Source organism: Lycium ferocissimum, unplaced genomic scaffold, assembly GCF_029784015.1.
Source record: "Lycium ferocissimum isolate CSIRO_LF1 unplaced genomic scaffold, AGI_CSIRO_Lferr_CH_V1 ctg1297, whole genome shotgun sequence".
Lineage (NCBI taxonomy): Eukaryota > Viridiplantae > Streptophyta > Magnoliopsida > Solanales > Solanaceae > Lycium > Lycium ferocissimum.
The window spans coordinates 1-105719 of NW_026714631.1; the positions used below are offsets into that span (position 1 = coordinate 1).

At 40.2% G+C, this 105719-nt stretch overlaps 1 long non-coding RNA gene across 1 annotated transcript; it reads right to left on the reverse strand.

Annotated features, from left to right (window-relative positions):
- Positions 1-13017: 13017 nt before the first annotated feature.
- On the reverse strand, positions 13018-81094 carry LOC132042051 (uncharacterized). The gene is made up of 3 exons (XR_009411333.1): positions 80918-81094; positions 15227-15273; positions 13018-13233 (listed from the first exon to the last, which is right to left on the reverse strand). It is a non-coding gene; the product is annotated as an uncharacterized LOC132042051 (long non-coding RNA).
- Positions 81095-105719: the final 24625 nt, after the last annotated feature.

Genomic DNA, 105719 nt, shown 5'->3' on the forward strand with positions numbered 1-105719 from the left:
TTTCATAATAGATAAAACAGGACTTATTTTGAAAATTTTCAGTTTTTAAAATTTTTCAAAATGCCTTTTTAAAACGCGCTTTTAAAGGGGTTCGCTTGACTCGGGGAGATGGGCCCTCACACCCTGAAGGCGGTGTGACATATTCACGACGTCCTTCTTTTTGGACCCGTTTCATGCCCACGGACGGGCCGTTTCCCGGGAGCTATCCGGAGCGGGGACCCCTCCATTGGGGCTTTCGAGACATTTTTTGTTACATTCGGACAGCGGGGCCCTCCGCTAATATCTAGTGTCCCGGAAGGCTCGAGAACCTGGGGAGTATGTCCCCCTTTTGGTATGTACATTTTTATTTTTTTTTAAGGGCGGCTTGTTTATAAAAAAAAAACTTAAGAATGAAGTTTTTTTTAAAAGAGCAATAGAAAGGATGATACGGATAAAAAAAAGGAGAGGTGTTCTGGTTAGCCCGGATCCGCGCGCCCGTATTTCGGCCGTGACACTTACGAAGTCAGCTTATTTCTTACCAGCTCCTTATAAAATAGCTCCCGCAGAGTTGAGAGAGTTGAAGGAGCAATTGAAGGACTTTCCTGAGAAAGGCTTTATTAGGCCTAGTTCCTCCCCGTGGGGAGCACTCGTGTTGCTAGGAAGAAATAAAGATGGCTCCCTGTGAATGTGCATTGAGTACAGACAACTGAATAAGGTGACAATCAAGATAAAATATCCGCTTCCTAGGATTGATGACTTATTTGATCAATTACAAGGTTCCAAATGGTTTTCAAAGATAGACTTGAGATCCGGTTATCAACAAGTGATAGTCAGGGAGGAAGATATTCCTAAGACGGCCTTCAGAACAAGATATAGTCATTTTGAGTTTCGGGTAATGTCATTTGGGCTAACTAATGCATTGGCAGAATTCATGGATTTGATAAACAATGTGTTTAGGCCTTTCCTAGACTTATTTGTGATTGTGTTCATTAATGATATCCTAGTATATTCTCGGTCTGAGGCAGATCATGTAGACTATTTACGTACTGTCCTTAGAGTTCTCCAAACTCAAGAGCTATTTGCAATATTTTCAAAATGCGAGGTTTGGTTGAATTCGGTGACCTTTATGGGGCATGTTATTTCAGTCGATTGTATTCAGGTCGATACCCAAAAGATTGAGGCTATGAAGACTTGGCCGAGGCCTGCAACACCTACGGAGGTTCATAGTTTTCTTGATTTGGTAGGTTATTGCGTTAAGATTTGTGGATGGTTTTTCTTCTATTTCTACACCATTGACAAAGCTAACTCAGAAATCAACTAAATTTCAATGAACGGATGCTTGTGATCATAATTTTCAAGAGTTCAAGAATAGATTAACTTCGGCCCCAGTTCTAACACTTCTAGAAGGATCGGAAGGCTATGTTGTCTATTACGATGCTTCAGGGGTTGAGTTAAAATGTGTGTCGATGCAGCATGGTAAGGTGATTGCTTATACTTAAAGGCAGTAGCAAAAACATGAGAAAAACTATCCAACCCATGATCTTGAGTTAGCTGCGGTGATTCATGCATTGAAGATGTGGAGACATTATTTGAATGGTGTTCATGTCAATATTTATACGGATCACAAGAGCCTTCAGTATATTAGCAAGCAGAAAAAATTGAATTTATGACAATGGCGATGGTTGGAGTTGTTGAAAGATTATGATGTTAACATCCTATATCATCCCGGGAAGGCTAACGTTGTGGCCGATGCTCTTAGCCGTAGATCAATGGGAAGTTTTTGTGATGTTCAGCCAGAAGCTAGAGAAAAGAGAGTTAGCTCATGAGCTCCAGTAATTAGCTAGCCTATGAGTTTGGGTAGTGGACTCAGGCGATATGGGAGCTACCATTCGATTAATTCACCGTCTCGTCACTAGTAGCTGAGGTGAAAGAGCGCCAATACGAGGATCCTATACTAGTTCATTACGAAAATACACTTCCTCAGAAGAAGAAGTCATCCTTTGAGATTTCTGGAGATGAAGTTCTCCGATATCGAGGCAGGATGGGTGTTCCTGATGTTGCAGGGTTACGTCGTCATATTTCGAAAAAATCCCATTGTTCCTGTTATTCTGTTCACCGCGAAGCAACGAAAATGTATCATGACCTTAAATTCATATATTTGTGGAATGGGATGAAGAGAGACCTAGTGGAATTCGTGGCCTAATGTCCTAATTTTCAGCAAGTGAAAATTGAGCATCAAAAGCCCGGTGGATTGTTGCAAGCTATGGAAATTCCAACTTGGAAATGGGAAGTGATTAATATAGATTTCATTGTAGGCTTGCCTCGTTCTAGGCATAAATATGATTCTATATGGGTAATTGTGGATAAACTCATGAAGTCAGCTCATTTTCTACTAGTCAAAACTACACATGTAGCCGAAGATTAAGCAAAGCTCTATGTCAAAGAGATAGCGCGGCACCATGGTGTTCCAGTATCTATTATTTTAGATTGAGGGACACAGTTTATAGCCAATTTCTGGAAGTCTTTTCAAGAAGGTTTGTGGACTCAGGTGAGTCTTAGTATAACATTTCATCCACAAACTGATGGACAAGCAGAGCGTACCATCCAGACTCTCGAGGATATGCTACGGGCATATGTGTTGGATTTTGCAGGTAAATGGGATGATCACTTACCGCTTATTAAATTTTCTTATAACAATAGTTATCAATCCAGCATCCAAATGGCCCCGTATGAGGCTTTGTATAGGCGCAAGTGCAGATCGCCAATTGAGTGTTTTGAAGTAGGGCAAACTAAACTAATAGGGCCAGACTTTGTCTAGCAAGCTATAGAGAGGTCAACCTTATACAGGATCGATTATTAGCAGCTCAGAGTCGTCAGAAATCCTATGCAGATAATTGTCGATGAGATTTAGAGTTCCAAGTGAAAGATTGGGTATTCCTGAAGGTGTCACCAATGAAGGGCGTCATGATATTTGGCAAAAAGGGCAAGCTTAGTTCTCAGTATATTGGGCCTTTTGTGATTGTACGCAAGGTAGGCCAAGTGGCTTATGAACTATATCTACCTTCGGATTTGGAGGCAGTCCATCTGGTTTTTCATGTATCGATGCTTCGCAAGTGCATTAGAGACCCTTCCAAGATTATACCAGTAGATGATGTCCAAGTCACTGAACAATTGACTTATGAAGAAGTTCCCATTGCCATTCTAGATAGGCAAGTACGGAGACTCAGAGCCAAAGATGTAACTTCAGTTAAAGTCTTATGGAGGAATAGCAATAGAGTGGAAATGACATGGGAAGCGGAAGAAGACATGAAGTTCAGGTACCCACATTTATTTCCACCTCCAGAGGAGACTCAGGTAGAGACGCCATTGTCCTCAAGTATGTAATTCTTTCCTTGATGCTTTCTTGGTCGTGTGTGGCCATAGTTATTGATGTTGTTGTTGTAGCCCTGTGAGGTAATATATTTTGGGTTGCTGTGACCGGATGGTGATGCCATATTTCAGGGGAAAGTCTGGCGAAATTTTTGTAGAATCCCCAAAAGTCTAACATTTGAGGACGAATGTTTCTGGGGAAGAATGTTACATCTCGAGGATTTCAAACTTGTTGCATTGTGAGTGGACTAATGTGAGCTTAAGCTGAATATGAAGTCCTTATGAGATTAAGGAGAGTATTAGACAACTTAAAGTGCATACCATAAGATTTTGAAGTCATATGAATCGGTGGAACTAAGTTCGTCGAAGGAAGTGAAATGTAAGTCATGTTTGGGAAGGTTTCTTAACAATTGAGCTAATAATTACTTAGTAATTTCTTTAGAAAGAGCTATAAGGCTTCTTAGATGGTTAATGAAGTGCTATATAAGTGTCAATAAGGTTCCATAAGGATTGGAGGTTGAATGAATCGACGAGAGAAAGTTTCGAAAAAATTTGGGTTATACGACCACTTATACGGACCGTATAACTTATACGGCCTATATAATGGTCCGTATAACTTATATGGCCCATATAATGGTCCGTATAACCATTCCAGAGAAGGGTAACCCCATGGTGGGATTATACGGTCCATTTATATGGACTGCATAAATGGCTGTATAAATCGGTCGGGCCAATTTTTTTCTTTTTATATATATGGATGACCTTTGTCTCTTTTTTCATTTCCCACTTCTCCCAAACTCTTAAAAGATCTAGAACCTTCTTTCAAGCATATTCCACTCAAACCCAAGATAAATCAAAGATCATATAGCAAGAATTAAGATATCCATATGTTGGGAGACTCATTAGGGTTGGTAGACTTCAAGAATTTCCTTGGTATTGAAGCTAGGGTTTTCATACATATTGGTAACGTGATACAAAGCTCATTCCTATGAGATAAAAGGTTAGTTTTCATGTCTATTTCATGTTTTTAAGCATGCTTGGTTGTTGAATAACTTGGGTGAGGGAAGAAAGTAGAAAATGAAGTTCAAATGTAGAATTAATGATATTTTGAGTATTAAATTAGCTTGATATATGATTCTTAGAATGGTATGAGTATAATCTTGTTGTGAAGGGTGATAATAATAACAATGAAGTGTTGTATGCAATTGTGCAAAGGGTTGGTTTAGAGTTGTTGATATAGGTTGAATATGAGAATGAATTTTTAGACTTAATGGAATATGACTACTTGATTATGATATTGTGGATGTTATTATAGTTGTTGGGGAGTTGCTTTGCGATATGGTGGAAGTCGATGAAATAGGGGAACTGCTGCTCAATTTTCGTTGACTCATGAGTTATTCTAGTTTGAATGTAAGAGTGTCTTTAATAATTAACCATGGTATGAATCCTTTTAAATGTAGATCTGTTAAGCTTTGGAGAGGAACGTTAAGTAGTTAAGGAGACGAAAAGGTATATAAGGCTAACCCTTCTTCTTACGGCATGTTCCCATTTGTCGCATACCTTCATGTGAAATCCATAATGTCTTCCGATGATGATTTCATTCCTAGAATCACAAGAGCTCAAAGTTCTTGATATCCTCATGATACCATTAGTCTTATTCTATGATAGTTGACCCTCTGTAGAAAAATTTGTGGACGATGATGACGTTGACGCTACATAATTACTCCTAGGTGTATATGTAAGTATATATGTACGGCCAGTATATAATACTGAGCTTATGTGCCCGGGTATGATATATATTGCTTGTGCACCACTGCAGTTAGGTACGGATAACACTGAGCCTTGGTAGGGCCAGGTATGTATAACACCGAGCCTTGTCATGGTCGGGTATGTGAAACACCGAACCTCTATGGTTGGGTATAGTACTACTATATATGTAAGTTTATGTAATGGAAGGTTCCCATTAAAAAAAGGGTAAGTAAATATGATGAACGCCAGTAGAGGTATAAATCGCTCTATCATCCCATAACTCTTCCATCCTATGTTACTTTTCATGCTTCTATTATGCTATTGATTATGCCTTACATACTCAGTACATTGTTCGTACTAACGTCCTTTTGTTTGTGGACCCTCCGTCATGCCCGCAGGTGGACAGGGATATAGACTTGATCCTTACGTTGCTTATCCAGAGACTGCTTAGAGGAGCTCCATTTGATTCGGAGCTGCAGCTGTTGGTACTATTCTTTTTTGTATATACATATGGGCATGGTGGGGCCTGTCCCTTCTATATGATGTTACATGTTATTCTTAGAGGCTCGTAGACAGTTATGTATAGTTAGATGTCTTTCAGCCTTGTCGGCTCACATTTTTATATAACATTTTGTTAGCCTCGTTGGCTTGTGTATATGGTTATGGGCATAGTTGTTGATGTTGATATAAAAGTGCTCTTGCCCAATAGGATTTTTATTATTGATGCACAGATCGTGAGTTAGCCATGTGGCTCACCTATTTATGGTTGTGAAAGTATGATAAGAGGTACCCGGGTATGTTAGCTCCGGGTGCCCGTTATGACCCTCCGGTTGGGTCATGATAATGAGCCTTAGAATTTTCTATCGTATTCACTCACTAGGGTATGATGCATCGACGGAATGTACTCAACACACCTTCACCAAACGCTGTGACTCTCTAAATCTATCGGATTTAACTCAGAAATTCTGGAACTTAATAATTCATTCTTATGCCAACACCTTCGTGTATGATCAGAACTCTTCAGATAGGTTGACACAATTATGGGAGATGCACAATGCAATTGTAGTAGAATGACAGCATGTAAATATGAAAATATGAAGGTATGTAATTGTCACGACCCAACCGGAGGGCCATGACGGGCACCCGGTGCTAACCCACCCAGGCACCTCTTATCGTACATCCACATTTACATCTAGGTGGGCCACTTAGCTTAATCATAATTTCTATCCATCATTCATGTTAATCCTATTGGGCAACGATACATTCATAACATCATTAACAACTATACCCATATCAATGTACATAAGCCGACGAGGCTATCAAAATGATATACAAAATATAAGCCGACAAGGCTTCAAGACATCTAACCATATACAACTGTCTACGAGCCTCTAAGAAGAGTAGGTAACATCATATAGGCGGGACAGGACCCCGCCGTGCCCATGTATGTACACAAAAGAATAATACCAAAAGCTGTAGCTCCGGATGAAATGGAGCTCCTCTATGTAGGCCCTGAATAAGAAAGTTATGGATCAAGCCTACCTCCCTGGCCACCTGCGGGCATGACGCAGCGTCCACAAACAAAAGGACGTCAGTACGAATAATGTACTGAGTATGTAAAGCATAATCAACATCATAATAGGAGCATAAGAGACAGCATGAGAAATAGCATAAGATGGGAGAATCGGGAGATGGTAGAGTCATCATCATAATTACTTACTTGTCTTTCATAGGGACCTTCCATTTCTAATGCGTGCTCGTGTACATACATATACGCATATACATATATCTACATATGTATCCATATTCGTATCCGTATTCATATACATAATCATATCCATAGCATACCTGACCATGGAGGTTCGGTGGTTTCACATATCCAGCCATGACAAGGCTCGGTGATTCTACATACCTGGCCCTACCAAGGCTCAGTGTCATCCGTACCCAACTGCAGTGGTGTGCGCGCAATAGATATCATACCCAGTCGTATAAGCTCGGTGTTACATAATTGTCAAACATACTTAGACAAATATACTTAAGGGTCCATAAATAACATCAACATTATTACCATTATCGTTTTTGTTACGTCTACCCTTGGAGGATCATCTATCAAATAAAGGATGCAATGAAATCATGAAAGTATCGAGGATCATGAGCTTTAGTGGCTTTAGAGATAGAATCATTTGGAGGAAATTATAGAACTCATGAAAGGATATATATAGTCAAGGAACCATGCCTTATTGAAAGAAGGGTTAGCCTTACATACCTCTTTGTCTTCTTAACTATCTAACGTTCACCTTTGAAGCTTGAATAATCTACAGTTAGAAGGATTCATACCATGGTTAAGCCTTAATGATACTCTTAAATTCAAACTAGATTAATTCATAGCCTAATGAAAATTGGGCAGCATTTCCCCTATTTCGTCAACTTCCACCATATCATAAAACAACTCCCAACAACCATAATAACATCCATAATACACTCATAATATCCAAATCAAGTAATCACATTACACTAAGCCTTCAATCAACTCATACTAGCAACTTCATACCCATTTTAGTACATTTTCATATAATGCTTCTTCATCACTATTATTACCTTCCACAACAAGATTATATCCATATTATACTAGTAATCATGACTCAAGTTAGCTTACTACTTAAAAACATCACAAAAGTTACATTTAGCCCTCATTTTCTACTCTCTTCTTCAACCCAAGTTCTTCAACAACTAAGCATTCATGATAGCATGAAATAAGCATGAAAACTAACCTTTTATCTCATGGGAATGAGCTTTGGAGCAGCTATGAACTCATGTGAAAATCCTAGCTTCAATACTCAAGAATCTCTTGTAGTCTACAAACCCTAGGAAACCTTCTAACGTATGAACACTTTGATTCTTGCCTCTTGATCTTTGTTTTCTCTTGGATTAGGGTGGAATAAGTTTTGGAGAAGGGTTTTGAGCTCTCAATACTTGTAGAAGATGAAAAATGAAATAAAAGAACCAAGGGCATCTATTTATAGAAAACTTAAAAATCTGCCTGGTGGATTTTATACGAACCACTTATACGGTCCGTACAATATTATACGGTCCGTATAAGTGGACCGTATAACACCACTATGGAATTTCCCCTTTCTATAAAGGTTGAGTTATACGGACCCCTCTTATACGGACCGTATAAAGTTATACGGACCGTATAAGTGGTCGTATAGCTCCCAGTTGTGCGGAACTTTATCTCGATGATTCGTTTGACTTCTAATCCTCGTGGAACCTTCTTGGAACTTATATAATACTTCATTAACCATACAATAGGCCGTATAGCATCCCCTCAAGGTATTGCAAAATAATTATTAGCTCAATCATAGCAAAACCTTTCCGAACACGGCTTATATTTCACTTCCTTTATTGAACTGCATTTCACATATTCGTGTAACTTCGAAATCTTATAGTATGAACCCTAAGCTATCCAATAATTCCCTTAATCTCATAAGGATTTCACAATAACCTTAAGCTCACATTAGCCTATCCACAAGGCAACACATATGAAATTTTCCGAGGTGTAACATTCTTCCCCCCTTAAGAACATTCGTCCTTGAATGTTAGGTTCTTGGGAATTCTAAAAAAATTTCGCCAGAGTTTTCCCTATAATATGGCACTGCCATCCTGCACAGCAACCCAAAATACATCGCCTCACAGGGCTACAACAACAACGATAATAACCATGGCCACACACGACCAGGAAAACATCAAGAAAAGCATTACATACCTGAGGATAACGGCGTCTCTTCCTGAGTCTCCTCTGAAGGTGAAAATAAATATGGGTACCGGAATTCCACGTCTTCTTCGGCTTCCCAAGTCATTTCCTCTCTATTATTATTCTTCCATAAGACTTTAATTGAAGCTACCTCTTTGGTTTTGAGCTTTCGTACTTGCCTATCTAAAATGGCAATGGGGACTTCTTCATATGACAATTGCTTAGTAATTTGGACATCATCTATTGGTACTACTCTAGACAGACCTCCAATGTACTTACGAAGCATTGATACATAGAAAACTAGGTGACTTGACTCCAAATCAGAAGGTAGATCTAATTCGTGAGCCACCTGGCCTACCTCACGTATAATCTCACAAGGTAGATCTAATTCGTAAGCCACCTGGCTTCCCCTTTTTGCAAAATCTCATTACGCCCTTCATCGGCGACACCTTTAAGAATACCCAATCTTTCACTTGGAAATTTAAGTCCCTTCGACGATTATCCGCATAAGACTTTTGATGACTCTGAGCTGTTAATAATCGATCCTGTATCAGCTTAAATTTCTCTTTAGCTTGCTGGACCAAGTTTGGCCCTATCAATTTAGTCTCTCCTACCTTGAACCACCCAATTGGGATCTGCACTTTCGCCCAAATAAAGCCTCATACGGTGCCATTTGGATCCTAGAATGATAACTATTATTATAAGCAAATTCAGTAAGTGGTAAGTGATCATCACAACTACCTCCAAAATCCAATACACATGCCCGTAGCATATCCTCAAGAGTCTGAATGGTACGTTCAACTTGCCCATCCGTCTGTGGGTGAAATGTCGTGTTAAGGCTCACCTGAGTCCCCAAACCTTCTTGGAAAGATTTCCAAAAGTTGGCGGTAAACTGAGTCCCTCTATCGGAGATAATAGATACTGGGACACCGTGAAGTCGCACTATCTCTTTAACATATAGCTTTGCATAATCTTCTGCTGAATATGTAGTTCTGACTGGAAGAAAATGGGCTGACTTCGTGAGTCTATCCACAATTACCCATATAGAATCATACTTACGTCGGGAACGGGGTAAACCTGTAATGAAGTCCATGTTAATTACTTCCCATTTCCAAGTTGGAATTTCTATAGCTTGCAGCAATCCGCCCGGCTTTTGGTGCTCAATTTTCACTTGTTGACAGTTAGGACATTGCGCTACGAATTCCGCTATATCTTTCTTCATCCCATTCCACCAATATATATTTTTAAGATCATGATACATTTTCGTTGCTCCTGGGTGAACAGAATAACGGGAACAATGGGCTTCTCTCATTATTTGGTGGCGTAATCCTGCCACGTCAGGAACACATAATCTGCCTCGGCATCGGAGAACTCCATCTCCAGAAATTTCAAACGACGACTTCTCCTTCTGAGGGAGTGTATCTCTATAATGAGTTAGCATGGGATCTTCGTATTGTCGCTCTTTCACTTCCACTACATACACCAAATATTATTCTCAATCACCGTCGTCACACTTGTTAAGTCCTAAATTTTTTCAGAACTTCAATCTTTTATGTCATGAGCTCTTGATCTGCATACATGAGTATGACAAACATTCCATACGGTCCACATAACTTGTTCAACATTCCGAACCTCGACAAAATTTATTTTCTCCGATTCGTTTAACCTCCAGTCCTTATGACACTTCATTATCATTGGTTAAACATAGCATAACTACTTATAACCTCAAAAATCATCTTGTCTTTGAACTTATGTCGATTCACTTACGACAAATCCAACATACAAAAGTACGGGATGTAACATCTTTCCCTCCTTTAGGACATTCGTCCTCGAATGTTAAACTAGTCTTGTACAAATATATTGGTTATGGTGATCTTATAACGAATCAATTCTTACTAGAACTCGTCTATCATGCTGTGCCTCTCATTGCTTAACTTAATACCATTCTCTACCTGACACCAGTTATTATTGAATTTCCAAAGAAAGTGGTCATAATTTACCTACTTCCGTAATTGGCTGCAACTTACTATATCCATCTACACTTGAAGCTTATGTCGATTTTTTCTTGTTCTGGAGTTATCTTTCCAGTAACACTTTAGAATAGGAGCTGTCTTTCCCTTGGGTATGTTTACTATCACATATTGGTTCCTCTTGTTCTCTCTTCTAATTATTATAGGTCTACTTCCACCCTTTATTTAAGTCGCATAATCTGCAGCGTACATCCTTCTTGGAATCATCATTTTAATCCTCTGACATGCATATCTATAACATTCCTTTTGAATAGTTGAAAATGAGTTTCCTTCTTAGTAATGACTCTCGGTTGCAATACTTTCTTGATTCCTCAAGAATATCCTTTCAAGAGATATAAGTGAGTCACCTTCCTGATATGATCATCCTTGATACTCGGACTCGTCGATCTTTTTTCTTGCTCAATAATGGTATTAAGTCTCACATAGTTTGCAAATCTCTCCCACTTCCTTTCTTCCATATGACCATGATAATGGTTTTGATTCACATCTGTAGTGTCTAGATAAATTCAATGTGACATGTCCTGTCATAGGCATCCCTCGTCGACTCATTAAAGGCTTCATAATTTTTGAGAATTTCATAATCCTCTGGTAAACTGTTGGAAATTCGCTATAACCACAATGATACAAAAATGAAAGTTCCAAGGCGTAATATTCTTCTGGTAAAACCCCCTTTATTCGATGATCCTATCGAGTTCGTAAGTAATCTAACACACCCCAGGGCTATCGTAGGAAACATATAACATATACTTATATCATATTCAGAGTAATTGTCCTATTTTTCCTTAATGATAATTCCAACTCAACATTTCGACTCAATTTACCATATATTTTCCCTTAACTGACCTGGAGTATCACAAACACACTATTCTTGCTTACCTCTTACTCCTCTTTTTAAGCACCCCATTGGTTTCATTCTCGACGTGTAGATACTTGCAGGTTACATACCCATTCTTGTGTGATTCATGTATGAACATCTAATCTTATTCGTAAACTTTCCTTCCTTCGGTTCGTTCTACTTTACGTATCTCATACATACCAAAACTCTTTTGTCTATCTGTTGTGACTTATCTCGTCATACTCTTTTCTTTCGTTTATTTGTCCCTTGATTATCACATCTTATATTCTACTATAGAAAACTTTATGTCCCTTCTTATTTGTCACTTATAAATCGCAATATCATTAACAAACAACTCTACTGTCAATTCCTTTGTCTCTATTCAAGTATAGCATCGCTATCCTTTACAATATTCCTTGAGTTATTTGCTCTCAATATCATGTTGTTCAAGGTCTTCATGAATGATTTTCAGTACAGTCTCAGATACCCGCTCGATTCTTGTTCATTTATTTACTAGCTATTAGACTCATTTTTGCATAACTCTCATTTTTTTTCTTAACGTCCATATCTGTCACATCTTAGGATTCATCGTTTCAATCTCTACACTTGTATTTTCCTTACTCGCTTCCCCCCTTAAGGGTCTTACTTATCTCCGTTACCTCACTTCCAATCTCGAATTCGTATATCCCTTTCGTCAATTCCCTTATTATACTGCATCATATTCATGCCATTTCCCATAATTTATAGCTACAGTAATTTATGTGTGAAGTCTTAACATATTTATCTTGCAGTTTTGTGATCAAGTAATACAACCAACATAGCAATCCAAACAAGGATGTATTTTATTTAGCTCAACCGCTAGTTATGAGTCAATGTCTACATCCGCTCCAATTAACAACTTCTGTCCCATAGGGATACTCAAAATAGTAGTATGTCCAGCTATCCGTACCATCCATGTAATGTCACTTATCCCAGTCTTCGATGCTCAGAGTTCACTTATAGCGTTATCTTTCCCTTTTCTAATAATACGACTACTTCTTAAGTGCGGGTACTTTGAATATTTCCTTTTCTTTCCATACCCATACTGTCAAGACCTAAACTGATGAGTCATGACGAGTGCCGGACCCCTAGTGACCAGACACCCCTACACCTGCGTAACTATCACATAACATCAGGGTGGCCATAATCTGATTCATATCCGACTGTATATATATATATATGCAAAATACCGAAATAACAGTGCAAGCCGACTAGGCTACCATATACATACTATACACAAAATACTGAGAGCCAACAAGGCTACATCATGTACCAACTACATACCACTGTCTACAGACCTCTAATGGAACAGAAAACTATAGAAAGGACGGGACAAGGCCCCCCCATACCCATATACATGTATATACATCTCAAAACAGCATACCAAAATGAATCGCAACTCCGGATCAAGTGGAGCGCACCAACTATGGCTGAGGGGAAGTCCCACTGAGCCGGATCATCTCCCTGTCTATCGGTACCTGCGAGCATTAACGCAGCCCCCCGAACAATAGGGGAGTCAGTACGGATAATGTACCGAGTATGTAAGGCATAAGAATAACATATATAAATAAGAATCATAAAAGGGATCTGAAACTCATAACAAACTGCAAGTCTGAATGCATCTGTATGATTGAAGATACTTATGCGGTATATGATATGTATACACTCTATAAAAATAATATAACTGATAGTGCTGTGGAACGTACGTCTTGGTTCATATATCGTTAAGCAGCCCGCATTAGGGTGACATGTCCAGCCATCTAGGCGTGGTAGAATCATATGCAGCCTGCCTTCGCAGTGACATGTCCGGCCATCTAGGCGTGGTAGAATCGTATGCAGCCTGCATTAGCGGTGACATGTCCGGCCATCTAGGCACGGTATAATCGTATGCAGCCTGCATTAGCGGTGACATGTCCGACCATCAAGGCACGGTATGAGAAAATAGCTGTGTATATATGTGTATGTACATATATATATATATATATATACACCTATATTTATGTATATACCTATATATATCTATATATCTATATACCTATATATATCTATATATATAGGTAGTCTTCTGTGGAGCTTTCTTCTCTTATGCAATTTCGAGTGGAAGAACTTCGACTTTCCCCAAAGAGCTTAATAGCTCGAGCGAAGCTCCCGAGTTTCCATTAGCCCCTTTTCTAATTGAAGGAAGAAAGCTATTGAGCCAATCATTCAATAAAGAAAATAAGTAAAGAAAAAGAAAGGTGAACAAGAAGGGAATAAGCTCTCAAGCCTCGGAGGAGAGCAATCTCTTGTGGAAAAAAGGCAATTGCCTGGCAAGATCCGACTAAGCCAATCTTGATTCTCTCCGAATGCTTCAAAGAAGAAGAGTCGGCCAGGGAATCCAATTTATGCCTTTGCTTGTCTTCCTTTGGATGTGTAACGTAATTCATCCTCAACCTGGATAGAAGAACTTCGCCTTTCTTCTTCTTCCCGAAATGAAATGAAGAGAAAGAAGGTGCCCGGCCTAAAAGACTGGTGGAAAAAGCTCTTTTTGTTGGTCAAGACCTTTTGTTGAACTAAGTAAGTCAGTTTTCTAAAAAGTCGTTTTCCTCTCATGGATTTTTCCCGTTCAAGCCGGAAAAGCCCCGTAGCTATAGCTATCCAAGAGTGAAAGTGAAATTCAAGCGGGCGCGGATGCCATTGAATGGGCTCTTTGCCACGGAATGTGATGTCTTAGAATCTCCTTCCTTGAAAGCTTCCGTTTTCGGTTTAGAATCCGATGTGAGGAAAAGAATCCTAGGTCAAGGCGGTGGCACGGTACGAGATCGATCCCTTGTTCTCGGTGCAACGTGTGAAATGACTTAGTCAAAAGATCGATCTTAGGATACCGGCCAAGGAAGAAGGTGGATACTACTTTGATTCCGATTCGGGCGGAGGAAGACCGATTTAGAGGGGTAGGCATTCCCGTCCGCCCTTACACGGGCCCCCCTAGAAAAAAGAAATGCGATGTACGGCCGTGATCACACGCCGGACACAAATCCGTCATTCTTATGCTTCGGCTTAAACGGGACAAAAGTAGCTATCTGGCACACTAGGGAGTCCTCAAAGTATGAGTCCATACTATATATATATATAGGTGTATATATATATATATATATATATATATATATATATATATATATATATATATATATATACATATGTAGATATATATATAGATATATATATATATACATATGTATATATATATGTACATATATATATACATATGTACATATATATAGATATAAAATACTTGAAAGACTCATGGAAGACAGACTTAAGATTACCCTAGATACAAAGATCTATAGAAGTCATGAACATGGATATAAGGAATCAAGGGTATGATGAATCCTGTACCATTTAAGAGTAGAGTCTTTGGAACTCGCTCGCTTACTTGTTCGTTCAAATAATAAGGATCATGCCAAAAGAATAAAAGGGACAGCCTTAACATACCTTAGAGTCTACCTAAAGTCCGATGCGTACTTCCCAAGCTTGCAACACTACAACCAAGATAACACGAACTACAATTAGGCCATATACGTCCCTTACTACCCATTCCAAGTACGAATGAAACTTAAAGAAATTCGGGCAGTATTTTCCCTATAATTCTTACTCCTATCCAACTCCCAAATGGTGCAAAACACCTAGAACATCATCAACAACAACAACAACAATATACAACAACATAAACAAGTAGAAATCTCTCCAAAATTCCAATCGAAACAGCCTTCAAGGAAATCACATCAAGCTAATTTAGGTCTTTCATATCATGTTTTCCTTTACTTTTAAACTAAGGAATTCCTTGACAAACAACTTATGTCAATGCTTTCATATCACAACATAACCAAAACCATGCTAAAACATCTCCCAAAACAGCCCCAAATTTTAGTTTGATTCAAATAACTTACCGCATAACTATATTTCCTATACTTTAAATCAATAAAACTCTTGGTAATCAACTTAACAGCAAAGATAAGAATAGTATACATACCTTAAAGGGGCTGGAATTCCAAGAACCAAACTCCAAATCCAACTCCTAAACTCAAACACTTCAAATAGAAACCCTAGGAGCAACTTCCCGTTCACAAGCTCGGGTTTTCGGGGCTCGGATCTTACTTGGATGATAAAGAAAGGCTTGGAGAGGATAGATGAATATTAGAGAGTGTTTAGGGTCTGTTGGTGTGTTTTGGAATGAAAATAATCACGAAATGGGTGCTTATATAGATCAGCTACAGCATCTGAAATCTGATGGGTCGTCGATGTGCATTGACGGGTCGTCGACACTTCGACGGCCCATAACTCCCATTGTCGAATTGCAATTTCCGTTTGGTTAGTTGCATTAGAAAGTTGACTCGCTGAACTTATGAATGCATAGGTTATGGGCTCCGTAACTCCTTGTATTCTAGGAGATATGCCTCCCCCAATTTGACCCAAAATTTCTGTTCAGAATTCTACCAAATTTTCCCAAAGTTTCAACAAACTTAATTTCTTCGATTTGCTTGACATCCGACCTTCCCAATACATGCTAAACATGATACCAAGCTCTCATGTATGAAGAATTAGCATGAATAATTCCTTATGACCTTGACGACAACCACGCCTTCTAAGTGTTACACCTTAGGGAATTTCCCGTTAACGTACAGTGAAAAGGCCAACGAGGGGCATGACATGTACGATGTTTATATAAGAGAGGAATAGCCTTTAATGGTCCTAATTAAGATTTCCGAAGACATTTGAGGTAAGAGAAGAAAGTTGTTAAGGAAAGCAAGTCATATGTTGTATGTCGGGCAAGATTTACGAGTATCGAGTTAATGATGTTTTAATGATGCTTTGGGGAAGAGTTATAATGTCCCTTAGATTGGTATTGAGGTGTTAAACAAGTGTTAAGAAGGTTTCATAAGGATCGGAGATCAAATGAGTCGACGAGAACAAGCCTCGAATAGCTGGGCATTATACGGCCAGACATACTGGACGTATAAAATACACGGACCGTATGTCCAGCCGTAGGTTCAGCCCAGAATGGCACAATTCACTGGACCAAACATACGGTCTAGACATACGGCCAGTGAAAAATATACGGACCTTATGTTGGTCCGTATATTCTGGTCGGGGCTGAACTTAAACGTTGATATAAGGACCCTCTCTCATTATTATTTCATTTCATTTTCATTCCACACAAGTCAAGAACTCTCTAGAATATTCTCTATACTTCAACCATAAGAATCCAAAGGAAATTGATTATCAACTTCATCCAACCAACATAAATCAAGAGTGTGAAACACATTAAAGTCATCTAAGTCAAGAAATCCCAAGAGAAGTGAACTAGGGGTTTGGTGCAAGAAAGGTATTTCCACTCAAGGATTATTCTACCATTATCTAAGGTAAGTTTCATGATCTTTTCATGTTATTTGAAGTATTGAAAAGTTGAAACACTTGGATTATAGAAGGAAATAGGAAATGGGCCATAAATGTGGCAATAGTGTCATTGTTGAGCAGAAGTTTGGATTGAGTTGTGGATATAGATATGTTGAGATTGTAAATACGTTATGAATGACATTTAGAACATGGAATAAGTATTGTATGAGAAAGAACGCGATAGTAAACTTTAGTCGTGATTATGGAGAATTTGAAGTAGAATTGTGAAATGTGGGCAATGCAATTGAATGATGATTGTTATTTATGATATTGTGATGGTCATTATGAATGTTTGGGAGTTGATATGGAATATGGAGGAAGTCGTATAAACAAAGGAAATACTGCCCAAATTTCTCTAGCTTTAGTAAGCACGTCTTTGTAATTGCTTAGCTAATGTCAATGCGAATTCTCTTGAAGGTAAAGACGTGAGCATTAAAGGAGAACGAGCAAGCTATAGAATAGTTAAACGACAAAGTTATGTGAGGCTAGTCCTTTCTTTCCAAGGCATGAATCTTATGGCATGATTTTCCTCTTTCTTCATGAATTTCCTATCTTCAAGAAAACTACGAGCCCTTGTTCATGAATAGCCATATGAGATAAGAGATACGCTATGAGTACGATAATGATGATGATAAGCTTAAGTCTAAAGATCCTAGAGTCCATGATATGATGTTCTATGAAGATAATGATGCTATCTATAATCCATTGATGTTGATCATTATATACACTCACCTTATATGTTACATCCTTCAAGGTGAGGCAGAATGTTTATGAGTGCTCCATAAGGTAATCGGGGGTTCACGATCTTACGTCACCCTGATAAAGTATGGTCGTCCTTGAGTTTCCATGCATGCATTATGATGAACATATTATGATGAGCATATGATGATGATATTACACCGCGCCTATATGGCGGGCGATACCGCAAGGCGGGCATCGTCTACACCATGGCCGATGGCAGGGGCGTACACCACTAGTGGGCGGGTATGAGATGATACCCCGAACGCGGGAGGCCTGGACGCAGGCTAATGCTAATGCTAATGATTATCACACCGTACCTATATGGTCGGGCGCTCTTATACGTTTAAGCATACATGATATGATGATGAGTATGAAGTAAGCCAGCATGCATCATTTCTTTTATGATTCATATTCAGTTACAGATTGCTTCTCATTTGATGCCTCTCATTTCATTGATGTTTCATTATTGTTTATGCCTTACATACTCAAGACAAGATTCGCATCGACGTCCGTTTTCTTTGAACGCTGTGTTCATGCCCACAGGTAGACAGGGAGGCGATTCAGACTCGTAGGGGATAGTAGCTGATTGAGAGCACCCCATTATTCCGGAGGTGCCATTGACTTATTCTTTTGATGTATATATTCATGTTTTGGGCATGATGGGGTCCTGTCCCGTCCCTATGTCTAGCACTCTAGTAGAGGCTCGTAGATACGCAGTGTGGTAGTATGGTCTCACAGTTCTCATTGTATATGTATATATATTATTTTGATAGCTGAAAGGGCTCTTGTATATAAAGTGAATATGTTTCAGATAAAAGTCGTTTTTTATGATTATAAGCATAAAGAATATGAATGAAGGCAGATGAGTAATAGAATGAGTGGTGCTCAGTGGTTAGCCCCGTGTACCCGTCATGGCCCTAGTCGGGTCGTGACAAAAGTGGTATCAGAGCAGTTCAGTCCTAGGAAGTGTCTACGAGCCGTGTCTAGTAGAGTCTTGTTTCTGGTGTGTTGCGCGCCACGCTAATAAATAAGAGGCTACAGGGCATTTAGAAAAATGACCATCTTTCTTCTTATGAGATCGTGCAATAGAGCCGTGTGTAAGATTTAATCCTCCCTAATAAGTATGTTATGATTTCAGAGATGCCGCCAAAGGGAAAAGCTAAAGCCGCCCAGAAGGGCAAGACTACGAGGAAAAGGCGGGCAGAAAGAGAGCCGCCAATGGATGTAGATGAGGGTGAATCCCATAATGAGGCTCCAACTAATGCTTCTTCCACTCCGCCTATTATCGAAGAACAAGAAAGGGCTTCAGCTCCAGCTCCTACGCCTTTAGTTCCTCCACGCCTACTTCGGGTCAACAAATGACCGAAGCTATTCATCTACTGATGCAGTTAGTTGCTGCCCAGGCACAACGGTAAAATGTGGGCCCAAGTGATCGGTCAGCTAGTACTAGAGCCCGTGACTTTATGAGCTTAAATCCTCCGGAGTTCTTTGGGTCAAAGCCGAATGAAGTTCTGCAAGGCTTTATTGATGAAATGTTGAGGACATAAAAGATTATTCATGCCTCTGAGACTGAATCCGTGGAGTTGGCATCGTATAGACTCCGAGATGTAGCGGTCTTATGGTATAATAATTGGATAGCATCAAGATAAGAGAATACGCCTCTTCCCGTTTGGCAAGAATTCATAGATACTTTCATTCGCCATTATTTGCCACCCGAGGTCCGCCGAGCTAGAGCGGATAGATTCTAAATCTAAAGCAAGAAAATATGAGTGCCCGGGAGTATAGCCTTCAGTTTAATTCATTGGCTAGATATGCCCCGACTATGGTGGCCGATATGGGAGATCGGGTGCATAGATTTATGAGTGGCTTAGGGCCACGTTTATTTAAAGATTGTTTGATGGCTTCGTTGCAAGATGGGATGGATATTTCCCGCATACAAGCCCATGCTCAGAATTTAGAAGGGCAACAAGATCCGCAGAGGGGTGATCGTGATATTGATAGAGGGCAAAGCAAGAGGGCCAGATCTATGGGCACGGGCAGTGATTATAGAGGGAGATCAAGGCAGACATATGCTAGGCACTCAGGCCAGTCGGTGACTAGTGCACCTCCCCGATTTGCAAGTAGGAGATTTGATCGCTCCTTTCATTCAGGATAGGGTCAGAGTTCGAGGGCCCCAGGTTCACAGTTCGGGGGAGATTATAGCTAGAGGAGACCTCCAGTACCGCGATGCAGTCAGTGCAGTAGATTACATTCTGGACAGTGTCGCCAGGGTTCAGATGCTTACTATACCTATGGCCAGGTAGGGCACATGATGCGTGATTGCCCGTCGATGAGCGGTAGAGTTGGGATTCAGCCCACAGGATCAGCGGCTGGTTCTTCTTCAGTGCGCCCGGTAGGGCAGGTTCCCCAGATTCCAGCAGGCCGAGGTAGAGGCCGAGGGGGAGCATCCGCTTCAGGTGCCACTCAGCCCCGCATATATGCTTTAGCTGGACGACAAGATCTTGAGTCCTCCCCAGATGTGGTTACAGGTACATTGTCCATATTTTCTCATGATGTGTATGCATTGATAGATCCGGGTTCTACGCTATCTTATATTACTCCATATATTGCTGGTCGTATTGGGGTGAAACCTGAGCCAATCAAACCTTTTGAGGTATCTACTCCGGTTGGTGATCCCGTGATAGCTAGACAAGTATAGAAAGATTGTGTGATTGTGATATGTAACTGCCAGAATAAAGCTGATTTAGTTGAGCTGGAAATGTTACATTTCAATGTGATTATGGGTATGGATTGGTTGGCCTCATGCTATGCCAATGTTGATTGCCGATTGAAAGTAGTTCGATTTCAATTTCCGGGAGAGCCCATGCGTGAATGGAAGGGTAATGCAGCATCTCCAAGAGGTAGGTTTATTTTCTACCTTAAGGCAAGAAAGATGATAGCTAAGGGCTATATTTATCATTTAGTCCAAGTTCATGACACCGAAGCGGAGTCGCCAACTTTCCAATCTGTTCCGGTAGTGAATGAATTTCCGGATGTATTCCCAGATGAACTTCCAGGTCTTCCTCCAGAAATGGAAATTGATTTTGCTATTGATGTGTTGCCGGATGGCTCCGGCAGAACTGAAAGAGCTAAAGGCACAGTTGAAAGTTTTGCTTGAGAAGGGGTTTATTAGACCCAGTTCATCACCGTGGGGAGCACCATTTCTATTTGTAAGAAAGAAAGATGGCTCCCTGTGAATGTGCACTGATTAAAGGCAGTTGAATAAGGTGACGATCAAGAACAAATATCCTCTTCCAAGTATTGATGATTTATTTAATCAACTACAGAGTGCCAAGTAGTTCTCCAAAATAGACTTGAGGTCGGGTTATCATCAAGTAAGAGTTAGGGAAGAAGATATTCCCAAAACAGCTTTCAGAATGAGATATGACCATTATGAATTTCAAGTGATGTCATTTGGGTTAACTAATGCCCCGGCAGTGTTCATGAATTTGATGACTAATGTATTCAGGCCTCTCTTGGATCTATTCGTAATAGTATTCATTGATGATATTCTGGTGTACTCTCGCACAGAATCAGAACATGCCGATCATTTACGTATTATTTTTGGAATTCTTCGAACTCGAGAATTGTATGCTAAATTTTCAAAGTGCGATTTTTGGCTAAACTCTATGACATTCTTGGGTCATGTTATTTCAGATGATGGCATTCGAGTTGATACTCAGAAAATTGAAGCTGTGAAGACTTGGCCAAGGCCTACGACGGCTACAGAAGTTCGTAGTTTTCTAGGGTTGGCAGGTTATAATAGAAGGTTCGTAGAGGGATTTTCATCTATTTCAGCCCCATTGACAAAACTAACCCAGAAGTCTGCTAAATTTCAGTGGAATCATGCTTGTGAGCGTAGTTTCCAAGAATTGAAGGACAGATTAACTTCAGCCCCGGTTTTAACACTCCCAGAAGGGTCAGATGGTTATGTTGTGTATTGTGATGCTTCCGGTGTTGGGTTAGGATGTGTATTGATGCAGCTTGGTAAAGTCATTGCTTATGCCTCGAGGCAGCTGCGGAAACATGAAAAGAACTACCAGACTCATGATCTCGAATTGGCTGCCATTATTCATGCATTAAAAATGTGGAGACATTTGTTGTATGGTGTGCATGTTGATATCTATACAGATCACAAGAGTCTCCAATACAATTTCAAACCAAAGGAGTTGAATCTGCGGTAGAGACGGTGGTTAGAATTACTGAAAGACTATGATGTGAATATTTTATACCACCTCGGGAAAGACAGTGTAGTAGCCGATGCGCTTAGCCGCCGATCGATGGGCAGTTTATGTGAAGTTCCTCCCGAGAAGAAAGAATTGATTCATAAGCTCCACCAACTAGCTAGCTTTGGAGTACGTCTAATTGAGTCAGGTGGTGCAGGAGTTAGTGTTAATGATCCCACAGTTTCGTCCTTGAACATGGAAGTAAAAGAGCGGCAATATGAAGATCTTCAGTTGAGTCGCTATAGAGACACATTTCATGAAAGAGAGAAGTCTCCATTTGAAACCTCTATAGATGGAATTCTTAGACACTGAGGTAGGCTATGTGTTTCGAATGCTACAGAATTGCATCGTCGAATTCTAGAAGAAGCTCATTATTCTCGGTATTCTATTCATCCAGGGGAAACAAAGATGTATCATGATCTCAAGACGATATATTTGTTACACCTTGGAAAATTCCCCGTTAGCGTACAGTGAATAGACGAACGAGGGGTATGATGTATACGAGGTTTGGAAAAGTAAGAAATAGTATTTGATGATCCTAATTAAGATTTCCAAAGACATTCGAGTTAAGGAAAGAAAGTTGTTAAGGGAAGCGAGTCACATGTTAAATAACGGATAAGAATTACGAGTATTGAGTTAATGGTGTATAAATGATGCCCTAAGGAAGAGTTATGACATTCCTTAGATTGGTATTGAAGTGATAAACAAGTGTTAAGAAGGTTCCATAAGGATCGGAGATCAAACGAGTCGACGAGAACAATTCTCGGAAAGCGGGCAATCCACGCCGACATGCGGCCGTATAAAAAGTATGGACCATATGTCCAATCGTAGATTCAGCCCGATCCGGACTAGATCTACGGCCAGACATACGGCCCGTAGAAAACATACGGACCGTATGTTGGTCCGTATATCTTGGTCGGGACTGAACTCAAATTATATAAGGGACCTCTCCTCATTTCATTTTCATTTCATCTTTCACCTCCACCCTTCAAGAAACCTCTAGAACATTTCCATACACTTCAACCATAAGAAATCAATAGAAATCAAAGATCAACAACAAGAATTGGAGAGAATCAAGTGTATGAAACCCATTAAAAGACATCCAAATCAAGAAATCCCAAGAGAGATGAAATAGGATTTTGGTGCAAAAGGTGTATCACTATTCAAGGCTTATTCCTCCATCATCTAAGGTGAGTTTCATGACCTTTCCATGTTTTTTGAAGTATTTATAAGTTGAAACACATGGATTGTAGAAGAGTATAGAAAATGGGTCATATATGTGTGAATAGGGCCATTAATGAGTAGTAGTGGGATTGAATCATGAAAATGGATATGTTGATGTTATAAATGCGTTATAAATGATATTTGGAACATGGAATGAGTATTATATGTGAAAGAACGCGATAATGGACTTTGGCCATGATTATGGAGAATTGTAGTGAAATTATGAATTGTGGGCAATGTAATTAGATGATGCCTATTGTTTACGATATTGTGATCGTTGTTATGAATGTTGGGAGTTGATATGGAATATGGAGGAAGGTAGTATAAACAAAGGAAATGCTACCCAATTTTCCCTAGCTTTAGTAAACTCATTCCTATAATTGTATAGCTAATGTTGATACGAATTCCCTTGAAGGTAGAAACGAGCACATTAAAGGAGGACGAGCAAGCGATAGAATAGTTAAACGACAAAGGTATGTGAGGCTAGCCCTTTCTTTCTAAGGCATGAGTCCTATGGCATGAATTTCCTCTTTTATTATGAATGTTCCATCTTCAAGAAGACTATGAATCATTGTTCATGAATAGCTATACGAGATAAGAGATATGCTACGATTATGATAATGATAAGCTTAAGTCTAGAGATGCTATAGCCTATGATATGATGGTCCAATTAAGCTAATGAAGCTATCCATAGCCCATTAATGTTGATCATTGTATACACTCACCTTATGTTTTTCCTTCAAGGTGAGGCAGAATACTTACGAATGTTCCATAATGAAGTCGGGGGTCCACGACCTTACGTCACCCCGATAGAGTATGGTTATCTATGAGTCTTTATGCACGTACTATGATGAGCTATGCTAAGTATATTATGATAAGCATATTATGATGAGCACATGATGATATTACACCGTGCCTATTTGGCCGGGCAGTCACCGCCAAGGCGGGCAGCTATACACCATGGCCAAATGGCATGGGCAGACACCACTAGTGGACAGCATGAGATGATACCCCGGACGCGGGAGGCCTGGACGCGGGCTAATGCTAATGCTAATGTTATTGATTTTCACACCGTACCTATATGGTCGAGCAGTGTATATATTTATGCATATATGCTATGATGATGAGCATGAAAGTAAGCTAGTATGTACTACTTCCATTATGATTCAGTCAGTCACAGATTGCTCTTCATTGATGCCTCCTTATTTCATTGATGTCTTATTATTGTTTATGCTTTACATACTCAGTACAACATTCGTACTGATGTCTTTTTCTTCGTACGCTGTGTTCATGCCCACAGGTAGACAGGAAGGCGATCCAGACTCATAGGAGCTAGCGGCTGACTTGAGAGCACTCCATTTTTCGGAGGTTCCATTGATTATTCTTTTGGTACATACATGTATATATTCATGATTGGGCACGAAGGGGTCCTGTCCCGTCCATATGTCTAGTACTCTAGTAGAGGCTCGTAGATACACAGTGTGGGTAGCATGGTCCCATAGTGTCACGACCCAACCCCGTAGGCCGTGATTAGTGCCCGAGCTGGGCACCCATACGCGCTTTTTAACCATATTCGGCATACAGACGACATATACATCTATGAATATCAAACGTGGCTCCAAACGGACGCATACCAACACATATACTGTACGTAAGCCGGTAAGGCCGTCATAATATACATAACATGTCAAAGATATATACACGCAACCGACAGTGTCGCTACCCGCGGATGGGCCGCCCAAACATAACTCACACGTCGCATCCGAACAAAACTGTACATAACCCACATCTGTGTCTACAGACCTCTAATACAGAACAATAGAATCAGATGATGGGACAGGGCCCCGCCGTACCCTGAACAAACATAAACATATACACCGAGAGAGTATATACCCAAAATATCGGCTCCAGAACAAAGGGAGCACTCCAAACAGCAGAATGGAAATCCTACGCCGGTGGATCACCAAAACGTGTGTCTGTACCTGCGGGCATGAAACGCAGCCCCCGAAGAAAGGGGGTCAGTACGGAATATGTACTGAGTATGCAAAGCAGAAGATATAGTAACAAATCTGAGTCATGATCGGAACAGAGGTATAAAAAGTAAACATAATAACCAGAATCTCAAAATGCTGTCATCCGACACGCAAGTCATGCAACAGAGGAACAGAAAATAATTATAATAATCAGAATACCAACACGCTTACTCCTGAAATATAGTTTATACATATACATACCGAAGCACATCATAACATCATACCTTATCATATGAGCTGACATTAACCGATGTGGGATTCGCCTAAACTAATGTGGGATTCGCCTAGACCAATGTGGGATTTGCCTAAACCAATGTGGGATTTGCCTAAACCAATGTGGAATTTTTGCGTCATCATTGGGTTTTCCTCACCATTGGGTTTGCCCCACCACTGGGTTTGCCCCACCATTGGGTTTGCCCCACCACCGGATCTGAAACCAACTGATCATATTTCCGAATCCATATACATAACATACAACATAGCATACATACACAGTACCCGACCGAAAGGGGCTCGGCGTACCGGTCATATCATAACACCAGAATATATACGCATCGGTAAATCAGACCATCATATCATATCATGTTTCAGAATACAACATAGTGCGTGCGAAAACATAACCGGCCCGGGACTTGGCGAAAAATGTAACCAAATACAGTTCAAAACAATTTCGAAGACTTAATATGTTAATCACAACGAACCGTCATTTATAAGCCAAAACAAAAATCAAATCAGATTTTCTTTCGAATATCACTCGGGAACATCTCACACCAGACTTCATAAATCATAATTACGTACCAAAATCATGTGCATAAGATCATTGTCATAAATTCAAAAGATAAGTAAAATAGTCATATTTGAAATCGGAATAATAATTACAACATTCTCTATCAAAAGTTGTCGAAATTACATAAAGGAACGTCGCGGGACCCGCGGACTGGCGTAGGCCCGAGCTGGGCCCGCCTATGGAAAACATACTCGTCTAACATCATACAACCTTCTACGAAAATCTCAAGGCAATCCGAGCTTTTCTGTGAAAGTTATGGGCGTTTGTGGTTTTAGAATAGTTTAAGAATAAAACCCCTTTTTTTTTTGAAAAATTAAACTTTCATATAACTTTGGTAAATCAATACTTCTAAGGACATAAGGATCAATATTTCATCATATCAAACATATGAATACCAAGAAACAAATGCGTATCATAGACACGCTCGGATTGCGAGAATAGAGTTTTCTCGAAGTTCGTGTCATAGCCTATTTTTTTTAACTAAGGCATGCCAAAGGAAGAAGGTAGCTTTACATACCTCGTACGCACTCAACGCTAATCCAAACTCAAGCTAAAGCCAATCTACGCCTCGGGCTCTCCAAGGTCTACAAACAAGTCATAATATGCTAACATTAGCTATAGGCATTTTGGGCATTTAATTCCAATTTCGCCCTTAATTCTACTGAAATTTGAGCAGCATTTCCCCTGTAAATAAGCCACCCCGAGAATTTAACTCGGCCAAAATCAACAACAACAACAACAACTAACCTAGCAACATTAATAATCAATCAGAAAAGCAATATAACACTAATAACTCTCTTTTACATCATTCAACAACTTTCAACATATTCGATTCAACGACTCACGTTCAAGCCAACATCCACGCTTATACATTCATATACTAATCCAAATCCATACCAACAACATTCAACAACATTTCAAACAATTCGTACAATATTTTCAACAATCCAATAAAGCTCCAATTTGCCCGAAAACTGTCCCCAAACCCGAGACACCACTACAACCCATTTCTAACTTCCGAATCATGATTTGCATCAACAATTCACATTCTAACAATGCTATTCTCATAGTTATACAAATTACATCAAATGTACAATAGCCTTCAATTCAGCCCACAACACTTACGATATCAATTTGAGTCATTAAACTATTATCGTCGACATAGAATTCATAACGACAACAACTAAACAAGAAGCGATATTAATTCATCCTTTGCCATACTACATGACCCATATTCTGCCATATACCCACATACACATATAGATGTTTCTCATTCATTTCTTCACTCTATAATGATCACAACATGCTAACTAGACTTCAATTCATGGCTTCAATACAACACAACACACACACACCCCACACGGCTATATACTACACACACCACCTTCACTCCAACATGCCATATTTCATGATTTTCATCCATTTTAACATACTAAAACATACATACAACCTCTACAACACATAAAACATGATCAAATCTTACCTTTCTTCTTCAACTCCCCAAATAGGCTAGGGTTTGCAATTGACACAACGAAGGGTCGGATGACTCGAACAACGCTTCCACCTTACTTAGGGACCTCAACTTAGTGGATTTGCATCAACAAAATATATTTAGAAGGGCTTGAATGAAAGTTGATTTTCCCTTGCTCTTGGCCGAGAGCCTCTAGGCTCTTCAACTACTTGCTCTCTTTTTTTTCTAAGTGTTGTATGATGAAATGAATTAGTAGTCATCTTGTGAACTAATATAAGACTTACACAAATGTCCCTTGGCCCACACCATGTGTTGGAGCAATTAAAATTGAACACAAAATGGGTGGGCCAATTCAAATGACCACACGGCCAAGTGCAATATAATTGCATGATTTCCAAGTTCCATTAATTCCAATTTTGGTCCCAAATTTTTCTAAGTGTTCCATACCAATAAATTCATAAACAACTTATGTCTCGAAATAAAATTGAAGGTCAAAAGTCCCGACTTTGTATCCCGAAATGGTTTGGTCCCTCACTTACCATAGTTAATCCGAGTTGTCCCAACGTACAAAAATACGGGATATAACATCCTCCCCCCCTTTAGAACATTCGTCCTCGAATGTTAAACTAACCCTACGGGTCATACAAACAATTTGGGGGAGTTTCTTTTTTTCAATTATCACAACAATTCATACATCAATTAGCATATCCAATTAAGAAATCTAGATTACCTGTACCCGCGTCCAGTGGCGCCTCCTGATCTTGTCCACGGGTCAAAGCATATAGGCGGTTCGATGTACCGCCAGAACTGGGGGCTCCGCCACGGCCTGCTGGAGTCGGCGTGCCTCGCCCCATCGGGCGCATAGCTACGGAAGGTGAAGACGAACCGCAATCGACTCGATAAACCGGGCCGCACCACCCGACCGCCCCCTCGTACGGACACTCTCTCTTGAAATGACCCTTGGCCGCCACAAGTAAACAAGCACCCGTGGCACGGTAACACTTTCCAGGCGATACCTCCCACAAGAGGAGCACGGAGGTCCGGGCGGCCTCATCCGGCCACCGGAACCTCCGTCCAACCGTGAGCCCTCGAAACCCCGGAGCTCGGCACCGCCCCCGAATATCCCGCACTCTCTCGATCTCCTCGCCGGTGAACCGCGGGGGTGTACTCGGCCGGCTAGGAAGCGTGTCCGCTGCGGCCGCCGCCGAGGCCGCCCGTCTCGAGACTCTCTAGAATACCCAAAGATATTCAGCCCTCTTGGGCTGGCCCTCATCATAATCCCTATCGGGCTGACGCCCCCTGTGTCGCTCCTCCATACCCTGGGCATGTGCCTGAATCCGTGTGATGTCCATCCCTGTTTGGGCCGCCATCACCGTACAACTGTCAACCAAGTAGTCATCCAGCCCTATCACATACCGGTGCATCCGGTCAGTCATATCGGCTACATACGCGGGCACATATATGGCTAGCGAATCAAACTCCAGACTATACTCCCGGACACTCCTGCCCCTCTGCTTTAGCAGCAGAAATCTGTCCACCCTGGCCCGCCTCGCCTCCGGAGGTAGAAAATGGGCCAGGAAGGCCTCTGTAAACTCGCCCCATACGGCTGGAGGGGCACTCTCACCTCTGGACAACATCCAGGACTCGTACCAGTTAGCTGCTACATCGTGCAACCGATAGGATGCCATCTTAACCGACTGTCTCGGAAGCACTAATCAATCGCAGGTGTACGCCGCATCCGTCGGATGAACTCCCGAGGGTCCTCTCGCGGCTTTGGACCCGAAAACTCGGTGGGCCACAAAGTAAAAAATCACGGGCCCCGCCGACCGCATCTATCCGCACGATCACCCCCCGATCCGTGCTCGTGAACCCTGGGTCGCCATCAATTCGTCAATAACCGGACCGCATCCCGCATCGCTCCGATGCTCCGCCCCCGGCCGAGCCGGGGGGGCGCGGCTCTCGAACCTCGTGAGTCGGCGGTGGAGCGTCTCACCCCGTCCCGGTACCGTGGTCGCTCCAAATCCTCGCATACATCGGCAGTGTAGCCGAACTAGCCGTCAGAGGCACAATCTCCGGCTCAAGCTGGGCACGGGCCCTAGTAGCTATCCGGCCCGCCGGTCTCACCGGCCGCCGAGACTTGCCCCTTCGGGGCGTACCGTGGCCTTCCTCGGAGGCATCGCTGAAATCATAACATTTCGTCAGAAGAGAGTCATCCTGATAACACAGCTCTATCGCACGATCTAGGATCAGAAAGAAGAATAACACCCTAAAATGTCCTGTAGCCTCCTGTTTATAGATGTGGTGCACAACACACCGATAAACAAGACTCTACTAGACACGGTTTGTAGACATTCCAAGGACGAACTGCTCTGATACCACTTCTGTCACGACCTAACCCCGTAGGCCGTGACTAGTGCCCGAGCTGGGCACCCATACGCGCTTTTTAACCAGATTCGGCATACAGACGACTTATACATCTATGAATATCAAACGTGGCTACAAACGGACGCATACAAACACATATACCGTACGGAAGCCGTAAGGTCGTCATAATATACATAACATGTCAAAGATATATACACGCGCCGACAAGGCACCCACGCGGATGGGCCGCCCAAACATAACTCACACGTCGCATCCGAACAAACCGTACATAACCCACATCCGTGTCTACGGACCTCTAATACGTAACAATAGAATCGGATGACGGGACGGGGCCTCGCCGTACCCCTCGAACAAACATAAACACATACACCGAGAGAGTATATACCCAAAATATCGGCTCCGAACAAAGGGAGCACTCAAACAACGGAGAATGGAAATCCTACGCCGGTGGATCACCAAAACGTGTGTCTGTACCTGCGGGCATGAAACGCAGCCAACCGAAGAAAGGGGGTCAGTACGGAATATGTACTGAGTATGCAAAGCGGAAGATATAGTAATAAATCTGAGTCATGATCGGAACAGAGGTATAAAAAGTAAACATAATAGCCAGAATCTCAAAATGCTGTCATCCGACACGCAAGTCATGCAACAGAGGAACAGAAAACAATTATAATAATCAGAATACCAACACGCATACTCTTGAAATATAGATTATACATATACATACCGAAGCACATCATAACATCATACCTTATCATATGAGCTGACATTAACCGATGTGGGATTCGCCTAAACCAATGTGGGATTTGCCTAGACCAATGTGGGATTTGCCTAAACCAATGTGGGATTTGCCTAAACCAATGTGAAATTTTTGCGTCATCATTGGGTTTGCCCCACCATTGGGTTTGCCCCACCACTGGGTTTTCCCCACCATTGGGTTTGCCCCACCACCGGATCTGAAACCAACTGATCATATTTCCGAATCCATATACATAACATACAACATAGCATACATACACAGTACCCGACCGAAAGGGGATCGGCGTACCGGTCATATCATAACACCAGAATATAAACGCATCGGTAAATCAGACCATCATATCATGTTTCGGAATACACATCATATTTCAGAATACAACATAGTGCGTGCGAAAACATAACCGGCCCGGACTTGGCGAAAAATGTAACCAAATACGAGTTCAAAACAATTTCGAAGACTTAATATGTTAATCACAACGAACCGTCATTTATAAGCCAAAACAAAAATCAAATCGATTTTCTTTCGAATATCACTCGGGAACATCTCACACGATTTCATAAATCATAATTACGTACCAAAATCATGTGCATAAGATCATTGTCATAAATCCAAAAGATAAGTAAAATAGTCATATTTGAAATCGAAATAATAATTACAACATTCTCTTTCAAAAGTTGTCGAAATTACATAAAGGAACGTCGCGGGACCCACGGACGGGCGTAGGCCCGAGCTGGGCCCGCCTATGGAAAACATACTCGTCTAACATCATAAAACCTTCTACGAAAATCTCAAGGCAATCCGAGCTTTTCTGTGAAAGTTATGGGCGTTTGTGGTTTTAGAATCGTTTAAGAATACAACCCCTTTTTTTTTTGAAAAATTAAACTTTCATATAACTTTGGTAAATCAATACTTCTAAGGACATAAGGATCAATATTTCATCATATCAAACATATGAATACCAAGAAACAAATGCGTATCACAGACATGCTCGGATTGCGAGAATAGAGTTTCCTCGAAGTTCGTGTCATAGCCTATTTTTTTTTAACTAAGGCATGCCAAAGGAAGAAGGTAGCTTTACATACCTCGTACGCACTCAACGCTAATCCAAACTCAAGCTAAAGCCAATCTACGCCTCGGGCTCTCCAAGGTCTACAAACAAGTCATAATATGCCAACATTAGCTATAGGCATTTTGGGCATTTAATTCCAATTTCGCCCTTAATTCTACAGAAATTTGGGCAGCATTTCCCCTGTAAATAGGCCACCCCGAGAATTTAACTCGGCCAAAATTAACAACAACAACAACAACAACCAACCTAGCAACATTAATAATCAATCCGTAAAGCAATATAACACTAATAACTCTCTTTTACATCATTCAACAACTTTCAACATATTCGATTCAACGACTCACGTTCAAGCCAACATCCACTCTTATACATTCATATACTAATCCAAATCCATACCAACAACATTCAACAACATTTCAAACAATTCGTACAATATTTCCAACAATCCAACAAAGCTCCAATTTGCCCGAAAACTGTCCCCAAACCCGAGATACCACTACAACCCATTTCTAACTTCCGAATCATGATTTGCATCAACAATTCACATTCTAACAATGCCATTCTCATAGTTATACAAATTACATCAAATGTACAATAGCCTTCAATTCAGCCCACAACACTTACGATATCAATTTGAGTCATTAAACTATTATCGTCGACATAGAATTCATAATGACAACAACTAAACAAGAAGCGATATTAATTCATCCTTTGCCATACTACATGACCCATATTCGGCCATATACCCACATACACATATAGATGTTTCTCATTCATTTCTTCACTCTATAATGATCACAACATGCTAACTAGACTTCAATTCATGGCTTCAATACAACACAACACACACATACCCCACACGGCTATATACTACACACACCACCTTCACTCCAACATGCCATATTTCATGATTTTCATCCATTTTAACATACTACAACATACATACAACCTTTACAACACATAAAACATGATCAAATCTTACCTTTCTTCTTCAACTCCCCGAATAGGCTAGGGTTTGCAATTGACACAACGAAGGGTCGGATGACTCGAACAACGCTTCCACCTTACTTAGGGACCTCAACTTAGTGGATTTGCATCAACAAAATATTTTTAGAAGGGCTTGAATGAAAGTTGATTTTCCCTTGTTCTTGGCCGAGAGCGTCTAGGCTCTTCAACTACTTGCTCTTTTTTTTTTCTAAGTGTTGGATGATGAAATGAATTAGTAGTCATCTTGTGAACTAATATAAGACTTATACAAATGTCCCTTGGCCCACACCATGTGTTGGAGCAATTAAAATTGAACACAAAATGGGCCAATTCAAATGACCACACGGCCAAGTGCAATATAATTGCATGATTTCCAAGTTCCATTAATTCCAATTTTGGTCCCAAATTTTCCTAAGTGTTCCATACCAATAAATTCATGAACAACTTATGTCTCGAAATAAAATCGAAGGTCAAAAGTCCCGACTTTGTATCCCGAAATGGTTTGGTCCCTCACTTACCATAGTTAATCCGAGTTGTCCCAACGTACAAAAATACGGGATATAACACATAGCTTGTATGTGTATGTATGTATATGTCATTTTGATAGCCAATAGGCTTACGTTTATAAAAGTAAATATGTTCCGGATGTTAATAGATTCCTATGATTTCGAGCATATGTTATGAATGAGAGTAGATGAGTAATAGCATGAGCGGTGTTCGGTGGTTAGCCCCGGATACCCGTCATGGCCCGTAGCTCGGGTCGTGACAGAAGTGGTATTAGAGCAGTTCAGTCCTAGGAAGTGTCTACGAGCCGTGTCTAGTAGAGTCTTGTTTATGGTGTGTTGCGCGCCACGCTAATAAACAAGAGGCTACAGGGCATTTAGGAAAAATGACCATCTTTCTTCTTATGAGATCGTGTGATAGAGCCGTGCATAAGCTTTTATCTTCCCTAATAGTATGTTGTCATTTCAGAAATGCCGCCAAAAGGAAAAGCTAAAGCCGCCCAGAGGGGCAAGACTACGACAAAAAGGCGGGCAGAAAGGGAGCCGCCTATGAATGTAGATGAGGATAAATCACATAATGAGGCTCCATCTAATGCCTCCACTAATCCATCTATTACGGAAGAGCAAGAAGGGGCTTCAGCTCCAGCTCCTATGCCTTCAGTTCCTCCACTGGCTACTTCGGGTCAACAAGTGATCTAGGCCATTCATTTATTAACATAGTTTGTTGCCGCCCAGGCACAATGGCAAAGTACGGGCCCAAGCGATCGTTCAGCTAGTACTAGAGCCCGTGACTTCATGAGCCTGCATCCTTCGGAATTCTTTGGGTCAAAGCTGGATGAAGACCCGCAAGGCTTTATTGATGAAATGCTAAGAAAGTTGCAGATTATTCATGCTTCCGAAACTGAATCAGTGGAGTTGGCATCATATAGACTCTGGGATGTGGCGGTTTTATAGTAGAATAATTGGATAGCATCGAGGTAAGAGAATGCGCCTCCTCCCGTTTGGCAAGAATTTGTGGATGCTTTCGTTCGCCATTATTTGCCACCCGAGGTCCACCGAGCTAGAGCGGATAGATTCTTAAATTTGAAGCAAGAGATTATGAGCTCCAGAGAGTATAGCCTTCAATTTAATTCTTTGGCTAGATATGCCCCGACCATGGTGGTCGACATGGGCGATAGGGTGCATAGATTTGTGAGTGGCTTAGGGCCACATTTATTTAAAGATTGCTTAACGGCTTCGTTGCAAGATGGAATGGATATTTACCGTATTCAAGCCCATGCCCAAAATCTTGAAGGACAACAACCTCCGCAAAGGGGTGATCGTGATGTTGATAAAGGGCAAAGCAAAAAGGCCAGATCTATGGGCACAAGTGGTGATTATATAGGGGGATAAAGGCAGACATTTTCTAGACACTCAGGCCAGTCAGTGACGAGTGCACCTCCCCGATTTGAGCCGAAGATTTGATCGCTCTTTCTGTTCGGGAGAGGGCCAGAGTTCGAGGGCCCCGAGTTCACGGTTGGGGAGATTCTTGTCGGGGGGAGACCACCGGTTCACGATGCGGCCCGGTGCGAAGAAAATTACACTCAGGGCCATGTCGCCAGGGCACAGATGCTTGCTATATTTGTGGGCAGGCCGGACACTTGATGCGAGATTGTCCTTCGAGGTACAGTAGAGTTGGGGTCCAGCCCACAAGATCAGCGGCTGGTTCTTCATTAGTACGTCTGACAGGACAGACTCCCAGATTCCAGTAGGCCGAGGTAGAGGCCGAGGGGGAGCATCTACTTCAGGTGCTACTCAGCCCCGCTTATATGCTTTAGCCGGATGACAGGATCTCGAGTCCTCCCCAGATGTGGTTACAGGTACATTGACTGTATTTTCTGTCACACCCTTAATCCGATAGGGTGTGATGGCCACCCGACCCTTACCTAGGGCCGAGCGAACCCGCTGACTCTCGTGACATTCATAATCATACTGGGCCCTTGCACCATAACATAAACACATAATGAACGTTTTTCGGAAAATCAAACATGCTTTGCATCTTTTCCAAATCAAATAAAACTTGTAGCATATGAAACTTATAATACAATACATAATAATACGTCGGCTTACATAGCCGCTTACATAACCGACATCTTATGCTCACGACACTGTCTGCAAAGTCTCTAACACGGAACATGAAACCATAACATAATACTCTGACTTGGCAGCACTCCGGAGCAAATAGAGCTCGCCAATCCCGCTGGAACATCTTCTGCTAATATCTTGACTCACCTTTGGGTGTACCGCGCGGCATGAAACGCAGCCCCCGAAGAAAGGGGGTCGATGCGGAATATGTACCTTGAGTATGTAAAGCATGAAATATAGTAAGCGGGATCATACCGAAGTAAAGAGTACGTAAGATCATAAGACTTGTCTTCGAAAACATTTATCATGCATATCAAAATCATATAGTCATCATATATATACATATAGCGTGTCCCGGCCCTCTAGTGAGGGGCTCGGTAGGTAAAATCATATTATAATCATGTCATCATATCATCGTACATATATACCGTACCCGGCCCTCTAGTGAGGGACTCGGTGAGCAAAATCATATCATAATCATGTATGCATGTCCATATACATATATATATACATACCGTACCCAGCCCTCTAGTGAGGGACTCGGTGAATAGCGTGTCCCGGCCCCGCTAGCAAGGGACTCGGTAAATAATCATAGCATCATATACCGTACCCGGCCCTTTCGGGACTCGATCGTACCCGGCCCTTTCGGGACTCGGTAAGTAATCATATCATCATATACCGTACCCGGCCCTTTCGGGACTCGGTGAAAGACATATTGGGCTTACACGAGCAGAGTAGTGAGAAACCATATGCACACAAATCATTTCATGGACTCAATGAAGTAATCTAATCGAAGCGTCATTTGAAAGTCCGGACATTAGTTATGTCAAATAGCTTTCGGACATTACTCGGAACATGTCATATATCATAGAGAAAAGACATCATTTGACCCTTGAACTTGGCACGAAAACTTAGTTTAGCAACTAAACTTAACTTGTATTTATTTACCCCCCTTAACAACTTTCAAGTTAATTAAATACCCCCCTTAGCGGGTGACGTGGCAAGAAAGTGTACCCAATCTCTTAAAAGCGCGTGGGAGGAAAAAAATAACACTAAAAGTGGTCCCAACTGTAGATATGTCATCTTCTAATTGGATGATATATTAAGATTTTTTTAATATTTTATTTTCCATTTTAAATTAACTTTTTCCTTTTCTTTCTTATTCTTTTCCCTTTCTCCTTCTTCCAACCCCCCCCCCCCCCCCACCCCTGTCTCCTTTTCCCGCCCTCTGTCTCCTTCTTTCTTCTTCTTTTTTCCCAGTTGTCTTTTCCCCAAATTGCAATATTTCTTCTTATTCTTTTTCCATTTTCCTTGGTCATTTTTTCTCCCTCTTTCATGTTTGTCTTCTCCCAGATGTCCTTTCCCCAAATTGCAATATTTCTTCTTATTCTTTTTCCATTTTCATTGGTCGTTTTTTCTCCCTCTTTCATGTTTGTCTTCTTCCCAGATGTCTTTTCTCCATTAAACACATAGCCTCTTTCAGGTATTAAATGAGCAAAAGAGAAAAAATGCAAATGAGATTAAAGGTTGAGAAAAAAAAATTCAATTGGCAGGAAAGATTAATGGGTGTCCGCTGGATTATTTTATCACTGCTTCCTCTTGTTTTTCTGTAATTAAGAATGTTATTGATAGTTTTGGAGTTCCATGGTTGTTGATTTTTTTGGATTTTTGGAGTTCCATGGTTGTTGATTTTTCCGGATTTTTGGAATTCCATTGTTGTTGATGGAAGAAGAAAGGTAGCCATTGTTGTTGATGGAGCGTTGATGATAATGGAGGTAAATGACAATGAATTTGAGTTTTCTTTTTCGTTGCAGCTGGAGTGGGGGTGGAGGGGCGGAAGAAGGTGGGTTTGGTTGTTTGGTTGGGGATAGGGGTTGGCGTGGTGGTGGCGGCGGTGGTGGTGTGGTGGAGGCGGCAGTGGTGGTGGTGTGGTGGCTGCGGTGGCGTCCATTTTTAATAAAATAATAAAATAGGGAAAGAATGAAGAAGAAAGAGAAAAATTAAATAAATAAAAATAATTAAAAAAACATTTAATGACGTGGACCAATCACCAGGCGAGTGGTGAACAAAACTTAGATCTCAACTGGTCCAGGTCGCTAAGGGGGGTATTTAATTAACTTGAAAGTTGTTAAGGGGGGTAAATAAATACAAGTTAAGTTTAGTTGCTAAACTAAGTTTTCGTGCCAAGTTCAGGGGTCAAATGATGTCTTTCCAAGTGTCGTAGAGATCATAGCCGTACATCAAATCAATCCGAGTCCGCCTCGGAGGGTTACAAACATTATTCACTTAAGAACTTCCTACGAGCAAATCGAAGTGATCCGAGCCTTTCTGTGAAAGTTACGGACTTTCGTAGTTTCGGAACCGTTTAGGAACCAAACTCTTTTGAAAACAAACCTTTATACAACTTTTGAAATTTAATTATGCAAGTGACATAAAGAGCATGATTTGACCATATTAAGAATACGAATATCAAGAAGCCAATAAGATTCATAAACATGCTCGGATCACCAGAATAAGATTGCCTCGAAATTCGTGTCATAACTTATTTTCAACTAAGACATGCCAAAGAAAGAAAGGTTGAGCTTTACATACCTTAGCCGCTTCCTAAGCTAATCCGAACTTACGTCTCGACTTCTCACGATCTACAATAATGTCGTTAAGTATCACCCATTAGCGATAACGCTTAAGAATCCAAATTAACACTTTGTCTACAAAAATTTCGGCAGCATTTCCCCTATCACTTCAACATCCCCAAGAATTCAACTCGGCCAAATCAACAACAACCAAACCAACAACCATACTAACAATATCCATAGGTGATTCAAAACACGTTTTAACATTAATAATTCCTTTCTACACAATTCGACAACATTTCATTTGTATTCAAATAAACTACATACGATCAATTCAATACCAATGCTCATATATTCGATTACTAATCCACAACCATTCACGCATGATTTAAGAACATTCCAAGCAATCCACATTAAAATAACAACAAGTCCCAAATCAGCCCACAACGATTACGATTTCCATTCGAGTCATCAAACCTTCATTTTCATCACATAATCCACAACAAACAACAACCAAAATACTACACAAAATTAGCTCCTCATGTTCCACTAAAAGCAGCCCCTACACGGCCCAATTTCAACATACATAATCCCATGAAGTTCATTCATTTCTACACATTCTACCACACGCACAACTATCCATAATACACAATCCAAACATGCTAAATACATTAGTTCTTTACTCCTACACAAGCTCACACACACGGCCACACTCACACACACCACAATTTCATGAACTTCATCCATCTCCACATTCCACAACACACACAAACATCCATAACATATGAAAAGAGGGTTGAACCTTACCTTTTTCCATTCAACATCTTCACTCGGCTAGGCTTGTTTTCCGCAAGAACGATCACTTTTCTTGTTCCAACAACTATTCCATGTTAAAGAAGGCCTTCCAATTGGTATAAAGACAAAGAGAAAATAATTTTTCATGAACAACTTCCATGGCCATGGCCGAACTCTCTCTCTTCTTTCTTTTTCTCCTTCTTTCTTGAACTTTCTAATTATGGCAAGATGAATTGCCTTTCATGACTAACACACATATATATATATACAAGCATAGGCACATGGCCATGCACATGACCGGCCCCCCCTTTTTTTTCTTTTCTCCAATTTTCTTCAATTTTCTAGAAATTTCTCTAAACCATGAAAGATGAATAATTTCACTTGGTCATCCATAATATATATATTTGGCCCTTACAAATGTGAAATAAACACATGTGCCATTCCATGGCATGAAAATATTGGCCAACATATGGGTGGGGCCCACGGCCACCTTGGCTTTTTGGCCATTTCATGAAATCATTTTTCCAACTTTTAGCCTCCAATTTCTCCTTATCCCAAATTTACCCTTAATACTCCATACCAACAAAAAGATTACGCAACTTATGCATTCTAGAAAATTATAACCTTGTCCCTACTTTCCGCCATTAACTCGGAATATCCAAATGTACAAAATGCGAGGTATAACTGTTACACCCCGTACTTTGTACGTTGGAATATTCTAAGTTGGTTGCGACGAGTTATGGACAAGACTTTTAATTTTCGGTTTTGTTGATTTTGTCTCAATGCATAAGTCGCATATTTATTTTTGCGGGTATGAAGTGTTAAGGGTAAGATTGGAATAAGAAAAAAAATTGGAGAATGAAAGTTGGAAGAATTTTGGGACCAAAAAAGGAATTAAGAAAACTTGGGAATTATTGAAGTTGAGGGGCCAAAGTGGCCGGCCAAGTTAATTGTGGGCCAAGGCCACATGTTTTCATTTTACTTGGAAATTTAAAAGATGACCAAGTCATCTTTTCCTTCATTTATCCATAGAGAGTTCAAGAAACATTGAGAGAAAGGAGAGAGAGCACCATTCGGCTCTCTCCTTGGCCGAGCAACACCAAGAAAAAAAAATAGTTTCCTCAAACAATTCTACTCTTTGGAAGGTGCTAAACAACATGAGGTAGTTGTTGAATTGAACAAAGTTCTTATTCTTGTGAAACTTCACCATGGCCGTGTGAATAAGTAGAAGGGAGAAGGTAAGTTCCAAGTCTCTTTTATGTGTTATGCATGATGTGTTGATGTTGTAGTACGTAGAAATGAATTAAAATCATGAAAATATGGATGTTAAAGTTGAGTTGTGAAAGTTGAAGGTTGGCCGTGTGTTGTGTGTATGGTGTGATGATAGTGATTTAATTGTATACAACATGTTTGTGTGTTATGGTAATGTGTAGAAAGTGAATGAAACTTATGAAATGGTGTAGGTTGAGGGTTGGCCGAATAGGGGCTGTTTTTGGTAGCTTATAGCGAATTGATTTTATTTAGTATGTTTTGGTTGTTGTCGTCATGAATCCAATGATGTAAATAAGAGCTTAATGTGCCAAGTTGGTGTTGTAATTGTTGGTGGGCTGATTTAGAACCTTAAGAAATTTTAATGTAGTTTCATGGATTGGTGGAAGATAATGTCGTCAATGTGTGAAATTGTTAGTATGGTTTATGAGTTTGGAAGAAAAGAAATGCGTGTTGATATTTCCTTGGACTTGGAAGGTTTCGGGTTGCCTTATGTTTTGGTTGGATTGTTTTGAACAATTTTGTGAATTGTGGGAAATGTTATTGATTTGTGTTTGGAAGGTTTGAATTGTTATTCGAATATGCGATCGTTGGTAGTAGTTTGGAAATATGTAGTTAAGTTGAATATAATTGGAATGTTGTCGAAGTATGTGGAAATGACTTGTTAGTGTTAGAATGTGTTTGAAATTACTCCTTAATGTTGCTTGGATGGTTGTTGGTTTGGTTGTTGTTGATATCAGCCGAGTTGAATTCTCGGGGGTGTCATATTTATAGGGGAGGTGCTGCCGGAATTTCGGTAGTCAAATGCTTAACCAAAGTTGAAATGTTAACTTGCATGAATAGTAACTGGTAAGGATGACCATTTGCAGATTTCTGACGAAACGGGAATTGAAATTGGACGAGCGTGAGGCACAACAAAGGTATGTAAGGCTTCACCCTTCTTTCTCTTGGCATGTCCTAAGTATGTTAGGCCGAGATTCGAGCTTTGAGGACGATTCTACTCCTCGGAATCCGAGCTTCATTTTGACCCTTTTTCATTCAGTAGAATTGAATTGAAAATGTCCTGTTTTGTTGAAATATTTGCTCAAACACCCGTAGTTCGCCTAAATGATATTGGAGGGCCTTGGATCCTTTGTCTATGACCTCGTCAGGCCTAATGACCATAGTTTGGGGTACGCCGCCTCAATTTGATCGAGGTGGGGCCCACGCGTTCAGAGATCTCCCTATGTCGCTCTGTTTGGTATATTTGTGTGATTTTGAAAAAGAACCTTTGGCTATCGCTCCGATTACTATAAAATAGTTATTTTAACTACCTCATTGAGTTTGATAATACATTTTGACACATAAGAACGATTTCAGAAGATTGTAACTATTGTATACTAATTCCGATAAACGTGAAACTTGTTTCTGCACTTACCGATGTTAGTAAATATATTTGGTCATCGAATTTGGAAGGCAACTTAATTATTTATTCGCTCGTATGCATGTGATCTTGACACATGATTATGATCTCTGAAGTTCAGTTTGATGTGTTTTCGAATAATGTTTGGAAAAGAACCTGATTTAACTGTTGTCTTGGCCTTGAAGGAATGGTGTGCTTTGGTTGTTCTATTGAGTTTGTAATAAAAGAAATTATATACGTATGGCTGCTTACGATCCTGCTCGTGTGTAGTGTTATTACCTTTTTCGCCGAGTCCGGGCCGGTATGTGTGATATTGTCCGCCGGATACTTGACCGCGGGCCGTACCATGACCGCCGGATACTTGGCCGCGGTATGTGTATGTGTGATATCGTCCATTTGGACGCTTGACCGCGGGGTCGGTATGACATGACCGCCGGATTCTTGACCGCGGTATGCATGTATGTACCCGGGTATATTTGTGTTATTAACCGCCGGGTTCCCGGCCGCGGTATATTTATATATTTGTGACATTAACCGTTGGGTTCCCGGCCGCGGTATACTTATATATGCATGTACGTGATATTACCGGCCGGGTTCCGGCCGCGGTATGTGTGTGTGATTTGTGTATGTATGCCTAGGATGTCGAGGTAAGTACGTTGGTATTTGGACTATTGTGCTCGCGTTTGGTACACATTATTTCATTTTCTCGTATTTTACGCTTTGCATACTCGGTACATATTCCGCATCGACCCCCTTTCTTCGGGTGCGTTTCATGCCGCGCAGTACACTGAGCTGTATGAGCGAAGATGTTCCGGCCGGATTGGCGAGCTCCATTTCCCCCGAGTGCTTTGCCGGTCGAGTGCGTTTGTATGGTGTCCGGTTATGTTAGAGACTTTGCGTGCACGCTGTCGTGTGTATGAGATGTCCGTTTGTAAACGGCTATGTAAGCCGATGTATCGTACGCATTGTGTTATGAATTTCATGTGTTGATAGATTTGCTATGGTTACGGATTTTGTTTGATTTGAAAAGACGAAAGGCATGTACGTATTTTCCGAAAAATTTTACCCTGTGCTTATGTTATGCTTTGTGGGCCCAGTATGGCTATGAGTATTATGAGAGTACGCGGGTTCGCTCGGCCCTAGGTAAGGGTCGGGTGCCCGTCACACCCTATCGGAAATTGGGGTGTGACAAAGTGGTATCAGAGCGGGTCTGTCCTAGGGGTTGTCTGCAAAGTCGTGTCCAGTAGAGTCTTGTTTATGGTGTGTTGCGCGCCACATTTATAAACAGGAGGCTACGGGGCATTTAGGATGGTTACTCTTCTTTCATCTCTGAGATCGTGCCATAGAGCCAAGTCATAGGAGACGGGACTCCTTACGCTGGTTTGTGATTGCAGCTGAAGACTGATATTGACAGAAGGAAGTGAGTGATGATGTTGGAAGTCACAAAGTACGCAGGTAAGCAAAGGTATGAAAGGTGTATGTTGGGAAAGATATTGTGGTTGCGATTGAAATGCAAGTTGAAGACTAAAGGGGAAAGCAAATAAGAAAGTGTAACGGGTGCCGTTTGAGTTGGGCATGCGAGGTATGTTTATTGTTTGTGTATTGTTGATGGTATTGGGAGCCCGTGTGGTCGTGATATGATATGATATGTATATATGTATGTTGGCCCTGTGAGGCATTGTTGGTATTTTTCGCGCGTGCAGGTTTGAGATAGTAAGAAATATAAAGGAAACTCTGCCGAAATTTTTCCAAAAATGGAAAGAAAATAAGATGTGTGTTTGTAATACGACTTGAAAGGTCGTGCCGATAGTAAGAGTGAGATTAAGACAAGAGTAAGAAGGAAAAGTTTAACCTGAGATCCTTATGATGTTTTATGAGACTAGTTGAACATTCGAGGACGAATGTTCTAAAGTGCGGGGGGAAAGGATGTTACACCCCGTACTTTGTACGTTGGAATATTCTAAGTTGGTTGCGACGAGTTATGGACAAGACTTTTAATTTTCGGTTTTGTTGATTTTGTCTCAATGCATAAGTCGCATATTTATTTTTGCGGGTATGAAGTGTTAAGGGTAAGATTGGAATAAGGAAAAAAAAATTGGAGAATGAAAGTTGGAAGAATTTTGGGACCAAAAAAGGAATTAAGAAAACTTGGGAATTATTGAAGTTGAGGGGCCAAAGTGGCCGGCCAAGTTAATTGTGGGCCAAGGCCACATGTTTTCATTTTACTTGGAAATTTAAAAGATGACCAAGTCATCTTTTCCTTCATTTATCCATAGAGAGTTCAAGAAACATTGAGAGAAAGGGAGAGAGCACCATTCGGCTCTCTCCTTGGCCGAGCAACACCAAGAGAAAAAAAAATAGTTTCCTCAAACAATTCTACTCTTTGGAAGGTGCTAAACAACATGAGGTAGTTGTTGAATTGAACAAAGTTCTTATTCTTGTGAAACTTCACCATGGCCGTGTGAATAAGTAGAAGGGAGAAGGTAAGTTCCAAGTCTCTTTTATGTGTTATGCATGATGTGTTGATGTTGTAGTACGTAGAAATGAATTAAAATCATGAAAATATGGATGTTAAAGTTGAGTTGTGAAAGTTGAAGGTTGGCCGTGTGTTGTGTGTATGGTGTGATGATAGTGATTTAATTGTATACAACATGTTTGTGTGTTATGGTAATGTGTAGAAAGTGAATGAAACTTATGAAATGGTGTAGGTTGAGGGTTGGCCGAATAGGGGCGTTTTTGGTAGCTTATAGCGAATTGATTTTATTTAGTATGTTTTGGTTGTTGTCGTCATGAATCCAATGATGTAAATAAGAGCTTAATGTGCCAAGTTGGTGTTGTAATTGTTGGTGGGCTGATTTAGAACCTTAAGAAATTTTAATGTAGTTTCATGGATTGGTGGAAGATAATGTCGTCAATGTGTGAAATTGTTAGTATGGTTTATGAGTTTGGAAGAAAAGAAATGCGTGTTGATATTTCCTTGGACTTGGAAGGTTTCGGGTTGCCTTATGTTTTGGTTGGATTGTTTTGAACAATTTTGTGAATTGTGGGAAATGTTATTGATTTGTGTTTGGAAGGTTTGAATTGTTATTCGAATATGCGATCGTTGGTAGTAGTTTGGAAATATGTAGTTAAGTTGAATATAATTGGAATGTTGTCGAAGTATGTGGAAATGACTTGTTAGTGTTAGAATGTGTTTGAAATTACTCCTTAATGTTGCTTGGATGGTTGTTGGTTTGGTTGTTGTTGATATCGGCCGAGTTGAATTCTCGGGGGTGTCATATTTATAGGGAGGTGCTGCCGGGAATTTCGGTAGTCAAATGCTTAACCAAAGTTGAAATGTTAACTTGCATGAATAGTAACTGGTAAGGATGACCATTTGCAGATTTCTGACGAAACGGGAATTGAAATTGGACGAGCGTGAGGCACAACAAAGGTATGTAAGGCTTCACCCTTCTTTCTATGGCATGTCCTAAGTATGTTAGGCTGAGATTCGAGCTTTGAGGACGATTCTACTCCTCGGAATCCGAGCTTCATTTTGACCCTTTTTCATTCAGTAGAATTGAATTGAAAATGTCTTGCTTTGTTGAAAGATTTGCTCAAACACCCGTAGTTCGCCTAAATGATATTGGAGGGCCTTGGATCCTTTGTCTATGACCTCGCCAGGCCTAATGACCATAGTTCGGGGTACGCCGCCTCAATTTGATCGAGGTGGGGCCCACGCGTTCGAGATCTCCCTATGTCGCTCTGTTTGGTATATTTGTGTGATTTTGAAAAAGAACTTTTGGCTATCGCCCCGATTACTATAAATAGTTATTTTAACTACCTCATTGAGTTTGATAATACATTTTGACACATAAGAACGATTTCAGAAGATTGTAACTATTGTATACTAATTCCGATAAACGTGAAACTTGTTTCTGCACTTACCGATGTTAGTAAATATATTTGGTCATCGAATTTGGAAGGCAACTTAATTATTTATGCTCGTTGCATGTGATCTTGACACATGATTATGACATGTTGTGTTTTCGAATAATGTTTGGAAAAGAACCGATTTAACTGTTGTCTTGGCCTTGAAGGAATGGTGTGCTTTGGTTGTTCTATTGAGTTTGTAATAAAAGAAATTATATACGTATGGCTGCTTACGATCCTGCTCGTGTGTAGTGTTATTACCTTTTTCGCCGAGTCCCGGGCCGGTATGTGTGATATTGTCCGCTGGATACTTGACCGCGGGCTGTACCATGACCGCTGGATACTTGGCCGCGGCATGTGTATGTGTGATATCGTCCGCCGGATACTTGACCGCGGGTCGTGACATGACCGGATTCTTGACCGCGGTATGTATGTATGTGTGTGTTATTAACCGGGTTCCTGGTGTATATTTATATATTTGTGATATTAACGCCGGGTCCCCGGCCGCGGTATAGTGTGTATATATTTGTGATATTACCGCCGGGTTCTGGCGCGCGTGTGTGTGTGTGTGATTGGTGTATGAATGACTGGATGTCGTATGTAAGTATACGTTGGTATTTGGACTATTGTGCTCGCGTTTGGTACACATTATTTCATTTTCCGTATTTTACGCTTTGCATACTCGGTACATATTCCGTACCGACCCCTTTTCTTCGGGCCGCGTTTCATGCCGCGCGTGTACCACAGATGAGCGAGAAGATGATGTTAAGAGGATTTCGGCTAGGATTGGCGAGCTCCATTTCCTCCGGAGTGCTGCCGGGTCAGAGTGCGTTTGTATGGTGTCCGAAGTTATGTTAGAGACTTTGCAGACAGTGTCGTGTGTATGAGATGTCCGTTTGTAAACGGCTATGTAAGCCGATGTATCAGTACGCATTGTGTTATGAATTTCATGTGTTTACAGATTCGCTATGGTTACGGATTTTGTTTGATTTGAAAAGACGAAAGGCATGTACGTTTTCCGAAAAATTTTTACCCTGTGCTTATGTTATGCTTTGTGGGGATGGCTATGAGTATTGTGAGAGTACGGGGTTCGCTCGGCCCTAGGTAAGGGTCGGGTGCCCATCACACCCTCTCGGAAAGGCAGCGTGTCCGTCCTAGGGGTTGTCTACGCAAAGTCGTGTCCAAAGAGAGTCTTGTTTATGGTGTGTTGCGCGCCATATTTATAAACGGAGGCTACGGGGCATTTAGGATGGTTACTCTTCTTTCATCTCTGAGATCGTGCCATAGAGCCAAGTCATAGGAGACGGGACTCCTTACGTTGGTTTGTGATTGCAGCTGAAGACTGATATTGACAGAAGGAAGTGAGTGATGATGTTGGAAGTCACAAAGTACGCAGGTAAGCAAAGGTATGAAAGGTGTATGTTGGGAAAGATATTGTGGTTGCGATTGAAATGCAAGTTGAAGACTAAAGGGGGAAAGCAAATAAGAAAGTGTAACAGGTGCCGTTTGAGTTGGGCATGCGAGGTATGTTTATTGTTTGTGTATTGTTGATGGTATTGGGAGCCCTGTGTGGCTGTGATATGATATGATATGTATATATGTATGTTGGCCCTGTGAGGCATTGTTGGTATTTTCTGCGTGCAGGTTTGAGATAGTAAGAAATATAAAGGAAACTCTGCCGAAATTTTTCCAGAAATGGAAAGAAAATAAGATGTGTGTTTGTAATACGACTTGAAAGGTCGTGCCGATAGTAAGAGTGAGATTAAGACAAGAGTAAGAAGGAAAAGTTTAACCCGAGATCCTTATGATGTTTTATGAGACTAGTTGAACATTCGAGGACGAATGTTCTAAAGGGGGAAAGGATGTTACACCCCGTACTTTGTACGTTGGAATATTCTAAGTTGGTTGCGACGAGTTATGGACAAGACTTTTAATTTTCGGTTTTGTTGATTTTGTCTCAATGCATAAGTCGCATATTTATTTTTGCGGGTATGAAGTGTTAAGGGTAAGATTGGAATAAGAAAAAAATTGGAGAATGAAAGTTGGAAGAATTTTGGGACCAAAAAAGGAATTAAGAAAACTTGGGAATTATTGAAGTTGAGGGCCAAAGTGGCCGGCCAAGTTAATTGTGGGCCAAGGCCACATGTTTTCATTTTACTTGGAAATTTAAAAGATGACCAAGTCATCTTTTCCTTCATTTTATCCATAGAGAGTTCAAGAAACATTGAGAGAAAGGGAGAGAGCACCATTCGGCTCTCTCCTTGGCCGAGCAACACCAAGAAAAAAAAATAGTTTCCTCAAACAATTCTACTCTTTGGAAGGTGCTAAACAACATGAGGTAGTTGTTGAATTGAACAAAGTTCTTATTCTTGTGAAACTTCACCATGGCCGTGTGAATAAGTAGAAGGAGAAGGTAAGTTCCAAGTCTCTTTTATGTGTTATGCATGATGTGTTGATGTTGTAGTACGTAGAAATGAATTAAAATCATGAAAATATGGATGTTAAAGTTGAGTTGTGAAAGTTGAAGGTTGGCCGTGTGTTGTGTGTATGGTGTGATGATAGTGATTTAATTGTATACAACATGTTTGTGTGTTATGGTAATGTGTAGAAAGTGAATGAAACTTATGAAATGGTGTAGGTTGAGGGTTGGCCGAATAGGGGCTGTTTTTGGTAGCTTATAGCGAATTGATTTTATTTAGTATGTTTTGGTTGTTGTCGTCATGAATCCAATGATGTAAATAAGAGCTTAATGTGCCAAGTTGGTGTTGTAATTGTTGGTGGGCTGATTTAGAACCTTAAGAAATTTTAATGTAGTTTCATGGATTGGTGGAAGATAATGTCGTCAATGTGTGAAGTTGTTAGTATGGTTTATGAGTTTGGAAGAAAAGAAATGCGTGTTGATATTTCCTTGGACTTGGAAGGTTTCGGGTTGCCTTATGTTTTGGTTGGATTGTTTTGAACAATTTTGTGAATTGTGGGAAATGTTATTGATTTGTGTTTGGAAGGTTTGAATTGTCATTCGAATATGCGATCGTTGGTAGTAGTTTGAAAATATGTAGTTAAGTTGAATATAATTGGAAAGTTGTCGAAGTATGTGGAAATGACTTGTTAGTGTTAGAATGTGTTTGAAATTACTCCTTAATGTTGCTTGGATGGTTGTTGGTTTGGTTGTTGTTGATATCAGCCGAGTTGAATTCTCGGGGGTGTCATATTTATAGGGGAGGTGCTGCCGGAATTTCGGTAGTCAAATGCTTAACCAAAGTTGAAATGTTAACTTGCATGAATAGTAACTGGTAAGGATGACCATTTGCAGATTTCTGACGAAACGGGAATTGAAATTGGACGAGCGGGAGGCACAACAAAGGTATGTAAAGCCTGCTCTTTCCTTCTCTTGGCATGTCCTAAGTATGTAGGTCGAGATTCGAGCTTTGAGGACGACTCTACTCCTCGGAATCCGAGCTTCATTTTGACCCTTTTTCATTCAGTAGAATTGAATTGGAAATGTCCTGTTTTGTTGAAATATTTGCTCAAACACCCGTAGTTCGCCTAAATGGTATTGGAGGGCCTTGGATCCTTGGCTATGACCTCGCCAGGCCTCATGACCATAGTTTGGGGTCCGCCGCCTCAATTTGATCGAGGTGGGGCCCACGCGTTCGGAGATCTTCCTACGTCGCTCTGTTTGGTATATTTGTGTGATTTTGAAAAAGAACTTTTGGCTATCACCCCGATTGCTATAAAATAGTTATTTTAACTACCTCATTGAGTTTGATAATACATTTTGACACATAAAACGATTTCAGAAGATTGTAACTAGTGTATACTAATTCCGATAAACCTGAAACTTGTTTCTGCACTTACCGATGTTAGTAAATAGATTGGTCATCGGATTTTGGAAGGTAATGAAATTGGCTGTTTGCTATTAACATGTTTTCGAATAATGTTCGGAAAAGAACCTGATTTAACTATTGTCTTGGTTTTAAAGAAATGGTGTGCTTTGGTTGTTTTGTTGAGTTTGTAATAAAAGAAATTATATACGTATGACTACTTACGATTCTGCTCGTGTGTATTGTTGTTACCTCTTTCGCCGAGTCCCGGGCCGGTATGTGTGATATTGTCCGCTGGATACTTGACCGCGGGCTGTGCCATGACCGCTGGATACTTGGCCGCGGCATGTGTATGTGTGATATCGTCCGCTGGATACTTGACCACGGGTGTGACATGACCGCCGGATTCTTGACCGCGGTATGTATGTATGTGTGTCGTGTATACTTATATATTTGTGATAATAACCGCTGGGTCCCTGGCCGCGGTATACTTATATATTTGTGTTATTACCGCTGGGTTCCTGGCCGCGGTGTGTGTGTGTGATTGGTGTATGAATGACTTGGATGGCAGATGTAAGTATGTTGGTATTTGGACTATCATGCTCGCGTTTGGTACACTTTATTTCGTTTTCTGTATTTTCTGCTTTGCATACTCAGTACATATTCCGTACTGACCCCCTTTCTTCGGGGGCTGCGTTTCATGCCGCGCAGGTACCCACAGATGAGCAGATGATGTTAGCAGAGGATGTTCCGGCTAGGTTGGCGAGCTCCATTCCCTCCGGAGTGCTGCCGAGTCAGAGTGCGTTTGTATGGTGTCCGAAGTTATGTTAAAGACTTTGCAGACAGTGTCGTGTGTATGAGATGTCCGTTTGTAAACGGCTATGTAAGCCGATGTATCAGTATGCATTGTGCTATGAACTTCATGTGTTGATAGATTTGCTATGGTTACGAATTCTGTTTGATTTGAAAAGATGAAAGGCATGTGTATTTTCCGAAAAAATTTCACCCTGTGCTTATGTTATGCTTTGTGGGCCCAGTATGGCTATGAGTATTGTGAGAGTCTGCGGGTTCGCTCGGCCCTAAATAAGGGTCGGGTGCCCATCACACCCTCTCGGAAATTGGGGTGTGACAATAACATCCTTCCCCCCTTTAGAACATTCGTCCTCGAATGTTCAACTAGCCTTACAGGGTCGCATATGCACCTCGGGGGAGCTCCCTTTTTATAGCTACCACATATAGTTCATTCATCGATCCCTTAGTGCACTGGTCTTCCGAATCCTCCCATGACCGTTACATGAACTCGGATTCTTATAATCGTACCCCAAGCACCTATAACTTTGCATCTTTATTGACCACGACTTCAACGAATCCCAAGGTACGGAAAGTACGGGGTGTAGTATCTTTCCTTCCTTAGGAATAGTCATCCCCCTTTTTGGGTTCGATTGTCGGTCGTTTAATCATGCCTTAACATAATTCAGTCTCTCTTTATCCTTACTTAACCTCTTTATTGCCTGCACTCCACTCCTCCCATTTCTTTGCCTTTGTGTACTTGACCGGAATTTAACTAGTACCTCGCTCTAGCCCAGATTTTTTTCCCTCCATCATTGTAGTCGTAGCTATCCTCTCTATACCTGTTGCTCTTGGTCATACACTGCGGGGATTATCGGTAGCTTATCAGTCCAGGTTCCCGTTTCTTTGTACCTTCACTACTATCCCTCAAATTTTTCCATACGACTTCAAAACATAGGGTCATGGAAATTCCTATTTCCCTTAGGATTATCTTACGATACAAATATTCGTATCTCCGATTCCCTTATACTAGCGGTCCGTTCGTTAGTCTTTATGTTCTACCTTGTCTTCCCTTCTCTTGTCTTACCTCCAATATCAAAACAGATCCTTAGTTCAACCATAGCCATGCCTCGTCCGTCCTCAGCACTAATCCCACTTTTGTAATTGGCCTAACCCATCGTTACATTTTTCTATAGTATCCCCGAAATATCACAACTGCACTGTCCTTGCTAAGCCTTCGCTCTTCCTATCCAACACTTGTCTAGTCTTATTCTTAGCATACCAATACTTACCGGTGACATCGCTATCCTTGTACAGTTTGTATAACGTACGTTTAATCTTAGACATGGCCCTCTCGTCCTATTCTATCATTTTCCTTCCCTTCCTTTAAGCATTCTTGACTTTCTCACCTTCCACCGTAAAGGGTTTTCCATTCCCTCTCCTTCATTACTGACAGGTTACCATAGCATTAGCGGACACCTATAGCTGATATCTTGACCCTTAATCTAGTATAACATCGTTATCCTTCATACTTTCCCTTAAGTTATTCGATACCATCCTTTTGTCATACTCTTTCCCTCTTACACGTCCATTTCCTAGCGTCTTGTCATTCAAAGTCTCTGCAAAAACTTCTCACACTGGCTTAAATACCTTCCTGACTTTTATCCACTTGTTCTTTGGTTGTTCCGATCTTGCTGACTCATTCCAGTAAGGGGGGGGGTCTCGTTTGTCGCTCAGGCATCCATATCAAACACATTACCGTGTCAATTGTTTCCACCTCGCCTTTGCATTTCTCTCACTCGCTTCCCCCCTTTAGGGGTGTACTTATATCGTTGCCCATTTATATCTTGCCCCATATTCTTATTTCCAAGTTCAACTAGGAAATACCCTTACTCCAACAATAAGTATCCAAAGTTCTCTTGGAATATTATCTTTACCCCTAACCTACCTCGGGTGCTTCCTTTGGTATCTCTCTATCATTTCTCCCGTTTATGCCCATCTCTTATTCTGCACACGAGGAATCTTATACTACCTCTGTGTCATTCAGGATACACTACTCCTACATAATCCTTCTCTCATTTTCAAAACGTACTCTATTCACCCACGTTTATCCGTATCATCCCAGTCATTTTCTAGCATTCGCCCTACTTCGTTCCTCGCCTTTCTATAACTTAGCCTTTCACAGTCCCGTTACTTATGGTACTCGTGCCCTCCGTTACACGCATCATGACCTATTACTACACTATTGTCTCGCTACGCAGATTCTAATTTTCCTTAGATTAATCTAACTTCTCATTTGCCTCTTCCGTCTGAATTTGTAAGACTTTTCAGGAAACTTCCCGGGGGGGTCACCCATCCTGAAATTTCCCTCACTCCAGCATGCTTAACTTTGAAACTTTGATGACATACGACGCTTTAACGCCTTCCTGACTACGTCTACCTCACCGCATGACCTTCGCCACATAATCTGGGGTAAACTGAGATCTTAGCGTATCCCAAACCGTCCTCACAACACATCGCATTAGCTGCCTTATTAATGCCTTCCTATCTGTCACCGTTCTCTTTCTCTTCCCTTTTTTTTTTCTTCATACCCCTGTCTTACTCGTATCCTTACTTTTCGTGACTTATAATCTCATCATATTTTTCTCCTACCTATCGATTCAGTCGGTGCCCTAATATATCACTCTACCCGACCTACCAATCCTTTCTAATCATCTCTTAATATCGCTAGTCCATTCCAAATTCCTTATTACCATATCCCCATCGACCTCCTGTTTACTATTATTGCTAATTCCGCAATTTAACTTATTCTTCCAAAAGGGCACCGCACTTACGGCTTGGTCAAATCCCATCGTTACTATTCATGTGACCTTTTCCAGACATATTCCAAACTTATATCTTACTCTCGTATTATTTCCAGAGAAATTTCGGCAGAGTTTCCTCTGTATTCCTTACTATCCAAAACCTGCACGCAGGAAATACCAATATTTCCTCACAGGGCCATCGCATATATGTATGTATCATATCATATCGTATTGTATCACAGCCACACAGGGCTTCCAATATCCATAACGGTTTGAAAATAATGGACTTACCTTATACACTTAACACGACCACGCGTGTCACACTTCCCTCTTTACTTTCCCTTTCAGTTTTCAACTTTGCATTTCAATCGTACGTCAATACCGTACTTGACATATATCTTTCGTACCTGTGCTTACCTGCGTGCTTGTAACTTCCATTATCGTCGGTCACCTTCTTCGATCAATATCATTCCTTTGCTGCAACTGAAGGTTAGTGCAAAATATCTCATTTCCTATGACTCGGCGCTATAGCACGATCTAAGAGATGAAAGAAGAGTAACCCTCCTAGATGCCCCGTAGCCTCCTGTTTATAAATGTGGCCGGCTTCACACCATAAACAAAAGGACTCTACCGGACACGACTTTGCGTACAACCCCTAGGACGAACCGCTCTGATACCAATTTGTCACACCCTTAATCCGATAGGGTGTGATGGGCACCCGACCCTTACCTAGGGCCAAGCGAACTCGCTGACTCTCGTGACATTCATAATCATACTGGGCCCTTGCACCATAACATAAACACATAATGAACGTTTTTCGGAAAATCTAACGTGCTTTGCATCTTTTCCAAATCAAATAAAACTTGTAGCATATGAAACTTATAATACAATACATAATAATACGTCGGCTTAAATAGCCGCTTACATAATCGACATCTTATGCTCACGACACTATCTGCAAAGTTTCTAACACGGAACATGAAACCATAACATAATACTCTGACTTGGCAGCACTCTGGAGCAAATGGAGCTCGCCAATCCCGCTGGAACATCTTCTGCTAATATCTTCAGCTCACCTAGGTGTACCTGCGCGGCATGAAACGTAGCCCCCGAAGAAAGGGGGTCAGTACGGAATATGTACTGAGTATGTAAAGCTCACCCCTTCTTTCTTTGGCATGTCTTAGTTGAAAATAAGTTATGACACGAATTACGAGGTAACTCTATTCTGGTGATCCGAGCATGTATATGAATCTTATTGGCTTCTTGATATCCGTATTCTTAATCTGGTCAAATCATGGTCCGTATGTCATTCATATAATTAAATTTCAAAAAATTGCATAAAGGTTTTGTTTTCGAAAGAGTTTTGCTCCTAAACGGTTCCGAAACTACGAACGTCCGTAACTTTCACAAAAAGGCTCGGATCGCTTTGATTTGTTCGCAAAAGGTTCTAAAGTGAGTAATGTTCGTAACCTTCCGAGGCAGGCTCGGATTGATTTGATGTATGACTATGATCTCTACGACACTTTGATATGCTCATGACATATGATATGTTTCCGAGTAATGTCTGAAAGCCATTTGATATGACCATTGTCTGGACTTTCAAATGACGCTCCGTTTAGACTACTTCATTGAGTCTATGATGATGTCTTATATGCATATGGTTTGTCACTACTCTGCTCGTGCCAGCCTCAATGTATCTTTCACCGAGTCCCGGGCCGAGTACGTATTCGTGCACATTCCTTTGCATTGTTCATCGAGTCCCTCACTAGAGGGCCGGGTACGACCGAGTCCCGAAAGGGCCGGGTACGGTATATGATGATATGATTACTTACCAAGTCCCGAAAAGGCTGGGTACGACCGAGTTCCGAAAGGGCCGGGTACGACCGAGTCCCGAAAGGGCCGGGTACGGTATATGATGCTATGATTATTTATCGAGTCCCTTGCTAGCGGGGCCGGGACACGCTATTCACCGAGTCCCTCACTAGAGGGCCGGGTACGGTATGTATATATATGTATATGGACATGCATACATGATTATGATATGATTTTGCTCACCGAGTCCCTCACTAGAGGGCCGGGTACGGTATATATATACGATGATATGATGACATGATTATAATATGATTTTACCTACCGAGTCCCTCACTAGAGGGCCGGGACACGCTATATGTATATATATGATGACTATATGATTTTGATATGCATGATAAATGTTTTCGAAGACAAGTCTTATGATCTTCTGTACTCTTTACTTCAGTATGATCCCGCTTACTACATTTCATGCTTTACATACTCAGTACATATTCCGTACTGACCCCCTTTCTTCGGGGTCGCGTTTCATGCCGCGGTACACCTGTGAGTCAAGATATTAGCGAGAAGATGTTCCAATGGGATTGACGAGCTCCATTTGCTCGGAGTCTTTGCCAAGTCGAGTATTATATTATGGTTTCATGTTCCGTGTTAGAGACTTTGCAGACAGTGTCGTGAGCATAAGATGTCGGTTATGTAAGCGGCTATGTAAGCCGACGTATTATTATGTATTGTATTATAAGTTTCATATGCTACAAATTTTATTTGATTTGGAAAAGATGCAAAGCATGTTTGATTTTCCGAAAAACGTTCATTATGTGTTTATGTTATGGTGCAAGGGCCCAGTATGATTATGAATGTCACGAGAGTCAGCGGGTTCGCTCGGCCCTAGGTAAGGGTCGGGTGCCCATCACACCCTATCGGATTAAGGGTGTGACATTTTCTCATGACGTGTATGCATTGATAGATCCGGGTTCCACATTATCATATATTACTCCATATGTTGCTAATCGTATTGGGGTGAAACCCGAGCCAATTAAACCTTTTGAGGTGTCCACTCCGGTTGGTGATCCCGTGATAGCTAGACAAGTGTATAAAGATTGTATAATTGTGATATGTGATCGCCAAACCAAAGCTGATTTAGTTGAGCTGGAAATGCTAGACTTTGATGTAATTATGGGTATGGATTGGTTGGCCTCATGCTATGCTAATGTTGATTGCCGATTAAAATTAGTTTGATTCCAATTTTCGGGAGATCCCGTGCATGAATGGAAAGGAAATACGGCAACTCCAAAGGGTAGGTTTATTTCCTACCTTAAGGCAAGAAAGATGATAGCCAAAGGCTATATTTATCATCTAGTCCGAGTTCATGATACGGAAGCAAAGTCTCCAACTTTCCAATCTGTTCCGGTAGTAAATGAGTTCCCCTATATATTTCCAGATGAACTTCCAGGCCTTCCTCCTGAAAGAGAAATTGATTTTGCCATTGATGTGTTACCGGACACTAAGCCCATTTCTATTCCTCCTTATCGAATGGCTCCGGCAGAATTGAAAGAGCTAAAGGCACAATTGAAAGATTTGCTTGAAAAGGGATTTATTCAACCTAGTTCATCCCCGTGGGGAGCACCAGTTTTATTTGTGAGAAAGAAAGATGGTTCCCTACGGATGTGTATTGACTATAGACAACTGAATAAGGTGACGATAAAGAACAGGTATCCTCTTTCGAGGATTGATGATTTATTTGATCAGCTACAGGGTGCCAAGTGGTTTTCCAAAATAGATTTGAGATCAGGTTATCATCAAGTGAGAGTTAGAGAAGAAGATATTCCCAAACTGACTTTCTAACGAGATATGTCCATTATGAATTTCGAGTGATGTCGTTTTGGGCTAACTAATGCTCCGGCAGTGTTTATGAATTTAATGAATAATGTATTCAGGCCCCTCTTAGATCTATTTGTAATAGTATTCATCGATGATATTCTGGTGTATTCTCGCACAGAATCAGAACATGCAGATCATTTGCGCATTGTCCTTGGAATTCTTCGAACTCGGAAATTGTATGCAAAATTTTCAAAGTGCGATTTTTGGCTAAATTCGATGACATTCTTAGGCCATGTTATTTCAGATGATGGCATTAGAGTCGACACTCAGAAAATTGAAGTTGTGAAGACTTGGCCAAGGCATACGACGCCTATAGAAGTTCGTAGTTTTCTGGGTTTGGCAGGATATTATAGAAGATTCGTAGAAGGCTTTTCATCTAATTCAGCCCCATTGACGAAGTTAACCCAGAAGTCAACTAAATTTCAGTGGAATGACGCTTGTGAACGTAGCTTCCAAGAGTTGAAGGACAGGTTAACCTCAGCTCCAATCTTAACACTTCTAGAAGGGCCGGATGGCTATGTTGTATATTGTGATGCTTCCGGCGTTGGGCTAGGGTGTGTCTTAATGCAGCATGGAAAAGTCATTGCTTATGCTTCGAGACAGCTGCGAAAACATGAAAAGAACTACCCAACTCATGATCTTGAATTAGCCGCAGTTATTCATGCATTAAAAATGTGGAGACATTACTTGTATGGTGTACATGTTGATATCTATACAGATCACAAGAGTCTCCAATACATTTTCAAACAGAAGGAGTTGAATCTGCGACAGCGGCGGTGGTTAGAATTATTGAAAGATTATGATGTAAATATTTTATACCACCCCGGCAAAGCAAATGTAGTAGCGGATGCGCTTAGCCGCCGATCAATGGGTAGCTTATGTGAAGTGTCCTCGGAGAAGAAAGAAATGATTCATGAACTCCACCAATTAGCTAACCTTGGGGTACGTATAATTGATTCGAGCGATCTTGCGGATTAGTGTTAACAATCCCACAATTTCATCCTTGGACACGGAAATAAAAGAGCGCCAATACGAGGATCCCAAATTGAAGTATTATAAAGGTGTGCAGTTCCCAAAAGAAAAGTCACCATTTGAAGTCTCAGCAGATGGGGTTCTCAGGTACCAGAATAGGTTATGTGTTCCATATTGCGGGACTTCGTGCATCGAATTTTGGAAGAAGCTCATTATTCTCGGTATTCTATTCATCCAGGAGCGACGAAAATGTATCATGATCTTAAATCAATGTATTGGTGGGATGGCATGAAAAGAGACATAGCGTAATTTGTAGCCCAATGTCCAAATTGCAAAGAAGTGAAGATAGAACATCAAAAGCCAGGGGGATTATTGCAAGCAATAGAAATTCATACGTGGAAATGGGAAGTGATCAATATGGATTTTATTCTAGGATTGCCCCGTTCCCGAGGCAAGTATGACTCCATATGGGTGATTGTAGATAGACTGACGAAAGCAGCTCATTTTCTTCCGGTCGAGAACTACATATTCGACGAGAAGATTATGCGAGGTTGTATATCAAGGAAATTGTGAGACTTCATGGTGTTCCAATATCTATCATTACAGACAGAGGAGCACAGTTTACAGCCAAGTTCTGAAAATCCTTTTAAGAAGGTCTAGGTACTCAAGTAAGGCTCAGCACGGCATTTCATCCGCAAACGGATGGACAAGCCGAGCGTACTATACAGACCTTAGAGGATATGCTAAGAGCATGTGTTTTGGATTTTGGTGGTAGTTGGGATGACCACTTACCCCTAATCGAATTTTCTTACAACAATAGTTACCATTCCAGTATCCAAATGGCTCCGTATGAAGCTTTGTATGGAAGAAAGTGTAGATCCCCAATTGGATAGTTTGAAATCGGAGAAGTAAAATTAATAGGCCCCGAATTGATTCAACAAGCTGTAGAAAAAGTCAAGATGATCCGAGATCGGTTGTTGACGATTTCAAAGTCGCCAAAAATCTTATGCAGATAACCGCCGGCGAGATCTAGAATTTCAAGCTGGTGATTAGGTATTCTTGAAGGTATCACCAATGAAGGGGGTGATGAGATTTGGTAAGAAAGGGAAGTTGAGTCCTCGATATATCGAACCCTATAAGATCATCCGCAAGGTGGGTCAAGTAGCTTACGAATTGGATTTACCTTCAGAGCTCGAGCTAATTCATCCAGTATTCCATGTCTCAATGCTCCGCATATGTGTTGGAGATCCCATAAGGATTGTGCCAGTAGATGATGTTCAAATCACAGAAAAGCTAACCTATGAAGAAATGCCTATTGCCATATTAGACAGGCAAGTACGAAGACTTCGGAATAAGGAAATAGCTTCAGTTAAAGTCTTATGGCGAAATAACAATCGGGAAGAGATGACTTGGGAAGCGGAAGAGAAGATGAAATCCACATATCCGCATTTATTTGAACCCCGAAGAAAGATCTATGACGAGACGCCGAAATGATAAGGTATGTACGCTTTTCTTTTATGCATATGGGTTGTGTATGGCGCTTTATATTGCTATTGTGTTGTGGCCCTGTGAGGCAATGATATTATGGGTTGTTGTGATAGGGTGGTAGTGCCATATTACGGGGAAAACTCTGGCGAAATTTTTCTAGAATCCCCGACGACTTAACATTCGAGGACGGATGTTCCAAAAGGGGGGAAGAATGTTACACCTTGGAAAATTTCCCATTAATGTACCGTGAATAGACTAACGAGGGGTATGATGTATACGAGGTTTGGACAAGTAAGAAATAGTATTTGATGATCCTAATTAAGATTTACAAAGACATTCGAGTTAAGGAAAGAAAGTTGTTAAGGGAAGCAAGTCATATGTTGAGTAACGGATAAGAATTACGAGTATTGAGTTAATGGTGTATAAATGATGACCTAAGGAAGAGTTATAATGTCCCTTAGATTGGTATTGAAGTGATAAACAAGTGTTAAGAAGGTTCCATAAGGATCGGAGATCAAACGAGTCGACGAGAACAATTCTCGGAAAGCTGGGCAACCTACGGCCAGACATACTGGCCGTATAAAAAGTATGGACCGTATGTCCAACCGTAGATTCAGCCCGATCATACTCTTGGACCAGATCTATGGCCGGACATACGGCCGTAGAAAACATACGGACCGTATGTTGGTCCGTATATCTTGGTCGGGACCGAACTCAAATTATATAAGGGACCTCTCATTTCATTTCATTTCATCTTCCACCTCCACACTTCAAGAAACCTCTAGAACATTTCCATACACCTCAATCATAAGAAACCAAAGGAAATCCAAGATCAACAACAAGAATTGGAGAGAATCAAGAGTTAGAAACCCATTAAAAGTCATTCAAATCAAGAAATCCCAAGAGAGATGAAGTAGGGTTTTGGGAGACAAGGTGTATCACTATTCAAGGCTTATTCCTCCATCATCTAAGGTGAGTTTCATGAACTTTCCATGTTGTTTGAAGTATTTATAAGTTGAAACACATGGATTGTAGAAGAGTATAGAAAATGGGTCATATATATGTGAATAGGGCCATTAATGAGTAGTAGTGGGATTGAATCATGAAAATGGATATGTTGATGTTATAAATGCGTTATAAATGATATTTAGAACATGGAATGAGTATTATATGTGAAAGAACACGATAATGGACTTTGGTCATGATTATGGAGAATTGTAGTGAAATTATGAATTGTGGGCAATGTAATTAGATGATGCCTATTGTTTACGATATTGTGATCATTGTTATGAATGTTGGGAGTTGATATGGAATATGGAGGAAGGTAGTATAAACAAAGGAAATGCTGCCCAATTTTCCCTAGCTTTAGTAACTCGTTCTTATAATTGTATAGCTAATGTTGATACGAATTCCCTTGAAGGTAGAAACGAGCGCATTAAAGGAGGACGAGCAAGCGATAGAATAGTTAGACGACAAAGGTATGCGAGTCTAGCCCTTTCTTTCTAAGGCATGAGTCCTATGGCATGAATTTCCTCTTTTATTATGAATGTTCCATCTTCAAGAAGACTATGAATCATTGCTCATGAATAGCCATACGAGATAAGAGATATGCTACGATTATGATAATGATAAGCTTAAGTCTAGAGATGCTATAGCCTATGATATGATGTTCCAATTAAGCTAATGAAGCTATCCATAGCCCATTGATGTTGATCATTGTATACACTCACCTTATGTTTGTTCCTTCAAGGTGAGGCAGAATACTTACGAATGTTCCATAATGAAGTCGGGGGTCCACGACCTTACGTCACCCCGATAGAGTATGGTTATCTATGAGTCTCTATGCACGTACTATGATGAGCTATGATAAGTATATTATGATAAGCATATTATGATAAGCACATGATGATATTACACCGCGCCTATTTGGCCGGGCAGTCACCGCCAAGGCGGGCAGCTATACACCATGGCCAGATGGCTTGGGTAGACATCACTAGTGGGCTGCATGAGATGATACCCCAGACGCGGAAGGCCTGGACACGGGCTAATGCTAATGCTAATGTTATTGATTTTCACACCGTACCTATATGGTCGGGCAGCTTATACATTTATGCATATATGATATGATGATGAGCATGAAAGTAAGCTAGCTTGTACTACTTCCATTATGATTCAGTCAGTCACAGATTACTCTTTATTGATGCCTCCTTATTTCATTGATGTCTTATTATTGTTTATACCTTACATACTCAGTACAATATTCGTACTGACGTCCTTTTTTTCGGACGCTGTGTTCATGCCCACAGGTAGACAGGGAGGCGATCCAGACTCATAGAAGCTAGGGGCTGACTTGAGAGCACTCTATTTTCCGGTGGTGCCATTGATTATTCTTTTGGTACATACATGTATATATTCGTGATTGGGCACGACGGGGTCCTGTCCCGTCCATATGTCTAGTACTCTAGTAGAGGCTCGTAGATACGCAGTGTGGGTAGCATGGTCCCATAGCTTGTATGTGTATGTATGTATATGTCATTTTGATAGCCGATGAGCTTACGTTTATAAAAGTAAATATGTTCCGGATGTTAATAGATTCCTATGATTTCGAGCATATGTTATGAATGAGAGTAGATGAGTAATAGCATGAGCGATGTTCGGTGGTTAGCCCTGGATACCCATCATGGCCCGTAGCTCGGGTCGTGACAATATTGGTGGGATGGCATGAAGAAAGACATAGCAGAATTTGTAGCTCAATGCCCAAATTGCCAATAAGTGAAGATAGAACATCAAAAACCAGGAGGATTATTGCAAGCAATGGAAATTCCTACTTGGAAATGGGAAGTGATCAATATGGATTTTATTATGGGATTGCCTCGTTCTCGAGGCAAGTATGATTTCATATGGGTAATCGTGGACAGACTCACGAAAACAGCTCATTTTCTCCCTGTTAGAACCACATAATCAACAGAAGATTATGCGAGGTTGTAGAGCAAGGAGATTGTGAAACTTCATGGAGTTCTGATATCCGTTATCACAGATAGAGGAGCACAGTTTACATCCAAGTTCTGGAAATCCTTCCAAGAAGGTTTGGGTACTCAAGTAAGGCTCAACACGGTATTTCATCCGCAGACTGGTGGACAAGCTGAACATACCATACAGACCTTGGAGGATATGCTAAGGGCATGTGTTTTATATTTTGGTGGTAGTTGGGATGACCACTTACCCCTTGTTGAGTTTGCATACAACAATAGCTACCATTCCAGTATTCAAATGGCTCCGTATGAAGCTTTATATGGAAGGAAGTGCAGGTCTCCAATTGGATGGTTTGAAATCGGAGAAGTACAGCTAATAGGCCCTGAGTTGATCCAACAAGCAGTGGAAAAAGTCAAGGTGATCCGAGATCGATTGTTGACAGCCCAAAGTCGCCAAAAATCTTATGCCGACAACCGCCGAGGAGACATAGAATTTCAAGTTGATGATTGGGTATTTTTGAAGGTGTCGCCAATGAAAGGTGTGATGAGATTTGGTATGAAAGGAAAGTTATGTCCTCGATACATTGGAACCTATAGGATTATCCGCAAGGTGGGTCAAGTAGCTTATGAATTGGACTTGCCTTCAGAACTTGAATTAGTTCATCCAGTTTTCCATGTCTTAATGCTTCGTAAGTGTGTTGGAGATCCTACGAGGATTGTTCCAATAGATGATGTCCAAGTGACAGAAAAGCTAGTTTATGAAGAGGTGCCTATTGCCATCTTAGACAGGCAAGTACAGAGACTCCGAAACAAGGAAGTGGCCTCAGTTAAAGTCTTATGGCGAAATAACAAAGGAGAAGAGATGACTTGGGAGGCGGAAGAGAAGATGAAGTCTACATATCCGCATCTATTTCATCCCCCGGAAGAGATCTATGATGAGATATCAAGATTATAAGGTATGTATGCTTTGTTTTATGCATATGGGTCGTGCGTGGCTAATTTATATTGCTATTGTGTTGTGGCCCTATGAGGCAATGTTATTATGGGTTATTGTGACAGGATGGTAGTGCCATATTATAGGGAAAACTCTGGCGAAATGTTTTTAGAATCCCCGATGACTTAACATTTGAGGACGAATGTTCCAAAAGGGGGGAAGAATGTTACACCTTAGAGAATTTCCCCTTAACGTACAGTGAAAAGTCCAATGAGGGGCATGACGTGTAGGATGTTTTGATAAGAGAGGAAAAGCCTTTAATGGTCCTAATTAAGATTTCCGAAGACATTCGAGGTAAGAGAAGAAAGTTGTTAAGGAAAGCAAGTCATATGTTGTGTGTCGGGCAATATTTATGAGTATCGAGTTAATGATATTTTAATGATGCTTTGAGGAAGAGTTATAACGTCCCTTAGATTGGTATTGAGGTGTTAAACAAGTGTTAAGAAGGTTTCATAAGGATCGGAAATCAAACGAGTCGACGAGAACAAGTCTCGGATAGCTGGGAATTATATGGCCAGACATACTGGCCGAATAAAATACACGGACCGTATGTCCAGCCGTAGGTTCAGCCCAGAATGGCACACTTCACTGGACCAAACATATGGTCCAGACATACGGCCAGTGAAAAATATACGGACCGTATGTTGGTCCGTATGTTCTGGTCGGGGCTGAACTTAAACGTTGATATAAGGACCCTCTCTCATTATTATTTCATTTCATTTTCATTCCACACAAGTCAAGAACTCTCTAGAATATTCTCTACACTTCATCCACAAGAATCCAAAGGAAATTGATGATCAACTTCATCAAACCAACATAAATCAAGAGTGTGAAACACATTAAAGTCATCTAAGTCAAGAAATCCCAAGAGAAGTGAACTAGGGTTTTGGTGCAAGAAGGGTATTTCCACTGAAGGCTTATTCTACCATTATCTAAGGTAAGTTTTATTATCTTTTCATGTTATTTGAAGTATTGAAAATTTGAAACACTTGGATTATAGAAGGAAATAGGATATGGGTCATAAATGTGGAATAGTGTCATTATTGAGTAGAAGTTTGGATTGAGTTGTGGATATGGATATGTTGAGATTGTAAATACGTTATGAATGACATTTAGAACATGGAATAAGTATTTTATGAGAAAGAACGCGATAGTAAACTTTGGTCTTGATTATGGAGAACTTGAAGTGGAATTGTGAAATGTGGGCAATGCAATTGAATGATGATTGTTGTTTATGATATTGTGATGGTCATTATGAATGTTTGGGAGTTGATATGGAATATGGAGGAAGTCGTATAAATAAAGGAAATACTACCCAATTTTCTCTAGCTTTAGTAAGCACGTCTTTGTAATTGCTTAGCTAATGTCGACGCGAATTCTCTTGAAGGTAAAGACGTGAGCATTAAAGGAGAACGAGCATGCAATAGAATAGTTAAACGACAAAGGTATGTGAGGCTAGTCCTTTCTTTCCAAGGCAGGAATCTTATGGCATGATTTTCCTCTTTCTTCATGAATTTCCTATCTTCAAGAAAACTGCGAGTCCTTGTTCATGAATAGTCATATGAGATAAGAGATACGCTATGAGTACGATAATGATGATGATAAGCTTAAGTCTAAAGATCCTAGATTCCATGATATGATGTTCTATGAAGCTAATAATGCTATCTATAGTCCATTGATCTTGATCATTATATATACTCACCTTATATGTCACTTCCTTCAAGGTGAGGCAGAATGTTTATGAGTGCTCCATAAGGTAATCGGGGGTTCACGACCTTACGTCACCCCGATAAAGTATGGTTGTCCTTGAGTTTCCATGCATGCATTATGATGAGCATATTATGATAAGCATATGATGATGATATTACACCGCGCCTATATGGCCGGGCAGTCACCGCTAAGGCGGGCAGCGTATACACCATGGCCAGATGGCATGGGCAGACACCACTAGTGGGCGGCATGAGATGATACCCCGGACGCGAGAGGCCTGGACGCAGGCTAATGCTAATGTTAATGATTATCACACCGTACCTATATGGTCGGGCAGCTTATACGTTTATGCATACATGATATGATGATGAGTATCAAGTAAGCCAGCATGCATCATTTCTTTTATGATTCATAGTCAGTTACAGATTGCTCCTCATTTGATGCCTCTCATTTCATTGATGTTTCATTATTGTTTATGCCTTACATACTCAGTACAATGTTCGTACTGACGTCCGTTTTCTTTGGACGCTGTGTTCATGCCCACAGGTAGGCAGGGAGGCGATTCAGACTCGTAGGGGCTAGTAGCTAATTGAGAGCACCCCATTATTCCGGAGGTGCCATGACTTATTCTTTGGATGTATATATTCATGTTTTGGGCATGACGGGGTCCTGTCCCGTCCCTATGTCTAGCACTCTAGTAGAGGCTCGTAGATACGCAGTGTGGGTAGTATGGTCTCACAGTTCTCATTGTATATGTATATATATTATTTTGATAGCCGAAAGGGCTCTTGTATATAAAGTGAATATGTTTCAGATAAAAGTCATTTTCTATGATTATAAGCATAAAGAATATGAATGAAGGCAGATGAGTAATAGAATGAGTGGTGCTCGGTGGTTAGCCCCGAGTGCCCGTCATGGGCCTAAACGGGTCGTGACACTAAGTCTTCGTCAACTAACTCCCAACGAAACTTTACATATAAAAGTACGGGTTGTAACATCCTTCCCCCCTTGGAATATTCATCCTCGAATGTTAAACTAGTCTTGCATCCTTAATACTTCCTCAAGAGTTCTCTTATTAATCATGCCCTACATATGCCTTCCTCTTAACAGGTCATATCTAATCGTACCATCATTCTCCTTACTTGACATATCTTCATTGCCTCTGCTCCAATTTCCACACGTACTCTTATCATTTCCTTGACTTATTTTTACTTACACTTTGCATTGAACTTTCTAATATCACATGCATTTTTATCTTATTCTGGAGCTGCAAACGAGATACCAAATGGTCCTTATTTTTCTTTTTCCTTTCCTAGCTAGACCATTTAATACTTGAAAGCCCTAAATCGAAGGGTGTACTTTTGAATGTTTAATTCTCTGTTTTATCCCTCTTTCTCTATCCTTATCATGAGCCTTGAAACTCCTTTCTTTTATATCTAAATTACCAGTTTCTCACCTTCACCTTGCGCTATATCCTTGAAATTCTTTTCTTGGTTTGTCCTTCGCGTAATATGACCCATTGGTTTGAACGCTTTACTTGAGATATCACATCATCTCATTATTTACTAAACCCTCATTTGATGTTGGTAGCCTTCCTCAAGTTTTTTTTTTCTTGCCAACATAGAGTTGTCACTGTTGTGCTTGATATGCTTCCACGTTCTTCTCACTTCTATCTTTACGATGATAGGATCATTTTTACATCCTTTACTAGACATTGTCGCTTTCGCCTTTGTAGTTTACCTATCTTGCTGTTCATCTTAAATCGTTTTCCTTTGAACTCCTTACAAAATTAAGCTTAGTCACTAGTTACTTCTCATAAATCCTCTATGGGCTTTGCTTTTCGCTACGGTATTCTGGGAGTCGTCATATGCTTTATCTTAAATACCACTCTTATTAACCGACGTTCTACAAATTCCTTTAGTCATTTTCTAACAACAATGTACTTAGGGAAGTTCTAATCTCCTTATTGCAACTTGAAACTCAACTTTAGGACCAGCATGCTTGAATGATAACTGACTATAGGCATATCTGATATCCCTAAATCTGGTGTACTTGTTGTCACAACCCAACAAGAGGGCCATGACAGGTACCCGGTACTAGCTACCGAGCACCCCTTATCGTACTATCTATCATAGATCCCAATGGACTCGCGGTGAAATGGTCACTAATTATCTTCACAAAACATGCATATATATATATATATATATATATATATAAGCTCTCGAGGTGTGAAAAGTGATATGCAAAAATATACACTAAGGTGATCATAAGATACCCATTACCCACGCATATGTATCTACGAGCCTCTAACTGGAATACTAAACATTAGGATGGGACAGGACCCCGCCATGCCCCAAAATATGTACACAAAAGGATGTACCACGTGTGCGCGGCCCGGAGTAGTGGAGTGCTCTTGCAAAGCAGCTGACAAGGCTCCTAAGGATCTGTACCATCTCCTCGTTCACCTATGGGCATGAACACAGCGTCCGCAAGAAAGGACGTCAGTACGAGTAACGTACCGAGTATGTAAGGCATGAGCAGTAATGTAATAAGACATATGGAATATAGCATGAGACAGGGGAATAACCTGTACGTCTGGATGCCTCTTAGGGAGGATACCATGCATGCTTAGCTTTCGTTGAAAAACATTTCTTGTTCATATATATAGAAAATAGAACATATCATATTGCCGAGGCGTTGGCCCGATCCATTTAACCACATATGTCCCGTGTCCGGGCATCCCGCGTCCGGGATGATATCATGTCATGTTATTCCAACTGATCAGGTGGTTACGCGTATATAACGCTCTCGCCCTTCTTCCCATATTCCCCATATACATATATCATATAAGCGTATGCACGAGAGCCCAAGAAAAGCTATAACTATATCGGAGTGACGTAAGGTCGGTAACCTCCGATTATATTATGAAATAATCATCGTCGCTTTGACTCACCTTGAAGGAACAATTATTATAAGGTGAGACTATCAATGAAGAGTAACACCACGAGAAAACATAGAATAGGATCATAGGACATCAATTCATGTACTTTGGAATCTTTAAAAATAGTCATCATCCATGAATAAAATTAAAAAATCAAGAAATAGTTCAACATTCTCATATCGTCATTGAAATCGTAAACTTGGAACCTTTAAACATGGAATCACCATCATCATCATATTCATCGCGGGAAAATATTCTCATCTTTGACATCATCGTTGTCCTTGTAAAACATATCCATCGTTGTTGTCATGAAAACTTACGGAGTCATAAACCTCCATTTTGGAAAAAAATACGGAAATTTTAGAAAGCATTTATGGGTTATCGGAAAAAGAAATCATGCCTTGAAATCATAGATCTTTAGCTTCTGATAACAAGGAAAATATGGAAACATTCATGAGATTATAACCTAGGAATCATGCCTTTGAACGAAAAGGGCGAGCCTTAACATACCTGTTCAACCTTTTATTGGCTACGCTTATGTGTCCGAGCTTGTAAGTCTACATTTAAGAAGATTTACACTAACGTTAGCCTCTTAATCACACACTTGTACCAAGTTTCGAACTATACTATTTTATATTCTGCCGAAAATCGGGCAGCATCTCCCCTGTTTATATTCCTAGCCCAAAATTACAATTCAGCAACCAATCAACAACAGCAATAATACCAACATCAACAACACTATTATTCATACCAACATATTCCATAAACATCCCACACGACGTTTTTCAACATACAACAACAACATGCACTTTCTTCCATCCCAATCAAGGAGTATAATCTCATCAACACGCCAACGATGTTAGATACTATTTTTTTATGCATAAATCAGTCCATTCACATGGCCACAACATGTTCAAAACAGCCCATAAACACAACAACTACAATACAACACTCTATGACCTTTTTTCCTTAACTAGTTTCATTTTTTTAAGGCCTGTTAGACCTTCAAATAAACTCAACATAAAAGATGGGATAAATAAAATACCTTATACTTAAAAAAAAACTCAGCCAAATCAACCTTTTCCAACACCAAGCTTAAGTAGAAGCAAGAACAATCATCTTTCACGGACTAGTTTGGCGTAATCTTGTCAAATTCTTGTTTTATCGGACTATAACGCTTGGGGGAGGTGTAGAGAATTTTCTAGGACCCTTTGGAATGTTATTATGCTGAAAAAACGGGGTTTATTGGGTATTTATACCCCTCCTAGGTCGGTTTCACCGACCTTCTCACGTGGGGCCCGCGGAGCCATTTGACAGCTTAGGGTCTTGCTCTTAAAATGGTCATAACTCTTGATTTCGACATCGTGTGCGGGCCCACAACCTATGGTATGGAATATATTTCAATTATCTACAACTTTTATTCTTGGTGTTTTTCCAAATTCCAAACTTATAATGCCGTTTTTGCCCCTCCAAGTCAAATCATCCGAAAACGTTTCCTTAAATCGACCTTTTGGAGGGCTTATGTCCATATTTGGCTTATGGGTCCTTCTTAGGACTTGCTCAACTTTCCATGTACTACTTGTATCACTTTTAATATGTCCTTTATAAAATCCCGACATGTGGGCCCCACCTTAACTCATGGTTGCGAGGGCTATCATCGAGTGATCATGTTAACCAATTTACTCCATACACTCTCCAAATGTCATATATATGTTCTTATGCTCAGATAACATAATCTTTATCCATAATCCTTGTGTAACTCTGCTCTCCCCTGGGCTCATACTAAGCCGTCCACAGTCTTGATAACGCGAAATTTTCCAAGGTGCAACATCCTTCCCCCCTTAGAAACATTCGTCCTCGAATGTTAAGTTCTTAGGGATTTCTACGAAAATTTTACCAGAGTTTCCCCTGTAATTGTACCACTATCATCCTATCACAACAACCCAAAACATATGATCGCCCCACCGGGCTACAACATCAACATCCATACTGGCCCACACACGACCAAGAAATGGCTTTAAATAAAGCATTACCTACCTGAGGGCTCTGTTTGCATATCCTTTGGGGCCGAAATAGATACGGTACCTAGACTTCATTTCTTAACCTTTTTTTTTCCACTTCTTTGCCCTCACGTACACGGTCAGAAATTGGCTAGCACCTCGCTCTTGTTTTGTCTTAAGCAGTGTAGTCTTGACATGGTGTGCCTTGACTATTTATTAACCCGTAAGTATTTCTCTTTTATCTCCATTCATAGGAGCAGCATCTTTCAAAAATTTCTGAACTACCAATCATTGTTCCTTTTAACACAATTGTTATCCTCTTTGGTGCAAAATTTCCTCTTGTCATCACCCTGAGTGTCCTTGAGGTTCGTCATCCTCTCTATCATCCTTTGTGAATTTGACTCGAAGACCTTTCTTGCTCTTTTCATTGCCCTTAAGACATGTTGCTGCATTTTAGGTACGACGCTAATTTACCCAATACGAGGGATTCAAATCATGGTCTAGAAATATCGTAGTTCATATTGGCGTGAAGCGTTCTCTTACGGAATCTTCCATACTTCCTTCCTATGTCTGCCTTATGGTACACTTATTGTCAATTCGTTTCTGCTTCTTCCTGATACCTTCTTGATATAACGATGTGTTTCGAACTCTGGCCCTGAGCTAATAAATTTCCCCTTCTGGAGCTTAAGAACGTCATAATTCCTTTCAAGTTCAATATGTTCTCCCCCCCCACCCCCCTTATTAAGGAGGTCCTAATACACTAATAGCCTTCGAATACCCATCGTCTTCGGCAATTATTTGCTGCCCTTCACGACCTTCTCAAGGTCGGGGTTCTGTCATCGTATGGTTTGCCTTATTTATCCTTTTTGTTAGTTACACCCTTGTATTAAAGTCGAATACTGGTAAGGGTTAGGTCCCATCCCGATGTCTTTTTTTTCATCTCCTTATATCTCTGTCTTTTATGCCCAATGGTTTCCTGGACCCACAAGTTATTGGGGACATCGAGATTCACCACGTCCTTCTATGAAGTCTTCAATTATACCTTACACCTCGTCTTTCTTCCCGACTTTGCTCATAACATGTCTAAAACTTCTTACCCTGAGTTCTCCTTCCATTTATGTCTATATCATCATTCTTGTCAACTTTTCTATACCCTTCTATCGACAAGATGTTACTAGGTTCTAGATTGAATACTTTTGCCTTTAAGGCTTCCTTGTACCGTTGTTTTCTAATTATTACACCAATAGCGAGACTTCGTATCCACACAATTAGCTCGCGGTGGCTCCTTCACCCAACTTTCCAAGGTCTAATCTACTTCGAATACCATCACGCTCAATCTTTCTTTGCTTCTTTATTTCGGCCTCCTCATTACGCTCTTATCTTGAGTTTACACGTAATTTCTCCCTTAGTGTGCTCTTTTCACACCTCTATCTTTTCAATCTCTCTATTTTGGTCATGCCATGACGCCTAAGTTCGGGGGTCATGCTTATTGTCAACTGTCTTTTCATTTAATCAGCCTATTAGTGTAATGCCCCCTTCGAGGTGGTTTCTAATTCTTTTCACCATATTCCCATCTCTTGACAAGGCCTACTTCTGATCCCATACTCGCTCATCTCTACCTTCCCCCTTAGGGTGTCAGTCCATCATCCTATAGTTAACGTCCCATTAGTTCCCCTCATTTTTTTTTTGATGCATACTTTCAGCGAGTCCATAACTAGTCTTAGTTGTGACAATTCGCCGTTGAAATTTATCTAGGTGGTTGCACACATTTATGATGAGTCACATATTCTCGTAGACGTACGATTCCTGGATTGGCCTAAATTCCCATCAAATGAATCTTCATGGTTTCTTTACTATACATGTATATATTTTCCTCCAAGGCTACCTTTCTCTGTCATTCGCTTTGCTACATAAACACTCGGTCTTCAGACAAGTCTTCTGGAATTTACAATTTTATCCCTTCATTTCCTTTATTTCAACAAGAAGTTAATCAGACTGACACCTTGTTTTTCCTTTTATCGTACCCTTCATCTTTTTATCAAATGACTCCGTTCACAGGACAATAACTCCAAACATATTTCAGAATACCATTGGCCTCTTTTTCTCTTCTTCTCTTTGCCCTCAGAACACCATTTTTTTTTCTGATAAACTGCAACTTAAGGTTCAACATCAATCCCTCTACACTCTTTTACGATCCGCTCATACCACCATAGGGGTATTATACTCTGCTATCCTAACGTACTAATAACGGGATAACATATAGTCCTTTTAAAAGTCTTTATATGGATGTCGTGTAAACTCACTCCCTACACATAAAATACCTTACTTAACAAATGGTCCCATAATTCTCGCCATAACTTAATGGGTCACACCGTTCGTACATCGTGATTCAAAACTTCAACTTCTTCATAACTCCTTGTTACATTCTTTCTTAGCGTTAGAATATCCATATGGTTTAATTCTCTTCCTCCCTCAGTTTGTCGAGTTACTGCTCTAGTAGACCTTCCTCCTATTTGGCTCGCTTTTACCCTTAGCTTAATACATACTTGCTGCATTTGTTCCGTATTTAACTATTATCTTTGCCCTTAATCACTCATTGCTGGGCCCTTTCTTTCTCTTCGCTACAATCCTACCCATAGTTCCTACAATTTCCCTTAGACTCCCGGAGGGATTTTGGCCGAATTTCCTTTATAAACATAACAATCCCAATACATTCAGCAATAGAAGGAGCGATATATGATGACGTAGAACCTGAATCAATTGATGCATATACGTTATAAGAAAATTCTGATAATATACCTGGGACAATATCAAGGGATGACTCAAGATCCGTCGCCCACCAGTGCATAGGTATGATTCGGGGTCCACTCGGCCGAATGTTCCTTCTCGGTCTCTATCACCCCAAAACATTCTCGTACCGCCTCCCTCCAGATCGGAGGGCATACCAATAATGAAGAGCCAAGCTGCTATTCCCTGTGGGTTCGACTTTTACCCTACCTGCGCCATGTCGAAATGGGTGGCGCAGAAAATGACCTTGGTAACGAGCACTTGCATAACAAACCTCTAAGCCCACACGGCACGGCCCCGTATGTAGCCTACGACACTGAGGGCATCGTGGTACAGATAGTCTCATCCGACCGAATCGCTCTATCCGGGAACCCAAAACTCCATAGCCCCGACTCGATCCGAGATAAGTGGGTCTATCAAACCTGGGTCTAGGAAACTGTAGAGATACACTTGTTGTTGAATGAGCTGGGTACCCACAGATCTGCTCCCTTGAGGTACCTCTAAACCCACGGTCAAACCTTGAAGACCTGGTCCTCCTCCTGTGACCCCTATCACCGGGGCACACACTCTGCCGCTGAGCTTGAGCGGTTACTATTTGAGTCAGCAAAAGAATGGCCTGTCTCATCTCCTGGCTTAAAGCATCAGGTGGGGGAACGGGGGGTGCTGGAGCTGGAGTGGAGACCCCTTCTTGCTCCCGGGATAAGTGTGAGGGTATGAGAGGGAGCCCTCGTTATGGGATTCACCCTCTTCAATATTTACCGGTGACTCCGTTCGGTCCCCATTTCGGGACGGATCCGTCCGGCCCTAGCACGGGCGGCCGAAGATGATCTCTTTCATCTCTCTCGGCATTGCTAAAAATGTAACACTCGATTAGGAGGAAGGAAATCCTCTTATTATAGCTCTATCGCACGATCTATGAAGAAGAAAGACGGTCATGGTTCCTAAATGCCCCGCAGCCTCTTGTGTATAAGTGTGGCGCGCTTCACACCCATAAACAAGACTCTACCGGACACGGCTCGTAGACACACCCTAGGACAGAACTGCTCTGATACCACTTTTGTCACAACCCAACAAGAGGGCCATGACAGGTACCCGGTACTAGCTACCGAGCACCCCTTATCGTACTATCTATCATAGATCCCAACAGACTTGCAGTGAAATGGTCACTAATTATCTTCACAAAACATGCATATATATATATATAAGCTCTCGAGGTGTGAAAAGTGATATGCAAAAATATACACTAAGGAGATCATGAGATACCCATTACCTACGCATATGTATCTACGAGCCTCTAACTGGAATACTAAACATTAGGATGGGACAGGACCCCGCCATGCCCCAAAATATGCACACAAAAGGATGTACCGATGTGCGGCAACTCCGGAGTAGTGGAGTGCTCTTGCAAAGCAGCTGACAAGGCTCCTAAGGATCTGTACCGTCTCCCCGTTCACCTGTGGGCATGAACACAGCGTCCGCAAGAAAGGACGTCAGTACGAGTAATGTACCGAGTATGTAAGGCATGAGCAGTAATGTAATAAGACATATGGAATATAACATGAGACAGGGGAATAACCTGTACGTCTGGGTGCCTTTTAGGGCGGATACCATGCATGCTTAGCTTTCGTTGAAAAACATTTCTTGTTCATATATATAGAAAATAGAACATATCATATTGCCGAGGCATCGGCCCGATCCATTTAACCACATATGTCCCGCGTCCGGGCATCCCGCATCCGGGCATCCCGCATCCGGGATGATATCATGTCATGTTATTCCAACTGATCAGGTGGTTACGCGTATATAATGCTCTCGCCCTTCTTCCCATATTCCCCATATACATATATCATATAAGCAGCATGCATGAGATCCCAAGAAAAGCTATAACTATATCGGAGTGACGTAAGGTCGGTAACCTCCGATTATATTATAAAATAATCATCGTCGCTTTGTCTCACCTCAAGGAACAATTATTATAAGGTGATACTATCAATGAAGAGTAACACCACGAGAAAACATAGAATAGGATCATAGGACATCAATTCATATACTTTGGAATCTTTAAAAATAGTCATCATCCATGAATAAAATTAAGAAATCAAGAAATAGCTCAACATTCCCATATCGTCATTGAAATTGTAAACTTGGAACCTTTAAACATGGAATCACCATCATCATCATATTCATCGTGGGAAAATATTCTCATCTTTGACATCATCGTTGTCCTTGTAAAACATATCCATCGTTGTTGTCATGAAAACTTACGGAGTCATAAACCTCCATTTTGGAAAAAAATACGGACATTTTAGAAAGCATTTATGGGTTATCGGAAAAAGAAATCATGCCTTGAAATCATAGATCTTTAGCTTCTGATAACAAGGAAAATATGGAAACATTCATGAGATTATAACCTAGGAATCATGCCTTTGAACGAAAGGGGCGAGCCTTAACATACCTGTTCAACCTTCTATTGGCTACGCTTATGTGTCTGAGCTTGTAAGTCTACATTTAAGAGGATTTACACTAACGTTAGCCTCTTTATCACACACTTGTACCAAGTTTCGAACTATACTATTTTATATTCTGCCGAAAATCGGGCAGCATCTCCCCTGTTTATATGCCTAGCCCAAAATTACAATTCAGAAACCAATCAAAAACAACAATAATACCAACATCAACAACACTATTATTCATACCAACATATTCCATAAACATCCCACACGACGTTTTTCAACATACAACAACAACATGCACTTTCTTCCATCCCAATCAAGGAGTATAATCTCATCAACACGCCAACGATATTAGATACCATTTTTTTATGCATAAATCAGTCCATCCACACGGCCGCAACACGTTCAAAACAGCCTATAAACACAACAACTACAATACAACACTCTATGACCTTTTTTCCATAACTAGTTTCATTTTTTTAAGGCCTGCTAGACCTTCAAATAAACTCAACATAAAAGATGGGATAAATAACATACCTTATATTTGAAAAAAAACTCAGACACATCAACATTTTCCAACACCAAGCTTAAGTAGAAGCAAGAACAATCATCTTTCACGGACTAGTTTGGCGTAATCTTGTCAAATTCTTGTTTTATCGGACTATAATGCTTGGGGGAGTTGTAGATAATTTTATAGGACCCTTTGGAATGTTATTATGCTGAAAAAATGGGATTGATGGGGTATTTATACCCCTCCTAGGTCGGTTTCACCGACCTTCTCACGTGGGGCCCGCGGAGCCATTTGGCAGCTTAGGGTCTTGCTCTTAAAATGACCATAACTCTTGATTCTGACATCGTGTGAGCACCCACGACCTATGTTTGGGAAGCTCTTTCAATTATATACAACTTTTATTATTGGTGTTTTTCCAAATTCCAAACTTATAATGTCGTTTTTGCCCCTCCAAGTCAAATCATCCGAAAACGTTTCCTTAAATCGTCCTTTTGGAGGGCTTATGTCCATATTTGGCTTATGGGTCCTTCTTAGGAGTTGCTCAAATTTCCATGTATTACTTGTATCACTTTTAATATGTCCTTTACAAAATCCCGACATGTGGGCCCCACCTTAACTCATGGTTGCGAGGGCTATCATCGAGTGATCATGTTAACCAATTTACTCCATACACTCTCCAAATGTCATATATATGTTCTTATGCTCAGATAACATAATCTTCATCCATAATCCTTGTGTAACTCTGCTCTCCCCTGGGCTCATACTAAGCCGTCCACAGTCTTGATAACGCGAAATTTTCCAAGGTGTAACACTTGTAAACTCCAAGATGAATAGCTCATATAGGGGAGCAATAAAGACATGCTGCGTCATATTGGCGAATCTCAGAATAGCCTCAAAGGTTTCGCTGACTAGGTTTCATTTCTTCATTCAATCCTTTCTTATATTTGAATTCTCCATCATCATTCTTCCAATCATTTACCATGTTACTGACAGAAGTCTCTTATCGTATACTCCCAGCTTCACTCTTTGTTGTCTCACTTCTGTCTTAATATTCACCTGAAGATTCCACTTCTCGTGGTTAATTTCCTTAGCACGGGGTTCCCTTCGTTATTCAATTCTTATCAAGGTTTCAAATCTTATTCGTCTTACAACCTTAATTCCTTTCTAAACGCAATTTATCTATCCAAAATGGCTCATGATCATCATGCCCTTTTTATCTATTGCCATAATGGGTAATCCTTTGTTACTCTGAGGGACCATTGGTATGGTGTGATTGCCGAGTGCACTTAGGAGGGCAAGAAATCCATTCTTAACTGATATTTGGAGAACTAAAGTATGCACTAATTATAACGCCTAATTTTCAATTAGAAAATAATCACGTAACATATTTCCTTGGCGGCTTGTCTTACTCTCCACTCATCCTTTAACTTGCTGTCCTTGTTATCGACTCATTGTCCTATTCTTTCCTTACTCATCACTTCCTCCATGTTAATTACCTTTTCTTCATACAATCGTTCTCTTAACTTATCCTCAATCCCATATAACACTTCCCTTATTTATTACCTTATGTTGTTATTATGAACCCATAGGATTTGGTCTACCAAGCATATAAATTTTAGTCATCAACAATGAATCTATCTCTGATCCGCCAACCTGTACTCGTACTATACATATATGCGAATACAAATTCTGCTTTGTGCCTTAACAAAACATAGAGGTCAATATATAGTATCTCAAAAGCTCAACCACTGCCTTAACCTTGCTGGTGGCGTCAACGCTGTCGACGGTGGCATCAACGCTGTCGACGGTGGCGTCAACACTGTCGACGATTGTCAACTTGCAGGTGTCAAGTTGCAGCAGCCTCTGATTCTCAGGGTTGGTTGACGATGCAAGGTTGACGGACCGTCGACCATGTTGACGGCTCGTCAATCGCACCCGTCAAGTTGCACGATTACGAACCTTCTTTCGACGTCGATTCGTTTAAACTCTAATCCTTTGATACATAGTAGTAATGGGCTCATACCTTGGTACAAATTAAATAACATACTCAATACCTCAAAAGATCGGAGATAAATCTTAGTACTCGAGACTAATGCGACTCATACATATATATGCGGATCAAAAAACTGGTTCAAAATGACTTAGCTTTCTTGATCTTCCTTAAACATGTGGGTCCTCCTTGAATCACCCATTACTAAGCTCCTTTGATCTATAATGACATCTTACCCTTGCAGCACACATATACTCAAATATCTAAGATTTTGAAAAATTTCGACAGAGTTTCCTCTGTAACTCTTGCTATCCCAATCCTGCACACAGCCCACAAAACACATCCAATGCCTCACAGGCTGCCCATAAAACCCATAAATATACATATGATACACAACTCAGCCACACATGGCTATTGGTATAAAAGAGGATATAAAACAATAAAGCTCATTTCATATGCCATATTTGGGCATCCTTCTTGCAAAACATCAAATCTATTTCCTAAACCTTTCGATAATCAGTCCTCCTGAATAAAAGTTCATATACTCATAAGACATCCCTTCTGCATACGCTCCTTTATTCCTTTCTGTAATTAATCAATTGAATTTGCATTTCCTTATCACTATCAACATTGGCTATAACTGTATCACCAACTGGCGAAAACACCACAAATGGTTTAATCAATTCAGGCTTTATCCAAACTTACCGACAACAAATGGAGTACCATGTAATACATAGACCTCAGATCAATCAGTACATATACATCATAAAAGAATGCTGGTAATATACCTGTGACAATGTCAGGGGAAGACTCAAGATCCTGTCGCCCAGTCAATGCATAGATGTGCGGCTGAGAGCCACTCGAACTGGCCACTGCTCCTCGACCCCTACCACGGCCTGCTGGTGCCCGTGATCCTTACCCTGAAGGGTGTGCAGAAAATGAAAAATCAGTTGTTAATCCTATGGGCTGAACCCTACCACTACGACGCACCGATGGACAGTTCATGGATAGGGCCTGGCCGATCGCAGGCATAACAAACACCTAAATCCAATCGGTACGGTCCCTCATGCAACCTCGGCACTGAGTACACCGTGGTACAGGTGGTCTCTTCTGACTGGAACCACGCCTAATCTGAGAACTGGGAACTCTGGAACTCTGAGCTGGCCCAAAATAAGCGGATCTATCAAACTTGGGTCCAGGAAACTGCGGAGGTGCACTAGCTGCTGAATAAACTAAGTGTCTAGAGAACTGCCACCTCGGGCCACCTCCGAACTCACTGTCAAACCCCGAGAACCTGGACCTCTTGCTATGACCCCTACTATCATGTCCCACACCTTATCGCTGAGCCTCAGTGGCTACTGCCGGGTCGACAAAAAAGGATGGCCTCTCTCTCTCCTCGGCTCCGAGGCATACGGTGGAGGAGCGGGAACCGGGAGCACCGGAGCTAGAGCTGAGGCTCCTCTTCGCTCCTCTGAAGCGGATGGAATATGCAAAGTCTAGGAATGGGGTCTCACTTTGGGACTCGCCCCGAGCCCTGGTAATCTGCTGAGCACGGCTAGTAGCCTCACCAGTCACTCTCTTGCCTTTACGGGCGGCTACGATTTCCTTTAGCACCGCCCGAAACCGAACAAATCATTAGAAAGGGAATTCTTATCTTATCGCTCTATCGCACGATCTAGAATAGAAAGAATGGCATATCCTAAATGTCCTGTAGCCTCTTGGTTATAAGTATGGGGCATAACACACCCATAAACAGGACTCTACTACACACTGTCTGTAGACAACCCCGAGACTGAATCGGCTTGCTGCGATACCACTTTTGTCAAGACCAACCGATGAGTCATGACGAGTGCCGACCCTGGTGAACGACACCCCTACACCTCGCTAACTATCACATAACATCGGTGGCCCAAATCTATATATATATATATATATATATATATATATGCAAAATACCGAAATAACGATTGCAAGCCGACTAGCCGCCATATACATATATACACAAAAGCGAGAGCCGATAAGGCTACATCATGTACCAACTACATACCACTGTCTACAGACCTCTAATGGAATAGAAAGCTGTAGAAAGGACGGGACAGGGCCCCGCCATACCTATATACATGTATATACATCTCAAAACAGCATACCAAAATGAACCGCAGCTCCGGATCAAGTAGAGCGCACCAACTATGGCTGAGGGAAAGTCCTACTAAGCCGGACTGTCTCCCTATCTATCGGTACCTGCGTGCATGAACGCAGCCCCCCGAACAATAGGGCAGTTAGTATGGATAATGTACCGAGTATGTAAAGCATAAGAATAACATATATAAATAAGAATCATAAAAGGGATCTGAAACTCATAACAAACTGACTGTCTGAATGCATCTGTAAGATTGAATAGTTATGCGGTATATAATATGTATGCACTCTGTAAAAATAGTATAACTGATAGTGCTGTGGAACGTACGGCTTGGTTTATATATCGTTAAGCAGCCTGCATTAGCGGTGACATATCCGGCCATCTAGGCGCGGTAGAATCATATGCAGCCCACCATCGCGGTGACATGTCCGGCCATCTAGGCGCGGTAGAATCGTATGCACCCCGCATTACAGGTGGCATGTCCGGCCATCTAGGCAGGGTATAATCGTATGTTGCCCACATTAGTGTGTGACATGTGTGCCATCTATATATATACAAAAATAATATATATATATATATGTGTGTGTGTATCTATATATATATATATATATATACAAAGTACTTGAAAGAATCATGTAAGACAGACTCAAGATTACCCTAGATACAAAGATCTATAGAAGTCATGAACATGGATATAAGGAATCGAGGGTATGATGAATCCTGTACAATCTAAGAGTAGAGTCTTTGGAACTCGCTCGCTTACTTGTTCGTTCAAATAATAACGATCATGCCAAAAGAAGAAAAGTGACAGCCTTAATATACCTTGGAGTCTACCTAAATTCCGATGCGTACTTCCCAAGGTTGCAACACTACAACCAAGATAACACGAATTACAATTTGGCCATATACGTCCCTTACTACCCATTCCAAGTACGAATGAAACTTAAAGAAATTCGAGCAGCATTTCCCCTATAATTCTTACTCCTATCCAACTCCCAAATGGTGTACAACACCCAAAACATCATCAACAACAACAACAACAATATACAACAACATAAACAAGTAGAAATCTCTCCAAAATTCCAATCGAAACAGCCTTCAAGGCAATCACATCAAGCTAATTTAGGTCTTTCATATCATGTTTTCCTTTACTTTCAAACTAAGGAATTCCTTCACAAACAACTTATGTCAATACTTTCATATCATAACATAACCAAATTCATGCTAAAACATCTCCCAAAACAGCCCCAAATCTTAGTTTGATTCAAATAACTCACCGCTTCCATAACTATATTTCCTTTACTTTAAATCACTAAAACTCTTGGTAATCAACTTAATAGCAAAGATAAAAATAGTATACATACCTTAAAGGGGCTGGAATTCCAAGAACCAAACTTCAAATCCAACTCCTAAACTCAACCACTTCAAATAGAAACCCTAGGAGCAACTTCCCTTTCACTAGCTCGGGTTTTCGGGGTTCGGATCTTACTTGGATGATAAAGAAAAGCTTGGAGAGGATAGATGAATATTAGAGAGTGTTTAGGGTCTATTGGTGTAGGTTGGAATGAAACAAATCACGAAATGGGTGCTTATATAGATCAGCTACAGCATATGAAATCTGATGGGTCGTCGATGTGCATCGACGGGTGGTCGACACTTCGACGACCCATAACTCCCACCGTCGAATTGCAAATTCAGATCTGTAAGTTGCATTTGAAAGTAGACTCACTGAACTCATGAATGCATAGGTTATGCGTTTCGTAACTCCTTATATTCTAGGAGTTATGCCTCCCCCAATTTGACCCAAAATTTCTATTCGGAATTCTACCAAATTTTCCCAAAGTTTCAACAAACTTAATTTCTTCGATTTGCTTGACATCCGACCATAGCGATACATACTAAACATGATACCAAGCTCTCATGTATGAAGAATTAGTATGAATAATTCCTTATGACCTTGACGACAACCTCGCCTTCTTAGTCTTCGTCAACTAACTCACGACGAAACTTTACATATAAAAGTACGGGGTGTAACACATACTTATTCCTTTACCTTCTTTCCTCCTCAATTTATCTTATTACCTCCCGTTTTATAATCAATCCCTTATTCCTCGCACAAGGAACCCTATTCTTAACTTAGTACCGCTTTGTCCTTTAGAATATATTACTTCTATACAATCCATTTTTTTCGCTTCGAAAACTTATTCTGTTCATTCTGATCATCCCCTCTCATCCTTATTATGCTGATCCTTTTCCTGACAATTGTTCCATTTCGTTATTCATCTTTCTGTTATCTTGGTCTTTTACATCCAACCAAAGATATCACTCGTGATCTCGATTATACAAATCACTCGGTTACTACTTTGCCATATCACTTTTCTCTGATTTCTTTTTCAAGTTGACTTCCTTTTTCCTTTTACTTGCTATCATTTCTTTCATTGCGAAACCTCTATATTGGACTTTCCCCTAACAAGGTCTTATAAGCTTTCTTATCTACTACCCCATGGCTCGCTTATTGGTTTCACACTTGCATTCACTCTTTATTCATATAGAACATGTCACCTCTTTTGTTATAGCCCGTATTTCATACGTTCGGATATTGTGAGACAATGGTGAGAAGTTAAGGACAAGACTATGTTTCCAAAATTATTTTAATATACAAGTGGGTTATGAACATTATTTATGAATATTATTTGTACGGAAATATTGAGAAAGGTTAATGGCTCATGGTAAAAAGGGGAAATTTCACAAAAATTCAAGAAGGTTCTTGAAAAGGCCATGTTGGCCGTGTGACACATGGGTATATGCATATATTCATATTTTATGGGGACTAAAGTTTATACAAGAAGACAACTAGTCTTCTTTGTCCATTTTAGAAAATTCAAGAAATTTCATGAAGAGGGCATGTGCCCCTCACATAAAATTATATATATATATATATATATATATATATATATATATATATATATATATATATATATATATATATATATATATATATATATATATATATATATATATATATATATATATATATATATATATATATGAGGGGGCTTACCAAGCAAGGCATAATTGTCATGAAAATTCAAGAAAAACTCCAAGCAACAAATAGGGGCCATTCGGCCATGGAGAACCAAACAAGGACCTTGGAGAGAAGGTGATCAAAAATTATGTTCTCTAACATTTCTACTAAGTGGAAGGCCCTCTTTAATGTGGAGTGGTTTTTGGAGCAAGAAAACATATATTCATACAAGTTGCAAATTCTAGCCAAGTGAAGGATCAAGGAAGAAAAAGGTAAGAACTAATCCTCTTTTATATGTTATGGAGAGTTATGTATGTTGAAGTATGGAAAAGTGAATGAAATTCATGTGTTGTAGAGGTGAAGGTGTGTGGCCGTGTACATGCATGGTTGAGCCGTGTGTGTATGTGTTGTGTTGTGTGGAAGATTGAATTCATTTCATGTAGTGTGTTGCTTGTTGTGGTAATGTATAGAAAACATGGAAAATTCATGAAAAATATGGATGTTGTAGTGTGGCCGAATATAGTAGTATGTGTAGAAGTGAGGAATTAATTTTATTTAGTAGTTTGGTTGCTATTGTAATGTATAGAAATGAATGAAAATTCATGAAAATCTATGTGAGAAGTGTTGTGGCCGAATGGTAGAGGATTTGGTAAGTTGTGGTAAATTGATGTAATTTGATATTCTAGTTGTTGTCATTGTGGATTATGTGGTGTTGAATGAAGGGTGTTGTTGAAGTTAACGTATATGAATGATGATGACATGTATGGTTGTTGTGGAATTGGAAGGTTTCGGGTAAAGTAAAATGTTGATTGAGTTGTTGAAAGATTATGTGAATTAAATTGAATTGAATTGAATTGAATTGAATATAAATGGAATGTTGTTAGTAAGATTGTTGGCATTGTTGTTGGTTTGGCCGAGTTGAATTATCGGATTGTTGTTAATGGATGAAATGGGCCGAGCCATATTCTCGGGACGGTGTATTTACAGGGGAGATGCTGCCGAAATTTTGGCAGATTATAAGTAAATGTATTTGAAGGGTTAAGAGAGGCATATGATAATGAACCTAACAATTGCGTTAATCGTCTTGAATGTAGACTAGCGGCAACAAGTTTGGACGAATAAGCGTAGCTAGTAAGGCGCGGCGCAGGTATGTTAAGGCTCGTCCCTTCTCTTTCTATGGCATGATTCATATGTGAGATGTGTTAAACGTTTCCATAACGATTTCATTTTCAAAAGCTAGAAGTAATGGTTTTAAAATATGATTCCCTTCCTAAAAGTTTACAAATGTTTTCCAAAATATTCATTTTTCTCCAAAAATCAAGTTTTATGATTTTGAAAGTTTTATGACTAAAACGACGAATATGACTTTATAATGACAACGACGATGTCGAACATGGGTAAATGTCTATGATGACTATGTCGAGGATATGTTTCTACCATGAATATGACAATATGAAAATGTTAAACTATTTCTTGATGTCTTCACTCTATCTATGGATAATGATTAATTTAAAGATTCCAATCATACGAACGATGTCCTATGATCCTGTTTTATGTTTCCTCACGATGTTACTCTCCATTGATGGTCTCGCCTTATATTAATAGTCCCTTCAAGGTGAGACAAAGTCATGATGACTATTCCATAATGTAATCGGAGGTTTCCGACCTTACGTCACTCCGATAAAGTTATAGTTTTTGATTGGGCTCCAATGCATGCTTATGATGGAGGTTACACTGGCCTGCATAACCACCGCTAGGGCCGGGCTCGACCACCACTACGGTAAGCGTAGTGGGCGGCATGTGATTACACTGGCCTATTTGGCCGGGCATGATCCCCACTAGTGGCGCTGCACGAGATGATTACCCCGGACGCGGGAGGCCCGGACGCGGGCTAATGATGTGATGTGATTCGGACGAAGCTATGGATGCATATAAGGGTAACAGTAAGCATGCATGACTCCGCCTTAAGAGGCACTCAGATGTACAGACTACTTTTACAGCACATGATGACTCATGAGTACAGTTTTTACTATGTTGCTACTCATAGCTATATCTCCTATTATGTTACTATTCATGCCTTACATACTCAGTACAATGCTCGTACTGACCCCTCTTCTTCGGGGGCTGCGTTTCATGCCGCGCAGGTACACCCAGACGATCAGAAGACATTATAGAAGATGTTCCAGCGGAGTTGGCATCTCCATTTGCTCTGGAGAGTTGCCGAGTCAAGAGTCCTATGCTATGATGTCATGTTCGAGTTAGAGGCTTTGTAGACAGAGTCGTGGGTATAGTGTGTCAGTCTTGAAAATGGTTCCACTAGCCGATGTGTTTTTATTATACATTATGTTACAGAGCCCTTATGTTTGCAGATTGTGTTTAATTGGAAAAGACAAAGGATTGTTTTGAAAATTTTACTATGTATTTTACCTTCAATTGATTTAAGAATCTGAGGAGATTAGGTATGTAATAAGAGATAGCGCGTTCGCTCGGCTCCGAATGCGGGGTCGGGTGCCCATCACACCCTAGTAAGGTCGGGGTGTGACATCTTTAGTCGTTTCCTCGCTATACTTTACTTACTTTGTATTACAGTTCTTGCTACGTTCTCATTATATCCTGCTCATAATCAACTCTATAGAGTGCCACTTCTTGATCTCATTCATAAGCCTGCTTATAAAATAGAATAAACCTCGAGAAGTAAGCATACTTAACCTGTTACTCTTTCTAATCAGCCCTATTACACTTACCATATAAGTAGTCTTACCAATGTATTCACATTCGCTATAACCCTTCGTATTTCATACCTCTATCATGTTGTTACTTTATTTTGCTAATAGACTTGTCGTATTTTACTTGCGCTTATCCGTCCAATCAATACTTCAATATCACACTCTATTGGAGTTATCCTTTCTCTTCTATGTCATGCTTTAGTACTACATGTCTCCCTAATTTACTCTAGCATTTCTCTTTACCATATCAATGTCGATCTTGTAGTTACCGTTACTATCAATTCAATTGCATTTAACTTATCTCTTGTAGTTGTCAACGATACTCCTAACTTAATCCCGTCTTGCCATTACTTTTTTTACAACATCTTTTCCCGTTAGGACATATTACAAGCTTATATCTTATCTCCTTTAAATTCTAGGAAAATTTTGGCAGAGTTTCCTCTGTATTTTTTACTATCCAAAACCTGCACGCTCCAAACACCAACAATGCCTCACAGGGCTAAATATGTTCGACATATCTCAGCCACACAAGGCTCCCAATTTCAAGTAAAAGTACAAAGATGTCGAAACTTACCTCATATATCACACCTTGAGATGTACCTGATCCTTTAGCGATCTGCCCTGTTATATCTTCCTATTTACTTTCCCTTTCATTCTTCAGCCTTACATTTCAATCATACCTCAACATTCTTACTTTACCCGACATACATCTTTCGTATCGTTGCTTACCTTTGTACTGATTCATTCAATTTGTTTAGTTCACAAACTTATAACTAAACTTATCATCAAGAGATACATTTAATCAATTCCTCTGTTGTACTTACACTGGCTTACCTCTATGACAACCAATCCATTATCATATATTCGGATAACGTAGCCTCAACGAAGTGACTTACCTCTGTAACTTCTAATATCATCACTCATTTGCTTCTGTCGATACTGTTCTTCTGCTGAAAACAAGGGTTAGTAAAAGGAAACTCATTTCATATGGTTTGGCTCTATCGCACGATCTTAGATATGAAAGAAGAGTAACCATCATAAATGCCCTGTAGCCTCCTGTTTATAAATGTAGCGCGCAACACACCATAAACAAGACTTTACTAGACACGACTTTGCTGACAACCCCTAGGTCGAACTGATCTGATACCACTTTGTCACACCCCAATTCCGGTAGGGCATGATGGGCACCCAACTCTTACTTAGAGCTGAGCGAACCCTCTGGCATTCAAATAATGAAACTGGACATATAAAAAAATTCAAAATTATAATAAAGTACTTTCCGTCAAACCATAGAAATTTTCGAACGATACTCAATTAATCAAAACCCGAGTAAGCCAAACTGACATATCGGCCTACATGGTAGCTCTACTCAACAAATGACATCTTAACATACTAACCACAGGACACTGTCTGTAAGGTCTCTAAGAGTAAACAACTGAATCATATGAGTCGGGACAGGGCCCCGACGTACCCATACACACACATATGATAACCATAATGACTTTCCTTGCTCCGTAAAAGAAAATGGAGTTTGCCAATCCCAGCTGATAGCCAACCATCCTAGCTGAATACTTTTACCTGCAAAATAATCTGGGACTGTATGGCATGAACACAATGCCTCAAAGAGACGTCGGTACGAATAATGTACCGAGTATGTAAGGCAGTAGTAATCATAAAGAATAAGATATAAGCCATAATGAAAGTATGAGAAACTACCTGTAATATGAATAGCCCCGAAGGCAAAGAATATCCATGTAAGTAGCCCCAAAGGCAATGACTAGAAATGTAAATATATACCATACCCGGCCTTTTAGTAAGTGACTCGGTGAAATATAAATATATATCATGCTCGGCCCTCTAGTGAGGGACTCGGTGAAGTAATCATATATACCGTACCCGGCCCTCTAGTAAGGGTCTCGGTGAACAATGCAATGAAACTGTACACGAATACGTACCCAGCCCAGTACTAGGTGAAATAATGTAATAACGTTATGCACGATTAGAATATCAGGAGCAACCATATACAAACTAAGTCATCATCTGAGACTCAATAGAATAATTAGAATGAACCAACACTTGAGAATCAAAGACAATTGTCATGTCAAGTACTGCTGAGAACTAGAATTAATTAGAGTCATGTATGTTCATCGTTCGCTCGTTTATGTAATTCATGCCAAAAAGAAAGAAGGGATAGACTTAACATACCTCACATCGTCCAAGAAACTCAACTCAACCACGAACTTTCTGCAATTAATATGCCAAACCTATAATCATAGGAATACGTACATGACTTTAGAGAGCTTTCGTATCTCGTATATATCAATGGCTAACTTTGATTCTAAAACGAAACGGGCAGCATCTCCCCTATATCACTAGTACCGCCCAATTCTATATATCATCACAATAGCCCAACAACAAGTAAATATTAACAACACAACATACATACCCGTAACAACTTCATAATAATTTATAATGAGCGACAAGCTCGCATTAGGATCCGTACGCTCTATAGCACCTTTTCGTATGTTCCCTTCTTAACCTTAAAAATGTTCCCAATATGATAAGGTCATCATTTTCCACAAATATCAGCTTTATATCACATAATCACAACAAGAAAAACAGCCCACAATTCCAACTCTATCAAATGACAATTCTATTCGCAAGTTCGTGTTTATTTCATCAATTCCCACAATTTAGCTATGACCTAGATGAATTTAAAAATATCTAGGAGAGGAGGATTCTTACTTTATATGCCAAGAAATATTCAGGAGAGGAGGATTCTTACTTTATGTGCCAAGAAATATTCTTCTTCCACCTTACTTCACTTCAAAGAAAGTCCGGATTCAACAACACGATAAAATGGGACAACGAGCTCGAAATAGAGAACAAAACTTGTATTGTTGTTCGTGATAAAAACTATACTTTGCTTCCTTAAAATTGACAATTATGTTGCTGCCAAGAATTGCTGTTGCTGCTCCTTGTGAAAATAGGGGTTCCATATACTTAAGTAAATAGTCAAAGTTCCATGAGAAGTTTGCTGGAACGTGACTATGTATTGTGTAAGTATACTTGTTCAAGTGAATGAAATTTCTATGTAAAATAACTCTCTTTATATTTACTACTCACATTATATTTATCATAATGGACCATGGGGTCCACGCATCCCATTTGTCTTATAGGTGTCACTCCTTTAAAACATGCAAATGTGAGGAATAACTTGCTAGCTCCAGGTGCTACCACACGGAAGAGAGGTGGTGTCATTTACCGCCTATCATTTATTTTCTTTATCTCCACTACCAACCAACATTTAATCACTTACACGCATAATTAATTTTTTTGATGTCAATTCACTTAAATAGTAATTATTTTAACACATTTTATATACCCATTACCATAATCATGTAGTAGAACTCTAGTCCATAGCCTCTTTATATATACACCAAATATTATTCTCAATCACCGTCGTCACACTTGTTATGTCCTAAATTATTTTAGGACTTCAATCTTTTATGTAATGAGCTCTTGATCTGCATACATGAGTATGACAAACATTCCATACGGTCCACATAACTTGTTCAACATTCCGAACCTCGACGAAATTTATTTTCTCCGATTCGTTTAACCTCCAGTCCTTATGACACTTCCTTATCACTAGTTAAACATAGCATAACTACTTATAACCTCAAAAATCATCTTGACTTTGAACTTATGTCGATTCACTTACGACAAATCCAACATACAAAAATACGGGATGTAACACTTTGATTCTTGCCTCTTGATCTTTGTTTTCTCTTGAATTGGGGTGGAATAAGTTTAGAGAAGGGTTTTGAGCTCTCAATAACTGTAGAAGATGAAAAATGAAATAAAAGAACCAAGGGCATCTATTTATACAAAACTTAAAAATCTGCCCGGTGGATTTTATATGTACCACTTATACGGTCTGTACAATATTATACGGTCCATATAAGTGGACCGTATAACACTACTATGGAATTGTCCCTTTCTGTAACGGTTGAGTTATATGGACCCCTCTTATACGAACCGTATAAAGCTATACGGACCATATAAGTGGTCGTATAGCTCCCAGTTGTGCGAAACTTTCTCTCGATGATTCGTTTGACTTCTAATCCTCGTGGAACCTTCTTGGCACTTATATAATACTTCATTAACCATAAAATAGGCCCTATAGTAGCCACTCAAGGCATCACAAAATAATTATTAGATCAATCATAGTAAAACCTTTCCGAACACGGCTTATATTACACTTCCTTCATTGAACTACATTTCACATATTCGTATAACTTCGAAATCTTATAGTATGAACCCTAAGCTATCCAATACTTCCCTTAATCTCATAAGGATTTCACCATCACCTTAAGCTTACATTAGCCTATCCACAAGGCAACACATATGAAATTTTTTGAGGTGTAACAGTAATGCAATACAATGCGGTGCAATGACGAAATACACATCTGTACATACATGCTAATTGGTGTCTTTGCCCAATAGTCATGGCCTACAGGGAACCCATGGTGTCAATGTACCACTCGTTCCTGAACGAACCTCAAACCACAAGCTCACAACTAGACCACATCCTCACCCCCGGTCAAATGTGCCTTTTCATATATGTAAATATATTTATCTTCACATTACTTTCAATGATCGATTACCAAAAAGTACTTCATATTCAACCCAACTTGGCCATAAAATCGGATAGCACAATTGAAAATTTCTCAGACTTTTCGCTTCATGTATCATTCCATAACCACACTCAAATGTATGCAATGATGCTAATGAGTGAAATCAATGTCATGAAATATGCCTTTGACAGACATAACACTATTATGCATTTGTTTCAACTCACCCAATGCAACCCTTTTTATCGACAAGAATAATCAGTCGTATGAATATTACAAATAACACCACAATTTATTATGGAAATTAGATATACCTCAGAATGATTATGCTAACCTGCGGGGTAACCTCCCTTAATAGCGATAAATGATCTCTCCCAATTAGTAACACATAGACATCAACAATTATAGAACTTAGTACCCATTTATACACTCGTAGTTACTATATATATACAACTTCCCTAAACTATATGTATATCCATCCGAACTCCATGCCCGATGACCTAACCGTGCTTTTTCCTTTCAATTCTGTTACATCACAGAAATTCCGGACGTGTTGCTTGAAAGTAGACCAATGCGAGCATAAGATGGACATGAAGTTCTTACGAGATTAAGGAGAGTATTAGATAGCTTAAAGTGCATACTGTTATACACCGCGTTTTCAGAGCATATGTATGACATGTACCTCATCGTAGTACTGGAGTGTCGGAGACGTCCCATGATGTTTTGAAAGGCACAAGCCATGGAAAGTATGTAACAACGAAGAAAAAGGGTGAATTACGATCTCGTAAGTCGTAATCAGGAAAGAGTATTTTGAAACACGAGAACATGGTCATTATTAGTATAATGAATGACAAATATCATGTATGGAGAGTTTCTGAATATTTCGGGATCAAGTAAATTGAAGAAATTAAGTTCGACGAAAATTTGGGAAATGCTGGGCGAATTTTTTTGTCAACTTTGGAGGCGCATATCACATAGTATATGTGTAGTTTTAAGGTGTTTTAAAAGCCTAAAATGAAGTTCGTCGAGTCTAGTTTATAATGCAACAAACCGTTCATTGATAGGACATCGGAGTAGAGCATTATAGACGTTACAAACTGAACTGTCGACGCAGAAACAGCATTTCTGCAGGGCTCTACGATACGCTACGATTGCTACGTCTTTTGTCTGTAGCTACGGTGCAACGCCTCGGCCCCTATAAAAAGGGTTAAAACCCCATTTTTTTTCATCCAAAAATTTCCAGAAAATTCAGCAATAAAAGGAGCAAATATACCTCGGAAAAATGAGAATTTTGAGTGAAATTTCAAGTAACGAAGTATTAATCGAAGTCCAAGGCAACGCATAGTCACGAATATAATTTCGTTTGGAGTTAGAGGAGCATGGGAATAATAAAATGTTGAAGATTTTGCTACTTTCATAAAAGCAAGGTATGAATCTTCAAATCCCTCTCTTTATTAAGTTTGATTAAGGAATAATTGCAAGAATAGAATTATAGTTTGTTGTGTTGATGTTGTTGCATTATGGATTAAGGGGTTGTTTTAGGTGGATTAAATGGATGGAATTAGCTGAGTTATGATGTATAATAATTGTTGATATTGTTGTTGATGTTGTTGATAAGTTGTTGTTCTTGAATTTGGGAGAATAAAGTGTATAAAGATGGGGCTGTTTTATATAATTTTCATGGCTAGTTTGTGACGATATTTTGGAGCTGTTTGGTATGATATTTGTGGTTGTTTTGCGATGATATTTTGGGTGTTGTTTGGTGGTTGTTATGAACTGTTTTGTGGGCTGAAATATCATGGGATTGGCTGTAGTTGTTGTTGTTGTTATACTATGGATATACGGAAATAAAGAAGTGTATACAAGCATTGGCATCCGAATGTATATTGGGCTCTTTTGGAAGTAATTTAAGGATGGATTTAATTCTAGTTTGATATGAAATTGTTGGTATTATTGTTGTTGGTATTTTGATTAATGTTTGGCTAAATTGGAATTTCGAGGATTATTAAGTTTGCAGGGGAAATGCTGCCCAAATTTTATCAAGTTTCATTCGTACTTGGATTGGTTAGCAAGTGATATGGATAATCTAAGCATGGCCTATGTTATCTTAATTTTAGACCAACGAGCTCGAAGTAGACGTTGGACATTTAGAGAAAGTTCAAGGTATGTAACGCCTATCTCTTCTTTCTTTTGGCATGTCTTAGATGTAAGTAAGATATGATACGAGCCTTGGGGTAACTCTACTCATAAGATCCGAGCATGTCTACGATTCTTCTTCACTTCTTGATGTTAGCATTCCTAATATAGTCGAGCTATGGCCCTTGTGTCTTTTGTATGGTTAAATAGTAAATGTTGCATAAAGAGTTCTTGTTCCTAAAGGATTCTATGTTGAATAAGGTCCCTAACTTTCATAGACGGGTTTGGATCGCTTCGATACGTTCGTAGAGGGTCCTAAAGCGAGTAATGTCCGTAACTTTCATAGGCGGGCTCGGATTGGTTTGATACATGTCCATGGTCCCCGAGACTTTCCTTTTGTATAGTTCTAACGACATTTTGAAAGAACTTAGCATGACTATCGTCTTAACCCTCGAGCGTTGATTACTTACTTATCTATTGAGTCTCGAAAGATGATTTATATACATATGGCTATTTACTATTCTGTTTGTGCATTCTGTTTTTGCATCTTTCTCTGAGTCCCTCACTAGAGGGCCGGGTTCTGTATATCTATATATGGCGTTATGATGTGTTCTGGAGTATGATGTGTTACGGAGTTATGATGTGTTCTGGAGTATGATGTGTTTTCTAGAGTATGATGTGTTTTCTGGAGTATGATGTGTTATGGCGCAAATGACGGGGTGGCGACCATGTTCACCGAGTCCTATAATGGGTCGGATACATGTTTATGTATATATGTGATATTAATATGCATGTTTGTGTTTCAAAGGTAAGCATTTTGATATTCTGGATATTGTACGCATTTTCTGTACTTCTTACTTTGGTTATACCCCGTCTATCGTATTTCATGCTTTATATACTCGGTATATTCGTACTAACCCCTTTCTTCGGAAACGCGTTTCATGCCGCGAGTACGGACGCTCGCTTTGATGATCCGCCGACTTAGGATATCCATTCGGCTATCGGGAGCGCTCCCTTGTTCCGGAGCCTATATTTTTTGTACAGACTCTTTCGTTGTATATATGTACGTCTGTTCAGGGGTACGGCGGGGCCCTGTCCCGTTATATGATACTGATGCTACTCTTAGAGGTCTGTAGACATATGTGTGGGTTGTGAATAGTACTGTTCAGTTATGTCTGTGTGATGTATGTTTTGGGCGTCCCCGTCCGCAGTGGCAGCCTTGTCGGCTGCGTATATATATGTTTTGGGATGTTGTGTATTATGACAGCCTTGCCGGCTTATGTGCGATATGTATATATGTATATGTGACGGTTTGGAAACGACGTCTTGCCTTTGTATATGTATAAGTTGTTAGTATGCTGATTATGGTTAATAGGTGTGTACGAGTGTCCAGCTCGGGCACTAGTCACGGCCTACGGGGTTGGGTCGTGACAAAAGTGGTATCAGAGCGGTTCGTCCTCGGAGTGTCTACAGACCGTGTCTAGTAGAGTCTTGTTTATCGATGTGTTGTGCACCACATCTATAAACATGAAGCTACAGGACATTTAGGATGTTACCTTTCTTTCATAACTAAGATCGTGCGATAGAGCCAAGTCATAGGAAATGAGATTCCTCATACTGACCTTTGATTTCAGCAGAAGGACGACGTCGACGAGAGGAAGTTGCAATTTATATTGGAAGTTACAAAGCACGCAGGTAAGCAAAGGTACGAAAGGTATATGTCGAATAAGGTATTGAAGTACGATCGAAATGTAAAGTTGAAAACTGAAAGGGAAAGTAAACAGGAAAGTGTAGCAGGTGCAGTTTGAGTTGAACAAGAACATACGAGGTAAGTTCATCATTTTCGTACTATTGTTGATATTGGGAGCCCTGTGTGGCTATGATATGATATGATATATATATATATATATGTTGGCCCTGTAAGGCATTATTGGTATTTCCTGCGTGCAGGTTTTGAAATAGTAAGAAATACAAAGGAAACTCTGCCAAAATTTTCCTAGGAATAAAAAGAGAATGAGATATAGGTTTGTAATATGCCTTGAAAGGTCATGCCAACAGTAATGATAAGATTTGGCTAAGCTGCGAGTATGGCTGACCTCGGGAGATAAGTTAACTGCGGAATAGATGGTAATAGTAAGTCGATACCGGTGGGGTAAAAAGGAATTTGGAAAGGGCTTGTGATACTAAGAGATGATTTAGAAAAGGCTGGCAAATCTTGATGGAGTGCAATACTAAGGTACCGGAATTGATAAGCGGGATAAATTATGACGAGTTTATAGTTAGAAGAAGTAATAGTATGACTAAGATAAGAGTACAGAGGAAAAAAGAATTGTGATGGATATGAATGTATTGATAAGACAGCTTGCGAGATATTAAGGATAAGATCGACCAGAAGGGTAAAAGGTTAAGAAGTGTTACATTATAGGATTAATTACGAACAGGATATTATGTGAATATAATAAGGATTGTTATGAAAATGAGCACAGCCTAGCGAGGAAGTGACTAAAAGATATGACGTGATATATGTGACTAAAGTACTATTGGGCAGCGTATACGGATTGTGTTGCGAGTAAACGCTAAAGGAAGCACCCAAGATAGACGTAATTAATTAAGTACGAGTATAGAATGAAAGGGGAATATATAGTTATGAATTTAAAGGGTGGTACGATGAGAAGGTGATAAGATAAGGCTATCAATGAAATAAATTGATATGATTTGAGTAAGTTAGAAGTCGGTACTGAGCACACAACAAGAGTAAAAGGGCATAAGGCATAAAGGAATATTGCATGTACACGACTCCACCTCGGAAATCATAGAATCCCTAAAGGATAAGGGCGGTAGACTTGAACAGAATGATGTATTGTAAATTTATTAGAGGAAATAGATGGTATACGTTGGGATAAAGATAATGTTACAAGAGGACTTGGACACTATTGTCGGAATATAAGTGCCACCTAATTGAGATTTGAATGACTACGAGTACTAATTAACTACTGATCGGAATGAGTGGAATGTGGCCATGGATGAATTGCTACATTGGACGCATTACTCGAGTACAGATTATCAGGTGAAATCTTGTACTATATACGGAAAGGTTCTCATCGCTTCGTGATTTAGTCAAAGATTCGTACGTGGATAATCAAAGTTATACATCATAAAGGAAAAGACATGGATATGGTACAGTACCAAGTGAATTGGGAAAAGGGATCGGATGAATTGAGATAGGAAATAGGGACATGGGGCAAAGTATAAATGGATAATAGTATAAGTATACCCTTAAAGGGGGGAAGCGGGTGAGAGAAATGCAAAGGTGAGATAGAAACAATTAACACTGCAATATATTTGATATGGATGCTTAAACTACAAACGAAACCCCTTGCCGAAGCAAGTTAGTAAGATCTGAAAGCCAACAATAAATGGATAGAAGTCAGGATGGTAATTGAGGCAGTGTTAAAAAGTTTTTGTAGAGACCTTGAATGACATGATGCTAGAAAGTGGATGTGTATAAAGAAAAAGAGTATGACAAAAGAATGGTATCGAATAACTTAAGAGATGTTATGAAAGATAGCGATGCTATCTTTGGATTAAAGGCCAAGATGTTGGCTATAGAGTTGTTCGCTAATGGTATTGCAACTTGTAAGTAACAAAGGAGAGGGAATAGAAAATCTCTTATGGTAAGAAACGAGAAAGTCAAAGAGTGAATAAAGGAAGAGAGAGAAATATGACAAATGGGACGAGCGAGATAACAGTGCAGTAATAGACTATGACATGTATAGTCGAAAACACGAGTAATATCAGTGACGGAACTGTGAAAGACCAAACTATAGAAAGATGAGCAACGAGGTAGAATGAGTGCTAGGAAATCACTGGTATGATAAGAACAAATAGGGATGAACAGAATACGTTTTAAAAGTGAGAAAGAGATTATGCAGGAGTAGTGTTTTCCGAAGGATACAGAGGTAGCATAAGATTCCTCATGCACAGAATAAAAGATAGACATAGACGGGAGAAATGATAGGGGAATTTTAAAGGAAGTTATGATCAAGAAAGGTTTTATTTTAGTCTCCGGCTTATGAGTTATTCGGTAATGATGTTCAGATTAGAGGAGAAGGAAATGGGAGGAAAGATTCAAACAAGGATTTGCAAATAATTTGAATAATGGATTAGTATGTTGCAAGTATAATCTTGCGATAGGGGATAACAACGATGACAAGAAAATATTATATGCAAGCATATAAGGAATGGTGCCAAGGATTGTTGTATATGGTTGAATTGAGTCTCGTTTGAATACAAATCCCTTAGCTATGGTATTTTCGATGCATTGGATGAGTAATCCGAAATACAGTAATGAATGAAAATAATAAGTCCTTAGCAAGGAAATGCTATTGCAAGCCATCTGGGCAGTACCATAGGTGGAACTACGATGACATGGTTAGGAATTAAGAAGTACGATAAAGCATTAAAAAGAAGATGGAATGATATGAATATAAGTATCACTAGAGAAGCAAGCAAAGAAAAGTGCCGCAGCTAAATAAGAAAGTTGCCAATTAGCAGAGAAATAAAGGGCTGTGAAATAAAGGAACTAAGCCAACGGAAGTAGGTGACGAAAAGATCACAAGAAAAGGATCCAAGGACACAACTAAAAGAGATGGACATTTGAGGAATTGAGAGGTTCGCTTGATTGATAAATCGAAATGACAGACAATAGCCTCAAACTATGGGAAAAACTTATTAAGTGATAGTCGGCAAAGGTTAAAGGTAAAAGGAGAAATCCAAAGAAAATGATCAACGGATATCACGTTTGATTAGATCCATCGGGTGACAATGAAACCTTGTGGAGCAAGCAATATGATGGCTCTTATTGGAAAAGGGACAAATGAAGGTTACAGACAAAAGCAAGAATGAAAATATCTGAATTCGCCGCATGATTAAGAATCTTGGTTATTTTTCGACAAACTTTTGGATTCACCCTTAATTATTAGCTGAACTAAGGATCAGAAACTTTAAGAATAAATTGAAGGAAATGGATTGTTAAAGAAGAGTTTTGAGATGTTTTTGATATAAGTACAAGAATTATCGTTAGTTAGCCAGCTACCAGAAGTCCAATTGAAGGAAAGAGAAATTAAGCGAGGCATTGCGGTGTTGAATTAGTTGAAGGATAAAGTATCGCAAAAATTAATTCAACTGCTATAGAAAGAAAAGGGTGCTAAAATGGGATCAGCTTTGAGGTTATGTTTAAGGAAGTAAGAATAAGAATAAGTCAACTCCAAGGAGATAAAGGCTTGGGATATCTGTGGAGCGTAAGAAAAATACGGAGGATTTAAGAGAACAAGAATTTCTAAATAAAAAGGAAGATGGCATCAAAAAAATTAGGTAAAAGTATGTAGTAATCACGGCATGAAAAGGGCATACAAGAACGTGAACAACGAAAGCTGAAGAGACAATGAAGGCGAAAAAGCATGGAGAGTTAGTGGACAGACAAATAATAAGAAAAAGGGATGACTTTGAGTACAGGCGTAAATCTTGACTACAAAAGAAGAAGGATAGATTGCATAATTCGAATAAGTTCAGTTTTAACGGCAAGTAAGACTGCAAGTGAGTAAGGTAAATACTGACAAATACGGGTAAAAACATTGATATCTACCTCGGAGCGAACTCTGCCTCAACATTCGAGGACGAATGTTTTTAAAGGGGGAGAGGATGTTATACCCCGCATTTTCAGAGCATAAGTATGACATGTACCTCATCGTAGTAATGGAGTATCGCAGACATCCCATGATGTTTTGAAAGGCACAAGCCATGGAAAGTACGTAACAACGAAGAAAAAAGGGTGAATTACGATCTCGTAAGTCGTAATCTGGAAAGAGTATTTTGAAACACGAGAACATGGCCATTATTAGTATAATGAATGACAAATATCATGTATGGAGAGTTTCGGAATATTCCGGGATCGAGTAAATTGAAGAAATTAAGTTCGACGAAAATTTGGGAAATCTTTGGGCGATTTTTTTTGTCAATTTTGGAGGCGCATATCACATAGTATATGTGGAGTTTTAAGGTGTTTTAAAAGCCTAAAATGAAGTTCGTCGAGTCTAGTTTATAATGCAACAAACCGTTCATTGATAGGACATCGGAGTAGAGCATTATAGACGTTACAAACTGAAGCTGTCGACGCGAAACAGCATTTCTGCGGGGCTCTAGCGATACCGCTACGATCGTAGCTACAGTGCGGCGCCTCAGCCCCTATAAAAAGGGTTAAAACCCCATTTTTTTTCATCCAAAAATTTCCAGAAAATTCAGCAATAAAAGGGAGCAAATATACCTCAGAAAAATGAGAATTTTGAGTGAAATTTCAAGTAACGAAGTATTAATCGAAGTCCGGGCAATGCATAGTCACGAATATAATTTCGTTTGGAGTTAGAGGAGCATGGGAATAATAAAATGTTGAAGATTTTGCTACTTTCATAAAAACAAGGTATGAATCTTCAAATCCCTCTCTTTATTAAGTTTGATTAAGGAATAATTGCAAGAATAGAATTATAGTTTGTTGTGTTGATGTTGTTGAATTATGGATTAAGGGGCTGTTTTAGGTGGATTAAATGGATGGAATTAGCTGAGTTATGATGTATACTATTTGTTGATATTGTTGTTGATGTTGTTGATAAGTTGTTGTTCTTGAATTTGGGAGAATAAAGTGTATAAAGATATTGTATACAAAGCGTATACCGGGCTGTTTTGCGCCGATATTCGGGGCTGTTTTATGTGATTTTCGTGGCTGTTTGGTGACAATATTTTGGGGCTGTTTTATATAATTTTCGTGGCTAGTTTGTGACGATATTTTGGAGCTGTTTGGTATGATATTTGTGGTTGTTTTGCGATGATATTTTGGGTACTGTTTGGTGATTTTTATGAACTGTTTTGTGAGCTGAAATAACGTGGGATTGGTTGTAGTTATTGTTGTTGTTATACTATGGATATACGAAAATAAAGAAGTGTATACAAGCATTGGCATCCGAATGTATATTTGGCTCTTTTGGAAGTAATTTAAGGATGGATTTAATTCTAGTTTGATATGAAATTGTTGGTATTATTGTTGTTGGTATTTTTATTAATGTTTGGCTAAATTGGAATTTCGAGGATTATTAAGTTTGCAGGGGAAATGCTGCCTAAATTTTATCAAGTTTCATTCGTACTTGGATTGGTTAGCAAGTGATATGGATAATCTAACTGTGGCCTATGTTATCTTAATTTTAGACCAACGAGCTCGAGAAGTAGACGTTGGACATTTAGAGAAAGTTCAAGGTATGTAACGCCTATCTCTTCTTTCTTTTGGCATGTCTTAGATGTAAGTAAGATATGATACGAGCCTTGCGGTAACTCTACTCATAAGATCCGAGCATGTCTACGATTCTTCTTCACTTCTTGATGTTAGCATTCCTAATATAGTCGAGCTATGGCCCTTGTGTCTTTTGTCTGATTAGATAGTAAATTTTGAATAAAGAGTTCTTGTTCCTAAAGGATTCTATGTTGAATAAGGTCCCTAACTTTCATAGACGGGCTCGGATAGCTTCGATACGTTCGTAGAGGGTCCTAAAGCGAGTAATGTCCGTAACTTTCATAGGCGGGCTCGGATTGGTTTGATACATGTCCATGGTCCCCGAGACTTTCCTTTGTATAGTTCTAACGACATTTTGAAAGAACTTAGCATGACTATCGTCTTAACCCTCGAGCGTTGATTACTTACTTATCTATTGAGTCTCGAAAGATGATTTATATACATATGGCTATTTACTATTTACGTTTGTGCATTTGTTTTGCATCTTTCTCCGAGTCCCTCACTAGAGGGCCGGGTTCTGTATATCTATATATGGCGTTATGATGTGTTCTGGAGTATGATGTGTTACGGAGTTATGATGTGTTCTGGAGTATGATGTGTTTTCTGGAGTATGATGTGTTTTCTGGAGTATGATGTGTTATGGCGCCAATGACGGGGTGGCGACCATGTTCACCGAGTCCTATAATGGGCCGGATACATGTGTATATATATATCTGATATTAATATGCATGTTTGTGTTTCAAAGATAAGCATTTTGATATTCTGGATATTGTACGCATTTTTACGTACGTTTACTTTGGTTATACCCGTCTCTTGTATTTCATGCTTTATATACTCAGTACATATTCCGTACTAACCCCCTTTCTTCGGGGGCTGCGTTTCATGCCCGCAGGTACAGACGCTCGCTTTGATGATCTGCCAGCTTAGGATATCCATTCTGCTATCGGGAGCGCTCCCTTGCTCCGCAGCCTATATTTTTTGTACAGACTCTTTCGTTGTATATATGTACGTCTGTTCAGGGGTACGGCGGGGCCCTGTCCCCTTCATATGATACTGATGTTACTCTTAGAGGTCTGTAGACATATGTGTGGGTTGTGAATAGTACTGTTCAGTTATGTTTGTGTGATGTATGTTTTGGGCGTCCCCGTGGGTGGCGACCTCGGGCAACGTATATATATATGTTTTGGGATGTTGTGTATTATGACGGTCTTGCGGCTTATGTGCGATATGTATATATGTATATGTGACGGTTTGGAAACGACGTCTTGCCTTTGTATATGTATAAGTTGTTAGTATGCTGATTATGGTTAATAAGTGTGTACGAGTGTCCAGCTCGGGCACTAGTCACGGCCTACGGGGTTGGGTCGTGACACATACTATAAGGTTTTGAAGTCATATGAATATGCAAAATTTAGTTTGTTGAATGAAGTGAAATATAAGTCGTGTTCGGAAAGGTTTTCGCTATGATTGAGCTAATATTAATTCGGTAATGTCTTGAAAGGCTGCTATAGGGCCTATTGTATGGTAAATGAAGTGTTACATAAGTGCCAAGAAGGTTCCACAAGGATTGAACGTCAAACAAATCAACGAGAGAAAGTTTCGAATAACTGTGAGTTATACGACAACTTATACGGTCCGTATAACTTTATACGGTCCATATAAAGGGGGTCCATATAACATTATCTTTACAGAAAGGGATTTTTTCATGGTGGTGTTATACGGTCCATTTATACGGATTGTATAAGTGGTCCGTATAAGTCCATCGGGCAGATTTTTTATTTTTCGTATAAATAGATGGCCCTTGTTCTTTTATTTCATTTCTCTAAGCATATTCTACTCTAACCCAAGAGAAAAAAATTGATCAAGAGGAAAAAAACAAGATATCCATGTGTTAGAACTCTTGCTAGGGTTAGTAGACAACAAGAATTTCTTGGGTATTGAAGCTAGGATTTTCATATAAGTTGATAGCAGCTCCAAAGCTCATTCTTATGAGATAAAAGGTTAGTTTTCACACTTATTTCATGTTATCATGAATGCTTGGCTGTTGAACAACTTGGGCAGAAGAAGAAAGTAGAAAATGAGGTCTAAATGTAGCTTTTAGGATGTTTTTGAGTAGTGAGCTAACTTGAGACATGATTCATAGTGTGATATGGGTATAATCTTGTTATGTAAGGTAAAAATGGTGATGAAGAAGCATTGCATGAAAATGTGCAAAAGTTGATATGAAGTTGTTAGTATAGGTTGAACGTGAGAATGAATATTGAAGGCTTAGTGTAATGTGATTACTTAATTATGTTAGTTGTTTGGGTGTTGTTTTATAATATGGTGGAAGTTGATGAAATAGGGGAAATGCTGCCCAATTTTCGTTAGATCATGAATTGTTCTAGTTGAATTTAAGAGTATCATTAAGGCTTAATCATGGCATGAATCCTTCTAAATGTAGATTCTCCATGCTTCGACGGGGAATGTTAAGTAGTTAAGAAGATGACGAGGTATGTAAGGCTAATCATTCTTTCATTAAGGCATGATTCCTTTGCCATATACCTTCTCATGGGTTCCAAAATGTTTTCCAAATGACTTCACCCCTAGAACTACTAAAGCACACGATTCTCGATATTCTCACGATGCCATTGGTTCCATCCTATAATATTTGATCCTCCAAGGAATGATATAGTGAAAATAATGATGATGAGTATGTTGATGATACTTATGGACTCCTATGTATACATGTATATCTATGTATGGCTATTATGTAATACCGAGCTTATATGGCCGGGTATGATAACTATCGTGTGCACACCACTGCAGTTGGTTACGGATAACACTGAGCCTTGGTAGGGCCAGGTATGTATAATACCAAACCTTATTATGGTCGGGTATGTAAGACACCGAACCTCTATGGTCGGGTACGATATTACTACGAGTATAAATATATGAAATGAAAGATCCCTATTAGAAAAGGAGGTAAGTAAATATGATAAACGATGCTAGAGGTATAAATGGCTTCATTATCTTATAACTTCTCTATCTCATGTCATTCATTATGCTTCTATTATGATGTTGATTATGCTTTACATACTCAGTACATTATTCGTACTAACATCCTTTTATTTGTGGACGCTGCGTCATTCCCGCGTTGTGTGGAAAGAGAGATAGACTTAACCCATAGACTGCTTGTTCAGAGACTGCATAGAGGAGCTCCATTTGATTCGGAGCTGCAGCTTTTGGTTACTATTCTTTTATGTCTATATATATGGGCATAGCGGGGTCCTGTCCCATCTATATGATATTACATACTCTTCTTAGAGGCTCGTAGACAGTTGTGTATGGTTAGATGTCTTGTAGCCTTGTCGGCTTATATTTTGTATATTATTTTGTTGGCCTCATCGACTTGTGTAAATATATATGGGCATTGTTGTTGATGATGATATAAATGTGTCGTTGCCTGATGTGATTAGTATTATCGATGTGTAGAAAGCATAAGTAGGCCATGTGGCTCACCTAAATGTAAATATGAATGTACGATGAGAGGTGCCCGGATGGGATAGCATCGGGTGCCCGTTATGGCCCTCCAGTTGGGTCGTGACAAAAGTGGTATCAGAGCAGTTCCTCTAGGGTGTGTCTACGAGCTGTATCCAGTAGAGTCTTGTTTATGGGTGTTTTGTGCACCACGCTTGCAAACAAGAGGCTGCAGAGATTTTTAATAATGAATGACCTTCTTTCTTCATAGATTGTGCGATAGAGCCATGATATAGCGATTTCTCTTTCCTTAACCGTGTATTATGTATTTTAGAAATGCCTATAAAGAAAAAGGCTACGGCAGCCCAAAAGGGCAAGACAGTCGCAAAAAAGCGAGCTAAAAGAGCACCGCCAATAGATATAGAGAAACGTGAGTCCCAGAATGCGGCTCAATCTCAGGCTTCTCACTCAGTGCCTATTTTCAAGGACCATGAGGGGCCTCAGCCCCAGCTCCTCCACCAGATGCTTCAGGCCAAGATGTGAAAGAGGCCATTCATTTACTTACTCAGTTGGTTGCCGCTCAGACTCAGCAGCAAGGTACAGGGCAAGGTGATAGGGCTGTTAGTGCGAGGGCCCGTGATTTTATTAGCTTGAACCCTCTGAATTTTTAGTCGGGTCAAAGCTGGATGAGGACCCTATAAACTTTATTGATAGGATGTTGAGGACACTTCGGTCAATGCATGCTTCAGACATTGAATCAGTAGAGTTAGCATTCTATAGATTGCGGGATGTCGCGGTTCATTGGTATATGTTTTGCATGGCTTCAAGGGGGGTTAATGCACCTCCCCCGGTGTGGTAGGAATTTGTGGATGCCTTCCTCCGACATTGCTTGCCTCCAGAGGTTTGGCCGGCTAGAGCCGATAAGTTCTTGAATCCTAGGCAAGGAAATATGAGTGCCTTAGAGTATAGTCTCCGCTTCAAATTTTTGGCTAGGTATGCTCCGGCCATGGTAGCTGATATGGGTGATCGAGTGCACCGATTTGTGAGTGGCTTGGGGCTACATTTGATGGCTAAATGCTTGATTGCTTCCCTTCAGGATAACATGGATATTTCATGCATTCAAGCCCATGCCCAGAATTTAGAGGAAAGCCAACAAAAGCAAAGAAGTGAGCGTGAGCATGACAAAGGGTACAACAAGAGGGCTAGATCTTCGGGCCTGATTAGTGAGCCCAGAGGAGGGAAAAGGCAGCAGTTCTCTAGGCATTCTAGTATACCTCCATGGTTTACGGGCCAAAGATTTGATAGATCTACTCACTCCGTGCCGAGTCAGATTTTCAGGGCTTCAAGTTCTCATTTCAGAGGCGATTCGGGTTAGGCAAGGCCACCCGTGCCACGATGTTCCCAATGTGGGAAGTTACATTAGGGCCAGTGTCGACTAGACTCAGAGATTTGCTATACATATGGTTAGCCAGTCCATATCATGTGTGATTGCCCCTCGATTCGTGGTAGGGGTAGGGTCCAGCCTTCAAGATCGGCAGCCGGGTCTTCATCGTCTATACGCCAGTCAACCATCGTAGAGGTAGAGGGAGAGCTCCCAGTTCTAGTGGCCCTCAGCACTGTATTTATGCTTTGGCTGGATGGTAGGATCTTGAGTCTTACTCTGATGTCGTCACAGGTATATTGTCGGTACTTTCTCATGATGTATATGTATTGATCGATCTGGGCTCCACGCTGTCATATGTTACTCCATATATCACGGGTCGATTTGGGGTCAAATCGGAGTCGATTAAACCTTTTGAGGTATCTACACCCGTTGGTGAACCGATAATAGCTAGCCGTTTATATAGAAATTGTGTTGTTGTGATTTGTAATCATCGTACTATGGCTGATTTACATGAGTTGAGAATGGTGGACTTTGATGTCTTTATACGCATGCATTGGTTGGCTTCTTGTTATGCCAATGTTGATTGTAGAATGAAAATGGTTCGCTTGCAGTTTCTGGGAGAACCAGTTTTAGAATGGAAAGGAAATACTGCGTCCCCGAAAGGTAGGTTTGTTTCCTATCTCAAGGCGAGGAAAATGATTGCTAAAGGTTGTATTTACTACTAGTTCAGGTTCAAGATGTAGAAGATGAATCGCCAACTTTTCAGTCTGTCCCCGTGGTGAATGAGTTTTCGGATATATTCCCAGAAGAGCTTCCAGGCCTCCCTCCTGAGCGGGAGATTGATTTTCCTATTGATGTGCTGCCGGATACCAAGCCCATATCCATTCCTCCTTATAGAATGGCTCCCGCAGAGTTAAAAGAATTGAAGGAGCAGTTGAAGGACTTGCTTGAAAAATGTTTTATTAGGCCTAGTTCTTCCCCGTGGGGAGCACCCGTGTTGTTTGTGAGGAAGAAAGATGGCTCCTTGCGAATGTGCATTGACTATCGACAGCTGAATAAGGTGACAATTAAGAATAAATATCCGCTTCCTAGGATTGATGACTTATATGATCAATTGCAGGGTGCCTAATGGTTTTCGAAAATAGATTTGAGATCCAGGTACCATCAGGTGAGAGTTAGGGAGAAGGATTGTTATAGCCCGTACTTTGTACGTTTGGATATTCCAAAGTCGTCGTGGAAAGTTAAAGGCGAGACCATTCTCAAAAATTATTTTAAGGACGAGTTGTTGTAAATATTATTTATAACTATTATTAGCACGGAAATATTGTGAAAGGTTGAGGGCGAAAAAGAAATTGCAAAATGGGCCGTGAAAATAATGCGGAAGGCTAGGGGACGAAATGGTAATATTGAAGAAAGCCTAGGGTAAAATGGTAATTTCACAAATACTCAAGAAAAATTCTTGA